This window comes from Ranitomeya imitator, chromosome 2, assembly GCF_032444005.1.
Source record: "Ranitomeya imitator isolate aRanImi1 chromosome 2, aRanImi1.pri, whole genome shotgun sequence".
NCBI classification, from domain to species: domain Eukaryota; kingdom Metazoa; phylum Chordata; class Amphibia; order Anura; family Dendrobatidae; genus Ranitomeya; species Ranitomeya imitator.
Window position 1 is genome coordinate 338,024,596 of NC_091283.1, and position 144,179 is coordinate 338,168,774.

Here is a 144,179-nt window from a genome sequence, read left to right on the forward strand (position 1 = left end):
CACCGACCTCCACCCGCAGAACCGCACTCCACATAGAGAATAATGGAGCCTCCAGCACCAACCTCCACCCGCAGAACCGCACTCCACATAGAGAATAATGGGGCCTCCAGCACCGACCTCCACCCGCACTCCACATATAGAATAATGGGGCCTCCAGCACCGACCTCCACCCGCACTCCACATATAGAATAATGGAGCCTCCAGCACCGACCTCCACCCACAGAGCCGCACTCCACATAGACAATAATGGAGCCTCCAGCATCGACCTCCACCCGCAGAGCCGCACTCCACATAGAGAATAATGGAGCCTCCAGCACCGACCTCCACCCACAGAGCCGCACTCCACATAGAGAATAATGGAGCCTCCAGCACCGACCTCCACCCGCAGAGCCACACTCCACATAGAGAATAATGGAGCCTCCAGCACCGACCTCCACCCGCAGAGTCGCACTCCACATAGAGAATAATGGAGCCTCCAGCACCGACCTCCACCCGCAGAGTCGCACTCCACATAGAGAATAATGGAGCCTCAAGCACAGATCTCCACCCGCAGAGCCGCACTCCACATAGAGAATAATGGAGCCTCCAGCATCGACCTCCACCCGCAGAGCCATACTCCACATAGAGAATAATGGAGCCTTCAGCACCGACCTCCACCCGCAGAGCCGCAGTCCACATAGAGAATAATGGAGCCTCCAGCACCGACCTCCACCCGCAGAGCCGCACTCCACATAGAGAATAATGGAGCCTCCAGCACCGACCTCCACCAACAGAGCCGCACTCCACATAAAGAATAATGGAGCCTCCAGCACCGACCTCCACCCGCAGAGCCACACTCTACATAGAGAATAATGGAGCCTCCAGCACCGACCTCCACCCACAGAGCCGCACTCCACATAGAGAATGGAGCCTCCAGCACCAACCTCCACCCGCAGAGCCACACTCCACATAGAGAATAATGGGGCCTCCAGCACCGACCTCCACCCGCACTCCACATAGAGAATAATGGAGCCTCCAGCACCGACCTCCAGCCGCAGAGCCGCACTCCACATAGAGAATAATGGAGCCTCCAGCACCGACCTCCACCCGCAGAGCCGCACTCCACATAGAGAATGGAGCCTCCAGCACCAACCTCCACCCGCAGAGCCACACTCCACATAGAGAATAATGGAGCCTCCAGCACCGACCTCCACCCGCAGAGCCGCACTCCACATAGAGAATAATGGAGCCTCCAGCACCGACCTCCACCCGCAGAGCCGCACTCCACATAGAGAATGGAGCCTCCAGCACCAACCTCCACCCGCAGAGCCACACTCCACATAGAGAATAATGGAGCCTCCAGCACCGACCTCCACCCACAGAGCCGCACTCCACATAGAGAATAATGGAGCCTCCAGCACCGGCCTCCACCCGCAGAGCCGCACTCCACATAGAGAATAATGGAGCCTCCAGCACCGACCTCCACCCGCAGAGCCACACTCTACATAGAGAATAATGGAGCCTCCAGCACCGACCTCCACCCACAGAGCCGCACTCCACATAGAGAATAATGGAGCCTCCAGCACCGACCTCCACCCGCAGAGCCGCACTCCACATAAAGAATAATGGAGCCTCCAGCACCGACCTCCAGCCGCAGAGCCGCACTCCACATAGAGAATAATGGAGCCTCCAGCACCGACCTCCACCCGCAGAGCCGCACTCCACATAGAGAATAATGGAGCCTCCAGCACCGACCTCCACCCGCAGAGCCGCACTCCACATAGAGAATAATGGGGCCTCCAGCACCGACCTCCACCCGCAGAGCCGCACTCCACATAGAGAATAATGGAGCCTCCAGCACCGACCTCCACCCGCAGAGCCGCACTCCACATAGAGAATAATGGAGCCTCCAGCACCGACCTCCACCCGCAGAGCCACACTCTACATAGAGAATAATGGAGCCTCCAGCACCGACCTCCACCCACAGAGCCGCACTCCACATAGAGAATGGAGCCTCCAGCACCAACCTCCACCCGCAGAGCCACACTCCACATAGAGAATAATGGAGCCTCCAGCACCGACCTCCACCCGCAGAGCCGCACTCCACATAGAGAATAATGGAGCCTCCAGCACCGACCTCCACCCGCAGAGCCGCACTCCACATAGAGAATGGAGCCTCCAGCACCAACCTCCACCCGCAGAGCCACACTCCACATAGAGAATAATGGAGCCTCCAGCACCGACCTCCACCCGCAGAGCCGCACTCCACATAGAGAATAATGGAGCCTCCAGCACCGACCTCCACCCGCAGAGCCGCACTCCACATAGAGAATGGAGCCTCCAGCACCAACCTCCACCCGCAGAGCCACACTCCACATAGAGAATAATGGAGCCTCCAGCACCGACCTCCACCCACAGAGCCGCACTCCACATAGAGAATAATGGAGCCTCCAGCACCGGCCTCCACCCGCAGAGCCGCACTCCACATATAGAATAATGGAGCCTCCAGCACCGACCTCCACCCGCAGAGCCGCACTCCACATAGAGAATAATGGAGCCTCCAGCACCGACCTTCAACCGCAGAGCCGCACTCCACATAGAGAATAATGGAGCCTCCAGCACCGACCTCCACCGGCAGAGCCACACTCCACATAGAGAATAATGGAGCCTCCAGCACCGACCTCCACCCGCAGAGCCGCACTCCACATAGAGAATAATGGAGCCTCCAGCACCGACCTCCACCCGCAGAGCCGCACTCCACATAGAGAATAATGGAGCCTCCAGCACCGACCTCCACCAGCAGAGCCACACTCCATATAGAAAACAATGGAGCCTCCAGCACCGACCTCCACCCGCAGAGCCACACTCCATATAGAAAACAATGGAGCCTCCAGCACCGACCTCCACCCGCAGAGCCACACTCCACATAGGGAATAATGGAGCCTCCAGCACCGACCTCCACCCGCAGAGCCGCACTCCACATAGAGAATAATGGAGCCTCCAGCACCGACCTCCACCCGCAGAGCCACACTCCATATAGAAAACAATGGAGCCTCCAGCACCGACCTCCACCCGCAGAGCCACACTCCACATAGGGAATAATGGAGCCTCCAGCACCGACCTCCACCCGCAGAGCCGCACTCCACATAGAGAATAATGGAGCCTCCGGCACCGACCTCCGCCCGCAGAGCCGCACTCCACATAGAGAATAATGGAGCCTCCAGTACCGACCTCCACCAGCAGAGCCGCACTCCACATAGAGAATAATGGAGCCTCCAGCACCGACCTCCACCCGCAGAGCGCACTCCACATAGGGAATAATGGAGCCTCCAGCACCGACCTCCACCCGCAGAGCCACACTCCACATAGAGAATAATGAAGCCTCCAGCACCGACCTCCACCCGCAGAACCGCACTCCACATAGAGAATAATGGAGCCTCCAGCACCGACCTCCACCCGCAGAGCCACACTCCATATAGAAAACAATGGAGCCTCCAGCACCGACCTCCACCCGCAGAGCCACACTCCACATAGGGAATAATGGAGCCTCCAGCACCGACCTCCACCCGCAGAGCCGCACTCCACATAGAGAATAATGGAGCCTCCGGCACCGACCTCCGCCCGCAGAGCCGCACTCCACATAGAGAATAATGGAGCCTCCAGTACCGACCTCCACCAGCAGAGCCGCACTCCACATAGAGAATAATGGAGCCTCCAGCACCGACCTCCACCCGCAGAGCGCACTCCACATAGGGAATAATGGAGCCTCCAGCACCGACCTCCACCCGCAGAGCCACACTCCACATAGAGAATAATGAAGCCTCCAGCACCGACCTCCACCCGCAGAACCGCACTCCACATAGAGAATAATGGAGCCTCCAGCACCAACCTCCACCCGCAGAACCGCACTCCACATAGAGAATAATGGGGCCTCCAGCACCGACCTCCACCCGCACTCCACATATAGAATAATGGGGCCTCCAGCACCGACCTCCACCCGCACTCCACATATAGAATAATGGAGCCTCCAGCACCGACCTCCACCCCCAGAGCCGCACCCCACATAGAGAATAATGGAGCCTCCAGCACCGACCTCCACCCGCAGAGCCGCACTCCACATAGAGAATAATGGAGCCTCCAGCACCGACCTCCACCCGCAGAGCCGCACTCTACATAGAGAATAATGGAGCCTCCAGCACCTACCTCCACCCGCAGAGCCGCACTCCACATAGAGAATAATGGAGCCTCCAGCACCAACCTCCACCCGCAGAGCCGCACTCCACATAGAGAATAATGGAGCCTCCAGCACCGACCTCCACCCCCAGAGCCGCACCCCACATAGAGAATAATGGAGCCTCCAGCACCGACCTCCACCCGCAGAGCCGCACTCTACATAGAGAATAATGGAGCCTCCAGCACCTACCTCCACCCGCAGAGCCGCACTCCACATAGAGAATAATGGAGCCTCCAGCACCGACCTCCACCCGCAGAGTCACACTCCACATAGAGAATAATGGAGCCTCCAGCACCGACCTCCACCCGCAGAGCCGCACTCCACATAGAGAATAATGGAGCCTCCAGCACCGACCTCCACCCGCAGAGCCGCACTCCACATAGAGAATAATGGGGCCTCCAGCACCGACCTCCACCCGCAGAGCCGAACTCCACATAGAGAATAATGGAGCCTCCAGCACCGACCTCCACCCGCAGAGCCGCACTCCACATAGAGAATAATGGGGTCTCCAGCACCAACCTCCACCCGCAGAGCCGCACTCCACATAGAGAATAATGGAGCCTCCCGCACCGACCTCCACCCGCAGAGCCGCACTCCATATAGAGAATAATGGAGCCTCCAGCACCGACCTCCACCCGCAGAGCCGCACTCCACTTAGAGAATAATGGAGCCTCCAGCACCGACCTCCACCCGCAGAGCCGCACTCCACATAGAGAATAATGGAGCCTCCAGCACCGACCTCCACCCGCAGAGCCGCACTCCACATAGAGAATAATGGGGCCTCCAGCACCGACCTCCACCCGCAGAGCCGCACTCCACATAGAGAATAATGGAGCCTCCAGCACCGACCTCCACCCGCAGAGCCGCACTCCACATAGAGAATAATGGAGCCTCCAGCACCGACCTCCACCCGCAGAGCCACACTCCACATAGAGAATAATGGAGCCTCCAGCACCGACCTCCACCCGCAGAGTCGCACTCCACATAGAGAATAATGGAGCCTCCAGCACCGACCTCCACCCGCAGAGCCGCACTCCACATAGAGAATAATGGAGCCTCAAGCACAGATCTCCACCCGCAGAGCCGCACTCCACATAGAGAATAATGGAGCCTCCAGCATCGACCTCCACCCGCAGAGCCGCACCCCACATAGAGAATAATGGAGCCTCCAGCACCGACCTCCACCCGCAGAGCCGCACTCCACATAGAGAATAATGGAGCCTTCAGCACCGACCTCCACCCGCAGAGCCGCAGTCCACATAGAGAATAATGGAGCCTCCAGCACCGACCTCCACCCGCAGAGCCGCACTCCACATAGAGAATAATGGAGCCTCCAGCACCGACCTCCACCAACAGAGCCGCACTCCACATAGAGAATAATGGAGCCTCCAGCACCGACCTCCACCGCAGAGCCGCACTCCACATAGAGAATAATGGAGCCTCCAGCACCGACCTCCACCCGCAGAGCCGCACTCCACATAGAGAATAATGGAGCCTACAGCACTGACCTCCACCGCAGAGCCGCACTCCACATAGAGAATAATGGAGCCGCCAGCACCAACCTCCACCCACAGAGCCGCACTCCACATAGAGAATAATGGAGCCTCCAGCACCGACCTCCACCCGCAGAGCCGCACTCCACATAGAGAATAATGGAGCCTCCAGCGCCGACCTCCACCCGCAGAGCCGCACTCCACATAGAGAATAATGGAGTCTCCAGCACCGACCTCCACCCGCAGAGCCGCAGTCCACATAGAGAATAATGGAGCCTCCAGCACCGACCTCCACCCGCAGAGCCGCACTCCACATAAAGAATAATGGAGCCTCCAGCACCGACCTCCACCCGCAGAGCCGCACTCCACATAGAGAATAATGGAGCCTCCAGCACCGACCTCCACCCGCAGAGCCGCACTCCACATAAAGAATAATGGAGCCTCCAGCACCGACCTCCAGCCGCAGAGCCGCACTCCACATAGAGAATAATGGGGCCTCCAGCACCGACCTCCACCCGCAGAGCCACACTCTACATAGAGAATAATGGAGCCTCCAGCACCGACCTCCACCCGCAGAGCCACACTCTACATAGAGAATAATGGAGCCTCCAGCACCGACCTCCACCCGCAGAGCCACACTCCACATAGAGAATAATGGAGCCTTCAGCACCGACCTCCACCCGCAGAGCCGCACTCCACATAGAGAATAATGGAGCCTCCAGCACCGACCTCCACCCGCAGAGCCGCACTCCACATAGAGAATAATGGAGCCTCCAGCACCGACCTCCACCGACAGAGCCGCACTCCACATTGAGAATAATGGAGCCTCCAGCACCGACCTTCACCGACAGAGCCGCACTCCACATTGAGAATAATGGAGCCTCCAGCATCGACCTCCACCCGCAGAGCCACACTCTACATAGAGAATAATGGAGCCTCCAGCACCGACCTCCACCCGCAGAGCCACACTCCACATAGAGAATAATGGAGCCTTCAGCACCGACCTCCACCCGCAGAGCCGCACTCCACATAGAGAATAATGGAGCCTCCAGCACCGACCTCCACCCGCAGAGCCGCACTCCACATAGAGAATAATGGAGCCTCCAGCACCGACCTCCACCGACAGAGCCGCACTCCACATTGAGAATAATGGAGCCTCCAGCACCGACCTTCACCGACAGAGCCGCACTCCACATTGAGAATAATGGAGCCTCCAGCATCGACCTCCACCCGCAGAGCCGCACTCCACATAGAGAATAATGGAGCCTCCAGCACCGACCTCCACCCGCAGAGCCGCACTCCACATAGAGAATAATGGAGCCACCAGCACCGACCTCCACCCGCAGAGCCGCACTCCACATAGAGAATAATGGAGCCTCCAGCACCGACCTCCACCAGCAGAGCCACACTCCACATAGAGAATAATGGAGCCTCCAGCACCGACCTCCACCCGCAGAGCTGCACTCCACATAGAGAATAATGGAACGTCCAGCACCGACCTATTTTGGGCCACGCCTCTGACCACACCCATTCACTAGTCCCACCCATATCCACATCCCAACCACACCCATTTAGCACTGCTGATCACACTGTTCATAAAGAGTAATTATAAACAAAAAAATATGGCCACACAGTGCTCCATACTGTATAACGACCCCACATGATGCTCAATACTGTATAATGGCCACACATGATGCTCAATACTGTATAATGGCCACACATGATGCTCAATACTGTATAATGGCCTCACATGATGCTCAATACTGTATAATTGCCCCACATGATGCTCAATACTGTATAATGGCCACACATGATGCTCAATACTGTATAATGACCCCCCATGATGCTCAATACTGTATAATGGCCACACATGATGCTCAATACTGTATAATGGCCCCACATGATGCTCCATACTGTATAATGGCCGCACATGATGCTTCATACTGTATAATGGCCGCACATGATGCTCCGTACTGTATAATGGCCCCACATGATGCTCCATACTGTATAATAGCCGCACATGATGCTCCATACTGTATAATGACCGCACATGATGCTCAATACTGTATAATGGCCGCACATGATGCTCCATACTGTATAATGACCGCACATGATGCTCCATACTGTATAATGGCCACACATGATGCTCCATACTGTATAATGACCGCACATGATGCTCCATACTGTATAATGGCCGCACATGATGCTCCATACTGTATAATGGCCGCACATGATGCTCCATACTGTATAATGGCCGCACATGATGCTCCATACTGTATAATAGCCGCACATGATGCTCCATACTGTATAATAACCGCACATGATGCTCCATACTGTATAATGACCGCACATGATGCTCCATACTGTATGACCGCACATGATGCTCCATACTGTATAATGACCGCACATGATGCTCCATACTGTATAATGACCGCACATGATGCTCCATACTGTATGACGGCACATGATGCTCCATACTGTATAATGACCGCACATGATGCTCAATACTGTATAATGGCCGCACATCATGCTCAATACTGTATAATGGCCACACATGATGCTCCATACTGTATAATGACTGCACATGATGCTCTATACTGTATAATGGCCGCACATGATGCTCCATACTGTATAATGACCGCACATGATGCTCCATACTGTATAATGGCCGCACACGATGCTCCATACTGTATAATGACCGCACATGATGCTCCATACTGTATAATAGCCGCACATGATGCTCCATACTGTATAATGACTGCACATGATGCGCCATACTGTATAATAGCCGCACATGATGCTCCATACTGTATAATGGCCGCACATGATGCTCCATACTGTATGACCGCACATGATGCTCCATACTGAATAATGACCGCACATGATGCTCCATAGTGTATAATGACCGCACATGATGCTCCATACTGTATAATGACCGCACATGATGCTCCATACTGTATAATGACCGCACATGATGCTCAATACTGTATAATGGCCGCACATGATGCTCCATACTGTATAACGACCGCACATGATGCTCCATACTGTATAATGGCCACACATGATGCTCCATACTGTATAATGACAGCACATGATGCTCCATACTGTATAATGACAGCACATGATGCTCCATACTGTATAATGACCGCACATGATGCTCCATACTGTATAATGACCGCACATGATACTCCATACTGTATAATGACCGCACATGATGCTCCATACTGTATATTGGCCGCAAATGATACTTCGTACCGTATAATGGCCACACATAGCTACTCCTACACACGCGGCTGCGCTCCGTACACTTTGCACACATGGCTCCGCTCCGTTCACATGGCTCCACTCCATACATCTCATACACACACGGCTCCGCTCCGTACACATCGTACACATTCAGCTCCGCTCCATACATCTCGTACACACGGCACTACTCCGTACACCTCATACACATTTCACAAGCTGTTCCGCTCCGTATACCTTGCACACACACGGCTCCACTGCGTACACCTCATACACATACGGGTCCTCTCCATACATCTCGTACACACACGGCACCACTCCGTACACCTCATAGACACACGGCTCCTCTCCATACATCTCGTACACACACTGCTCCGCTCTATACACATTGCACACGCTGCTCTGCACACCTCGTACACACGTGGCTCTGCTCTGTACACCTCGTACACACGTGGCTCCACTCCATACACCTTTCATACTCTGCTCTCATCCGCACACCTCTTACACACGACTCCGCTCCATACACCTTTCACACGCTGCTCCGCTCCGTACACCTCGTACACACGACTGCGCTCCGTACACCTTTCACATGCTGCTCCGCTCTGTACACCTCGTACACAAGCGGCTGTGCTCCGTACACCTCTTACACACGACTCCGCTCCGTACACATGCGGCTGTGCTCCGTACACCTCTTACACACGACTCCGCTCCGTACACCTCGTACACATGCAGCTGTGCTCCGTACACCTCGTACACACGCGGCTGTGCTCCGTACACCTCGTACACACGCGGCTGTGCTCCGCTCCGTACACACGCGGCTGTGCTCCGCTCCGTACACCTCGTACACACGCTGCTCTGCTCCGTACACCTCGTACACACGCAGCTGTGCTCCGTACACCTCGTACACACGCGGCTGTGCTCCGTACACCTCGTACACACGCGGCTGTGTTCCGTACACCTCGTACACACGCGGCTGTGCTCCGTACACCTCGTACACACGCGGCTGTGCTCCGTACACCTCGTACACACGCGGCTGTGCTCCGTACACCTCGTACACACGCGGCTGTGCTCCGTACACCTCGTACACACGCGGCTGTGCTCCGCTCCGTACACCTCGTACACATGCTGCTCTGCTCCGTACACAAGCAGCTGTGCTCCGTACACCTCGTACACACGCGGCTGTGCTCCGTACACCTCGTACACATGCAGCTGTGCTCCGTACACCTCGTACACATGCTGCTCTGCTCCGTACACAAGCAGCTGTGCTCCGTACACCTCGTACACACGCGGCTGTGCTCCGTACACCTCGTACACATGCAGCTGTGCTCCGTACACCTCGTACACATGCTGCTCTGCTCCGTACACAAGCAGCTGTGCTCCGTACACCTCGTACACACGCGGCTGTGCTCCGTACACCTCGTACACATGCAGCTGTGCTCCGTACACCTCGTACACACGCGGCTGTGCTCCGTACACCTCGTACACATGCAGCTGTGCTCCGTACACCTCGTACACACGCTGCTCTGCTCCGTACACCTCGTACACACGCGGCTGTGCTCCGCTCCGTACACCTTTCACACGCTGCTCTGCTCCGTACACCTCATGCACACGGCTCCTTACACCTCGTACACCCGCGGCTGCGCTCCGTACACCTCTTACACATGCGGCTGCGCTCCGTACACCTCATGCACACGGCTCCGTACACCTCTTACACACACACGACTCCGCTCCATACACCTTTCACAGGCTGCCCTGATCCATACACCTCGTACACACACGGCTCTGCTACATCCACACTGTAAACATCTCCTGCCCTCACACATACACTGCCTTACCCTCCTCCGGCGCCATGGCAACCAGCAAAGTCCTGTACACACGGAGGTCCTCCTCCCGATCATGTGACCCCCTGACTCCTCCCATCCTGTGACCTCATCACAGGTCCTGTGCACAGAGCTGCCATCATGTGGTTTGCTGCTGTGTGGCCGGGTGCAGGGACTCAGAGCTCTCAGCTGACCGGGTGATATCACATACCTCCCAACCAGTGCTGGACAATTAATGTCCCACCCGGGATCACGGGGCTGACTGTCAAAATCAGGACAGTCCCGCTGGATCCGGGACAGTTGGGAGGTACAGACCTGCATGTGTACGGGGTGTTCGAAGCGGAGCCGTGTGTATGTGGTGAACGGTGCGGAGCCATGTGTGTATGAGGTGTACGAAGCAGAGCCATGTGTCTACAAGGTGTACGGAGCGGAGCTATGTGTGTATGATTTGTTCGGAGTGGAGCCACGTGTGTACGAGATATACGGAGCACAGCTGTGTATATGGGGTGAACGGAGCGGAGCCGTGTGTGTATGAGGTGTACGGAGAGGAGCCGTGTGTGTATGAGGTGTACAGAGTGGAGCCGCGTGTGTACGAGATGTACGGAGCACAGCCGTGTATATGGGGTGAACGGAGCGGAGCCGTGTGTGTACGAGGTGTATGGAGCGGAGCCGTGTGTGTATGAGGTGTACGGAGAGGAGCCGTGTGTGTATGAGGTGTACAGAGTGGAGCCGCGTGTGTACGAGATGTACGGAGCACAGCCGTGTATATGGGGTGAACGGAGCGGAGCCGTGTGTGTACGAGGTGTACGGAGAGGAGCCGTGTGTGTACGAGGTGTACGGAGCGGAGCCGTGTGTGTACGAGGTGTACGGAGCGGAGCCGTGTGTGTACGAGGTGTACGGAGCGGAGCCGTGTATATGGGGTGAACGGAGCGGAGCTATGTGTGTACGAGGTGTACGGAGAGGAGCCGTGTGTGTACGAGGTGTACGGAGCGGAGCCGTGTGTGTACGAGGTGTACGGAGCGGAGCCGTGTGTGTACGAGGTGTACGGAGCGGAGCCGTGTGTGCATGAGGTGTACGGAGTGGAGCTGTGTGTGTACGGAGCGGAGCCGTGTATATGGGGTGAACGGAGCGGAGCCGCGTGTGTACGAGATGTACGGAGAGGAGCCGTGTATACGAGGTGTACGGAGCGGAGCTGTGAATATGGGGTGAAAGGAGCGGAGCCGCGTGTGTACGAGATGTACGGAGCGGAGCCGTGTATATGGGGTGAAAGGAGCAAAGCCGCGTGTGTACGAGGTGTACGGAGCGGAGCCGTGTGTGTATGAGGTGTACGGAGCGGAGCCATGTGTGTATGAGGTGTACGGAGCAGAGCCGTGTGTGTATGAGGTGGACGGAGCGGAGCCGTGTGTGTATGAGGTGGACGGAGCGGAGCCGTGTGTGTATGAGGTGTACGGAGCAGAGCCGTGTGTGTATGAGGTGGACGGAGCGGAGCCGTGTGTGTACGAGGTGTACGGAGCGGAGCCGTGTGTGCATGAGTTGTACGGAGCAGAGCAGTTTGTGCACGGAGCGGAGCCGTGTATATGGGGTGAACGGAGCGGAGCCGCGTGTGTACGAGATGTACGGAGAGGAGCCGTGTATACGAGGTGTACTGAGAGGAGCCGCGTGTGTACGATATGTACGGAGCGGAGCCGTGTATATGGGGTGAACGGAGCCGCGTGTGTACGAGGTGTACGGAGCGGAGCCGTGTGTGTATGAGGTGTCCGGAGCAGAGCCATGTGTGTATGAGGTGTACGGAGCAGAGCCGTGTGTGTATGAGGTGGACGGAGCGGAGCCGTGTGTGTATGAGGTGTACGGAGCAGAGCCGTGTGTGTATGAGGTGGACGGAGCGGAGCCGTGTGTGTATGAGGTGTACGGAGCAGAGCCGTGTGTGTATGAGGTGGACGGAGCGGAGCCGTGTGTGTACGAGGTGTACGGAGCGGAGCCGTGTGTGCATGAGTTGTACAGAGCAGAGCAGTTTGTGTACGGAGCGGAGCCGTGTATATGGGGTGAACGGAGCGGAGCCGCGTGTGTACGAGATGTACGGAGAGGAGCCGTGTATACGAGGTGTACTGAGAGGAGCCGCGTGTGTACGAGATGTAGGGAGCGGAGCCGTGTATATGAGGTGTACGGAGCGGAGCCGTGTGTACGAGGTGTACGGAGCGGAGCCGTGTGTATATGAGGTGTACGGAGCGGAGCCGTGTGTGTATGAGGTGTACGGAGTGGAGCCGTGTGTGTATGAGGTGTACGGAGCAGAGCCGTTGTCTTGATTCATTTAGTAAGTCATTTTTTTTAGAAACCAATGATTGGATCCATCTGAATTTTCCATGTTTTGTTCTCCAATATTTCCTCTCTATTATTCCCATCAGTGTACAGGTCCTTCTCAAAAAATTAGCATATAGTGTTAAATTTCATTATTTACCATAATGTAATGATTACAATTAAACTTTCATATATTATAGATTCATTATCCACCAACTGAAATTTGTCAGGTCTTTTATTGTTTTAATACTGATGATTTTGGCATACAACTCCTGATAACCCAAAAAACCTGTCTCAATAAATTAGCATATTTCACCCATCCAATCAAATAAAAGTGTTTTTTAATAACAAACAAAAAAAACATCAAATAATAATGTTCAGTTATGCACTCAATACTTGGTCGGGAATCCTTTGGCAGAAATGACTGCTTCAATGCGGCGTGGCATGGAGGCAATCAGCCTGTGACACTGCTGAGATGTTATGGAGGCCCAGGATGCTTCAATAGCGGCCTTAAGCTCATCCAGAGTGTTGGGTCTTGCGTCTCTCAACTTTCTCTTCACAATATCCCACAGATTCTCTATGGGGTTCAGGTCAGGAGAGTTGGCAGGCCAATTGAGCACAGTAATACCATGGTCAGTAAACCATTTACCAGTGGTTTTGGCACTGTGAGCAGGTGCCAGGTCGTGCTGAAAAATGAAATCTTCATCTCCATAAAGCATTTCAGCCGATGGAAGTATGAAGTGCTCCAAAATCTCCTGATAGCTAGCTGCATTGACCCTGCCCTTGATGAAACACAGTGGACCAACACCAGCAGCTGACATGGCACCCCACACCATCACTGACTGTGGGTACTTGACACTGGACTTCAGGCATTTTGGCATTTCCTTCTCCCCAGTCTTCCTGCAGACTCTGGCACCTTGATTTCCGAATGACATGTAAAATTTGCTTTCATCAGAAAAAAGTACTTGGGACCACTTAGCAACAGTCCAGTGCTGCTTCTCTGTAGCCCAGGTCAGGCGCCTCTGCCGCTGTTTATGGTTCAAAAGTGGCTTTACCTGGGGAATGCGGCACCTGTAGCCCATTTCCTGCACACGCCTGTGCACGGTGGCTCTGGATGTTTCCACACCAGACTCAGTCCACTGCTTCCTCAGGTTCCCCAAGGTCTGGAATCGGTCCTTCTCCACAATCTTCCTCAGGGTCCGGTCTCCTCTTCTCGTTGTACAGCGTTTTCTGCCACATTGTTTCCTTCCAACAGACTTACCATTGAGGTGCCTTGATACAGCACTCTGGGAACAGCCTATTTGTTGAGAAATTTCTTTCTGGGTCTTACCCTCTTGCTTGAGGGTGTCAATGATGGCCTTCTTGACATCTGTCAGGTCGCTAGTCTTACCCATGATGGGGGTTTTGAGTAATGAACCAGGCAGGGAGTTTATAAAAGCCTCAGGTATCTTTTGCATGTGTTTAGAGTTAATTAGTTGATTCAGAAGGTTAGGGTAATAGGTCGTTTAGAGAACCTTTTCTTGATATGCTAATTTATTGAGACAGGTTTTTTGGGTTATCAGGAGTTGTATGCCAAAATCATCAGTATTAAAACAATAAAAGACCTGACAAATTTCAGTTGGTGGATAATGAATCTATAATATATGAAAGTTTAATTGTAATCATTACATTATGGTAAATAATGAAATTTAACACTATATGCTAATTTTTTGAGAAGGACCTGTATTATCGTCCTGTGTCTTTTTCCTTCCTAATATTATACTTTGCTCCGCATAGGGCGTCTTGCTAGAGACCATGGACTACAAAGCCCAAGAACGGTCTTGGCTCAGACATGTAAATCCGTTTTTTTAATAATCAAGCACCAACAACTGGCGGCTCTGGGCTCAGAGTATGAGGGATTTTAACGTTTTGATAAAAAATTCTACTCTAAACGAACCAAAACCCGGAGGAACAAAGCTTTCCTGGAAATGATCTTCCCAATAATGAATCTCGAGAGGACGATGGCGGATACGTGTGAGACCTTCTTCTCTTACTGAGGACCAGGAGTTCATCAATAATTGGGAAATATATGTTATAACAACTCAAAGAAATTCAAGGAACTTTCATTAAGTGTATAGCACAACCCTATTAAATATTGGACACCAACTGGATGAAGCATTTACAGTGGCATGTAAAAGTTTGGGCACCTCTGGTCAAAATTACTGTTAGTGTGAACAGTTAAGCAAGTTGAAAATGAAAAGATCTCTAAATCTCTAGAAAGCCTAAAGTTAAAGATATCACATTTCCTTTGTATTTTAGGCAAAAAAAAAAAATTATATATTGTCATTTTTTGCATTTTAAAAATTACGAAAAGGAAAATACGCCAATGCCTATAGGTTGTGGGCACCCTTGAAGATTTGTCTGCTCTGATAACTTTGATCAAGGTTTCAGACCTTAATTTGCCTGTTAGGGTTATGGCTTGTTAACTATCATTGTTAGGATAGGCCAAGTGATGCAAATTTCCCAGCTTTATAAAACCCAGCCTCTTCTAACCTTGTGCCAAAAAACAGCAGCCATGGGTTCTTCTATGCAGCTGCCTAGCACTCTGAAAATTAAAATGGTGGAGGCTCACAAGCAGGATAAGGCTGTAAAAATATAGCAAAGCGTTTTCTTCAAGTTGCCATTTTCTCAGTTCGGAATCTAATTAAGAAATGGAATTTAACAGGAACAATGGAGGTCAAGGTACGGTCTGGAAGACCAAGCAAAATTTCAGTTAGAACTGTTTGTAGGATTGCTAGAAATACAAATCTGCACCTCACTTGACTGTAAAAGACCTCCAGAAATATTTAGCAGGCTCTGAAGTTGTGGTACATTGTTCTACTGTTCAGAGAAACCTGTACAAATATAGCATTCATGGAAGAGCCATCATAAAAAAACCTCTCCTGCATCCTCACCATAAAATTCAGCATCTGAAGTATGCAAAAGAACATCTAAACAAGCCTGATGCATTTTGAATACAAGTTCTGTGGACTGATGAGCTTAAAATAGAACTATTTGGCTTCAGTGATCAAAGGTATGTGCCACGCCGTAAGCGGCGTTAAAGGGGCAGGACGGTGTACTGGGAGCCGCACCTGTCCCTACCACTTTAATGGGGCCCTGGCTTTCCCTTATCTCGGGGGTACCTATGATGGTTAGGAGCCCCGAGCCGCCAGCGTATGCCTGTGTCCTGAGCAGGCCCTATCAGTGGCCCCCTCTCACCCAAAGGAGGTGGACTGCACCAGTGTAATAATACAACAAATAACAGGGTATACAGACAAGGTAACTAAAAGTCTCAAAATCACCAAATGCTCACACAACCACAGAGGAAACACAGAGAAGGGAAGAGAAGGAATAAACTAGGAAGGAAAACAGGTTAAACATGCAACCAAAACCGCAGACACCAATCTCTGTAAATAAACCTCCAACACCAACACTACGCTCCTTCAACCTCCAAGCCAGGCAGTAGAACTGATCACTGACAATAGCTGAAGTCAGGACTGGGTCTCTATAGAGGATCAGATTACAAAATCCACTTCAGGTGAGAGAGACCCAGCTCTTAGCAACTCAGCAATAAGGTTAACTCCTGCACTGCTGGCACAAAGCAGCCAGGTCAGAATATAGGTGAAGAGCTTCTGTTCACTGTTTGTGAACGAGGCCCAGAGCGCTGCGGTTCTCTGGAACCTCAGGACCAGGTTTCTCAGGATGAGCTGTATGAAATGCCCGAACCAACCTAACTGCATGGACATCGGCACCACGTCCTTTCCTCAGGACCGTACCCTCTCCAGTGTACCAGATATTGTAGGGATCGACGAACTAAACGAGAATCCATAACCCTGGAAATCTGGAACTCGAGATTTCCATCAACAAGGACCGGAGATGGAGGTGAAGGGGACTGATTGGATGACGCCAAAACCTTTTTGAGTAAGGAGCGATGAAAAACATTATGGATCTTAAATGACTGAGGCAAAGCCAGCCGAAAAGCAACGGAATTCACGACGGCCACAATCCTATAAGGGCCAATAAACCTAGGGCCCAATTTCCATGAGGGAACTCTCAGCTTAACCCCTTTCTGCCATCAGACGTACTATTCCGTCCATGTGGGGTGGGCTTTACTTCCCACGGACGGAATAGTACGTCATGGGCGATCGGCCGTGCTCACGGGGGGAGCGCGGCCGATCGCAGCCGGGTGTCAGCTGCTTATCGCAGCTGACATCCGGCACTATGCGCCAGGAGCGGTCACGGACCGCCCCCGGCACATTAACCCCCGGCACACCGCCACACCGCGATCAAACATGATCGCGATGTGCCGGCGGTGCAGGGAAGCTTCCGTGAGACCCCCGCAGCAACGCGATGTGATCGCGTTGCTCCGGGGGTCTCTCACCTCCTCCCTGCAGAAAGTCCCGGATCCAAGATGGCCGCGGATCCGGGTCCTGCAGGGAGGGAGGTGCCTTACCAAGTGCCTGCTCAGAGCAGGCACTTGGTAACGCTGCAGCGCTGTTTGACAGATCGGTGATCTGTCAGAGTGCTGTGCAAACTGGCAGATCACCGATCTTTATTGTCCCCCCCTGGGACAAAGTAAAAAAGTTAAAAAAAATTTTTACAAGTGTGTAAAAAAAAAAAATCCTAAATAATGAAAAAAAAAAAATATATAATAATAAAATATTATTCCCATAAATACATTTCTTTATCTAACTAAAAAAAAAACAAAACAATAAAAGTACACATATTTAGTATCGCCGCGTCCGTAACGACCCGACCTATAAAACTGGCCCACTAGTTAACCCCTTCAGTAAACACCGTAAGAAAAAAAAAAAGAGGCAAAAAACAACGCTTTATTATCATACCGCCGAACAAAAAGTGGAATAACACGCGATCAAAAAGACAGATATAAATAACCATGGTACCGCTGAAAGCGTCATCTTGTCCCGCAAAAAATGAGCCGCCATACAGCATCATCAGCGAAAAAATAAAAAAGTTATAGTCCTCAGAATAAAGCGATGCAAAAATAATTATTTTTTCTATAAAATAGTTTTTATCGTATAAAAGCGCCAAAATATAAAAAAAATGATATAAATGAGGTGTCGCTGTAATCGTACTGACCCGAAGAATAAAACTGCTTTATCAATTTTACCAAACGCGGAACGGTATAAACGCCTCCCCCAAAAGAAATTCATGAATAGCTGGTTTTTGCTAATTCTGCCTCACAAAAATCGGAATAAAAAGCGATCAAAAAATGTCACGTGCCGGAAAGTGTTACCAATAAAAACGTCAACTCGTCCCGCAAAAAAAAAGACCTCACATGACTCTGTGGACTCAAATATGGAAAAATTATAGCTCTCAAAATGTGGTAACGCAAAAAATATTTTTTGCAATAAAAAGCGTCTTTCAGTGAGTGACGGCTGCCAATCATAAAAATCCGCTAAAAAACCCGCTATAAAAGTAAATCAAACCCCCCTTCACTACCCCCTTAGTTAGGGAAAAATTAAAAAAAAATTAAAAAATGTATTTATTTCCATTTTCCCATTAGGGTTAGGGCTAGGGTTAGGGCTAGGGTTAGGGCTAGGGGTAGGGTTAGGGCTAGGGTTAGGGGTAGGGTTAGGGCTAGGGTTAGGGCTAGGGTTAGGACTAGGGTTAGGGTTAGGGCTAGGGTTAGGGTTAGGGCTAGGGTTAAGGCTACAGTTAGGGTTGGGGCTACAGTTAGGGTTAGGGTTTGGATTACATTTGCGGTTGGGATTAGGATTAGGGGTGTGTCTGGGTTAGAGGTGTGGTTAGGGTTACCGTTGGAATTAGGGTTAGGGGTGTGTTTGGATTAGGGTTTCAGTTATAATTGGGGGGTTTCCACTGTTTAGACACATCAGGGGCTCTCCAAACGCGACATGGCGTCCGAACTCAATTCCAGCCAATTCTGCGTTGAAAAAGTAAAACAGTGCTCCTTCCCTTCCGAGCTCTCCCGTGTGCCCAAACAGGAGTTTACCCCAACATATGGGGTATCAGCGTACTCAGGACAAATTGGACAACAACTTTTGGGGTCCAATTTCTCCTGTTACCCTTGGGAAAATACAAAACTGGGGGCTAAAAAATAAGTTTTGTGGGGAAAAAAAAGATTTTTTAATTTTCACGGCTCTGCGTTATAAACTGTAGTGAAACACTTGGGGGCTCAAAGTTCTCACAACACACCTAGATAAGTTCCTTTGGGGGTCTAGTTTCCAATATGGGGTCACTTGTGGGGGGTTTCTACTGTTTACATACATTAGGGGCTCTGCAAACGCAATGTGACGCCTGCAGACCATTCCATCTAAGTCTGTATTTCAAATGGCGCTCCTTCCCTTCCGAGCCTTCCCATGCGCCCAAACGGTGGTTCCCCCCACATATGGGGTATCAGCGCACTCAGGACAAATTGCACAACAAATTTTGGGGTCCAATTTCTCCTGTTACCCTCGAGAAAATACAAAACTGGGGGCTAAAAAATAATTTTGGGGGGAATTTTTTTTTTTATTTTCACGGCTCTGCGTTAGAAACTGTAGTGAAACACTTGGGGGCTCAAAGTTCTCACAACACATCTAGATAAGTTCCTTTGGGGGTCTAGTTTCCAATATGGGGTCACTTGTGGGGGGTTTCTACTGTTTAGGTACATTAGGGGCTCTGCAAATGCAATGTGACGCCTGCAGACCATTCCATCTAAGTCTGTATTTCAAATGGCGCTCCTTCCCTTCCGAGCCTTCCCACGCGCCCAAACGGTGGTTCCCCCCCACATATGGGGTATCAGCGCACTCAGGACAAATTGGACAACAAATTTTGGGGTCCAATTTCTCCTGTTACCCTTGGGAAAATACAAAACTGGGGGCTAAAAAATAATATTTGTGGGAAAAAAATTTTGTTTTATTTTTACGGCTCTGCATTATAAACTTCTGTGAAGCTCTTGGTGGGTCAAAGTGCTCACCACACATCTAGATAAGTTCCTTAGGGGGTCTACTTTCCAAAATGGTGTCACTTGTGGGGGGTTTCAATATTTAGGCACATCAGTGGCTCTCCAAAGGCAACATGGCGTCTCATCTCAATTCCTGTGAATTTTGCATTGAAAAGTCAAACGGCGCTCCTTCCTTTCCGAGCTCTCCCATGCACCCAAACAGTGGTTTACCCCCACATATGGGGTATCAGCGTACTCAGGACAAATTGTACAACAACTTTTTGGTTCCAATTTCTTCTCTTACCATTGGGAAAATAAAAAATCGGGGGCGAAAAGATCTTTTTTTTTTTCACAAAAATGATTTTTTATTTTTACGGTTCTGCATTAAATACTTCTGTGAAGCACTTGGTGGGTCAAAGTGCTCACCACACCTCTAGATAAGTTCCTTAGGGGGTCTACTTTCCAAAATGGTGTCACTTGTGGGGGGGTTTCAATGTTTAGGCACATCAGTGGCTCTTCAAACGCAATATGGCGTCCCATCTCAATTCCTATCAATTTTGCATTGAAAGGTTAAACGGCGCTCCTTCCCTTCCGAAGTCTCCCATGCGCCCAAACAGTGGTTTACCCCCACATATGGGGTATCAGAGTACTCAGGACAAATTGTGCAACAACTTTTTGGTTCCATTTCTTCTCTTACCATTGGGAAAATAAAAAATTGGGGGCGAAAAGATAATTTTTGTGAAAAAAAAAATATTTTTTATTTTTACGGTTCTGCATTATAAACTTCTGTGAAGCACTTGGTGGGTCAAAGTGCTCACCACACCTCTAGATAAGTTCCTTAGGGGGTCTACTTTCCAAAATGGTGTCACTTGTGGGGGGTTTCAATGTTTAGGCACATCAGTGGCTCTCCAAACGCAACATGGCGTCCCATCTCAATTCCAGTCAATTTTGCATTAAAAAGTCAAATGGCGCTCCTTCGCTTCCAAGCTCTGTCATGCGCCCAAACAGTGGTTTACCTCCACTTATGGGGTATCGGCGTACTCAGGACAAATTGTACAACAAGGTTTGGGGTCCATTTTCTCCTGTAACTCTTGGCAAAATAAAACAAATTGGAGCTGAAGTAATTTATTTGTGAAAAAAAGTTAAATGTTAATTTTTATTTAAACATTCCAAAAATTCCTGTGAAACACCTGAAGGGTTAATAAACTTCTTGAATGTGGTTTTGAGAACCTTGAGGGGTGCAGCTTTTAGAATGGTGTCACACTTGGGTATTTTCTATCATATAGACCCCTCAAAATGACTTCAAATGAGATGTGGTCCCTAAAATAAAATGGTGTTGTAAAAATGAGAAATTGCTGGTCAACTTTTAACCCTTATAACTCCCTAACAAAAAAAAATTTTGGTTCCAAAATTGTGCTGATGTAAAGTAGACAAGTGGGAAATGTTATTTATTAAGTATTTTGTGTGACATATTTCTGTGATTTAATTGCATAAAAATTCAAAGTTGGAAAATTGCAAAATTTTCAAAATTTTCGCCATGTTTCCGTTTTTTTCACAAATAAACGCAGGTAATATCAAATAAATTTTACCACTATCATGAAGTACAATATGTCACAAGAAAACAATGTCAGAATCACCGGGATCCGTTGAAGCGTTCCAGAGTTATAACCTCATAAAGGGACAGTGGTCAGAATTGTAAAAATTGGCCCGGTCCATAACATGCAAACCACCCTTGGGGGTAAAGGGGTTAATATTTTTCGAGGACAACCAAACCCAATCACCCACACACAGGTCCGGACCTTCCACACGTCTCCGATCAGCCGCATTGTTATACCTGGAACCCATCCTCTTTCATTTTTCAAGAACCCCTTGCCAAACGGACGTGATGGATGAAGAAAACCTCTCCTCTTCAGGAATACCTGAGGAATCCCTCCTATTAAATGAACTAGATTGAGGATGAAAACCATATGCCCCGAAAAACGGGGACTTACCAGTAGACTCATGAGTACGATTGTTTATAGAAAATTCTGCTGGCGGTAAGTATTTAACCCAGTCCTCCTGATTCTCGGAGATGAAACACCTGAGATAAGTCTCAAGATTTTGATTTATGCGTTCAGTCTGACCATTGGACTGAGGATGAAAAGCTGAAGAAAACGACAAATAAGTCCCCAGCCGGCTGCAGAAAGCCCTCCAAAACTTAGAAATAAACAGCACCCCCCGGTCTGAGACAATATCTGAAGGAATACCATGCAGTCTCACAACCTCCTTAATAAAGACCTGTGCCAGAGTCTTAGCATTTGGTAATGCGGGGAGCGCAATGAAATGAGACATCTTGCTAAATCTATCAACTACGACTAAAATAACTGTATTACCCTCTGAAACCGGTAAGTCAGTGATGAAGTCTATTGACAAATGACTCCAAGGTCTATTGGGAATCTCCAAAGGTTGGAGAGACCCAGACGGGTGAGAACGAGAGGACTTGGAACGCGCACACACACTGCAGGCAGCGACATATTCCTGTACATCATGTCTTACCCAAGACCACCAAAAACGCAGAGTGAGTAGGTCCGCGGTAACCTTACTTCCAGGGTGTCCGGCCAAAACCGAGTCATGATGCTCATTTACGACCCTGAGACGATTAGCTGGGACAAAAAGTTTACCTAACTGACAAGCTGCTTGGGCATCCCCCTGTGCCTCTACCACCTCTTTCTCAAGATCAGAATTAATTGCGGCGACTACTACACCCTTCTGCAGTATAGGACCTGGTTCACAATTATCCCCACCCCCCGGGAAACAACGAGATAACGCATCAGCATTGACATTCTTATTTCCTGGCCGGTACGTAATGTAGAAATTGAACCTGGCGAAGAACAGAGACCACCTTGCCTGCCTAGGTGTAAGAAGCTTTGCAGATTCTAAATATAACAGATTTTTGTGATCTGTGATCACCATGACAGGGTGAAGTGCTCCCTCCAAAGAAATGACGCCATTCCTCAAATGCCCATTTAATTGCCAACAGCTCCCTGTTACTAATGTCATAATTCTCCGTGGGAGATAATTTTCTCGAGAAAAATGCACACGGATGCCACTTACGCGGAGAAATCCCCTGAGACAATACAGCTCCCACCCCTACTTCAGAGGCATCCACCTCTACCACAAATGGCTGAGTGATGTCAGGCTGTATTAATATGGGTGCAGTGGAAAAATACTTTTTCAAAGTTCAAAAGCTTTACTGGCCGCACTGGACCATACGGAGAAATCCGTGCCTCTCTTGGTCATGTCTGTCAATGGTTTGGCTACCACTGAAAAGTCTTTAATAAAATTGCGATAGAAATTTGCAAAACCTGAATACCTCTGTAAAGCCTTAAGGTCCTCAGGATGATCCCACTCCAAGACTGCCCTGACCTTAGCCGGATCCATACGAAAACCTGTGGAGGATAAGAAATAACCCAGAAACGGAATCTCTTTGACCGCGAACATGCATTTCTCAAGTTTGGCAAACAGTTTATTGTACCTGAAGGACCTGCCGTATATGATCCTGATGGGACTCGAGGTCAGGGGAATAAATTAAGATGTCATCGAGATATCACCACAAACCTACCTATTAAGTGACTAAGTATATCATTGACAAAGTGTTGAAACACAGCAGGAGCATTACTTAACCCAAAAGGCATAACCAAGTTCTCGTAATGTCCCTCTGGAGTATTATAAAGGCACGGATAATTGACCTCGTGGAGACCAAAACATCCAACACCGCGGAGACACCATCGCGTGTTTCTCAACGCAGTGATCCAGAACACTGCCCCCAAATATGCAAATGCATGTAGAGGAGCTGCGGAGACACCATCACGTGTTTCTCAACACAGGCAGTGAATAGCCAGGCCTTTCCCCGAGAAGGAACAACCAAGGGAAGGGCAGCAACCAATAAAGGAAAACATCCAATAAAGGAAAACCACCTATGCCAAGCATGGTATCCATCCACAGACAGCTGTTTCGGGGTTTTTGCCCCTCATCAGTGTGGAGTAGGAAACTGGCTATCAGGAGCAGTGCCTAGTAGAAAGTCTATAAAGGCATGGATGATTGACCTCGTGGAAACCAAAACATCCAACACCGCGGAGACACCATCGCGTGTTTCTCAACGCAGTGATCCAGAACACTGCCCCCAAATATGCAAATGCATGTAGAGGAGCTGCGGAGACACCATCACGTGTTTCTCAACGCAGGCAGTGAATAGCCAGGCCTTTCCCCGGGTAGGAACAACCAAGGGAAGGGCAGCAACCAATAAAGGTAAGATGGCGTATTGTGGACTCATTGAGGGAGACGCGGTCAGGATCATCATACACCTGACCTAAGGCTCGAAAATACTTCTCCACAGTCCGTAACGGCAAAGCGTCAGCGGGAAGTAAAAATGCCCAGGCTTGAGGGTCACCTTGTAGGAGCGATACTATTCCAACCCTCTGCTACTCTGAACCTGAAGTGTGAGGACGCAACCTAAAATACAATTTACAGGCCTCCCTGAATGTAACAAATTTGTAATGCGGACCCTTTAAACCGCAGAGGGGGGACCCGGGGGCCTACCCGAACTAGGGGAGGGCAGAGACTGGGGTTCTGTGGCAGCTGAGCATGTGGACAAGGAAAGAGACACGCAGGACTGGATTACATCGCGCAACTTCAGGTATAGAGAAAGTTAATTTTACTAAAGTAAAGTCACACAGTACATAAACAAAACATGACGATGTCAGGCTCCCGATTCCACACCTCAGAAGGGTACCACCCAGTGGACCACAAGGCACCAACGGATCACCCACATAGGCGGGACATCAGGACGTCAGGGTACAGGCAAGGCATCAGGATACAGACAGGACATCAGAACATCTGGACTCAGGAAAGACATCAGGATACAGGCAGGGCATCAGGACACAAGAATACTGGATAGACATCTGGGACACTGGCGTGGCAGCCCAGGTCATCAGCTGGGACACTGGCATGGCAGCCCAGGTAATCAGGTTACATCAGGAATACCGGATAGACATCTGGGACACTGACGTGGCAACCCAGGGCAATCAGTTACATCAGGATAACAAACATAGGGAGGACATCAGGGAACAGACAGGATATCAGGACATCAGGGTCCATGATGTCATCAAGACACAGGCAGGACATCAGGGTACAGACAGGACATCTGGACCCAGGGTCACGGGCAGACATCAGACAGGAGTCATTCGGTTCCGGACATCCGACACGACCTACAGGCACCACCAGAGTCATCAGGCTCCAAGCTCCAGACAGCGGTCATCAGGTTCCAGACTGCGGTCGTCAGGCTCCAGTCATCGGACCTAGGAAGGAACTCAAGCGTGATGGTGTAAGCACCGCCGTGCTGGACATGAGCCAGACGGGGGTTAACACCACATGGTAGTCAGAGCACAGAGTAGTAGATGCTCAGCAGAAACACCGGTTTCAAGAGACTCAAAGTCACTGGGAGTGGGGCTCCAGCTGCAGAGGGATTCCAGGAACATAATCACAACAGACACAGTTCAGACAGGTACAGGATCAAGGATTCGGGCCTGTATACACCGCCTCCAGGACAGGCACCAGAACAGGACAAAACAGGAATCAAAGCAAGGACTTTGGTACCAAAACATAAAAAGAAGAGGTGCAGGAACACAAACACACATAACAAAGTTCAGGAGCTTTGTGAGTAGCTCACGCCCTGCCCATAGGGCAGGGAAACTTTATATAGGAGCTGCCCCTCAGCAATTAGCTGGGGACAGCATTTGAAGTACACACCCTCACCCTGATAAAAACAGGGGAGGTGTGGCTGCGCACGCCCTAAGCACAAACAGTGCAGGGTCTGAGGCTCAGGGCACCTGACTGAAACTGCATGCACTGACCCATACCTCCCAACTTTTGAAGATAGGAAAGAGGGACAACGCAACGCGCGCCGCGGCAAATTTTAGGCCACGCCTCTAACCACACCCATTCATAATTAGTCACACCCATATCCACGTCCCAACCACACCCATTTAGCACTGCTGATCACACTGTTTCATATACATAGTAACATAGTTAGTAAGGCCGAAAAAAGACATTTGTCCATCCAGTTCAGCCTATATTCCATCATAATAAATCCCCAGATCTACGTCCTTCTACAGAACCTAATAATTGTATGATACAATATTGTTCTGCTCCAGGAAGACATCCAGGCCTCTCTTGAACCCCTCGACTGAGTTCGCCATCACCACCTCCTCAGGCAAGCAATTCCAGATTCTCACTGCCCTAACAGTAAAGAATCCTCTTCTATGTTGGTGGAAAAACCTTCTCTCCTCTCCTCCAGACGCAAAGAATGCCCTCTTGTGCCCGTCACCTTCCTTGGTATAAACAGATCCTCAGCGAGATATTTGTATTGTCCCCTTATATACTTATACATGGTTATTAGATCGCCCCTCAGTCGTCTTTTTTCTATATAATTATTATACAATATAATTATTATACAATAATTATAAACAAAAAAATATGGCCACACAGTGCTCCATACTGTATAATGGCCGCACATGATGCTCCATACTGTATAATGGCCACACATGATGCTCCATATTGTATAATGACCGCACATGATGCTCCATACTGTATAATGACCACACATGATGCTCCATATTGTATAATGACCGCACATGATACTCCATACTGTATAATGGCCACACATGATGCTCAATACTGTATAATGGCCGCACATGATGCTCCATACTGTATAATGACCGCACATGATGCTCCATACTGTATAATGACCGCACATGATGCTCCATACTGTATAATGACTGCACATGATGCTCCATACTGTATAATGACCGCACATGATGCTCCATAGTGTATAATGACCACACATGATGCTCCATACTGTATAATGGCCACACATGATGCTCCATACTGTATAATGACCGCACATGATGCTCCATAGTGTATAATGACCACACATGATGCTCCATACTGTATAATGGCCACACATGATGCTCCATACTGTATAACGGCCACACATGATGCTCCATGCTGTATAATGGCCACACATGATGCTCCATACTGTATAATGGCCACACATGATGCTCAATACTGTATAATGGCTGCACATGATGCTCCATACTGTATAATGACCGCACATGATGCTCCATACTGTATAATGGCCACACATGATGCTCAATACTGTATAATGACCGCACATGATGCTCCATACTGTATAATGGCCACACATGATGCTCCATACTGTATATTGGCCGCACAATACTTCGTACCATATAATGGCCACACATAGCTACTCCTACACACGCGGCTGCGCTCCGTACACTTTGCACACGGCTCCGCTCCGTACACACGCGCTCTGCTCCATACACCTCGCACACACACGTGGCTCCGCTCCATACACCTCGTACACACACGTGGCTCCGCTCCATACACCTCGTACACACAGGGCTCCGCTCCATACACCTTATACACACACGGCTCCGCTCCATACATCTCATACACACACGGCTCTGCTACATGCACACTGTAAACACCTCCTGACCCCACACAAGGCATTACACGCCTTGTCAGCTCTACAGCACTGTATCCGTGAGACTCATCCTGTCCTCTGCCTTTGCCTATAGGGACCCCGCACATGTCACTGGCTGCAGTAATGTCGCAGCGATTGTTTCTCTCTAGTTGTGAATATCACCATTGATTTCGGTCTCTCTGTCCATTCCTGAGAGTTCAGGGCACACAGCCTGTCCGTCCATCCACCACCTGCTCTGCTGCTCTGTGTTACCAGCACATAGGAATTACAGCAATGGAAAATGTCTCTGAACTTCACCTATTTGTTGCTGTGTACGGACAGTGCTTTCTAGATTATTCAGCACTAATAAAGTGATTGTATTGATCGGCAGCACATTACCTCCTGCAGGACCATGTGGAAAGGTGGCAGCAACCAGCACAGCGAGCTGAGCCTGCCTTCTGCGAGTGTGCACAGGACCTGTGATGAGGTCACAGGAGGGGAGGAGTTAGGGGTCACATGATCGGCAGATCGGGACCTCCGTGGATTGCAGGACTGAGGCAGCCATACGGAAGGGTAAGGGCCTGGGGCATGGCTTAACTACACATGGGGGCGTGTCGGTCCTGCTGTCTGCGGGATCATAGCGTCCCGTGCGGGAGTGCGGGGCAAAGGCTGAAAACCGGGACAATCCCGCACAATGAGGGACGGTTGGGAGCTATGACTGACCCACGTGGAAAGTCATGCACCAGCTGCAAATGACCTCACAACCCACGGACAGCTTCACAGCAGCAACCAGGGGCCGCACATGAGGAAGGTATGCAGCAGGGCAAATACCTAAAAACCCAAGTAGGACTGCGCAGCAGAGAAGGGAACTGAGAAGGCTCCATCCAGGTAACAGCCAACAGTATCCCGGCTCAAATTAGGGGGAAAAGAGTAAAGGGTTAAAGCAAACATATGCATTGTCATGCCGAAAACCAGAAACACAGAACGGCATGACAGGCACAAGCTGAAGTTTTGATCTGAACATCATTGAAAATCTGTGGCTAGACCTCATAATAGCAGAGGATGGAAAACGTCCCAGGAATCTCATGGAACTGGAAAAGTTTCCCAAGAAAAAAATGGACAAAAATACCTAAAAAAAACGACTTGTCTGGCAACAAAATGCATTTACAACCTGTGATACTTGCAAAAGGGGGTGCTTCTAGATACTAACCATTCAGGGTGCCTAAACTTTTGCATCAGCCCATTATATATATATATATATATATATATATATATATACATATACATATATATATATATATATATATATATATATATTGTAAGGCACCGGTAGCATCGTACGCAGTGAAGAGGCAGTGACCCACAAAGTTCCAACACAAGGTCTCAATAATGTGTTTCCTCACAGCATTAAATCCAATTCACACACAAGTGCATATCATTTCAATGCATATAACTTCAGTGTATATTATCAGTGTTCACACCAGTTCATAGTACTACACATCATATGGCTTTAAACTGCAGTCCCTAAACAGGCCAGACTTCCCTTGTCCAGTTTCCCTGGGCGACCGCACGCCATATTAAAGTCTCCTAACACACAGCTTTACATGTTGCAGACACTACACTGTTATGAAAGGTAATTCAGTACCACAATGGACATAGAGGTCAGCGCACATACAGTGACCTGGCAATAACCCAAAAAACAAGAACGAGCTCTGAGACGTGGGAACTCTGCTGACCGCAATCCCTAATCCTCTCCAACCACACTAGAGGCAGCCGTGGATTGCGCCTAACGCTCCCTATGCAACTCGGCACGGCCTGAGAAACTAGCTAGCCTGAAGATAGAAAATAAGCCTACCTTGCCTCAGAGAAATACCCCAAAGGAAAAGGCAGCCCCCACATATAATGACTGTGAGTTAAGATGAAAAGACAAACGTAGAGATGAAATAGATTTAGCAAAGTGAGGCCCAACTTTCTGAACAGAGCGAGGATAGGAAAGGTAACTTTGCGGTCAACACAAAACCCTACAAAAACCACGCAAAGGGGGCAAAAAGACCCTCCGTACCGAACTAACGGCACGGAGGTACACCCTCTGCGTCCCAGAGCTTCCAGCAAGCAGAAAAAAACAAATTGACAAGCCGGACAGAAAAAAACAGCAAACAAATAGCAAAGAGGAACTTAGCTATGCAGAGCAGCAGGCCACAGGAACGATCCAGGAGGAAACAGGTCCAATACTAGAACATTGACTGGAGGCCAGGATCAAAGCACTAGGTGGAGCTAAATAGAGCAGCACCTAACGACTTCACCAATTCACCTGAGGAAGGAAACTCAGAAGCCGCAGTACCACTTTCCTCCACCAACGGAAGCTCACAGAGAGAACCAGCCGAAGTACCACTTGTGACCACAGGAGGGAGCTTGACCACAGAATTCACAACACTACACCTGCCAGCCCTCTGACTAGTTCTCATGGGTGTCCTGCATCACTGTATCACAGTCTCTTTTACTCAAATAGCCGTACACAGCCCAGGATAGCAGCCGGGCACCATATCCACCTGTTTGCAATCGTTACCCATGCCAGTTCTCTTTCGGGCACAGGAATATCCACATCCGACTTATTCGGGCACAAGACTGTCCACATCTGAGACCAGTACCAAGGATGGCTTGCATCGCTGTATACGCTGCGGGTGCCAGGCTATTCAGCTGCTGGCTCCGCTGGCCTGTGCTGCTTCACACACACAGCCAGTGCTCTGCAGGCACCAGACTGACACTGAAGTTGCACCTGACACCCCCATACCCCTTACTGCAGGGCTTTTAAACACACAAACCTGTGGCCTTCAGCCACATGGAAAACCTGGATCGGAAATCCGTGACTCCCATGCACACCTATGGACTTCATCCGTCTGTAGGCACAACATGGGGAGAACACACAGCCACCCCTACCTGTGACATCAGTCACTGCCTTATATTTCAATCACAGCTACATCAGAATTATCAGCTGATGGACTTGAATCCATTCATTCCCAAATGGATAAACATGTGGATACTTGGGTTAAAAACATTCAGCAGACTCAAGCTACTAAATTCACATGAGACCTCAAAGACCTGCAGATGAATAACGTATATCATTGAAGAAAACAACAAACACATGAAAACATGAGTTCAGAATAATTATCTCCTGCTACATCCTTGAGCAAAGTTCCAGGAAAGGTCTTCATCTCTAACAATTTTTAAAAGGAATAATTTATTCAGACGTAAATATGATAAGTGTCAATTCCATAATAAAGGCAACCAAAATTGGTCACCTGATAATAAGCGGAACAAGGTCAGTAATGTGAGCACTCATGTATTATCTGAAACTCAGGGTCGGACACAAGCAGTAATGGACCCTTTTCAGGAAATACATTCGGGGCCCCCCTCATGCATGTACACTGTATATAAAATACCTATAATAACATATGTGTATACACAGCAGTATACACACACATACTAGACCTATATATACACACACACACAGCAGTATACACACTAGCTCTATATACACACACAGCAGTATACACACATATACTAGCCCTATATATACACACACACAGCAGTATACACACTAGCCCTATATACACGCACAACAGTATACACACATACTAACCCTATATAGACACACACAGCAGTATACACACTAGCCGTATACACACACACAGCAGTAAACACACATATACTAGCCCTATATATATATATACACACACACACACACAAAATATATATATATATATATATATATATATATATACAGTAGGGCAAAAAAGTATTTAGTCAGTCAGCAATAGTGCAAGTTCCACCACTTAAAAAGATGAGAGGCGTCTGTAATTTACATCATAGGTAGACCTCAACTATGGGAGACAAACTGAGAAAAAAAAATCACATTGTCTGTTTTTTTAACAATTTATTTGCATATTATGGTGGAAAATAAGTATTTGGTCAGAAACAAACAATCAAGATTTCTGGCTCTCACAGACCTGTAACTTCTTCTTTAAGAGTCTCCTCTTTCCTCCACTCATTACCTGTAGTAATGGCACCTGTTTAAACTTGTTATCAGTATAAAAAGACACCTGTGCACACCCTCAAACAGTCTGACTCCAAACTCCACTATGGTGAAGACCAAAGAGCTGTCAAAGGACACCAGAAACAAAATTGTAGCCCTGCACCAGGCTGGGAAGACTGAATCTGCAATAGCCAACCAGCTTGGAGTGAAGAAATCAACAGTGGGAGCAATAATTAGAAAATGGAAGACATACAAGACCACTGATAATCTCCCTCGATCTGGGGCTCCACGCAAAATCCCACCCCGTGGGGTCAGAATGATCACAAGAACGGTGAGCAAAAATCCCAGAACCACGCGGGGGGACCTAGTGAATGAACTGCAGAGAGCTGGGACCAATGTAACAAGGCCTACCATAAGTAACACACTATGCCACCATGGACTCAGATCCTGCAGTGCCAGACGTGTCCCACTGCTTAAGCCAGTACATGTCCAGGCCCGTCTGAAGTTTGCTAGAGAGCATTTGGATGATCCAGAGGAGTTTTGGGAGAATGTCCTATGGTCTGATGAAACCAAACTGGAACTGTTTGGTAGAAACACAACTTGTCGTGTTTGGAGGAAAAAGAATACTGAGTTGCATCCATCAAACACCATACCAACTGTAAAGCATGGTGGTGGAAACATCATGCTTTGGGGCTGTTTCTCTGCAAAGGGGCCAGGACGACTGATCCGGGTACATGAAAGAATGAATGGGGCCATGTATCATGAGATTTTGAGTGCAAACCTCCTTCCATCAGCAAGGGCATTGAAGATGAAACGTGGCTGGGTCTTTCAACATGACAATGATCCAAAGCACACCGCCAGGGCAACGAAGGAGTGGCTTCGTAAGAAGCATTTCAAGGTCCTGGAGTGGCCTAGCCAGTCTCCAGATCTCAACCCTATAGAAAACCTTTGGAGGGAGTTGAAAGTCCGTGTTGCCAAGCGAAAAGCCAAAAACTTCACTGCTCTAGAGGAGATCTGCATGGAGGAATGGGCCAACATACCAACAACAGTGTGTGGCAACCTTGTGAAGACTTACAGAAAACGTTTGACCTCTGTCATTGCCAACAAAGGATATATTACAAAGTATTGAGATGAAATTTTGTTTCTGACCAAATACTTATTTTCCACCATAATATGCAAATAAAATGTTAAAAAAAACAGACAATGTGATTTTCTGGATTTTTTTTTCTCAGTTTGTCTCCCATAGTTGAGGTCTACCTATAATGTAAATTACAGACGCCTCTCATCTTTTTAAGTGGTGGAACTTGCACTATTGCTGACTGACTAAATACTTTTTTGCCCCACTGTATATATATATATATATATGCACACAGCAGTATACACACACTAGCAATATATATACACACACAGCAGTACACACACACTAGCAATATATATACACACAGCAGTATACACACACACTAGCTATATATACACACACACTAGCAATATATATATATATATATACACACACACACACACACACTAGCTATATATACACACACACTAGCAATATATATATATATATATATATACACACACACACACACTAGCTATATATACACACACACTAGCTATATATACACACACACTAGCAATATATATACACACACACACAAGCTATATATACACACACACTAGCTATATATACACACACACACTAGCAATACACACACACACACACATCAACATCCATCACATGGAATATGTACAGTACCTACAGAGAGTGCAGTTGCAGGGAGCTGGTCAGGCCCAGAACACAGGAAATGAGAAGGGGAGACATGGAGCCTGTCCAGACTGTCAGCTCTCATCCCTGCACCTGCAGACTCCCGGTGGGCCAGGCCTTCTCCTATCTCCTACCTAGAGTATTAATTCCTCCTCCCCTCCCCCTATTTTCATGTGTATCCACTATCCCAGTCCTGCCGATCACTGTCACTGAGGCTCTGGGAAGAATGTGCACCTGCACAGCAGCGAGTCAGAGACGCAGCTTCAGTGACTCCCTCACTCCTCTCTTCCAGCGTCTGCCGCCCCTCACCACACTGCACCAGTGACAGCCGGACAGCAGCGTAATGTCTGCTAACAGGAGAGGTCAGGCAGGGGGCCCCTTTTGACCATCATATCACGTGTGCAGCAGAGCGGGCCCCCTGCTTCTCCTGTTATCAGTAATCCTGCCGCCGGCTGTCATTCACCGCCCTGCTTTCTCGGTCCTTCAGGGGCCCCCTCCGGCTCTGGGCCCCGGTGCAGTTGCATAGGTTGAACCGGCGGTATGTCCGCCCATGCTGAAACTGATTATGACGTCCTTAATAAGGGTCTTAATATTTTTCCTGACAGTAAAATTTGCGAAAAATCCTCATACAATTAAAAAAAGACAATTTAAGCAGAGAGGAACGTAACAGTCTAAATAACCTAAAAAAAATTACGCAATTTTATTTTTAAAACCGCGGACAAAGGCGGCCACATAGTGACATTGCCAAAAACTATGTTAGTCTGAGTCATTCCATCATCTAAAAATAAGGATTGTTATAGAAAACTGACCTATAATCTCCTGCTATCATATTAAACACAATTTTGTCATATGATAAAAGTAGCCAAAGATAATGGAATCATTACAAAACAATTGGCATTGACCTCACCATTAAGTCATCTGACACTAGTGGCTTATTTGATTGGTCCGCATGCACTATATGGATCTCATGCTGTTGAACACAGTTTAGCGGTGACAAAGATCTATCTATAGACTCTTTCTACCCTCTGTGTGCATCCACATCATCTGAGGATTTTCCCAATTATATGGATTTTAAAATGGATAAATAAAGATTAGAATTTTAAGGAGCTGGAACGCCCATCTTTCCTTTTCTGGCAACTATATCCAGTCTCTACTTTTTACCAAAAATCTATAAGAATGAGAAAACACCACCTGGAAGACCAATCTTTTCGGGTAGCTGTAATCATTTGGAGATCGCAAGTAAATTAATTGATTCCAAACTTCAGCCTCTAGTTGAATGTTTACCTGCTTTTAATTGTGATACTGGTGACTCACTCAAAAAAAATGATTACCTTCACATTGATGCAAATACACTTCTAGTGACATGTGACGTGGAGTCACTATACACTAATATTAGACATACGGTTGGCATCAGAGCCACCCAATTTTTTTTTACAATCATCCAACATGAGTCCTGAAATGATTGAATTTACATCTCAATTATTGGAATTTAGTTACCGTATATACCGTTACCGTATATACTTGTGTATAAGCCGAGATTTTCAGCACATTTTTTTTGTGCTGAAAACGCCCCCCTCAGCTTATACACGAGTCATGGTCCAAAAAGCCGGAGGGGGAGCTGGCGGTTGTAGCACAGTGACGGTTGCAGCTGCCGGCTTCCACAAGACATCAATACTCCCACTCCGTCACTGCATCTCCGTCCTTGCATGTCTGTCCTTGCTCCGGCTCTTCCTGTTCCTGTGCTCAGCGGTCAGGTGGTACCACTCATTAAGGTCATGAATATGGACGTGACTCCACTCCCATAGGCATGGAGCGCATATTCATGACCTTAATGAATGGTACCACGTGACTCCTCAGCACAGGAAGAAGCTGCCGCGCCGGGACAATGGAGATGCAGGGACGTTCAGCGACGGACTGAGGAGGGTGAGTATGACGGGGAGCTATGCATACAAGGAAGGGACTGGGAGAGCCATGCATGCAAGCATGGGACCGGAGGAGCCATGCATACAAGGATGGGACCGGGGGAGCCATGCATACAAGGATGGGACCGGGGGAGCCATGCATACAATGAGGGGACCTGGGGAGCTATGTATACAAGGATGGGAATGGGGGAGTAATGCATATGAGTGGACCAGGAGAGCCATGCATACAACAGGGGGATCCACACAGAGTAGGACAAGACTGGGGGAGCCATGCATACAAGAATGGGACTGAGGGAGCCGAGCCATGCATACAAGATGGGACAGGGGAGCCATGCATACAACAGGGAGAGCCACACAGAACAGGACGGGGGGAACCACACATACCGGGATAGGGATGAGGGGACAATACATACCAGCCTTATACTCGAGTCAATAAGCTTACCCAGTTTTCTGTGGCAAAATTAGGTGCCCCAGCTTATACTCAAGTATATAGAGTCATTTTTTTGTTTTCAAGGGGTCCTTCTACCTGCTTCTCCAGGGCACGGCTATTAGAGCTGCCTACGCACCCTCACATGCCAACCTTCTCCTACGGATGTGGGAGAGGGACCTCTTCCTGTCAGAGCACTGAACATAGATGGACCGTGTCCTGTTTTGGGAGCGGTACATCGATGACATCCTCCTATTCTGGAAGAGTTCATTTGAGGAGTTACACAGCTTTATGTCATTTCTTAACAACAAATGCATAAACACACATCTGACATTTCAATATGACTCACAGGTGATTGGTTTTTTTGGACATTATAAGTAAGAGAGACACTATGAATATGTTGTAGACTGACATTTACAGAAAACCCAAGTCAGTAAATGCTCTACTGCACTCTTCTTACATAGTAACATAGTAACATAGTTAGTAAGGCCAAAAAAAGACATTTGTCCATCCAGTTCAGCCTATATTCCATCATAATAAATCCCCAGATCTACGTCCTTCTACAGAACCTAATAATTGTATGATACAATATTGTTCTGCTCCAGGAAGACATCCAGGCCTCTCTTGAACCCCTCGACTGAGTTCGCCATCACCACCTCCTCAGGCAAGCAATTCCAGATTCTCACTGCCCTAACAGTAAAGAATCCTCTTCTATGTTGGTGGAAAAACCTTCTCTCCTCCAGACGCAAAGAATGCCCCCTTGTGCCCGTCACCTTCCTTGGTATAAACAGATCCTCAGCGAGATATTTGTATTGTCCCCTTATATACTTATACATGGTTATTAGATCGCCCCTCAGTCGTCTTTTTTCTAGACTAAATAATCCTAATTTCGCTAATCTATCTGGGTATTGTAGTTCTCCCATCCCCTTTATTAATTTTGTTGCCCTCCTTTGTACTCTCTCTAGTTCCATTATATCCTTCCTGAGCACCGGTGCCCAAAACTGGACACAGTACTCCATGTGCGGTCTAACTAGGGATTTGTACAGAGGCAGTATAATGCTCTCATCATGTGTATCCAGACCTCTTTTAATGCACCCCATGATCCTGTTCTTAGTTTCATCCAAGTTCCCTTATCGATTCCAGTGGGTCCAATTTTGCACCTTAAAAGATTATGCTCAACTGAGGTGGATTTTGAAACACAAGCTAAAGATCTTGAAACCAGATTTTGTGAACGAGGCTTTAATCATAGATGCATAAAGAGAGCATATGGAGAGAGGAGGAGGAGAGAAGGAGGAGGTTGGCGATTATCAGAAAGGAATCTGAAAGAATGGAGAGAGAGGAAAGGAGAGAGAGGGAGAGGGAAAGACGCTCTGTGACTCCAGATGACATTGTGCTAGCACCCCGTGGTGCTATGAGTGATGCACAGAAGGAAGATAAGGAGTTTTAATAAGGAAGAAGATCAGGAAGAAGATGAGGAAGAAGATGATGACTCTACTGAGCCTGAAATGTTTTCTCTTGAGGAAGCAATGGATGCAACGGAGGAAGACATGCGCATTTCTGAAGCTGAGAGCCCTGTGCACCCCTCAGATCCTCAGAATATTGGAGGGCTTTCTTCAAATGAGGACAGGGGTGGGAATAAGTGTCAGAGGGAGGAGGATGGGGAAAGTGATGAGGCATGCAGTAGTATGCCTAAGAGGAAAATTGGGCCAGCTAAAAAAAAATGGAGTGAGCACGAAGGGGTTAGTGGTTCAGAGACTTGCTGTTCAGTCCGAATGGCAGAGGAGGACAATGGTGATACTGGGTAAAATGAAAGCTCAGTGGATCTGTTGGTTTTTTTTTCTTTCCTTTCTGTGAGTCTTGACCTTTGTCAAGGGCTTTTTGTGTAATGTGTGTAATTTTGTGGTAATTTTTGCATTGTGTTTTTTGTTTTTGCAGTATGGGTTTTTCTATAGTTTCTCAAAATGTGAGAGTTTTTAAGAAAGCGAGGAGGAGAGCAGCAATTTTGGATTTTTTAAATATGCAGAGTGCATCTATTTTTTGTTTGCAAGAATGTGGGATTGTGGATGGTGTGAAAGGGGATGAGTGGTCTTATGGTGCGTCTGTATGGTCTGGTAGTGCAAATAATAGAAATGATGGTGTGGGTATTTTAGTTAAGGGGCAGGAGGTTGTTTTGAATAATTATTTGGTGGTGGAGGTGGGGAGGTGTATCTTAGCAAATTTTGAATATAAAAATGTTAAGTTTTGTGTTATCAATATTTATGCGCCAGTAGAAAAGAATGAGCGTAAGTTATTATTTGAAAAAGTGAAGCTTTTTGTTCCAGGAAGAGTGCCTGTGGTGATTGTGGGTGATATGAATTGTGATGTGGGGGGAGTGAATGTGGATGTGTCTGGAAAAGTTTTGCTGGAGTTAGTTACTGACTTTGATTTGAGTGATATGCAGCGTGTGTGTAAGGTTAACCCTTTGTTAGATACCTTTTTTTTCTGATAGTGGAAGAGCACAGTCCAGGTTGGATTATTGTTTTATTTCTAAAAATATTATTCCTGTTGGATATAAGCAGGATAGGGTCATTTTTTCGGACCATGTTTGTGTGTTGTGCAAGATAGATATTAATGTTAGTGGTGTGTTTGGAAAGGGTTTGTGGAAATTAAATGTGAAATTGTTGGAAAATGAAGCTGTGAGGAAGGAGTATGTGAGAAAGTATGAACAGTGATGTATAAGTAAGGAAAGTTTTGGGAATGTTTGTGAGTGGTGGGATTGGGTTAAGAGGCAGACAAAAAAGTTTTTTAAAAGTGTGGGGTATGAATTTGCGGCAATTAAGAGGGGAAAGTTTGTTAAGTTGAATGCCCGTTTATGTTTATTGTATAAATTGAGGGAAGGAGGAATGGAGGTGGAGGAGGGGATAAAAAAGGTTAAAAAAAGAAATTAAAGAGTTTTTGGAAGAGAAAGGGAAGAGTATTATTTTTAGGGCAAAAATTGATAGAATGGAGCAAGATGAAAGGTGTTCGAGGTTTTTCTTTAAAAAGGTTTTTGGGAAAAAGCAGAGTATGGGTGTTTTGAATGCAGTGGATGGAAGAGAGGTAAGTGGGGAGGATATGTGTGAACATGTGGCTAAGTTTTATGAGGAGCTGCATGCAGTGAAGTGGAGGGATGAGGCTTTGGAGGAGGATGTACTAAGTGTATTAGAAAATAAATTGAGTGAGATGGAGAGAGAGAGAGTGATGGGTGAGGTGACAGGTGATGAGGTATGGAAGGTAATGAATAGCATGGCGTTAAATAAGACTCCAGGAGAGGATGGACTTCCTATAGAGTTTTATAGGGTGATGTGGCATGTGATTGGTAAGGATTTTGTGGATATGTGTAAGTATATGTGGTCTAGTATGGAGGTGGCTGAGAGTATGCGTGCAGGGATGGTTGTGTTAATACCTAAGAAAGGAGATTTGAAGAGTTTAAAAAATTGGAGACCGATAACGTTGTTGAATTGTGATTATAAGATCTATGCAAAAGTAATGGCGAATAGGATGCGTGATGTGATAGAGAGTGTGATTGGGGATGAACAGTGTTGTGCAGTGCCTGGGAGACGTATACATGAGTGTGTGTGTATGTTGAGAGATTGTTTGTGGGACTGTATGAGTCGGAAGAAGAGTGTATTTGTTTTGAGTTTGGACTTTGAAAAGGCGTATGATTGGTTAGCACATAGTTTTTTGTTCCGGGTATTATTGAAAATGGGGTTTCCGCCTGATTTTGTTTGGAGCGTGAGGAGCTTATATAAAGACATTTATAGTTGTTTTTGATGAATGGCTCTGTGGGTAGAAGAGTGAATGTTTTTTTCAGGTGTGCGACAAGGTTGTCCTTTGTCTCCTGTGGTTTTTATTTGTGCGATTGAACCGTTGCTTTGTATGTTGAGGAAAGATAAAGTGATTAGAGGTGTACAAGTGCCAGGAGGTGGAGGGAGGGAATGGAAGGTTAGTGCTTATATGGATGACGTGTGTGTGTTGTGTGATTCAGAGTATTCTGTGAGGCGGGTGAAGTTATTAGCGTCTATTTTTTGTGGTGTGTCACGAATCCCCTGACTGCTGCCACCAATTTGTCAGGATTCACACCGTGACCGTCACCCCTACGTCACGGGTCGGGGTGACTTTGGGCCAACAGACGGCTATCACATGTGCAGGGGGGCTTATCTTAGTTATCCCTCCACTCCACAATGTGATGAAACAACACACACAAGACTATTGACCTCTTAGTTTACATCAGGGGCTTATTTTAGGTATCCCACTGCTTTTCCATATACCACGAACTGCAGGGATTTATGTATATCCCGCTTACAGTTCCACTTAACACTTGCAGCTCTCTGGCGCCCCCCTTACTCTCAGGTCAGATTAGGTACTGCACCCTGGGTAATTCGTCGCCAGAAAGGCTGCCTGCTATGTACTGGCTATTGGGCACACTGCAGTGACGTGATAAACTACTCCCACTTAGGCAGGATCAATAATTATCAACGCTGCAGTCACTATAACACCACCCAACTACCCAGTACAAAATGTATGCTGCCACCAGCTTCGATTAAACGGGTCCGAAGCTAACCCAACACAACAGTAGCGTATTTTCCCTTCAAGAGACTTAGGGTACGGTTTAGAACAGGAGAAAGAACTAGTATTAAATAATATACCCCATCAAAAGTTTCAGGCAGTGTTTTATCAAAATATTTTACAAAGATGTTACAAATGAGACAATTGCAAATATGTACAAGGGTAATTATAAAAATAAACAGGGATTAAATGAGAAAAGGTAACACTCACATGGTCAAAGCATGACAGGCAACCATACGTCCCAGCTCATTGGACGTGCTGCTGGCTTCAGGAGGAGACAAGAAATCAAGCAGAAGTGACTCCTCAGAGCCTGCCAGACACTTAAAACCTTAAGGCTGTGACATCACAGAAAGGCTGGTTTATCCAGACCCTCCTCTCTCTACATTCTGAGTAAACTTTAAACTATTTTCTCTAATTTCTATAACTTCGCTACCAAACATGTCATAGTCATAACGAACCCAGCATTCATCTCGGATTAACGTGGGCATTCTAATTAGATCAAATATGTCCTATCTGGGATACATATTTACAGAGAAATCCCTACTTCTTTACCAGATGGAGTTAGAAACCCGTGCTTAGAGAGATAGATAGATCCTCCGATGGACTCTAAGAATATATATTTTCGTATTCTTAACTTAAAATGTTTGCCTAATATCTTACAAAAACCAAACAAAGGACTTTCATGAATTTCTAGAAGTTTCTAGTTCACTTATAGCTCGACAAGAGCTTACAAGGCAGGAAATGGCGGTCGTAAATACTTCTGCTCTCCGAGCTAGAGGTAATAAACTCTTCTTCCCCCATCTAAATTGGCAAAACAGCTCTTGGCTGAGTGAAAGGGATGGGGGGCTTGTTAGCCCACAGCCTTGAGCAAGAGAAGCTACTTATATGATATTTCATACCATATCGTGACATGGTGCGTCAGCATTTAAGGTGAATTGGGAGAAGAGTGAGTGTAAGGTTTTTGGGGGAGCGGTTTTAAGCAAGGATGTAGGAGTGAATGAGGTGACTGGGTCTATTAAGGTTTTGGGTGTGAAATTTTCAGAGAGTTTGGATGGGAAAGAAAGTTGGGATGATGCGAAAGGAAAGGTTGAGCGGAAGTTATGTTTTTGGAAGATGAGAAGTCTTTCGTTTTTTGGAAAAATCTTAGTTATTAAAAGTGTGATTTTGCCTTATTTCTTATATATTGCAGTGGTCTTTCCACCGGGGTATATGTGTATGAGAGGGTTAAATAGGATTCTGTTTGTGTTTTTGTGGAATTCTAGAATGGAGAGGGCTAGGAGGGAGGTTTTGGTGAAACGTTTAGAAAAAGGTGGGTTGGGTTTTCCAAACCTTGAGGTGTTTTTTGGTGTAAATATTGTAGTTTTTGTGTTGAGGGTGATTAGGATGGATGGAAAGTTTTCTTGTCTGTGTAGGTTTTTGTTTGGGGCGTATTTATTTCGTTTGAGGTGGCGAGAGAGGGATCTGAGGTATCCGGTTGCTTTTGACGTGCCTAGATGGTATGTGTGGGTTTATAAATTTTTGGTGAAGTATGAGTTGTGTGATGTGGATGTTAGGTTGTTGAGTAATAAGAAGGCTGTGTATAGGATGATTGAATGTAGAGAGACAGAGTGTGGAATAAACATGGTTAGAGGGAATGATATAGAAAAAGTATGGAAGAAAGTGCGGTTGGACGGTATGACGAATAGGCAGAGTGAGATTATGTGGCAGTCTTTGCATGGAGTGTTACCAGTTAGAGAATTTCAGAAGAATCGTGGGTTGGGGAGAAGTGATATGTGTCCGAGAGGTGGGTGTGGTGGAAGGGAAAGTGTAATACATGTGTTTTGGAATTGTCATTATTCTAGGGAGGTGATTGGAAGAATGGGACCGTTGTGTAAAGAATTGTGTGGTGTGAGCTTGTTATCATTCGAGTTGTTCATGTATGGCTTGGGAATGTGTGATGGAGTGAAGGAGAGAGTGTTGTGGTTAATAGTTGCATGTATAAAGGAAGTATTATGGGATGTGAGGAATGTGTATATTTTTAAGAGAAAGGAAACTGTAGTAAAGAATAGTCTAAAAGTGATTTTGGGGAAGATGTATGTGTGTTTTCTATGGGATAAAAGAAGAAGGGGGGAGGTGGATGCCGAAGGGATTTGGAAGGGGAAGAAGTGGAGATACCTTGTAAGTATGTCTTGACTTGTTTTTTCTGATGTTGTAGTAAACTGAAATTTTCCGATGATGATGGGAACAGCTTTTGTGTTTTGGATTTGACGCAGCTGTTTGGGATTTTTCTTTGGTCTTGGATTTCTGGACCGTGGATTTTCCCATCTGAGGGGGAAAAAAAAAAAAAAAAGAAACAGCTGTCTGTGGATGGATACCATGTTTTGGCATAGGTGGTTTTCCTTTTTGGATGCTGCCCTTCCCATGGTTGTTCCTTCCCAGTGAAAGACCTGGCTATTTATTGCTTGCGTTGAGAAACACGTGATGGTGTCTCCGCGGCTTTTCTACATAGATTTGTTTTATTGTCACAAGAAGATAGACAGAAGCTACATCTCTTCCATTTTGACTGGTAGCTGTGCTGGTGGAGGCCGTGGAGTCTCATTCTTGAGCATGCTGCTGGACATTTCACAATGGCTGCTGCTCCTTCACTTCAATTCACCACATGCAGAGAGGGAAAAAAAATAGAATTATTCTTACCGTTAATTCGGTTTCTAGTAACTCACCACAACAGCACACCTGGAGGATGTTACCCCTTTCCTAATAGGGACAGGAAATGACAAGAGGTTAAATAACCCCTCCCTCATCCTCCCCCTCAGTGTTATTATAAAGGACCACAGGAGAAGGAATGCTTTAAATTATATTTATTCTTTTCAGAACGTATATCAAGCATAGGGAGGGATTACTCCTGCTGTCGTGGTGAGTTACTAGAAACCGAATTAACGGTAAGAATAAATTCTATTTTCTCTAGTAACCATCACGACAGCACACCTGGAGCAGTACCCAAGAGTAATCTATTAGGGAGGGACAATAGCCCCAAGGACTTTTTCTCCGAAGGCCAAGTCCTCCTTTGACATCAGGTCTAGCCTGTAATGTTTGGAAAATGTATGGACCGAGGACCACGTAGCAGCTCTGCATATTTGCTTAATGGAAGAACTGGCTTTCTCGGCCCAGGAGACAGCTGTTGCTCTAGTAGAATGAGCTGTGAATTTTTCTGGCGGTGGAAGGCCTTGGATCTGATAGGCCTCCAAGATTGCTCTCTTGATCCAATTGGCAATTCTTTCCCATATTCTGCCCATGAAGATGGATAAATAAATTCTGATCCTTCCTAATTTTATCTGAAATTTGAAGGTAATAAAGTACCATTCTTCGAACGTCTAAAGTATGGAACTGTTGTTCTTCTTCATTTTTTGGTTCCTGATAAAAGGGAGAATTATCTCCTGTGATTTATGAAAGTCAGAGACGACCTTTGGAAAAAAGAATGGATCCAATCGCAGAATAAGCCTATCTTGTAGAATCCTCATGTAGGGTTCATTGATCGACAGGGCCTGTAGTTCACCTACTCTCCTGGCTGTAGTTATGGCTATCAGGAAGGTGGTTTTCCAGGCAAGTCTATCCATTGCTATTGATGACAAAGGTTCGAAAGGTGGAAGTGTAAGTCCTTTCAGGACTATATTGAGGTCCCAAGATGGGACTATATTTATGGATCTTGGAGATATGCGGGATGCTGCCGTCATAAACCTTCTTATCCATCTGTGTTCGGCTAGAGGTTGGTCAAAATACGAGCTCAGTGCCGCCACCTGTACCTTGAGGGTGCTGGGTTTGAGACCTTTCTCTAGACCATCTTGTAAAAAATCCAGGATTCTGGCTAAATTCGGCCTGTCTGGGTTGGGCCGTTCAGGAGCACTCCATGTGATATAGGTTTTCCATATTTTCTGATAAATGGAATTGGTAACGGTCTTCCGGCTTTTCTGTAGCGTACTAATGACCTTCTTTGACAGCCCTCTGGTCCTCAGAATTGAGAATTCAGAAGCCAGGCATTCAGGTGTAATCTCTCGGGGTCTGGATGAAGTATTGGCCCCTGATAGAGGACGTTCTTGATCGGAGGTAGTGCCATTGGTCCATCTACTTTTAGACTGATGAGGGACCCAAACCAACTTCTTTTGGGCCAAAATGGAGCTACTAAGATTACACTGACCCTTTCTGTCCTTATTTTCTGTAGGACCCTTGGTAGAATTGGTAATGGAGGAAAAGCGTAGGCCAGTGAGAATGTCCATGGTTGGGCCAATGCGTCTACTCCTAGCCCCAGATTGGTTGGATCTAGTGAAAAAAATTGATCCACTTTTGTGTTCTGGGCGTTCGCGAACAGGTCCACTTCCGGCTGTCCCCACTTTCTGACCAAAATCTGAAAAGACTCTGGGTCTAGACCCCATTCTCCGGGATGGATCTTCTCTCTGCTCAGGAAGTCGGCCTGTATATTTATTTCCACTCTTATGTGCAGAGCAGAAAGAGAGAGAACATGTTCTTCGGCCCAGGAAAATATTCTGGCTGATATGGCCTTTAGATCCTCGTGTCTTGTACTTCCCTGATGCTGAAGATGGGCAACTGTTGTCATGTTGTCCGTGTCACGCTCACGCCCTGACTGGTGGGCGTGAGCTCGGGGGTTTGTGGCCCCACTGTGCCACAAACCAGACTACCCTGGAAGGGGCGTAACTATGACAGCTGCCTGGGTTTTCACTGGAGCCTCTGATGGTGAGGCCAGGCTTGTGCAGCAGGCAGCTGCCAGGTGCTACTCCAGGGTGGTGTCTGGCTGTGGCTGCTGATCCCACTTGGGAGACAGGAACACCAGGATTGGTGCGGGCATTAGGCAGGACTGGCAGAAGAGCACGGCTGGAACTCAGACGAGTAGGCTGGCACGGCTGAGACAGAGCTGGCAGAGACACGGCAGAGAACACAGGGCTGGCAGAGACACGGCAGGAAACAGGACTGGCTAGGACAGCAGGAACACAGGACTGGAAGGCAGGGCAGGAACGGCAGGACTGTCAGGAACACAGGATTGGGAGGCATGGCAGAGAACACAGGACTGGTTGATGTGGTATATGAAGGAACAGGTAGGGGCCTGTTCACACTGGAGGTGCAGGTAGAGATATATAGTTTGGAGGAACCGGTAGGGACCTGTTCACACTGGAGGTGCAGGAACAGATATGAAATATGGGGGAACAGGTAGGGACCTGTTCACACAGGAGGTGCAGGAAAGGAAACAAGCAGAAAGAAATGAGGTATGAAGAAACAGGTTGGGACCTGTTCACACAGGAGAGGAGTGCAAGACTGCAGATAGGAGTGGAAAAGCAGCAAGAGATAGCGTAGCAACAAAAGCTGAGCAGAGCCACAAAGAATGTGGAGAGAAGCTGCAGCAAGAGATACTGCAGAAGCTAAGCAGAGTGGAACCGCAAGGATTTCAGAGAGGAACTGCAGTAAAAGGTTTCTGCAGCAACGGGAGCGGAGCAGAGTAGAACGGAGCAGAACCGCAGGAGTGCGGAGCAGCGGTAAAGCCACCAAGATACAGAGCAGGCAGAGCCGCAAGAGTGCGGAGCGTAAGCAGACTGAGAACACAAGGAAAGACACAGCAGGGAAGGAAGCCACAGACAAGGAGACCGAGATAAGACTAAGTACAGACAAGGCAAAGGAACAAGACACAGGGACAAAGACACAGGGACCAGGATATTCTGCCTCCTGGATGGCGGACTACAAGATCAAGGCAATAGCACAGAGAAAAGCCTCCAGAGAGGGAGTAACTCAGAGCAGGACCTGGCAAACTCAGAAGCAAGAAACAAACTGAGCTAACACATTGCACAGGCCCAGACCACAGGGTGGAGCTGCACTATATACAGGAGGCCTCTTGATAATTGGTCAGGAACTGATTAGACAGATGCACCTGATTCCTATAAGAACCAGAGAGTTCAGGCGCCGGCCTCCTATACACATAGCCATGAGGCATGCAGAGAGCAGAGACACAGAACATGGAGCTGGCATGAAACAGAAACAAACATCATGGCCTGGAGCAGTGGGTAAGATTGTGTGAGAGATGTGAGGCCATGCCGTGATGCCAGCAGAGTTGTTACAGTCCGAGTAGATCTTGATATGGGAATTCTGAACAAGAGTTACCGCTGCCTTGAGGACTTCCTCCACAGCTTTTAATTCTCTGAAGTTCGAGGATCGTTGACTTATCTCGTTTGGCCAGTTCCCTTCAAATATGTGTTGGGCTACCGTAGCTCCCCAACCTCTTTCGCTGGCATCTACTCTTATAGAGATTGCTGGATCCTGCGACCAGGGAACTCCTTTGAGTAGGTTTTCTTTTTGTAGCCACCACGTCAAAGATGACTTTACGTGCGGTGGTATTTTGATCTTTCTGTCCAGAGAATCTGGGGATCCGTCCCAATTTGACAGAATATAAATCTGAAGTACTCTGGTGTGGGCTTGTGCCCATGACACCATCTGGATGCACGACGTCATGATCCCGAGAACCGACATGACCCATCTTTGAGAAGTTATCTTCTTGTCCTGCAACGTTCTGATCTTTGCTGTAAGCAAGGTCCGTTTTTGTTCTGGTAAAAAAGATGTCTGGCTGCGAGAATCCAGTAGGACCCCTAAGAAGACCTTTGTTGTTGATGGAACCATCTCCGATTTCTTGTGGTTCACTATCCAGCCTAGGGAAGATAAGATCTGGACTACCTTCTGAAGGTGTTCTTGAAGAGTGGGGACTGAGGGGGCCACTATCAGTAAGTCGTCGAGGTATGGAATTATGCATATTCGTTGACCTCTGATGTAGGCCATTACTGATGCGGGTTCCTTGTCCCCCTGAAATAAAGGGGAGAAGGAATCATAAGATTGCAACCCGCATCAGGGAATGGACACCCTGGGCCAGATTACTTACTGGGGCCGGGATGGTGCTGGGATCTGCAAGAGCAGAGCGCGAGGCAGACGTCTCCATGATTTTCACCACACAGTGGTCTTACCTGAGACGTCTTCTTGTCCGGGGCTCTTAAATAGGCGACCGGACACAGCACCTGTCCTCCTGTGAGAGGACCTCCTCCTCCAATGTCCGGAAGTGGGGGGAGGAAAGCCGCCGATATCCACGCCATCTGACCTGCGTTCCAGTGTGGAACGCAAAGGAGGTTCCTGAATACTGAAGCCGGCCGGCGTCTGACGTCACTTCCTGCCGCCGGCTTCAGACCGGAAGTCCTCATCGCGCGCACAGCGCTGGAGGAGGAGAGGGGCCGGAGAGCTCAGAGAGGCCTCCAGCCGAAGAATGCCGCCGAGACCTTGCCTTGTAGGTGCGGACTGGTGGCGGAATTCCCGAGTCCGGAGGAGACGGGAGCAGTGCTCGGGGAAGAGAGGTAAGTCTGCTCCCCAGCTGCCCGGCATAAAATCTCTTTTCCCCCTTGGTGACCGCTGCCAGCACAGCACACCTGGGATGACCTCTTCATCCCTAGTAGGGACAGGAAAAAACACTGAGGGGGAGGATGAGGAAGGGGTTATTTAACCTCTTGTCATTTCCTGTCCCTATTAAGAAAGGGGTAACATCCTCCAGGTGTGCTGTCGTGGTGGTTACTAGAGAAAATGGAATTGCGATAACTGTCCTTATGATTATTGGTGTATATATTGTATCACAGTTGAAATAGTGAACTCTTTTTATTAATATCGTAAGTTTTCGAATATGTGTCAACTAATTGTTCTATTTTTCTTTAGAAATGTTAAGGGCAACATTTGATAGAACAATATTTGTTTGCCACACGTTTCTAATTCTGCTTTCTCTAGACTAAGATTCGAAGGTTGATTTCACCATGTAATGATTGGTCCATTTGTTTTGTAATTGTTTTCACATGTGGGTCTGGGCTTGTGCATGTGTTATAAACCTTGTGTGTTCATTGTAATTTTGGGTGCTTATGAGTAAGGGCATAAAGTCTGAAACGCGTTAGGAGTGCGTGGCATGTTTGCCCCTTGAGACTCTATGATATGTATGTTTTTAACTTTTTACAAACAATGGATTAACCCCTTAACCCCTTTACCCCCAAGGGTGGTTTGCACGTTAATGACCGGGCCAATTTTTACAATTCTGACCACTGTCCCTTTGTGAGGTTATAACTCTGGAACGCTTCAACGGATCCCAGTGATTCTGACATTGTTTTCTCATGACATATTGTACTTCATGACAATGGTAAAATTTATTTGATATTACCTGCGTTTATTTGTGAAAAAAACGGAAACATAGCAAAAATTTTGAAAATTTCGCAATTTTCCAACTTTGAATTTTTATGCAATTAAATCACAGAGATATGTCACACAAAATACTTAAGTAACATTTCCCACATGTCTACTTGACATCAGCACAACTTTGGAACCAAAATTTTTTTTTTGTTAGGGAGTTATAAGGGTTAAAAGTTGACCAGCAATTTCTCATTTCTACAACACCATTTTATTTTAGGGACCACATCTCATTTGAAGTCATTTTGAGGGGTCTATATGATAGAAAATACCCAAGTGTGACACCATTCTAAAAACTACACCCCTCAAGGTGCTCAAAACCATATTCAAGAAGTTTATTAACCCTTCTGGTGCTTCACAGGAATTTTTTGAATGTTTAAATAAAAATGAACATTTAACTTTTTTTCACAAAAAATTTAATTCAGCTCCAATTTGTTTAATTTTACCAAGGGTAACAGGAGAAAATAGACCCCAAACATTGTGTACAATTTGTCCTGAGCACGACAATACCCCACATGTGGGGGTAAACCACTGTTTGGGCGCATGGCAGAGCTCGGAAGCGAAGGAGCGCCATTTGACTTTTCAAAGCAAAATTGACTGGAATTGAGATGGGACGCCATGTTTCGTTTGGAGAGCCCCTCATGTGCCTAAACATTGAAACCCCCACAAGTGACACCATTTTGAAAAGTAGACCCCTTAAGGAACTTATCTAGATATGTGGTGAGCACTTTGACCCACCAAGTGCTTCACAGAAGTTTAGAATGTAGAACCGTAAAAATAAAAAATCATATTTTTTCACAAAAATTAACTTTCCACCCCCAATTTTTTATTTTCCCAAGGGTAAGAGAAAAAATTGGACCCCAAAAGTTGTTGTACAATTTGTCCTGAGTACGCTGATACCCCATATGTGGGGGTAAACCACTGTTTGGGCGGATGGGAGAGCTCGGAAGTGAAGGAGCTCCGTTTGACTTTTCAATGCAAAATTGACAGGAATTGAGATGGGACGCCATGTTGCGTTTGTAGAGCCCCTGATGTGCCTAAACATTGAAACCCCCCACAAGTGACACCATTTTGGAAAGTAGACCCCCTAAGGAACTTATCTAGATGTGTGGTGAGCACTTTGACCCACCAAGTGCTTCACAGAAGTTTATAATGCAGAGCCGTAAAAATAAAACAAAACATTTTTCCCACAAAAATTATTTTTTTAGCCCCCAGTTTTGTATTTTCCCGAGGGTAACAGGAGAAAGTGGACCCCAAAATTTGTTGTCCAATTTGTTCTGAGTGCGCTGATACCCCATATGTGGGGGGGAACCACTGTTTGGGCACATGGGAGGGCTCAGAAGGGAAGGAGCTCCATTTGGAATGCAGGCTTAGATGGAATGGTCTGCAGGTGTCACATTGCATTTGCAGAGCCCCTAATGTACCGAAACAGTAGAAACCCCCCACAAGTGACACCATTTTGGAAACTAGACCCCCTAAGGAACTCATCTAGATGTGTTGTGAGAGCTTTGAACCCCCAAGTGTTTCACTACAGTTTATAACGCAGAGCCGTGAAAATAAAAAATCTTTTTTTTTCCCACAAAAATTATTTTTTAGCCCCCAGTTTTGTATTTTCTCAAGGGTAACAGGAGAAATTGGACCCCAAAAGTTGTTGTCCTATTTGTCCTGAGTACGCTGATACCCCATATGTTGGGGTAAACCCCTGTTTGGGCACACGGGAGAGCTCGGAAGGGAAGGAGTACTGTTTTACTTTTTCAACGCAGAATTGGCTGGAATTGAGATCGGACGCCATGTCGCGTTTGGAGAGCCCCTGATGTGCCTAAACAGTGGAAACCCCCCAATTATAACTGAAACCCTAATCCAAACACACCCCTAACCCTAATCCCAACAGTAACCCTAACCACACCTCTAACCCTGACACACACCTAACCCTAATCCCAACCCTATTCCCAACTGTAAATGTAATCTAAACCCTAACCCTAACTTTAGCCCCAACCCTAACTGTAGCCTTAACCCTAGCCCCAACCCTAACTTTAGCCCCAACCCAAACTGTAGCCCTAACCCTAACCCTAACTGTAGCCTTAACCCTAGCCCTAACCATAGCCCTAACCCTAACCCTAGCCCAAACCCTAATGGAAAAATGGAAATAAATACTTTTTTTAATTTTTCCCTAACTAAGGGGGTGATGAAGGGGGGTTTGATTTACTTTTATAGCGTTTTTTTTTAGCGGATTTTTATGATTGGCAGCCGTCACACTGAAAGACGCTTTTTATTGCAAAAACTATTTTTTGCGTTACCACATTTTGAGAGCTATAATTTTTCCATATTTTGGTTCACAGAGTCATGTGAGGTCTTGTTTTTTGCGGGACGAGTTGACGTTTTTATTGGTAACATTTTCGGGCACGTTACATTTTTTGATCGCTTTTTATTCCGATTTTTGCGAGGCAGAATGACCAAAAACCAGCTATTCATGAATTTCTTTTGGGGGAGGCGTTTATACCGTTCCGCGTTTGGTAAAATTGATAAATTAGTTTTATTCTTCGGGTCAGTACGATTACAGCGATACCTCATTTATATCATTTTTTTATGTTTTGGCGCTTTTATACGATAAAAACTATTTTATAGAAAAAATAATTATTTTTGCATCGCTTTATTCTCAGGACTATAACTTTTTTTTTTTTTGCGGATGATGCTGTATGGCGGCTCGTTTTTTGCGGGACAAGATGACGCTTTCAGCGGTATCATGGTTATTTATATCTGTCTTTTTGATCGCGTGTTATTCCACTTTTTGTTCGGCGGTATGATAATAATGCGTTGTTTTTTGCCTCTTTTTTTTTTTTTCTTACGATGTTTACTGAAGGGGTTAACTAGTGGGCCAGTTTTATAGGTCGGGCCATTACGGACGCGGCGATACTAAATATGTGTACTTTTATTGTTTTTTTTTTTTTATTTAGATAAAGAAATGTATTTAGGGGAATAATATTTTTTTCTTTCTTTTTTTTTTTTTTTACACATTTTGAAATTTTTTTTTTTAACTTTTTTACATTGTCCCAGGGGGGGACATCACAGATCAGTGATCTGACAGTGTGCACAGCACTCTGTCAGATCACTGATCTGACATGCAGCGCTGCAGCCTTCACAGAGCCTGCTCTGAGCAGGCTCTGTGAAGCCACCTCCCTCCCTGCAGGACCCGGATCCGCGGCCATCTTGGATCCGGGGCTGGAGGAAGCAGGGAGGGAGGTGAGACCCTCGCAGCAACGCGATCACATCGCGTTGCTGCGGGGGGCTCAGGGAAGCCCGCAGGGAGCCCCCTTCCTGCGGGAAGCTTCCCTATACCGCCGACACATCGCGATCATCTTTGATCGTGGTGTGCCAGGGGTTAATGTGGCGGGGGCAGTCCGTGACCGCTCCTGGCACATAGTGCCGGATGTCAGCTGCGATAAACAGTTGACACCCGGCCGCGATCGGCGGCGCTCCCCCCGTGAGCGCCGCCGATCGCGCTGGACGTACTATCCCGTCCGTGGTCAAGGGGGCCCACCCCACCTCGACGGGATAGTACGTCCCATGTCAGAAAGGGGTTAATGACCGCCGATACGCCTTTTAATGGCGGCCGCTAAGGGTACTTAAACCACAGCGCCGTTAATTAACGGCACTGTGGAAAAAGTGAATAGCGCCCCCCAGAGTCGGATTTTCTCCGGGGTCTCGGTTGCCGGGGGTAGCCGAGACCCCAAAGAACATGATTCAGGGTTTTTTTTACTGACCCCGCTTTTGCGAACGCCGGTAATTAACCGTTTACCGGCAATCGCAAAAAAAAAAAAAAAAAACGCGATTTCTTTTTAATTTCTCTGTCCTCCGATGTGATCGCACATCAGGACAGAGAAATAGGGGGATTCGGGGACCCTATCATACTTACCGGTGTCCCTGGGTCCTCCTGCTGCTCCTTCAGGCCGCCGGCGTCTTCTGGGGAAAAGAAAATGGCGGGCGCATGCGCAGTGTGCCCGCCATCTGTCTCCATCTGCCGGCCGGCAGGAGAAGAGCAGTTAGGGCTAGGGTTAGGGTTAGGGCTAAATTTAGGGTTAGGGTTGGGGCTAAATTTAGGGTTAGGGTTGGCGCTAAATTTAGGGTTAGGGTTGGCGCTAAATTTAGGGTTAGGCTTCTTTCACACTTACGTCGGTACGGGGCCGTCGCAATGTGTCGGCCCGACATACCGACGCACATTGTGAAAATTGTCCACAACGTGGGCAGCGGATGTAGTTTTTCAACGCATCCGCTGCCCAATCTATGTGCTGGGGAGGAGGGGGCAGAGTTACGGCCAGGCATGCGCGGTAAGAAGTGGCGGACGCGACGTACAAAAAAACGTTACATTGAACGTTTTTTTGTGCTGACTGTTCACCAAAACACAACTGATCCAGTGCACGACGGACGCGACGTGTGGCCATCCGTCACGATCCGTCGGCAATACAAGTCTATGGGCAAAAAACGCATCCTGCGGGCACATTTGCAGGATCCGTTTCTTGTCCAAAACGACGGATGCCAAACGACGCAAGTGTGAAAGTAGCCTTAGGGCTAGGGTTAGGGCTAAAGTTAGGGTTAGAGTTGGGATTAGGGTTAGGGTTTGGATTAGGGTTGGCATTAGGGTTACGCTTGGGATTAGGGTTAGGTTTGGGATTAGGGTTAAGGTTAGGGTTGTGATTAGTGGTGTATTGGGATTAGGGTTAGGTTTGAGGTTAGGGTTGAGATTAGGATTAGGGGTGTGTTGGATTTAGGGTTTTGATTAGGGTTATGATTAGGGTTGACATTAGGGTTGTTTTGGGGTAAGGGTTGTGATTATCGTTAGGGTTAGTGATTAGGATTATGGATCAGGTTGGGATTAGGGTTAGGGGTGTGTTGGGGTTAAGGTTGGAGCTAGAATTGGGGGGTTTCCACTGTTTAGGTACATCAGGGGGTCTCCAAACACGACAGCCAATTTTGTGCTCAAAAAAGTCAAATGTTGCTCCCTCCCTTTTGAGCTCTGCCGTGCGCCCAAACAGTGGGTTACCCCCACATATGGGGCATCAGCGTACTCGGGATAAATTGGACAACTTCTGGGGTCCAATTTCTCTTGTTACCCTTGTAAAAATAAAAACTTGGGGGCTACAAAATCTTTTTTGTGGAAAAAATTTTTTTTTTTATTTTTGACTCTGAATGCCCAAGTGCTTCACAGAAGTTTATAATGCAAAGTTCTCACCACACATCTATATAAGTTCCTTGGGGGGGTCTAGTTTCCAAAATAGGGTCACTTGTGGGGGGTTACTACTGTTTAGGTACATCAGGGGCTCTGCAATCGCAACATAACGCCCACAGGCCATTCTATCTAAGTCTGCATTCCAAAACGGCGCTCCTTCCCTTCCGAGCTCTGCCGTGCGCCCAAACAGTGGTTTACCCCCACATATGGGGCATCAGCGTACTCAGGATAAATTGAACAACAACTTTAGTGGTCCAATTTCTCCTGTTACCCTTGTGAAAATAAAAACTTGGGGGCTACAATATCTTTTTTGTGGAAAAAATTTTTTTTTTTTATTTTCACGACTCTGAATGCCCAGTTGCTTCACAGAAGTTTAGAATGCAAAGTTCTCACCACACATCTAGATAAGTTCCTTGGGGGGGTCTAGTTTCCCAAATAGGGTCACTTGTGGGGGGTTACTACTGTTTAGGTACATCAGGGGCTCTGCAACCGCAACATAACGCCCACAGACCATTCTATCAAAGTCTGCATTCCAAAACAGTGGTTTACCCCCACATATGGCGCATCAGCGTACTCGGGATAAATTGGACAACAACTAGTTCCATGGGGGGTCTAGTTTCCAAAATGGTGTCACTTGTGGGGGGTTTCCACTGTTTAGGCACATCAGGGGCTCTCCAAACGCGACATGGCGTCCGATCTCAATTCCAGACAATTCTACATTGAAAAAGTAAAACGGCACTCCTTCTCTTCCAAGCTCTGCGGTGCGCCCAAACAGTGGTTTACCCCCACATATTGGGTATCGACGTACTCAGGAGAAATCGCACAACAACTTTTGTGGTCTAATTTCTCCTGTTACCCTTGTGAAAATAAAAATTTGGGGGCAAAAACATCATTTTTGTAGAAAAAATGCGATTTTTTTTTTTCACGGCTCTACGTTATAAACGTCAGTGAAGCACATGGGGGTTCAAAGTGCTCACCACACATCTAGGCAAGTTCCTTAAGGGGTCTAGTTTCCAAAATGATGTCACTTGTGGGGAGTTTCCACTGTTTAGGCACATCAGGGGTTCTCTAAACGTGACATGGCGTCCGATCTCAATTCCAGCCAATTCTGCATTGAAAAAGTCAAACGGCGCTCCTTCACTTCCAAGTTCTGCGGTGCGCCCAAACAGTGGTTTACCCCCACATATGGGGTATTGGCGTATTCAGGGGAAATTGCATAACAAAATTTATGGTTACATTTCTGTTTTTACACATGTGAAAATAAAAAAAATGGTTCTGAATTAAGATGTTTGCAAAAAAAAGTTAAATGTTCATTTTTTCCTTCCACATTGTTTCAGTTCCTGTGAAGCACGTAAAGGGTTAATAAACTTCTTGAATGTGGTTTTGAGCACCTTGAGGGGTGCAGTTTTTAGAATGGTGTCACACTTCATTATTTTCTATCATATAGACCCCTCAAAATGACTTCAAATGTGATGTGGTCCCTAAAAAAATGGTGTTGTAAAAATGAGAAATTGCTGGTCAACTTTTAACCCTTATAACTCCCTAACCAAAAAATTTTTTTTACCAAAATTGTGCTTATGTAAAGTAGACATGTGGGAAATGTTATTTATTAACTATTTTCGTGACATATCTCTCTGATTTCAGGGCATAAAAATACAAAGTTTGAAAATTGCAAAAATTTGCCATATTTCCGTTTTTTTCATAAATAATCGCAAGTAATATCGAAGAAATGTTACCACTAACATGAAGTACAATATGTCACGAAAAAACAATCTCAGAAGCGTTCCAGAGTTATAACCTCATAAAGTGACAGTGGTCAGAATTGTAAAAATTGGCTCGGTCATTAACCCCTCTGTGACCTTAGACGTACTATCCCGTCGAGGTGCCCTGGGCTTATCTGACCCTGGACGGGATAGTACGTCATAGCCGATCGGCCGCGCTCACGGGGGAGCGCGGCCGATCGCGGCCGGGTGTCAGCTGCTTATCGCAGCTGACATCCGGCACTATGTGCCAGGAGCGGTCACGGACCGCCCCCGGCACATTAACCCCTGGCACACCGCGATCAAAGATGATCGCGATGTGCCGGCGGTGCAGGGAAGCACCGCGCAGGGAGGGGGCTCCCTGCGGGCTTCCCTGAGACCCCCGGAGCAACGCGATGTGATCGCGTTGCTGCGAGGGTCTCACCTCCCTCCCTGCTCCCTCCAGCCCCGGATCCAAGATGGCCGCGGATCCGGGTCCTGCAGGGAGGGAGGTGGCTTCACAGAGCCTGCTCAGAGCAGGCACTGTGAAGCCTGCAGCGTTGCATATCAGATCAGTGATCTGACAGAGTGCTGTGCAAACTGTCAGATCACTGATCTGTGATGTCCCCCCCTGGGACAAAGTAAAAAAAATTTTTTCCAAATGTGTAAAAAAAAATAAAAAAAAATATTCCAAAATAATGAAAAAAAAAAAAAATTATTATTCCCATAAATACATTTCTTCATCTAAATAAAAAAAAAAACCCAATAAAAGTACACATATTTAGTATCGCCGCGTCCGTAACGACCCGACCTATAAAACTGTTCCACTAGTTAACCCCTTCAGTAAACACCGTAAGAAAAAAAAAAAAAAAAACGAGGCAAAAAACAACGCTTTATTATCATACCGCCGAACAAAAAGTGGAATAACACGCGATCAAAAAGACAGATATAAATAACCATGGTACCGCTGAAAGCGTCATATTGTCCCGCAAAAAAAGAGCCGCCATACAGCATCATCAGCAAAAAAATAAAAAAGTTATAGTCCTGAGAATAAAGCGATGCAAAAATAATTATTTTTTCTGTAAAATAGTTTTTATCGTATAAAAGCGCCAAACCATAAAAAAATGATATAAATGAGGTATCGCTGTAATCGTACTGACCCGAAGAATAAAACTGATTTATCAATTTTACCAAACGCGGAACGGTATAAACGCCTCCCCCAATAGAAATTCATGAATAGCTGGCTTTTGGTCATTCTTCCTCACAAAAATCGGAATAAAAAGCGATCAAAAAATGTCACGTGCCCAAAAATGTTTTCAATAAAAACGTCAACTCGTCCCGCAAAAAACAAGACCTCACATGACTCTGTGGACCAAAATATGGAAAAATTATAGCTCTCAAAATGTGGTATTGCAAAAAATATTTTTTGCAATAAAAAGGGTCTTTCAGTGTGTGACGGCTGCCAATCATAAAAATCCGCTAAAAAAACTCGCTATAAAAGTAAATCAAACCCCCCTTCATCACCCCCTTAGTTAGGGAAAAATAAAAAAAAATGTATTTATTTCCATTTTCCCATTAGGGCTAGGGCTAGGGTTAGGGCTAGGGCTAGGGCTAGGGTTAGGGCTAGGGTTAGGGCTAGGGTTAGGGCTAGGGTTAGGGTTGGGGCTACAGTTAGGGTTAGGGTTTAGATTACATTTACAGTTGGGAATAGGGTTGGGATTAGGGTTAGGGGTGTGTCAGGGTTAGAGGTGTGGTTAGGGTTACCGTTGGAATTAGGGTTAGGGGTGTGTTTAGATTAGGGTTTCAGTTATAATTGGGGGGTTTCCACTGTTTCGGCACATCAGGGTCTCTCCAAACACGACATGGCGTCCGATCTCAATTCCAGCCAATTCTGCGTTGAAAAAGTAAAACAGTGCTCCTTCCCTTCCGAGCTCTCCTGTGTGCCCAAACAGGGGTTTACCCCAACATATGGGGTATCAGCGTACTCAGGACAAATTGGACAACAACTTTTGTGGACCAATTTCTCCTGTTACCCTTGGGAAAATACAAAACTGGGGGCTAAAAAATAATTTTTGTGGGAAAAAAAAAAGATTTTTTATTTGCATGGCTCTGCGTTATAAACTGTAGTGAAATACTTGGGGGTTCAAAGCTCTCACAACACATCAAGATGAGTTCCTTAGGGGGTCTACTTTCCAAAATGGTGTCACTTGTGGGGGGTTTCTACTGTTTAGGTACATTAGGGGCTCTGCAAACGCAATGTGACGCCTGCAGACCAATCCATCTAAGTCTGCATTCCAAATGATGCTCCTTCCCTTCCGAGCCCTCCCATGCGCCCAAACGGTGGTTCCCCCCCACATATGGGATATCAGCGTATCCAGGACAAATTGGACAACAACTTTTGGGGTCCAATTTCTCCTGTTACCCTAGGGAAAATACAAAACTGGGGGCTAAAAAATAATTTTTGTGGGAAAAAAAAATTGTTTTATTTTTATGGCTCTGCATTATAAACTTCTGTGAAGCCCTTGGTGGGTCAAAGTGCTCACCACACATCCAGATAAGTTCCTTAGGGGGTCTACTTTCCAAAATGGTGTCACTTGTGGGGGGTTTCAATGTTTAGGCACATCAGTGGCTCTCCAAACGCAACATGGCGTCCCATCTCAATTCCTGTCAATTTTGCATTGAAAAGTCAAATAGCGCTCCTTCCCTTCCGAGCTCTCCCATGCGCCCAAACAGTTGTTTACTGCCACATATGGGGTATCAGCGTACTCAGGACAAATTGGACAACAACTTTTTGGGTCCAATTTCTCCTGTTACCCTTGGTAAAATAAAACAAATTGGAGCTGAAGTAAATTTTTTGTGTAAAAAAGTTAAATGTTCATTTTTATTTAAACATTCCAAAAATTCCTATTAAACACCTGAAGGGTTAATAAACTTCTTGAATGTGGTTTTGAGCACCTTGAGGGGTGCAGTTTTTAGAATGGTGTCACACTTGGGCATTTTCTATCATATAGACCCCTCAAAATGACTTCAAATGAGACGTGGTCCCCAAAAAAAAAAAATGGTGTTGTAAAAATGAGAAATTGCTGGTCAACTTTTAACCCTTATAACTCCCTAACAAAAAATTGGTTCCAAAATTATGCTGATGTAAAGGAGACATGTGGGAAATGTTACTTATTAAGTATTTTGTGTGACATATCTCTGTGATTTAATTGCATAAAAATTCAAAGTTTGAAAATTGCGAAATTTTCAAAATTTTCGCCAAATTTCCGTTTTTTTCACAAATAAACGCAGGTACTATCAAAGAAATTTTACCACTATCATGAAGTACAATATGTCACGAGAAAACAATGTTAGAATCACCAGGATCCGTTGAAGCGTTTCGGAGTTATAACCTCATAAAGGGACAGTGGTCAGAATTGTAAAAATTGGCCTGGTCATTGACGTGCAAACCACCCTTGGGGGTAAAGGGGTTAAGTACCAAATTGGCTCTGTCACTAAGGGGTTAAATAAAAGACAAAACTTGAATTTTTATGGAAATCTCCTGGTGCTGGTTTTTCCTTTTTTGAATGCCCAAAAAAGCTTGCGGTTTTTGCCATCACGACTTTGCGCAAGTCTTAGCGTTTTAACAGAAAAAAAAAATGTGCAAATTGAATTAAAACCGCTGTGATAAAACATGCTTTTTTAACCATGCAAATGAGCATACAGATTTGCACATCTGAGTGTTTTGCAGCCAAATTTGCACCAAAAAGATGCTCATTTCACTGTAATACCCCACTTGACTGTAATAATACCCCATTGTGATGTCATCATACCTTACTATGATGTCATAATATACTGTAATGCAGAGGTCCCCAACCTTTCTGACCTTGAGAGCCACATCCAGCTGTGAAAGAGGGTCGCGAGCCACAACCAGCTCCTTCCCCACTCACAGTAGTGACACTGAGAGCCTCCAATATTGGTATAATGACTACCAAAGCTTTCCCACTGAAATCACACCAAGGCAGTATGCCAAACTCCACGGTTTCCTATCTCACCCCCATTCAGATCTGCTCTTCTGTACAGGGCTACACAAAAGTCACCAACTAGAGATCTGCTCTTAATAGTTATTTACATCTGTTGCTAATGCACCAAGCTGGCAAGCAGTCGCGAGCCACACATCACGGGCTCGCAAGCCACATGTGGCTCCCGAGCTACAGGTTGGGGACACCTGCTGTAATGTCATAATACCCAATTGTGCTTTCATAGTACCCCATTTTCCTCTCATAATACCTCACTATGATGTGATAATGCCCCACTAGGATATCAAAATACCCCACTTAACTGTAATACCCCATTTCACTGTAATAATACCCCATTATGATGTCAAAATGCCCCATTGTGATGTCATAATACTACATTGTGATGCCATAATAGCTCACTGTGATATCATAATACCCCACTATGTTGTAATACCCCATTATGATGTAATACCTCATTTTGATGTCATAATACCCCATTGTGATATCATAATACCCAACCATGATGTCACACCTCACAATGATGTAATAATATCTCACTATGATGCCATTATACCCATTGTGATGTCATAATACACCACTATGATGGCATCATACCCTATTGCATGGGTCTCCAACTCCAGGCCTCGAGGGCTGCCAACAGTGAAGGTTTTCAGGATTTATTAGTCTTGCACAGGTGGTAATATGATCACTTGCACAGGTGATGATTCCAACCCCTGTGCAATACTAAGGAAATCCTGAAAACCTGCACTGTTGAAGGCCCTTGAGGCCTGGATTTGGAGACCCCAGCCGTATTGTGATGTCATAATACCCTATTGTGATGTAATACCCCACTATGATGTCATAGTAATAAAATTTTTGGTTACATTGAGCTGGACAATTGGACATTTCAGATTACCGTCTGCTGGCTGTCATCTTTAAATTAAACACAAAATCTAAAGGGTTAACGGTGATCTGCTCGATGCCGTTAGCGTCACATGTCAGATGACCAGATCAGCTGACATGTGTGGGGGTTGATGCGAGCTCAGAGCGTGAGCTCATCTAAAAGGGAGGGAGGCAGCCAAGGTCGTGAAGGAGTTAAGAAAAGATAAAACGTACAGGATGACAAGATAATAATTTCAAAATAGCAACATATCATAGGGCCTAACCAGTTTACACATAACACCACTGAGGAAATGGCAAAAGGAAAATATTTATTTAGATTGGTTATGACAATAAGAATAATAAAAATAATATTTATTGACTTATATAGCGCTTTTAACTCCACGGCACTTTCCATAAATCCAAAACACTGTCCACACTGGGTCCTACAATCCAGATTCCCTATCATTATTTCTTTGGAGTGTGAGAGGAAACCGGAGAACTCGGAGGAAACCCACGCAAATACGGGGAGAACATTCAAGCTAAAATGCTTTTCTCAATGTCATGAAGTCACGCCATGAGACACTCGAAGCTTCTCAAAATTGATTCCGTTTCACTCCATAATTGAACAACAGTTCTGCCCCTGGTTTGATATTGCAATTAGCCACCAAAAGCATTGATGGGGTGTTCTCATCAATTATGTATTTAAGGACAGGTTTCACGTTGTAATTTTTCTGTGAATGATTCATCTTTCGCCCAAATGTTGAAGGCATGTCCGGGTGACAATGGCATGGAGCCTCCCTGGCATCAAAACACCACACCTTTTCACCAATATTAAAAAAAAACATATATCCTTTGCGCTCACACACAGTTGCCTGTAATTTTTCCGCCTCGTCTCCTTCTATAACTACTCCATGGAAGTCACAAATGATGTCTCCCTTTGTAAAAGCGCGAGTTGTGTGCAGTCTTTCACCTTTACTTTGACCATTTGTAATTATTAAGCCTCTCCACTTTTGCGATTTCACCAATTCTCGAAGATTGACAAGGTGCTCTAGATCCCCTCTTTTTGGTTTAGGTTTCCATCCACGTTGGACATCTTCTAGGCCAGGTAGATTGGACGTCCACTGCTGTTTTTTCAGATAGCGCTTTAGGTCTTCTTCTTTTGGGAAATGCCTGAAAAAATCTACAAGAAAATGCAATACTGTAAAATATTCAGCAAACAGAAAATATTCAGGCAGCACATCCCGAAGAATAAAAACAACAACAACTAGACAGATTTCAAATTAAAACAAGAAGAATAATACATTGAAAAAAAACAAAACAACTTACCGATAGCATTTGACACCCTTAAATTGTACTGCTCCCGCCTCCATTTATCCTGACAGTATTTTGCAAAACGCTCCGTATACCGACTGCAGGTGGACCGGGATGGTGGTCGATTGTCTACTCCTACAGGGGACTTTTTAATTAGCCTGTTGAAATAGAACTCTTTTGGAGCAATGTGCGTCTGTTGAACTGTCTCTTCCTCGTCTATTTGTTCCGCATCAGAACTTCTGTAAAGTTAAAAAGAAAGATCGTAAGATAGAATATACTGAAAACGGTGTTGTTCATCACTGGACTACTTAACCAAGACTGTGGAATTAATCATATGCTAAAAGGCAGGAAGGCGCCGCAATTTATTTATTTGTATTAAAAACTATTGTTTATATAATAAATTTTTGTTTAATATAAAACTAAATATATTAAATATTATTTACTATAGGGCCCCATTATGTTACGGAGGACAGGACTGTACGGCCACATTATGCTATTGATGATAGGACTGTAGGGCCACATTACGCTATGGAGGACAAGACTATAGGGTCACATTATGAAATATGGATAATTAAAGAGGCTACATAACACTATATGGAGGATTACAGAGGCTACATTATACTATGTGGACGATTATTGAGGCTACATTATACTATATGTAGGATTTTAGAGGCAGTATCCTATACAGAGGATTATAGAGGCTACATTATACTATATGGAGGATTATAGAGGCCGTATCCTATATAGCGGATTATAGAGGCTACATTATACAATATGGATAATTAAAGAGGCTACATTATACTATATGGAGGATTACAGAGGCAGTATCCTATACAGAGGATTATAGAGGCTACATTATACTATATGGAGGATTACGGAGACTACATTATACTATATGGAGGATTATAGAGGCTGTATCCTATACAGAGGATTATAGAGGCTATATTATGCAATATGGATAATTATAGAGGCTACATTATAATATATGGAGGATTATAGAAGCTACATTATACTATATGGAGGATTACAGAGGCTACATTATACTATATGATGAACTATAGAGGCTGCTCTATATTGAATACTATGAAGATTACATAATGTTATATAGAGGCTACATTATATATATGGAGGACTATGTGTGGTGCATTCTAATATATAGAAGACTATGGGGAAGCATTATTCTATATAGAAGGCAATGGGGGGGTGCATTATACCATATGGAGGACTATGTAGGGCCCATTAGTCTTTCATAAGGTATGTGGGGTCATTATAATATTTGAATGGCTTTGTGGAGGGCACTAATATGTGGCTGGCTATGAGGGAGCCTGTTGTGAATTCTGTGGCAGAGCTCCCTCTTGTGGTCACAAGTGGTACTTCGGCTGATTCTCTCTGTGAGCTTCCGTTGGTGGAGGAAAGTGGTACTGCGGCTTCTGAGTTTCCTTCCTCAGGTGATGTGGTGAAGTCATTAGGTGCTGCTCTATTTAACTCCACCTAGTGCTTTTATCCTGGCCTCCAGTCAATGTTCTAGTATTGGACCTGTCCCCTCCTGGATCGTTCCTGTGGCCTGCTGCTCTGCATAGCTAAGTTATTCTTTGCTATTTGTTTGCTGTTTTTTTCTGTCCAGCTTGTCTATTTGTTTTTTCCTGCTTGCTGGAAGCTCTGGGACGCAGAGGGTGTACCTCCGTGCCGTTAGTTCGGTACGGAGGGTCTTTTTGCCCCCTTTGCGTGGTTTTTATAGGGTTTTGTGTTGACCGCAAAGTTACCTTTCCTATCCTCGCTCTGTTCAGAAAGTTGGGCCTCGCTTTGCTAAATCTATTTCATCTCTACGTTTGTCTTTTCATCTTAACTCATAGTCATTATATGTGGGGGGCTGCCTTTTCCTTTGGGGATATTTCTCTGAGGCAAGGTAGGCTTATTTTCTATCTTCAGGCTAGCTAGTTTCTCAGGCCGTGCCGAGTTGCATAGGGAGCGTTAGGCGCAATCCACGGCTGCCTTTAGTGTGGTTGGAGAGGATTAGGGATTGCGGTCAACAGAGTTCCCACGTCTCAGAGCTCGTTCTTGTTTTTTGGGTTATTGCCAGGTCACTGTATGTGCCCTGACCTCTATGTCCATTGTGGTACTGAATTACCTTTCATAACAGGAGCCTTTATACTTTATGGAGGCCTATTTGAGGGCCACCATATTGTATGCAAGTAAATAAACAGTGTGAAGGTTTGTGTGGGGTCTGTCACACTGTGCAGAGGGCTGTGTGGGGGTCATTATACTATGCACAGCGATAGTAGGAGGCCATTATACTGTACGTAGGCCCTTTGTACTGCATGGAGGGCTGTATGGGGGTCACATTTGGAGATTATACTGTGCTGGGGTCACCATTCATTGTCAGGGTAGTTAAGGGGGGTACATCATGCTGTGTGTGGATGGTACTGTGGAGGAATAAATTGTGGGGGCATCACACAGTGTCTGTTAGGTCTCCTACCCGGCGCCTTCTGTCTCTTCTTCATTGATTTGTCCCTCACGGTCTTCTTCTCTACTGATCCTCCTCCTCTTGGGCGATGTACATCTGTGAAGTTAAAAAAGACAGCAAAGCTATGAAAAACTGATAAAGGTGTTGTTACCTACTAGACTACTTAGCCAAGAATTTGGTAGGAATCATATATACTATAAGGCAGTGTTCCCCAAGTCCGGTCCTCAAGAGCCACCAACAGATCATGTTTTCAGGATTTCCTTAGTATTGCACAGGTTATAATTGCATCACGTGGACAGGCAAGCATTCAATGACCTGTGCAATACTAAGGAAATCCTGAAGACATGACCTGTTGGTGGCTCTTGAGGACCGAACTTGGGGAACACTGCTATAAGGCATAATTACTTAAGTCTCATGCAATGAAAAGATGGATTTTGGGAATGCCTGTGGAGATAAAGTTAGGTCTCTTACTTGGAGGTTCGTGCTTGTTTGTTTCCCTTCAGCATAGCCACTATTAACATCCCTGCAGCCAATGGAGAGGTATCTACGATGTCTGGTCTGGTCACAAAGTGTACATATGCATTGGCCTTGTCTCTTTCCACCTGCGAAAGACTTTCTTCAGCCCAATTTTTGTATACTTTTATTGCCATCTTCCATGATATTATGGGCAGCTGATACCTGTGGATAAAACATTTGTTAGTAATGGTAAATGCTTGGCAGGGAAGACAAGGAGGGCTTCATTTATTACTAACTTCTTCTGCAAGCGCTCCATGTCTTTGCAGGGGTTCATGATTCGTTGTCCTTTGCTGGACACAAAGAATTCACGCGCCATATTTATACCCTTAGGCTGATTAGTTGGCCTAATCTTTTCGAAATATGTACGGAAATTCTGTCAAAGGGAAACATTGTGTTAAAGATACGATTGCCAATGGCAAAACCTTGAAGAACATAAAGCACAGCATTATAGGAGTTATGCTTATAACATTTACCTGCTCATCCTCATCCTGCAGTATAAAAATATTTTTTTTTGTCTTTACAATTGTTAATACCTGTCCATCAGCATCTAATTGCTCCCTCTCAATCCATTCTTTTACCTATAAGAGGAGGAACATAGAAAATACCTAAGATATGGTGAAGCAGCATCTGTCAGCAATATGATAAGTTGGTTAATTTATTAAGCCTACCATTAGATTTTTGGCCTCAGATGGGTTACGTAGATGCTTATAGATAAGAACAGCCTGAAGGTAGTAACATGCCAGGGTCTTCTCCTTATCACTCAACTTCTTACTAAATTGTGCTCGTGTAAAGATATCGGCCACGTGACGTTTTGCCACTGTCAAAACTTTGCGACAATCAGCCATGGTGGGAGGCGTGGATTCCAATCTGTGGGTGATAAAAGTAGGTATGGTACAGGTTCATTCTTGTTACTTTTTTTTTGTATATTAGCCCATGAGATACATTTAGCATTCTTTGTTTCCATCATTCGACAGATCTTTTTTCCATAATGGAGCCAGAATATAGAACTTTAGCGCATTTGCGATTGATACCTCATTTTAGCAAGTTAGGGTGTTTTGAATTGATTTGATGGCCTGGAAATGGGGGATTTGCCTGAGCTTCTAAGGCTGGTTTCACATTTGCGTTTTTTGCAGCTGCGTTTTAACACATATAAACACATGCGTTTTTTTCCCCTATATTTAACATTAAAAACGCTGCTTGCGTTTTGTTGCGGAAGTGCAACATGTAGTAATTTCTAGAGGTGTTTTTTTGCCGCAAAAAAACGCATGCGTTTTTTTGCGGCAAAAAAACGTATTGCTGTCTATGTAAACGCATGCATTTTTAAGCACATGCGTTTGGTTGCGTTTTTGAATGCATGCGTTTCAATAGAGAAAAACAAGTCTAGACACTGATAAACCACCCCCCACCATCAAGGTGATAAAGGGATCCAAACCCTAACCCTAGGGATCCAAACCCTAACCCTAGGGATGCAAACCCTAACCCTAGGGATCCAAACCCTAACCCTGGGGATTCAAACCCTAACCCTAGGGATCCAAACCCTAACCCTAGGGATCCAAACCCTAACCCTTTCTATTTATAGTGAGTTTTCTAGTTGATTTTTATGATTGGCAGCTGTCACACACTAAAGACGCTTTTTATTCCAAAAAATATTTTTTGCATTACCACATTTTGAGTGCTACAATTTTTCCATATGTTGGTCCACAGAGTCATGTCACACGCCCTCTGTAGTCCCATTGGCGGTGTCTGGATCTTGATTTTTCGCTTGTGAAATTTCTCATCATGCGTATCAAAAACGCAAACGCAGGAAAAAACGCATGTAAACGCGTAAAAACGCGGCGTTTTTTTAACCGCATGCGAAAACGCATGATTCTAAAAAACGCAGCGTTTGTATGCGTTTACATGCGTTTTTTTCACCACCTGCGGATGTGTTTTAAACGCTGCGTTTTTAAACGCAAATGTAAAACTAGCCTAAGAGCTAAACATTACTTTGTTCCAACCTTGCATGGCAGCACAAGTACTAATTAAATCTAGGCTTTCTGATAATCCACCTTTCCTTTCCCATGTCTTTATGGCATTTTTCATCCCGATGACAGTAGAAATTCAAATTGCAGGTGTAGTATAAACTTGAGCTACTTACCCCCTCTTCCTGCCTTTAGCAAACTTCTGGTTTAATTTACTTTCTATGACCTTTAGAGTCTCCTTAAAGGGTTCAACTGCATTCTTGGTTTCTTTGTCAAGGCCACTGGGGTACTCCTCGGACTGTATGAAACGTATAAAATTCCGCAGGTGACAAATATGCTTTTTAACTGTTTCTTCGCTCGTCTTCAGGCTTTCCAGGGAATTAAAATATTCTTTGGTAGCCCTCAAGTTCTTTAGAAAGTCCACAGTGATCTCTTCCGGGTTTATAAAATACAGAAAGCGGGAAATGATTTGTATCTAAAAATCAAACAAATGATCATACATTAGGGTTCACATCTCTAAGGATTCATCAAATACACGCAAACTGATAAAAATCACACTTACCATCGGGTTTATGGTCGATTCTGAACGATGTCCCTTCAAATAGTTTTTGAAACTCAGCAAAAGGGAGGATTTTAAGTCGTGCTTATTGTGAAACCCGACCACTGTAATTTTTTTCCGTAGAGACATATTGGCACTTGAACTGGAAGAGACAAGAAAATATTAGGGCGATTATTGACACTGACTACTGACACCATAAGCGTCCCTTACTGACAGTAAAGCTGTTACAAAGGTTTTTAGAAACCTGGTGCACAGTTCTTACCTAGCTTCTTCAACCACGGGAGGAAGACTTATAGGCTCTTCTTCAGTGGATGGCCTAAAAAAGAAAACCAAAATCTGCATTAATTCATCTATAAATTACCGTATATACTCAAGTCTCCCGGTACTCTCCTGCACGCAACCTCCGATCCTCCCAAGATCTCCTTCTCTACTCCCCTCTTATCTCCTCTTCCCACAATCGCATACAAGATTTCTCCCGCGCATCCCCCCTACTCTGGAACCCTCTACCACAACATATCAGACTCTCGCCTACCAGAGAAACCTTCAAAAAGAACCTGAAGACCCACCTCTTCCGACAAGCCTACAACCTGCAGTAACCACAGATTGACCAAACCGCTGCATGACCAGCTCTACCCTCGCCTACTGTATTCTCACCCATCCCTTGTAGATTGTGAGCCCTCGCGGGCAGGGTCCTCTCTCCTCCTGTACCAGTTGTGACTTGTATTGTTCAAGATTATTGTACTTGTTTTATTATGTATACCCCTCCTCACATGTAAAGCGCCATGGAATAAATGGCGCTATAATAATAATAAATAATAATAAAGTATAAACCGACCCTTGTATAAGCCGACCCCCCTAATTTTGCCACAAAAAAACTGGGAAAACTTAATGACTCGAGTATAAGCCTAGGGTGGAAAATGCAGCAGCTACCGGTAAATTTCAAAAGTAAAAATTGATACCAATAAAAGTAAAATTAATTGAGACATCAGTAGGTTAAGTGTTTTTGAATATCCATATTGAATCAGGAGCCCCATATAATGCTCCATACAGTTCATGATGGGCCCCATAAGATGTTCCAGATTAAAATATGCCCCATATAATCCTGCATAAAGGTTAATAATGGCCCCATAAGATGCTCCATAGACACATTTGCCCAATATAATGCTGCACAAATGCTGATTATGGCCCCATAAGATGCTCCATAAAGATATTTGCCCCATATAGTGCTGCACAAACCTTCATTATGGCCCTATAAGTAAGATGTTCCATACAGACACTTGCCCCATATACCGTAATGCTCCACAAACCTTAATTATGGCCCCATACAGACACTTGCCCCATATAGTGCTGCACAAACATTATGGTCCAATATAGTGCTGCACAAACGTTATGGCCCCTTAGATGCTCCATAGACACTTGCCTCATTTGCTGTTGCTGCGATAAAAAAAATAAAAATAAATCACATACTCACCTCTCCGTCGCTCAGGCCTCCGGCACTTTCAATAGTCACCTGCTCCTCATTCTGGTGCAGCTCCATGTTCAGCACTGATGTTCAGCAGAGGGCGCGCACTAACCACGTCACTGCGCCCTCTGACCTGAGCGTCACTGCTGAAGACAGAGCGGCGCCCGGAACGAGGAAAGGTGATTATCGCGCAGCGCTGCGCTCCCTTCCCCGTTATACTCACCTGGTCCTGGCGCTGTGCAGTCCCTGCTTCCCCGACGCCGCAGCTTCATCCTGTACTGAGCAGTCACCGTTACTGCTCATTAGAGTAATGAATATGCGGCTCCACCTCTTATGGGAGGTGGAGCCGCATATTCATTACTCTAATGAGCGGTACCATGTGACCGCTCAATACAGGAATACACCAGCACGCCTGTGCTCCTGCATGACCGCTGCACCACCAATATTTGTAAGTACTTTCGTTGCATACATCTGCCTACCCACAATAAAGCCTTATATCATGACCTATCCTCACGCTAATTATTCTACCTCCTGTAGCCCAAGGTGCCACTGTCAGGACATTGCTCCCCTGACCTGCTGCAACCCCCCACTGGATCATCCACCAAGCTGGTACCTACGTGTTTTCTTTTTCTTCTTTCCCCTTCTTACTTCTCTTTTACCCTAAGTCACATTACATTACTCTGAGGTGCACCAGTACAGACCACATTCATTTATCTTCCCATTGTTCTGCACTTGTTCCCTATACCAATGGCAGTTATGTAAACCTTCCTAACACCGCCTCCCCTTATCCTTACCTTTAGGATACATTGCGTCTAATTGGAAAAATTAACATATACGGTGCCAATATTTTCTAGATGACCATAAAGGGTATGTTATTTTTATTTCTATTGTTTGTAAATCTATATTCTATCCCAATTCATGTACTGATCGATACCCAGTAGCTTTTGTTCCTTGATGTCTCTAGCCTTAGTGCATCTGTATAATTGCACCTATACAAACCTGGATATGCTGGCTCTCTTTTGATGTGTATATATTATGTAAAATTTTTTTTATATATGAAGTATTCTGATTGTATATATTCTTTATTTTTTTCTAGCGACTTTATGATAAAGGCCGGAGTTCGGCCGAAACGTTTAACTGTCGCCTCACTAATCACCACAAATAAAATTTATCCACTTGAAAGCATACCTTTCTACTGAGTGCAGTGATTCTATATCTGACCAATACAGGAAGAAGCTGCTGCTGTCGGCGCCGAGGAAGCCAGGGGACCTGCAGGGACCGCGCCAGGAGCAGGTGAGTATAATTACACAGCCCCCGCTCCCCCTCCACTGCCGACCCCTGGGTATGACTCGAGTATAAGCTGAGAGGGGGACTTTCAGCCCAAAAAAGTGGGCTGAAAATCTCGGCTTATACTTGAGTATATACGGTAGCTTAAGAACATATAGAACTTTGTAGACTACTTGGATAGTGGATGGAGAGCGGGGCTGCTGAGGGAGAATGCGGGACGGCGGAGTGAGAGAACGGGACTGCGAGTGGAGAGCGGGACAGCAGTTAGTTACTATGTCCGGGCAACGCCGAGCTCTTCAGCTAGTTATCTATATAAATATCATTGTTTTTGGTCGCCACAACGTTACAATAAAATGCAATAAAGAGTGATCAAAAGACAGTATCTACCTAAAATTTGTATATTTAAAAACATAAGCCCTAGCTACAAAGCACAATTTTTTTTTCTCTAAAAACTTTAGAATTATTTTCAACACTTACATAAAAGCAAAAGTATACATTTTCGATATCTACAAAGTCATATCGACCTGGGGCATCACATCAGCATGTTAGTTTTACCATATAGTGAACAAGGTGAATAAACAAAAAAAAAAACTAATTGTGTAATAGCATTTTTTTTGCAATTTTACCGCACTTAGAATTTTTTCCCCATTTTCCACTACAATATGTGGTAAAAGTACAACCCGTCCCATGAAAAGAAAAAAAAAAAACAAGCCCTCATATGTCTATATTGACAGAAAAAGTATAACATGTGAAGCTTACTTAGATGGGTAGGGGTAGACCTTTTGGCACTGGGTTGGCATGCCTGTCAGACATTTTGATGGCACTCAACTAAGATATATTACATAAAAAATATCTATATAGCTAAAAATTAATTTACATGTGTAAAATTAGGACAGGTAATCAACAGTTAAATGCTAGAAAACCCTAAAATATTATGAAGAAACATATACATACCTTTCAGAAGGTTTTCCTGTCACAATGCAACCACGACTTTCCAAAAAGTCTGTGAAGAAGTCCTGGGCATTTGGAAATTGGCTGTTTTCGAAGTTTAGACTGTCATAAGGCACAACAGCCAAGGACTGGGCCACCCTGAGCATGTTCCTTTTTGCATTCTTGACTTCATTGTTGATCTGTGCCTTAGAGGTTTTCATGCATACATTGTTGAGATGCTTGCGCAGGTTTTTATAAAACTTCAAACATCTTTTACAGAGAAGAGGGCCTGGCTTTCCAAAAAATGCCATTTTCTAGGAATAGTAAGAAATAGTAAGTTGGTCCTTCAAGAACCTGAACAGAGTGATCTTTTGACTACTGTAGGCTACCTTATATACACTGAGGAAGCATTTGAAAAACTATAAGGTTTGCATGGTAATTTAACCCATGAGATAAGGCTGCTGAAGGACTTGTGTAGCTGGCTAATTGCCAGCAACACAAATAGTAGTACAGAAAAGATAAGAGAATCTGTCTACAGACTTGTGAACAAAGATGTAAAACTAGAAAACTCAATTGTGTGTGTGTGTGTGTGTGTGTGTGTGTGTGTGTGTGTGTGTGTGTGTGTGTGTGTGTGTGTGTGTGTCACAAAATATATATATATATATATATATATATATATATATATATATATATTATATCCTCTGCACACCGCTCATCACCCCTCACATAGGTCTCTGTAGTATTAATATGGGTCAGATCTTCACCCTGAAACAAATATTGCAAAAGTCACAGACAGATGGAGAAGTCACATCTATGATCAGCTCTAATCCTGCCATCTCCACCGTTCTCATTACACAAGTATAAAACATATAATACTGGTGGATAAAACAAGACTGAGCACAAGACCTTCACAGCCGTCTACACATCATAGGGGAGATCTCATGACACCTTCTCTCCATCTACCTGATGATCCTGAGGAATATTAGGAACTTCTTGATTACAGTCCTGTGGAAGAAGAGGACAGGGACATCTCTCTGGTGTTGTCCTCTTACTGGATAGAGCTGGAGGAAACACATAGAGGGACTGAATTCATTCTTTACATACAGATAATTATAGGCCGTGTGTATTTAGTCCTGTCTGTTACCTGTTGATGTGAGGGGCTGGGGAACCTCCATCATGACGTCCTTGTACAGATCTTTGTGTCCTTCTAAATACTCCCACTCCTCCATGGAGAAATAGACTGCGACATCCTGACACCTTATAGGAACCTGACACATACAATGATACCATCATCTCCCCGATCCCTTCATAGTGTTACGGTATAATGTCCCACCATTCCCAGAAGCGTCACCTCTCCAGTCAGCAGCTCAATCATCTTGTAGATGAGTTCTAGGATCTTCTGGTCATTGATGTCCTCATGTATCAGGGGGCGAGGAGGAGGCACCGTGATTGGGCTGATGGTTCTTCCCAATCCCTCAGACACAGGGTCCTGACAGCGCTCACTAGAGGTCTTCTTCACTACTATGTAATCCTGGTTATGGAGAGACACATTAATAAATCTCACTACATACATTTCCAGAGTCCTCACCTCTCCAGTTCTGTCCCTCTGTTATTCTCATAGATAAGAATGATGTAATGTGACGTCATCAGAATCTCTCACCTCTCCAGTAAGCCGGAAGAGGATCTCTAGGGTGAGGTCTAATATCCTCTCCACCATCTTGTCTCCATCCATAGCCATCTTTGATGGGTAAATCAGTAAAATTTTCTATGGAAGATCTTCACTGAGAGGATCCGATATTGTAGAGACCTGAATGAGAAGAAGATGTGCCGATGTAACATCATAAAAATCCTGTGTAATAATACAATTTCTGGAGATAATAAGGGAAACATGAGGAGATTTATTATTTTACAGTATTTAGTTTTCTTCTTTACATCTACTAATAAATCCTATATATTTTAGGCCACAGACAACAAGCAGTTTCTTCCTCGGAGTCAGCAGCTGTATACGTCTCTCATAGACTCATCTTCCATAACGCTAATTCTCCTCTCATTTACCAACACTGGAATCGGCATTAGCAATGTTTGCTTATATCCTGTTTGTCTAAAATAAAGAATCCTTCCTTAACTTAATCCCCTTTTTATTGGGCCTTCTGCCCACCTAAGACATTGTTCTGTACCCTTTAAAGTGAAGGTGCCATGATTTACATTTTTGTATTAATAGTTATTGATTAGACAATCAATTATTTTTAATACAAAATTAAATTAACTACTTTAATAGTTTTTTACTTACTAACATTTATGTGTGCCACTGCGGGCTTCAATTTTGACTATTGGGGCTTGTATGTCTAGGAACAACACTTGCACACCTCACTTGCGGCAGCCATGGGCATAGGAGCCAACGGCCGGACTCCGACCGCATCTCTTACATTGAGGCCGCTCCTCCTGCCTCTTAGCTGTGACCTGGGCACACCCTCTTGGGCTGTGTAGGTGTCACGCCGTTACCGGCAATAAAGCGGCAGGACGGCGTACTGGGACCCGCACCTGTCCCTGCCACTATAATGGGGCCCTGGCTTTCTCTTATCTCGGGGGTACCTATGATGGTTAGGAGATCTGAGCCGCCAGCGTATCCCTGTCTCCTGTGCAGGCCCTGTCAGTGGCCCCCCTCTCCCCCCAAGGGAGGTGCACTGCACCAGTGTAATTATACAACAAATAACAGGGTATACAGACAAGGTAACTAAAAGTCTCAAACTCACCAAATGCTCACACAACTACAGAGGAAACACAGAAGGGAAGAGAAGGAAAAAACTAGGAAGGAAAACAGGTTTAACATGCAACCAAAAGTGCAGACACCAATCTCTGTAAATAAACCTCCAACACCAACACTACGCTCCATCAACCTCCAAGCCAGGCAGCTGAACTGATCACTGACAATAGCTGTAGGCAGGACTGTGTCTATATAGAGGATCAGATCAGGGCCGGCGTCAGCACCCGGCACAGCGGGCAAATGCTGGGGCCCTGGGGAGAGAGGGGGGCCCACTCATGCTGTCGTAGATACAGCTGGGAGAGCAGAGCAGGAGATAACATGCTCTCCGCCTATAAAGTCACTGCTGGCTGCGTTCTCTTAACCCCTATGTGCCAGCTCTGACACAAGCATCTTATCACTCAGTGAGTGCAGCCAGGCAGGCACACATAGGGGTTAAGAGAAGGCAGCCAGTGTGACATTGTTTGTGGGGGGAGAGAGCACGTTCTCTGCTCTGATCTCCGCCCCTGGCTGGCTGCCGTGCTGCTGAAGTTATGAGGCAGATTCAGGAGGAGCTCCTAGAGCTCCTAGTCCTACCAGTGCATGAGTGAGTGGCGCTGCTATATTCTACGTGGGCTGCTATATGCTACGTGGGCTGCTATATACTACATGGGCAGTGTTATATACTACATGGCTGTGTTTATATGCGATCATGAATCGTGGTATGTGTTAAAGGGGGGGCCCACTGAGACTCTTTCGCCCGGGGCCCTCAAAAACCTGGAGCCGGCCCTGGATCAGATTACAAAATCCACTTCAGTTGAGAGACCCAGCTCTCAGCAACTTAGCAATAAGGTTAACTCCTCCACTGCTGGCACAAAGCAGCCAGGTCAGAACACAGGGGAAGAGCTTCTGTTCACTGTGTGTGAACGAGGTCCAGAGTGCTGCGGTTGTCTGGAACCTCTCTGTCGCGGTAGCCCCGTGACAGTAGGTCATAGTGAGAGGAGATTGTGGCCATTTTGTTGCAGCCTGCAGCGTATGCTGTGGGCTTTATTTTCCCAACATTGCACACACTGCTCAGTGTGTGCATTGACGGGAGCTGCCGGTAAGAGCGCCGATCAGAGCGCTGCAGGGTCATGCGGTCACATGCTATCACCCGCGGTAACACTACCGCCGGTACTGTCAGTCACAGCGCTGTGGGATCATGCTGCCAGATGTCAGTGGACCTCCCCAGGTAACCGGTTGTTACAGTGGCATTGCTTTTCTCATGTTGAGAGTGATGCCATGCTTGAAAGTGAGGAAGGATCCTTTTATGGGGAGGAAGCAGGAAGCTGCCCCAGCCAACGGCAGAAGAAAAAAAGACCTGCCGTCAGCAATCAACCCGGAGGTTCTTGGAGCTTTACTGGAGGAGCTGTGCTGTCAGCTCCAGCGGTCCTGGTTCCGCACTGCAGAAAAAGAGTGGGGCGTTGGGGCGAGAGGTTTAGGTCCTACTACCAACACACTCAGCAGACGTTGATTCCTACAGGTAATTATTTGCGGTGTTTAAAAATTCCATTCATTAATCATATTGGCCAATTGTATTTCCTACTTTGAAGGACACAATCTGGTTTGATTAATAAACCGCAACATGTATTTATTTGGACTGGACACTGCACCTTATATGTATATTTTAAACATTTACATATAGATTTGTACTTAAAGCGCTGGTACAGCTGTGTTTGGCTAGATGTTGGCATTATATACATGCATTTTTTTTCTCTCTCTCTTTTTGAGAGTCACAGCACCACCTAGTGGCCAATTGTGATATTAATGTAATAATTATGCTACAATTTCTTGGTACTATGCACTTTAATATTTTGATATGAGTATTTAATATTATTTTATCAATATAATTTGCCATTTATTAATTGGTTGCTATTTGGTGTTATGCGCTGATATTTTAAATTGTTTGCCACATATGTTAGTAGTGATCCTTCTTTCAACCTCTGATTTTCCAGTATTTATTATACTCCTGAAGATTTTTTATCATGTCTTGAATAAATTAATAAACTATTGCAGTTTTTAAATAAAATAATTTTGTGTCAACTTCCAGAGATTTTTTTTTCTTGCGCCTTGTGTTTGAATATGGTGCATGAAGAATAAGGTTGTATTGTTAGAAAGAGTATAGAAGCAGAAATGGAGCAAGCTTCCAGAATCCCAGCCTGCAAAGGGAGGAGTCCGGCACTGGAGACACAGCAGCGGCAGGTAAGGAGACCGACCCTGCTCCGGCAGCCGAGGACATCCTCATAGGGCCCGTAGATGCCCCGACACCCCTACCACCCGGCCAGGTATACGGACCAATTGATTGGGAGCAGCCGGGGTATCCTACACACCTCCACTACAGCTGTCAAGAGGGACCCAGAAAGTGCGTGGTGAATGGGTGATGTTCCGTGAGGACTCGGCACCGACCTGATCGGATTCCCAGGGGAGGCCCAGGCCGAGGGAGAATATCTGGAGGTTATCAGCAAAGAGGAATACTGCCGTCAGCAAACACTTAAGTGGGAGCAGGAAGACAGAGAGAGGGACCTCCAATGCAGAGCCATAGTGGGAACAGACCAACTTTTTGTTTTACCTGGCATAAGACTGAACTCCTGGCAAGGAGACTGCAATGCTCAGGTGCTACCGTGGAAAAAGCAAAATTTGTATCGATACAGAAATGTGACTGCAAACAGTTAAAGTTTAAAAGGTTCATTTGTTTGAAAACACACTGAGGCCATGGACAGTGAATGGTCCTCAAACTTTCCAATGTAAATAGTTAGCACTTCTTAAGGTGCTTCCTTCTGGTTTTACAAATGACTAAAGAAGATACTGTTCATTATCTGCATTAAAGTTTGTCTTAAAGAGACCAAGAAGAAAAACACATTAGGCGTAGCCGAAGAAATGGTCCAAAGAGGAGGCCATTTATGTCTTGCAGCATACCTAAGGCCTACGTCGGGGGTTAAGAACGGGTCCTCCGCATCATTACTGTTATTGATATAATGTAAAGTACTTGAATGTTTGCACTTTTATATGTTGCACTACCTCAGTTCCTGAAAATGTCTTGACCTTATTGCACTTTACTAGAGCAAATGCTAGTATTTGATGTTGCTAAAGATGGCATACCCGAAAGGGTGAATGTCATTTCATATTTAGCATTTAATATTTAGTGTCCTGAAAAGATCTATTTTTGAAGTTCGTTCCAATATGTATTAAAGTTTTGCAACATTAAAGCCAATAACCTCCCATAAAGGGAAGCAAAAGTTTTCATAACCTGTTGTATGTATATTTCAAAAATATTTTACATATGTCTTTAACCTGCATTATTGTCTTTTTGCTTTCCCAGTCCGGGAGTACTAGATTTAATGGGGAGGGGGGGGGGTAGTGTAAAACCCCAGGTAACTGGTTGTTACAGTGGTATTGCTTTCCTCACGGAGAGAGTGATGCCATGCTTGGAAGTGAGGAAGGATCCCTTTAACAAGTATTCAGCACATGCAACACTGTTCTGACTCCAGGCCAGAAGGGGGAGCTCTAATCCAGTTTGTGGGTGGCTTCCCTATATGTATTCTGGCTGGAGGAGGAGTTAGTAAGTCGGAGGATAGCGAGGAGTGAGGAAGGAAAGCTGGGGCCGTGCAGCCACGTGAGGTGCTGCTGCTCCTGGGAAGGAAAGAGGAAAGCAGAGCAGTCTGTAAAGAGACTGAAAGGGAAGAGAAGGAGAGTGAAGAGCTGGAGAGAGAAGCTGGGACTGAGCTTCCTCCACGCTGAAGCGCAGATACCAGCAGCCGGAAGACCAAGGTTGTGGGGGTAACTTCATGCCCCACAGCAGAAACCAGCGGACAGCTAGATTTCAAGTCACCTGTCCACCGTTAACACCCGATGACACAGTAACAGATAAAGCCCAAGGTCATCTGATAGACCCTGTAAAAAGGCTTGTTACCTGTCATGCGGGTAGTGTCCTACCAAACTGGGGGACAGAGAGAACGTGAGGATCTTGTGTGAGGCCTAAGGCAGCAAGGGACTACAACACAGCACATAATGGAAGGCTTCCAACCCCACCTGGTTAGGGGGAGCCCCGAGTCGCTTCCAAGCCAGCCAGACCATACCAGCACCTGTGATCCGGTACCCTGGACTGTGGCTGCCAGAATCCTACGGTAAAGAGACTGCAACATGTGTCCTCTGTTTCCTTCTAGCCCTTTCTACCATCTTTATCTATTACACCGAGAACCCTGAAGACCCAGCATGACCACACAAATATGAACCCCACTTGCCACTGCTACACAGCAAGTGGTAAGAGTGAGACTAAGTGCCAGAATTGGTGCATCTATAAAATGCGCCTTTTCTGGGGTGGCTGGGAGCTGATGTTTTTAGCCTGGGGGGCCAATATACATAACCCCTTCATAGGCTATTAATATCAGTCCGCAGCTGTCTGTATAGCCTTTGCCGATTATTACTTATAGGGGACCCAACGTCATTTTTTGTTGGGGTCCCCAATTTTTAAAGCCAGTAAAAGCAAAGTATACAGCTGTGAGCTGATATTAATAGCCTTGGAAGCTCCATGGTTATTACCCCCTTCCCAGACTATAAACATCTGCCCCCAGCTGTCAGCTTTCCCTCTGCTGGTTAATAAAATTACGCGGGAGCCCACCCCATTTTTTTTCTTTAAAATTAACAGTTGCTGTCTGGTTACAGCCTATGTATGTTCGTTCTGTTAACGCTCCTACATAGGCTGGTATCAATGTGTGAGTAGGTTTGTGTGTTTGTGTTTACCTATCGACTTAGTAATGGTGGTGTCGGGCTGAGTGTGAGCGTCAGCGTGTGAGCGTGAGCGTGTGAGCGTGAGCGTCAGCGTGTGAGCGTGTGAGCGTGAGCGTGAGCGTGTGAGCGTGAGCGTCAGCGTGTGAGCGTGAGCGTGTGAGCGTGAGCGTCAGCGTGTGAGCGTGTGAGCGTGAGCGTCAGCGTGTGAGCGTGAGCGTCAGCGTGTGAGCGTGAGCGTCAGCGTGTGAGCGTGAGCGTCAGCGTGTGAGCGTGAGCGTCAGCGTGTGAGCGTGAGCGTCAGCGTGTGAGCGTGAGCGTCAGCGTGTGAGCGTGAGCGTCAGCGTGTGAGCGTGAGCGTCAGCGTGTGAGCGTGAGCGTGAGCGTCAGCGTGTGAGCGTGAGCGTCAGCGTGTGAGCGTGAGCGTGTGAGCGTGAGCGTCAGCGTGTGAGCGTGAGCGTCAGCGTGTGAGCGTCAGCGTGTGAGCGTCAGCGTGTGAGCGTCAGCGTGTGAGCGTGAGCGTCAGCGTGTGAGCGTGAGCGTCAGCGTGTGAGCGTGAGCGTCAGCGTGTGAGCGTGAGCGTCAGCGTGTGAGCGTGAGCGTCAGCGTGTGAGCGTGAGCGTCAGCGTGTGAGCGTGAGCGTCAGCGTGTGAGCGTGAGCGTCAGCGTGTGAGCGTGAGCGTCAGCGTGTGAGCGTGAGCGTCAGCGTGTGAGCGTGAGCGTGTGAGCGTGAGCGTCAGCGTGTGAGCGTGAGCGTCAGCGTGTGAGCGTGAGCGTCAGCGTGTGAGCGTGAGCGTCAGCGTGTGAGCGTGAGCGTCAGCGTGTGAGCGTGAGCGTCAGCGTGTGAGCGTGAGCGTGTGAGCGTGAGCGTCAGCGTGTGAGCGTGAGCGTGAGCGTCAGCGTGTGAGCGTGAGCGTCAGCGTGAGCGTCAGCGTGAGCGTCAGCGTGTGAGCGTGTGAGCGTGAGCGCCAGCGTGTGAGCGTGAGCGTCAGCGTGTGAGCGTGAGCGTCAGCGTGTGAGCGTGAGCGTCAGCGTGTGAGCGTGAGCGTCAGCGTGTGAGCGTCAGCGTGTGAGCGTGAGCGTGTGAGCGTGAGCGTCAGCGTGTGAGCGTGAGCGTCAGCGTGTGAGCGTGAGCGTCAGCGTGTGAGCGTGAGCGTCAGCGTGTGAGCGTGAGCGTCAGCGTGTGAGCGTGAGCGTCAGCGTGTGAGCGTGAGCGTCAGCGTGTGAGCGTGAGCGTCAGCGTGTGAGCGTGAGCGTGTGAGCGTGAGCGTCAGCGTGTGAGCGTGAGCGTGAGCGTCAGCGTGTGAGCGTGAGCGTGAGCGTCAGCGTGAGCGTCAGCGTGTGAGCGTCAGCGTGTGAGCGTGTGAGCGTGAGCGCCAGCGTGTGAGCGTGAGCGTCAGCGTGTGAGCGTGAGCGTCAGCGTGTGAGCGTGAGCGTCAGCGTGTGAGCGTGAGCGTCAGCGTGTGAGCGTGAGCGTGTGAGCGTCAGCGTGTGAGCGTCAGCGTGTGAGCGTGAGCGTCAGCGTGTGAGCGTGAGCGTGTGAGCGTCAGCGTGTGAGCGTGAGCGTCAGCGTGTGAGCGTGAGCGTCAGCGTGTGAGCGTGAGCTTCAGCGTGTGAGCGTGAGCGTGTGAGCGTCAGCGTGTGAGCGTGAGCGTCAGCGTGTGAGCGTGAGCGTCAGCGTGTGAGCGTGAGCGTGTGAGCGTCAGCGTGTGAGCGTGAGCGTCAGCGTGTGAGCGTGAGCGTCAGCGTGTGAGCGTGAGCTTCAGCGTGTGAGCGTGAGCGTCAGCGTGTGAGCGTGAGCGTCAGCGTGTGAGCGTGAGCGTCAGCGTGTGAGCGTCAGCGTGTGAGCGTCAGCGTGTGAGCGTCAGCGCGTGAGCGTCAGCGCGTGAGCGTCAGCGTGTGAGCGTGAGCGTCAGCGTGTGAGCGTGAGCGTCAGCGTGTGAGCGTGAGCGTCAGCGTGTGAGCGTGAGCGTCAGCGTGTGAGCGTGAGCGTCAGCGTGTGAGCGTGAGCGTCAGCGTGTGAGCGTCAGCGTCAGCGCGTGAGCGTGAGCGTCAGCGCGTGAGCGTCAGCGCGTGAGCGTCAGCGCGTGAGCGTCAGCGCGTGAGCGTCAGCGCGTGAGCGTCAGCGCGTGAGCGTCAGCGCGTGAGCGTCAGCGCGTGAGCGTCAGCGCGTGAGCGTCAGCGTCAGCGCGTCAGCGTCAGCGCGTCAGCGTCAGCGCGTCAGCGTCAGCGCGTCAGCGTCAGCGCGTCAGCGTCAGCGCGTCAGCGTCAGCGCGTGAGCGTCAGCGCGTGAGCGTCAGCGCGTGAGCGTCAGCGTGTGAGCGTCAGCGTGTGAGCGTGAGTGTCAGCGTGTGAGCGTCAGCGTGTGAGCGTCAGCGTGTGAGCGTCAGCGTGTGAGCGTCAGCGTGTGAGCGTCAGCGTGTGAGCGTCAGCGCGTGAGCGTGAGCGTCAGCGCGTGAGCGTGAGCGTCAGCGCGTGAGCGTGAGCGTCAGCGCGTGAGCGTGAGCGTCAGCGCGTGAGCGTGAGCGTCAGCGCGTGAGCGTGAGCGTCAGCGCGTGAGCGTGAGCGTCAGCGCGTGAGCGTCAGCGCGTGAGCGTCAGCGCGTGAGCGTCAGCGCGTGAGCGTCAGCGTCAGCGCGTGAGCGTCAGCGCGTGAGCGTCAGCGCGTGAGCGTCAGCGCGTGAGCGTCAGCGCGTGAGCGTCAGCGCGTGAGCGTGTGAGCGTCAGCGTCAGCGTCAGCGTGTGAGCGTCAGCGTGTGAGCGTCAGCGTGTGAGCGTGAGCGTCAGCGTGTGAGCGTCAGCGTGTGAGCGTCAGCGTGTGAGCGTCAGCGTGTGAGCGTCAGCGTGTGAGCGTCAGCGTGTGAGCGTGATACAGCGAGCAGCACCAACTAACAGAATCCTTGCTGCCTGCCATCCCAGGTCACCGTCTACTTGTTAGCATAACTTTTTTGTCACCAACAAAATAGCTCCGCACTGTGTTCCTAAGGCTATGTGCACACATTGCGGATTTTGTTGTGGATCCATAGCGTTTTTTCTGCATGGAATTGCACCAAACAATTGCTCAAGTAATGTTAATCAATGGGAATCCAGAACTATTGCGCACATGCTGCAGAAAATTCTGCACTGATTCTCAGCGTTTTATTTCCTGCAGCATGTCAATTCTTTTTGCTGATCTGCAGCGTTTCTGCACCCATTGACTTACATTGAGTCCGTCAAATCCGCAAGTAAACCGCAGGTGTAAAAAACTCTGCGGATTAGCTGAGGATTTGCTTGCCAAAAACGTTGCGGAAAGGAAGGAGGAAGAGTGTGTGGGCAGAGAATATGTGTGTGAGCAGAGACTATGTGTGAGCGAAGAATATGTGTGTGTCTGTCTGAGTTTGTCTGCGGGTGTCTGTGTGTAGCCAGGTGTCATCTGATGGGACTACTACTCACATCCAGCTATGTCTGCTGTCACATATAACAGTGACAGCATGAGCAGATGATGGGACAGCAATAGTCCCATCATCCGGCGACTGTTTTCAATTGTTAAAACAAAAAAAAACAAAACACATTCACCAAACACCTAATCCCCGACACTCCCGATCTCCTGCAACAAAAATAACATAAGCCACCATATATTTACCTTTCCGCCATAGTCCATTTAATAATGAGTGTCCAACGACGATCTCACATGACCTCTCCACCTGGCCTGCGGCGATACAGTGACAGGAGGTGATCCTCCCGCAGTGTATCACTGTGCCACAGTTAGAGTTCACCGGAATTCATGCTGTCACTTGCGGCACCGCTGAGTGAGAAAATTCTCATGCAGCGGTGTCGTAAGTGAGAGCACGAACTCCAGTGATACACTGCGGAAGCAATAATCTCCTGTCAGTGTATCGCTGGAGGCCAGAGATATGACTGTTCCACATGCGAGATCGTCGTGGGACACTCGGTAATTGGACTATGTCGGACAGGGAGTATTGGTTTTGGTTTATTATTTTATTTTTGTTTCAGGATATCGAGGGATGCGGGGTTAGGCGATTCAATAAGTATGATAAATTAAGATTCAATAAAGGAGTCTGTGTGATTATTTCAGGACTTTATTCTGGCTGTATCTTTATTTACCATATAACTATAGGATTAGCAATGGATATGCGTCTTATTGATGCTTCTCAACTACTAAGCCGTGGACTTGATGTCACCAGACAATACAAAGACGATATCAACCCCACAACTATTACCCCACTTGCCATCGCTACAGGGCAAGTGGGAAGAGCGAGGTTAAGTGGCAGAATTGGTGCATCTATAAGATGCACCATTTCTGGGGTGGCTTCAACCTAATGTTTTTAGCCTGGGGGGTTGCCAATATATATGGCTCCTTCCCAGGCTATTAATATCAGCCCGCAGCTGTCTGCCTAGCCTTTGCTGGTTCGATTTTATAGGGGGACCCCACATGAATTTTTTCTGGGGTGCCCCTGTAAACTAGCCAGCAAAGGTTGAGCAAACATGTGTGAGCTGATATTAATAGCCTGGGTACATTTATGGCTATTGGCTCCTTCCCAGAATATTAACATCAGCCCTCGGCTTTCCCTCTGCTGGTTATGAAAATTATGCAGGAGCCCACGCAATTTAATTTTTTTTTAAATAAACAGATATTGCGTTTCTTCAAATGTCGTGTGTGAGTGTCTTTTATTTAACTCTGTACGTACCATTTTATTAATGAGGGCATCTGGCTGACAAATTTACATTCACTTACATTTTGTTTTAAAAGAAGAGGTTGGACAAGGAAATGACATCACAATTATTTTTGTTTTTTTTTTGTTAAGCAATATATCTTTATTTAGCTTGCAAATCCGCAGAGAAAACTGAATGAAAATCCACATCAAATCTGGGTGGATCTTCAACTGCGTTTTCTGCCAAGAGAGGAAGAATCTGCGCAGAATTTTACAACAGGAAATCAGCAGCGTGTGCATATAACCTAAATGTCATTCTCTCTTATCCCTTAGCAACACTCAGAAGGGGAGGAGAGACATCACACACACGTCAGCAGAGTCAGCCCATAATTACAACAGTGCAGTAAAGTGAGCTAGTTGTACACTAGGTTTGTGTCAAATTTCAGTAGCTGCTCTCCTTAGTGTTTAAAAGTGGAAATACCAAACTTTTAAAATTATTTTTCATACTTTACTAAATTATAAACAAATAATATTTTTAAAGAAAATTTAAACATTAACTCTTTACATTTTTTCAATTGCTGCAAATTTTTTTTTTGTGGTACCATCCCTTTAAGTAGGTCTCCTGACCTAAGGGTACCGTCACACTATAACATTTCGATCGCTACGACGGTACGATTCGTGACGTTCCAGCGATATCGTTACGATATCGCGGTGTCTGACACGCAGCAGTGATCAGGGATCCTGCTGAGAATCGTACGTCGTAGCAGATCGTATGGAACTTTCTTTCATCGCTGGATCTCCCGCTGTCATCGCTAGATCGGTGTGTGTGACACCGATCTAGCGATGCGATCCGATCCAGCGATGTGTTTGCTTGTAACCAGGGTAAACATCGGGTAACTAAGCGCAGGACCGCGCTTAGTTACCCGATGTTTACCCTGGTTACAAGCGTTAAACTAAAAAAAAAAACAAACAGCACATACTTTCATTCTGGTGTCCGTCAGGTCCCTTGCCGTCTCTGCTTCCCGCACTGTGACTGCCGGCCGTAAAGTGAAAGCAGAGCACAGCGGCTGTGCTTTCACTTTCACTTTACGGCCGGCAGTCACTGAGTGCGGGAAGCAGAGACGGCAAGGGACCTGACGGACACCAGAATGTAAGTATGTGCTGTTTGTTTTTTTTTTTTTAGTTTAACGCTTGTAACCAGGGTAAACATCGGGTAACTAAGCGCGGTCCTGCGCTTAGTTACCCGATGTTTACCCTGGTTACCCAGGGACCTCAGCATCGTTGGTCGCTGGAGAGCTGTCTGTGTGACAGCTCCCCAGCGACCACACTACGATTTACCTACGATCACGGCCAGGTCATATCGCTGGTCGTGATCGTAGGTAAATCGTATAGTGTGACGGTACCCTTAGCCAAGAACCTCGCCCTACTCTTTGTCTCTGCTAGGCTCCCTCCTTGAAATCCGAATCCCTGCTGCCATTATATCTTTGCTTTCCTTCAGAACTTACTATCTGATGTCTCCTCCTGGCAAACAACACCACATCAATTCAAATCTGAAACCAGATAGACCAAAGGTCTGTATTTATCACCAGGAACTTGTTCTCCTGTGTGCTCACGTAGCTCAGAATGATGGCTTCCCCAGCACCTCACACAGTATTATCGCTACAATAGCCTGCTACACAAAATGAGGACTTCCGACTCAGTATGGAGGCTCTTACAGTCCACCACAGCCACCCACTCAGTGTGAGACCACCACAATTTCTGATATTTAACAACAAAAAAAAAACACTCCTGAGGTGCGCTGCTCTGGTCTGGGCAGTGTGAGTACTGAGGCTCCATACTACAGGTGTGACGTAATTGTGCCTGCAGTGCACGGAGTCTCAGAGTATGTGCACACGATGTGGATTTTGCTGTGGACCCGCAGCGTTTCCGCAGCTGCGGAAGGGATGGATCACTATTTGAATTTTTGAACGCAAAATTGGCTGGAAAATTGGAGCCATGTCGTGTTTGGAGACCCCCTGATGTACCTAAACAATGAAAAAAACCTGAATTCTAACTCAAACCCTAACCCCAAGACACCTCTAATCCCTACCCTATCCATATTCCTAATCCCAACCCTAACCCCAACACATCCCTAACCCTAACCTCAACACACCCCTAACCCTAATCAAAACCCTAACCCCAACACACCCCTAACCCTAATCAAAACCCTAACCATAACCCTAATCACAACTCTAACCCCAACACACCCCTAACTCTAATCCCAACCCTAACCATAACCCTAATCACAACTCTAACCCCAACACACCCCTAACCCTAAACCCAACTTTAATCTCAAGCCTAACCCTAATCCCAAACCTAACCCTAATCCCAACCCTAACCATAACTTTAGCCCCAACCCAACTCACTTTAGACCAACTGTAACCCTAATTGGAAAATGGAAATAAATACATTTTCTTTATTTCATTATTTTTCCCTAACTAAGGAGGCGATAGGGGGGGGGGTATTTACTATTTTATTTTGATCACTGTGATAGACCCCATCACAGTGACCAAAATGAACCAATAGGAAAGATCTTTCTATTGTTGCCGGCCGACAGATCTCTGCGGGCGAGCTGCGCGTGCGCCTGCCATTTTCTCCTGGAAGAAGGGGATCCAGAGGCACGGGGGACTTCAGGGGGCCATGTACAACGGAGGTATCGGGGGGGGGGGGGGGAATAGGGGACTATTTCTCTTTCCTCTGATGTGCGATCACATCAGAGAGTGAAATTAAATGGCACATCGGACTTTTTTTTTTTGTAACTGCGATCGCAAAACGGGTCGGTAAAAACCATTTTGTCATTTTCTTTCCAGGAGAAGATGGCGGTGCCATTGGGGGGGCAAAGCACAAAGGCCGAGGAGCATCGGGGACCCCATTTCTCTGTCCTCTGATGTGCGATCACATCAGGAGGACAGGGAAATTAAATGGCAAGTCACGGGGTTTTTTTTGCAGTTAATACCGGCGATCGCACCCGGGGGTCGGTAAAAAATGAGCCAAATCATGTTCTCTGGGGTCTCAGCTACCCTGGGAGCGCTATACACCATTTCCACAGTGACAATAACGGTGCTGTGGTTTAACTACCGCCCTTAAAAGGCGTATCGGCGGTCATTAAAGGGACACTGTCACCTGAATTTGGAGGGAACAATCTTCAGCCATGGAGGCGGGGTTTTTGATTCACCCTTTCACGTGCAGGCATGTACTATGGAGGACAGAGAATGAACTTCAATCCAATATTGCAGCCAGCATATAGCCAGCGGGTAAGGAAAGGGTGAATCAAAAACCCCAAAACCCCGCCTCCATGGCTGAAGATTGTTCCCTCCAAATTCAGGTGACAGGTGACAAGGGGGTAAAGCTAGAAAATTAAAAGCTGATTGTTTTTGTTATGGATGTATATAAGCAGATGGAAATGACGCTGCTGAATAATAGATATAGTCACTACCTTACCCGATCCTGTACCTAAACATAGCGGATACTGCATAGCTGGGAAGGTTGGCCTATTATGGAATGGCAATGGCGCCCCTGTGGGTGTCCCTCAGAAGCCCTAGTTACCCCCCACCAAAAAAAAAAAATATATATATATATATATAATATAATATATATATCTACTATATAAAGCTGAGTGTGTGTGTGTGTGTGTGTGTGTGTGTGTGTGTGTGTGTGTGTGTGTGTGTGTGTGTGTGTGTGTGTGTGTGTGTGTGTGTGTGTGTGTGTGTGTGTGTGTGTGTGTGTGTGTGTGTCCGGGACTGGCATCTGCACCGTCGCAGCTACAGCCACAAAATTTTGCACAGTCACACGTCTGGACCCCGAGAGCGTCATAGGCTATATTGTGAGGCGAAATTTTAACCCCGCACGTTCCAATTTACCAAACTATTTTTCCCCTATCTACATAATGGGGAAAAGTGAAAGGAAAAGTGTTGGAGGCAAATTGACAGCTGCCAGATGTGAACAAGGGGGACTTAAAGAATGAGAGCGATGGCGCAAAAGAGTATATACCGATCAGTTGCTAAGGTGCGGCCCCGACATGAGATACTCCCCACACACGGGGATATGAACACACACACACAAAATGCGCCACACACTACCACGTGCTTGAACACATATACCACCCTCAGCACACATTTCACCACACATACACCAACCTCGCCACATAAAAGTTGAAACACAAAAGTCGCCGCTCAAAACTCGCCACATGCAAAAACTAGGCTCACGCAAAACTCACCTCATGGAAAACTCGCCACATGCAAAACTTGCACATGCGGAAAAATTGCCACATGCACAAAATTTGCAACACATGCAAAAGTTGCCTCACACAAAACTTGCACATACTCAAAAAGGCACCAGACATAAAACTCACCACGCACAAAACTAGCCATGCGCAAAACTTGCTGCACACAACTTGCTACACTAACCTGTTACATGCAACTCGACACACAAAGTTGCTACACGCATGTTGCCACACAAAACTCATCTCACAAAAGTCGCTACATGCATGTCGCCACACACAACTTGACAAACGAAACTCGCCCTAAAAACACACACAAGTCTGGTATTAGCCTTCAAAAATAAAAATCTGATTAATAAGCAGACAAACTACAAGAGCAACAAATGTACCATATAGGAAATACAGCAGCTGTCAGTCACATGACCTGTCTATTATGTGTATGTGTGAGCTAATATATACTGCCAGGGGGAGGGCTTCCTGTTGGCTGGGGATTTATCAGGCTGCCAATTTATCTTACAAATACTGAGGTAAAAATACTGAGCAAATAACGTGTTAACGAGGTCTAATACAGGAGATCACACAGGTATATACTATATACAGGGGAGATGACACACAGATATATACTATATACAGGAGAGATAACACAGGTATATACTATGTAGAGGAGGAGATGACATACAGGTATATACTAAATACAGGAGGAGATGACACAGGTATATACTATATACAGGAGGAGATGACATACAGGTATATGCTATATATAGAAGATGACATACAGGTATATACTATATGCAGGAGGAAATGACATATATATACTATATACAGGGGAGATGACACAGTTATATACTATATACAGGAGGAGATGACACACAGCAGGTATATACTATATACAGGGGAGATTACATACAGATATATATATATATATATATATATATATATATATATATACACAGGAGATGACATACAGGTGTATACTATATATAAGGGAGATGACAAACATGTATATACTGAGGTGAAAATGAGAGGTGTGAGGTGAAAATGAAAAGGTGTGAGTGCAAAATGAGAGGAGTGAGGGAAAATAGTGTAGTGATCGGAAAATGACAGATGTGAGGTCGAAATGACAAGTGTTAGGGGGGAATGAGAGGAGTGAGGGAGAAAATGAGAGATGTGAGGGAGAAAATGAGAGATGTGAGGGGGAAAATGAGAGGCGTGATGGGAAAATAAGACAAGTGATGTGCTATAACTAACCACAGATATTTACTATGCCCAGGCAACGCCGGGCTCTTCAGCTAGTATATATATATATTAATCCAGATAAGTCTCAGGGTGACTATAAAGGAAAATGGCTTCTGTCCTCTCATCCTGCACTTGTCTGCATGGATCTAATGTGGACTTGGAAACCAGAGAAGCCGCATTCTGTCCCCAGCTGTTACGCCACTGTTCACACCACACAGAGACCCCAAAAGTGTCTCCTCAGTGCTGGAGGGTTAATGGGCAGCAAGGTGGCTCAGTGGTTAGCACTATTGCAGTTGGGGGTTCTGGGTTCAAAGCCCACCAAGAACAAGATCCTGCAAGGAGTTTGTATGTTCTCCCAATGTTTACGAGGGTTTCCTCCCACACTCCAAAGACCTACTGATAGGGAATCAGAGTGTGAGTCACAATGAGGAAAGTAATGATAATGTCTGTAAAACGCTGTGGAATAAGATCACGCTATATAAGCAAAAAGCATAATAATAATAATAATAATAATAATAATAATAATAATAATAATAATGTCCCCTGCACCCAGTAATGGGGAATCTCCAGCACCGACCTCCACCTGCAGAGCCGCACTCCACATATATGGCTGCTCTGTGCACACAGGACCTGTGATGAGGTCACTGGAGAGGAGGAGTCAGGGGTCACATGATCAAGGGCCTCAGTGTATGCAGGACTCTGCTGTGCTGGTTGTCATGGTGCTGGATGAGGGGAAGTTTATTTGTGGGGTCAGGAGGGGTTTACAGGGTGGATGTAGCAGAGCCCTGTGTGTACGAGGTGTATGGAGCGGAGCCGTGTGTACGAGGTGTATGGAGCAGAGCCGCATGTGTACAAGGTGTACGGAGCAGAGCCGCGTGTACAAGGTGTACGGAGCGGAGCCGCGTGTACAAGGTGTACGGAGCAGAGCCGCATGTGTATGGAGATGAACCGCATGTGTACGAGGTGTACGGAGCGGAGCCACGTGTGTACGAGGTGTACGGAGCGGAGCCACATGTGTACGAGGTGTACGGAGCGGAGCCACATGTGTACGAGGTTTACGGAGCGGAGCCACATGTGTACGAGGTGTACGGAGCGGAGCCACATGTGTACGAGGTGTACGGAGCGGAGCCACGTGTGTACGAGGTGTACGGAGCGGAGCCACGTGTGTACGAGGTGTACGGAGCGGAGCCACGTGTGTACGAGGTGTACGGAGCGGAGCCACGTGTGTACGAGGTGTACGGAGCGGAGCCACGTGTGTACGAGGTTTACGGAGCGGAGCCACATGTGTACGAGGTGTACGGAGCGGAGCCACATGTGTACGAGGTGTACGGAGCGGAGCCACATGTGTACGAGGTGTACGGAGCGGAGCCACATGTGTACGAGGTGTACGGAGCGGAGCCACATGTGTACGAGGTGTACGGAGCGGAGCCACATGTGTACGAGGTGTACGGAGCGGAGCCATGTATGTACGAGGTGTACAGAGCGGAGCCATGTGTGTACGAGTTGAGCCGAGCCGTATGTGTACAGAGCAGAGCCGTGTGTATGAGGTGTACGGAACAGAGCCGTGTGTGAATGGGGAGTACGGAGCAGAGCTGTGTGTGTATGAGGTATACAGAGCGGAGCCATCTATGTACAACTTCTGCAGAGTGGAGCCGTGTGTGTTTACATAGAGGAGTCATGTGTTTGAGCGGACCGGAGCAGAGTGTGAGCATAGCGGAGCTGTGTGTGCGAAGTGGAGCAGTCTTTGTATGACGTGTATGGAGCAGAGATGTGTGTGTGTGTGTGTGTGTGTGTGTGTGTGTGTGTGTGTGTGTGTGTGTGTGTGTGTGTGTGTGTGTGTGTGTGTGTGTGTGTGTGTGTGTGTGTGTGTGTGTGGAGCGGAAGTGTTTGTGTACAACATGAATGGAGCCGTGTGTGTACAAGGTGTACGGAGCAGAGCCGTGTGTACAAGGTGTACAGAGCAGAGCCGCGTGTACGGAGCAGAGCCGCATGTGTATGGAGATGAACCGCATGTGTATGAGGTGTACGGAGCGGAGCCGCGTGTGTACGAGGTGTACGGAGCAGAGCCGCGTGTGTACGAGGTGTACGGAGCAGAGCCGCATGTGTATGAGGTGTACGGAGAGGAGCCACGTGTGTACGAGGTGTACGGAGCGGAGCCACGTGTGCACGGAGCGGAGCCACGTGTGTACGAGGTGTATGGAGCGGAGCCGCGTGTGTACGAGGTGTATGGAGCGGAGCCGCGTGTGTACGAGGTGTACGGAGCGGAGCCATGTGTGTACGAGGTGTACAGGGTGGAGCCATGTGTGTACGAGTTGAGCCGAGCCGTATGTGTACAGAGCAGAGCAGTGTGTGTACGAGGTGTACGGAACAGAGCCGTGTGTGAATGGGGAGTACGGAGCAGAGCTGTGTGTGTATGAGGTATACAGAGCGGAGCCATCTATGTACAACTTCTGCAGAGCGGAGCCGTGTGTGTTTACATAGAGGAGCCATGTGTTTGTGCGGACCGGAGCAGAGTGTGAACATAGCGGAGCTGTGTGTTTGAAGGGTAGCAGTGTATACATAGCGGAGCTGTGTGTGCGAAGTGGAGCAGTCTTTGTATGACATGTATGGAGCAGAGATGTGTGTGTGTGTGTGTGCGTGCGTGCGTGTGGAGCGGAAGTGTTTGTGTACAACATGAATGGAGCCGTGTGTACCAGGTATATGGAACAGAGCTGTGCATTTACGAGGTGTATGGAGCCGAGCCGTGTGTGCACGAGTTATATGGAGCGGTGCCATGTGTGTACGGAGCGGAGTCGTGTGTGCGAGCTGTACGGGGTGGAGCAGTGTGTGTACAAGTTGTACAGAGTGGAGCCTTGTGTGTACGGAGCAGAGCTGTATGTGTACGAGGTGTACGGAATGGAGCCGTGTGTGAATGGGGTGTACGGAGCGGAGCCGTGTATGTACGAGGTGTACGGAGCAGAGCCGTGTGTATGAGGTGTACGGAATGGAGCCGTGTGTGAATGGGGTGTACGGAGCGGAGCTTTGTGTGAATGAGGTATACGGAGCGGAGCCATATATGTACAACTTCCGCACAGTGGAGCCGTGTGTGTTTACGTAGAGGAGCCATGTGTTTGAGCAGTGTGTTTGAAGGGTAGCACGGTATACATAGCGGAGCTGTGTGTGCGAAGTGGAGCAGTCTTTGTATGACGAGTATGGAGCAGAGACGTGTGTGGAGCGGAAGTGTTTGTGTACGACATGAGCGGAGCCGTGTTAGTATGATGTGTAAGGAGTGGAGCTGTTTATGTGTCAGGAGCAGAGCTGTGTGTGTACCAGGTATACGGAACAGAGCCGTGTGTACGAGGTGTATAGAGCGGATCTCTGTGTGTGTACGGAGTCGAGCTGTGTGTGCACGAGATATATATGGAGCGGAGCTGTGTGTGTGGATCCGTGTGTATACAAGGTGTACGGAGCGGAGCCTTGTGTGTGGATCATGCCATGTGTGTGCAGCGTGGAACTATTTGTGTATGACATGAGCGGAGCCGTGTGAATATGACATGTACAGAGCTGAGCCACGTGAGTATGACGTGTACGGAGCGGAGCCGAGTGTGTGCAGAGTGGAGCAGTGTGTATGTCTGGAGCAGAGCTGTGTTGGAGTACGGAGCTGAGCCATGTGTATACATGTATGGAGTGGAGCCCTGTGTGTACGAGGTGTATGGAGAGGAGTTGTTTATGTACAAGGTGTACAGAGCGGAGCCATGTGTGTACAACATGTGCAGAGCCGTGACTATCATCACGCATCACAAATTTCACAATATCACAGGCCAGGAAGGTCACTAGAACCACCCATTGTGATCTTTGGTGCAAACTGCTCTCTACTGCCCCCTATTGTCCAGACAATTACAGGATTACAAAGAATAAGGCTGGGTTCACATTAAGTTTAAGCAGTCCGTTACACTGCGGCATAACGTGGTGTAATGCAGTCCGTTAACGCCATTAAGCACTATTTCAGGCGCATAGCTAGCGCACGCCCAAAATGGGCGAGCACTAGCGATGTGCCGTCATTGAGTGACGGACCCTCGGACTCCGGTTGCAGCGTTTCCGGGTCCGTCACCGCTAGCCCAGATAGAGCATCTGCTAGCTCTATCTGCGCTAGCGCGATGGCATGACGGCACTTGCGTTAATGCAGCCCGTTTAACGCATGTGTTGAACAGGCTGCTTTAACGCAATGTGAACCTAGCCTAATGGAGGAGGCTGTTTGCACTAACAGGCCGGTTATCGGAAAACTAACAGTGAGCGTATGGTATATACACCTCCGGATTCCAACACATGGAGTATGTATATACCCCGTACTCTCACCACTAACTCCCCGATAACCCCAGACTCGCTGCCACCAGTCGTTCTTACAGGCTGGCTGAAGGCCTGGTTCTGGTAGCCCACGGCTTCGAGACGTGGTTACAGAACAAAAGGAACAGAACTATCACATTTTAAATTTACCCAAACGGAGTCAGTGTCTATGAAAAATATACAAAAGATTTTACAGAGGGGACACACAATACAGCATACACAGTTACAGAAAATAAAAGGGATAAAACAGAAGAAACTTACTGCGCCACTCACAGAGATGAGTCAGCTAGTGGAGGAAAGTAATCTGGTTGTCTGGTTAACTGGATCAGCCTTCCACTGTATCCTCCTCAGCAATGAGCACAGATCATAATTTGCCTTGGTCTTTTATCAGCCCCTGAGTTACACACACACACCCTCCTCCCCTGTAATTACTTCACAGGAGCCGGGCAGTGGGTGGTCCTCAGTCCTTCAGGATTTCATGAAATCCCAACTTCTGCTATAACTTCAATCCTGATGGTCACAGAAGTTTGAGATTGCTGCAATATTTCCGGATTCAGGATTTTAGCGTTCCATAGATAGTAAACATGGCATAGCTGTGTCCGTTACCTGGCCACTGTGGATTGGTGGCTCATAGGCAGGGGTTACAGTTATGAAAACGTATGTGTCTTGTTCCCCTGTTAGCCTCAGTGCTGAAAATGTATGTTTCACCAATATCAGAGTTATACAGATTTTGATATTCAATATTTCCTTTCGGAGACATTACGTCTGAGTGACACTGCTCTGATGAAAGGAATGTGTATACTGGGTGACAATAGGGGTGAGAGGTATCTGCTTTAATCCACTCAAAACTTAAAACAGATAAGGCCCTTTAACTGTTTGTCCAATCTGCAACTCGTTATCTATACACAATGGGCGTCTTCCTTAGTATGCCAGGGTCTATTGTAAATCTCAGACTTTTTTTTTTTTTAACAAAAGACATTTTCTTTCAGTCATCAGGCTTCAACAGGACTTCATGCATTTTAACTATCCCATCTCTTTGTCTATTGTACTATTCTGTATCTAAAGGTACCTTTACATTAAAGGTACCGTCACATTAAGCGACGCTGCAGCGATATAGACAACAATGCCGATCGCTGCAGCGTCGCTGTTTAGTCATTGTGTGGTCGCTGGAGAGCTGTCACACAGACAGCTCTCCAGCGACCAACGATGCCGAAGTCCCCGGGTAACCAGGGTAAACATCGAGTTACTAAGCGCAGGGCCGCGCTTAGTAACCCGATGTTTACCCTGGTTACCGTTGTAAATGTGAAAAAAAAAACACTACATACTTACATTCCCGGTGTCTGGTCAGGTCCCTCGCCTTCAGCTTCCCGCACTGACTGAGCGCCGACCGTAAAGTACAGCGGTGACGTCACCACTGCACAGCGTGCTTTACGGCCGGCGCTCACCAGTCAGTGCGGGAAGCTGTCGGCGGGGGACATGACCAGACACCGGGAATGTAAGTATGTAGTGTTTGTTTTTTTACATTTACAACGGTAACCAGGGTAAACATCGGGTTACTAAGCGCAGCCCTGCGCTTAGTAACCCGATGTTTACCCTGGTTACCAGTGAAGACATCGCTGGATTGGCGTCACACACGCTGATGCAGCGATGTCAGCGGGAGATCCAGCGACAAAATAAAGTGCTGGACTTTCCCCAGCGACCAACGATCTCCCAGCAGGGGCCTGATCGTTGGTCGCTGTCACACATAATGATTTCGTTAACGATATCGTTGCTACGTCACAAAAAGCAACGATATCGTTCAGTGTGACGGTACCTTAAACGACTTAACAATGATAATGATAGCGATCTGTGACGTTGCAGCATCCTGGATAGCGATCTCGTTGTGTTTGACACGCAGCAGCGACCAGGATCCTGCTGTGACATCGCTGGTCGGAGCTAGAAGGCCAGCACCTTATTTCGTCGCTGGATCACCCGCTGACATCGCTGAATAGGCGTGTGTGACGCTGATCCAGCAATGTCTTCACTGGTAACCAGGGTAAACATCGGGTTACTAAGCGCAGGGCCGCACTTAGTAACCCGATATTTACCCTGGTTACCTAAAAAAAAAAAAACACTACATACTTACATTCCGGTGTCTGTCGCGTCCCTCGCCGTCAGCTTCCCGCACTGACTGTGAGCACCGGCCGTAAAGCACAGCATCACCGCTGTGCTCTGCTTTACGGCCGGCCCTGCGCTTAGTAACCCGATGTTTACCCTGGTTACCCGGGGACCTCGGCATCGTTGGTCGCTGAAGAGCTGTCTGTGTGACAGCTCTCCAGCAACCAAACAGCGACGCTGCAGCGATCGGCATCGTTGTCTATATCGCTGCAGCGTCGCTTAATGTGACGGTACCTTTAGGCTATGTGCACAGGTCAGGATTTGTGGCAGAAAGTTTCCTGACAAAAACCTGACATTTCTGCCAGAAATTTTTTTGCGCGTTTTTGATGCGTTTTTGCGCGTTTTTGATGCGTTTTTTTCTTGAGCTTTTTCCAAATGCAAAGAATAGCGGGAAAAACGCAGAAAATCTGCAAAATTAATGAACATGCTGCTTTTTTTACCGCGATGCATTTTTTTCACGGAAAAAAAACTCATCATGCGCACAAAAATTGCAGAATGCATTCTAAATGATAGAATGCACAATGTATGGGTTTTTAATGAGTTTTTATCGCGAAAAAAAAAAACGCGAAAAAACCTGAACCTGTGCACATACCCTTACTGGGAAACCTTGTGAGGTGTCTGCTGTAATAATAATAATAATAATAATAATAATAATTTTTATTTATATAGCGCCAACATATTCCGCAGCGCTTTACAAATTATAGAGGGGACTTGTACAGACAATAGACATTACAGCATAACAGAAATCACAGTTCAAAATAGATACCAAGAGGAGTGAGGGCCCTGCTCGCAAGCTTACAAACTATGGGGTTTCCCAGGCTTTCTAGGAAAGTTCCCACGATCTATGAACATCCAGCAGAGGGCGCCTCACCGCAAATGAAGCTAAATATAGATCATTGATCTATATTTAGCCTCATTCCCCGGGGTTTTGCAGCAAGGAGCAGCCTGCATTAGCGGAACTCCTTGCTGCAAAATGTTTTAACCCCTTCAGAAGGATTTACATCGTTGGACGTTACAGATCTGCGGAGGGTAAGGATATTGTTGGTTTATTATTTTTTTTTTACTTACAGAACGAGGGTCTTCAGTGACTGGATTGGGCGTAAAATAAAATACTCCAACAACCATTGTTTTTATTTCATTAAAATAATTTTAAATAATGTGTTTGTATTTTATTTAACCCTTTACTACAATTGGATTAATAATGGATAGGTGTCATAATTGACGCCTCTCCATTATTAATTAGGCTTAATGTCACCTTACAATAGCAAGGTGGCATTAACCCTTCATTACCCCATATCCCACTGCTACACGGGAATGGGAAGAGAGTGGCCAAGTGCCAGAATAGGCGCATCTTCCAGATGTGCCTTTTCTGGGGTGGCTGGGGGCAGATGTTTTTAGCCAGGGGGGGCCAATAACCGTGGACCCTCTCCAGGCTATTAATATCTGCCCTCAGTCACTGGCTTTACTACTCTGGCGGAGAAAATTGTGCGGGAGCCCACGCCAATTTTTTCTGCCATTTAACCCTTTAATTTACTAGCTAGAACGGCCAAATTTTGCAGATACACACTACTGACATTAGTAGTGTGGAATATGCAAAAAAAAAGGGATATGAGATTGTTTACTGTATGTAAACCATGTCTCAAATCATGTCGGGTTTTAGGAAGGAGAAAGAAAAAGCCGGTAATTGAATTACCGGCTTTCAAGCTGTATAGCGCTGGACAAAATATTAATATATATACATATATGTGTCTACTGACATATATATATATATATATATATATATATATATATATATATATATAGAAAGTATATATATATATTTTTTTCTTTTTGGGACACATGGATCACTTCTATAGCGGTATGTTGGTTTTGCAAGCCTGCGAGAAAACCACGCAGTACGGATGCCATACGGAGGATGCCATGCGCAAAAAACGCTGACACACCCTGCCTACGGAGGAGCTACGGACCACTATTTTCGGGACTTTTCAGCGTATTACGGCCGTAATATACGGACCGTATTGTTTTACGCTGTGTGTGACGCCGGCCTAAAAAGGAGTGAGGGGGGTGAGAGAGGTTTCAGAGATATTAATATTTTCTATGACACCAATTTTCTATGACAATCAGCCTTTGGGGCTAAATGATTTTCTGACTTTGACCTTAGAGGGTCTTACAATTCGATACGCATCAAGAAGGGTGATGAGTGGAAACCAACATTTTTAATGTCTGAGGGATTATTCAGAAATCTTGTACTACCATTCGGATTCTCCAATGCACCAACAGGATCTCACAACTTTCTGAATGATATTTCTCTGATTACATTGGGAGATTTCTTGTGATTTCCCTTGATGATCTGTAATTTTCTCTCCCGATTTGGATTCTCACCAGGAACATGTCCATGTAGTATTTCAAAGATTGGGGGAGAATTCTTTGATAAAATTGATAAATTAATTTTTTCTGTCCAAGAAATTTCATTCCTGGGGGTTCATTTTATCGGCATGACTAGTCTAGGATACCCACTCCTTAAGATGGATCCTGAGAAGGTGCGAACCATAATAGATTGGATCCAACATAGTGACCTGAAAGCACTGCGATGTTTTATAGGATTCGACAACTATTATAGGAAATTCATTAGGTTTTTTTTCTCAGATTGCGGAACCTCTTACTGACCTCACATGTAAGGGAGCGGATATCAAGGTTTGGTCACCAGAAGCTATGTGGACTTTTGAAAAATTTAAAGTGTTATATGTCTGCTGTTTTAATCCAACCCGATCTCCAAGAATCATTAACTGTGGAGGTGGATGCTCTGTGTGCCGAGGTAGGAGCCATTTTATCTCAGGGTTGCCAAACTGTGACTAATTTGCAGGCATGTTTTTTCTTAAGAAAATTTTCGTCTGCTGAAAGAAATTAAGCTGTTGGGAATTGTGAGTTACTTACTATTAAATTAGCCTTTAAGCAATGGAGACATTTTCTGGAAGGGGAAGTTCATCAAGTCACTGTGGTCACTGACCGTAAGAATTTAGAGTATATTGAATCACCTAAATGGCTAATTCCTATACAGGCCAGATGGTTCTTATTTTTATCTATATTCAATTTCTCTATCACTTTCAGGCCAGGGTCCAAGAATGTGAAGGCTCGTGCACTATCACAGTTTTTGATCAGCTTCTCTTCCAGAAATCCATTCTCCCTAAGGGCAATGTGGATTCTATGCTATTCTCAGAGTTGGAAACTGAGTGCCATAAAGTCCAGTCGTTGGCTCCTTCCATCATTCCTGTGTCCAAATTATTTGTAGTTGTGTACCTAAAGGTACCATCACATTAAGCGACGCTGCAGCGATCTAGACAACGATCCCGATCGCTGCAGCGTCGCTGTGTGGTCGCTGGAGAGCTGTCACACAGACAGCTCTCCAGCGACCAACGATGCCGGTCCCCTGGTAACCAGGGTAAACATCGGGTTACTAAGCGCAGGGCCGCGCTTAGTAACCCGATGTTTACCCTGGTTACCAGCGTAAACGTAAAAAACAAACAAATACTACATACTTACATTCCGGTGTCTGTCCTCCGGCCCTGTGCTTTCCTGCACTGTCAGCGCCGGCCAGCCGTAAAGCAGAGCGGTGACGTCACCGCTGTGCTTTACGGCTGGCCGGCGCTCACAGCCAGTGCAGGAAGGCACAGCGCCGGGGACAGACACCGGAATGTAAGTATGTAGTGTTTTTTTTTCTTTTTACGTTTACAATGGTAACCAGGGTAAACATTGGGTTACTAAGCGCGGCCCTGCGCTTAGTAACCCGATGTTTACCGTGGTTACCAGGGAAGACATCGCTGAATCGGCATCACACATGCCGGTTCAGCGATGTCTGCGGGAGTCCAGCGACGAAATAAAGTTCTGGACTTTCTGCTCCGACCAACGATGTCACAAAAGGATCCAGATCGCTGCTGCCTGTCAAACACAACGATATCGCTAGCCAGGACGCTGCAACGTCACGGATCGCTAGCGATATTGTTCAGTGTAACGGTACCTTAAAACTGCGTCTGTTACAGAAGTTTCATGATTCCATCTTGAGTGGGCATCCCGGGGTCACAGCTAAACTGAAAGCTATTACTTGGCCTTTTTTGATGTCTGCCTACGAATAATGATATAAAAAGATTTTGTATCCGCTTGTTAAGTTTGTGCACGCATTACAGTCTGTCATAACCTGAAAAAGCATATACCGTATATACTCGAGTATAAGCCGACCCGAGTATAAGCCGACCCCCCTAATTTTGCCACAAAAAACTGGGAAAACTTATTGACTCGAGTATAGGGTGGAAATGCAGCATTTACCGGTGAATTTCAAAAATAAAAATAGATCATTATTTCCCCATAGCTGTGCCATACAGTGCTCTGCACCGTTCATATTTCCCCATAGCTGTGCCCCATAGATGTGCCATATACGGTGCTCTGCACCGTTCATTGTGCCCCATAGATGTGCCATATACGGTGCTCTGCACCGTTCACTGTGCCCCATAGATGTGCCATATACGGTGCTCTGCACCGTTCACTGTGCCCCATAGATGTGCCATATACGGTGCTCTGCACCGTTCACTGTGCCCCATAGATGTGCCATATACGGTGCCCTGCACCGTTCACTGTGCCCCATAGATGTGTCATATACGGTGCTCTGCACCGTTCACTGTGCCCCATAGATGTGCCATATACGGTGCCCTGCACCGTTCACTGTGCCCCATAGATGTGCCATATACGGTGCCCTGCACCGTTCACTGTGCCCCATAGATGTGCCATATACGGTGCTCTGCACCGTTCATTGTGCCCCATAGCTGTGCCATATACGGTGCTCTGCACCGTTCACTGTGCCCCATAGATGTGCCATATACGGTGCTCTGCACCGTTCACTGTGCCCCATAGATGTGCCATATACGGTGCTCTGCACCGTTCACTGTGCCCCATAGATGTGCCATATACGGTGCTCTGCACCGTTCACTGTGCCCCATAGATGTGCCATATACGGTGCTCTGCACCGTTCACTGTGCCCCATAGATGTGCTATATATACGGTGCTCTGCACCGTTCACTGTGCCCCATAGATGTGCCATATACGGTGCTCTGCACCGTTCACTGTGCCCCATAGATGTGCCATATACGGTGCCCTGCACCGTTCACTGTGCCCCATAGATGTGCCATATACGGTGCCCTGCACCGTTTACTGTGCCCCATAGATGTGCCATATACGGTGCTCTGCACCGTTCACTGTGCCCCATAGCTGTGCCATATACGGTGCTCTGCACCGTTCACTGTGCCCCATAGATGCTCCACATAAATCTCTGCCGCCGCCGCTGCTGCAATAAAAAAATAAAAACGCATACTCACCTCCCTTGATTGCAGCTCCCGGCGTCTCGTTCCGGCGCCTCCATCTTCCCGGCGTCTCTGCTCTGACTGATCAGGCAGAGGGCGCCGCGCACACTATATGCGTCATCGCGCCCTCTGACCTGAACAGTCAGAGCGCAGACGCCGGGAAGATGGAGGCGCCGGCCGGGAAGATGGAGCGACGCTCGGCGGCTGGAACGAGGACAGGTGAATATGCTATACTTACCTAGTCCTGGCGATCCTCGCGCTGTCCCTCTGCCTGGTCTTCGGTGCCGCAGCTTCTTTCTCTATCAGCGGTCACCGGCACCGCTGATTAGAGGAATGAATAGGCGGCTCCGCCCCTATGGGAGGTGGAGCCGCTTATTCATTTCTGTAATGAGCGGTCCCACGTGACTGCTGAAGAGGGGAAGAAGCTGCAGCACAGAAGACCGTGGGACGGCAGGGACAGCGCGAGGATCGCTGGGACTAGGTAAGTATGCCTCAGCGCCCTCACCCCCTCACCCGCCGACCCTGCCACCCACCTTGACTCGAGTATAAGCCGAGAGGGGCACTTTCAGCCCAAAATTTTGGGCTGAAAATCTCGGCTTATACTCGAGTATATACGGTAACTAAAAGCGTAAAATGAACAATAAGAGTACAATGCGTTATTGGAAATAATGTAAAATAGACAGACAATTTGTTAACCCCTTCATGACCCAGCCTATTTTGACCTTAATGACCTGGCCGTTTTTTGCAATTCTGACCAGTGTCCCTTTATGAGGTAATAACTCAGGAACGCTTCAACGAATCCTAGCGGTTCTGAGACAGTTTTTTCGTGACTTATTGGGCTTCATGTTAGTGGTAAATTTAGGTCGATAATTTTTGTGTTTATTTGTTAAAAAAATGGAAATTTGGCTAAAATTTTGAAAATTTCGCAATTTTCAAATTTTGAATTTTTATTCTGTTAAACGAGAGAGTTATATGACACAAAATAGTTAATAAGTAACATTTCCCACATGTCTACTTTACATCAGCGCCATTTTGGAAGCAAAATTTTTTTTTGCTAGGAAGTTATAAGGGTTAAAAGTTGACCAGCAATTTCTCATTTTTGTGTGTAAAATAATAAATAAATAAATCCGCGCAAAAACCAATATAGAAAACCCAAAAACTTTTACTGGACGAAATATAAATACCTTACACATGTAAATATTGCACCTCCCCTATTTACATAAAATGGGTGTCAAAACAATATGCTATTGCTCTACACGGTAATAGCAATAGCATATTGTTTTGACAGCCATTTTATGTAAATAGGGGAGGTGCAATATTTACATGTGTAAGGTATTTATATATCGTCCAGTAAAAGTTTTTGGGTTTTCTATATTGGTTTTTGCGCGGATTTATTTATTTATTATTTTACACACAGGTTTATTATGACAACTTAGTGGTTGTTGTCCTAATCTGCAGCATTATACCATAGCTGGTTACTGAGCGCCACTGTATATATATATATTTTTATACATACCAGATATCTCATTTTTACAGCAAAATTTACAAAACCACTTTTTTTAGGGACCACCTCACATTTGAAGTCAGTTTGAGGGGTCTATATGGCTGAAAATGCCCAAAAATGACACCATTCTAAAAACTGCACCCCTCAAGGTGCTCAAAACCACATTCAAGAAGTTTATTAACCCTTCACCATTATATCACCATTACACACTGAACGGGAAACCACTGGGTAAATCTGACAGGGAGAAGGACTTGGGGATCCTAGTTAATGATAAACTTACCTGGAGCAGCCAGTGCCAGGCAGCAGCTGCCAAGGCAAACAGGATCATGGGGTGCATTAAAAGAGGTCTGGATACACATGATGAGAGCATTATACTGCCTCTGTACAAATCCCTAGTTAGACCGCACATGGAGTACTGTGTCCAGTTTTGGGCACCGGTGCTCAGGAAGGATATAATGGAACTAGAGAGAGTACAAAGGAGGGCAACAAAATTTATAAAGGGGATGGGAGAACTACAATACCCAGATAGATTAGCGAAATTAGGATTATTTAGTCTAGAAAAAAGACGACTGAGGGGCGATATAATAACCATGTATAAGTATATAAGGGGACAATACAAATATCTCGCTGAGGATCTGTTTATACCAAGGAAGGTGACGGGCACAAGAGGGCATTCTTTGCGTCTGGAGGAGAGAAGGTTTTTCCACCAACATAGAAGAGGATTCTTTACTGTTAGGGCAGTGAGAATCTGGAATTGCTTGCCTGAGGAGGTGGTGATGGCGAACTCAGTCGAGGGGTTCAAGAGAGGCCTGGATGTCTTCCTGGAGCAGAACAATATTGTATCATACAATTATTAGGTTCTGTAGAAGGACGTAGATCTGGGTATTTATTATAATGGAATATAGGCTGAACTGGATGGACAAATGTCTTTTTTCGGCCTTACTAACTATGTTACTATGTTACTATGTTCAGGTGCTTCACAGCAGCAGAAGCAACATGGAAGGAAAAAATGAACATTTAACTTTTCAGTCACAAAAATTATCTTTTAGCAACAATTTTTTTATTTTCCCAAGGGTAAAAATAGAAACTGGACACCAAAAGTTATTGTACAATTTGTCCTGAGTATGCCGATACCCCATATGTGGGGGGAACTACTGTTTGGGCGCACGACAGGGCTCGGAAGGGAAGGAGCGCCATTTGACTTTTTGAATGGAAAATTAGCTCCAATTGTTAGCGGACACCATGTCGCGTTTGGAGAGCCCCTGTGTGCCTAAACATTGGAGCTCCCCCACAAGTGACCCCATTTTGGAAACTAGACCCCCCAAGGAACTTATCTAGATGCATAGTGAGCACTTTGAACCCCTAGGTGCTTCACAAATTGAGCCGTAAAAATGAAAAAGTACTTTTTTTCACAAAAAATTTCTTGTAGCCTCAATTTGTTCATTTCCACATGGGCAAAAGGATAAAATGGATCCTAAAATGTGTTGGGAAATTTCTCCTGAGTACACCGATACCTCATATGTGGTCACAAATCCACTGTTTGTGCACACGGCAAGGCTCAAAAGGGAAGGAGCGCCATTTGACTTTTTGAATGAAAAATTAGCTCCAATCGTTAGCGGACACCATGTCGCGTTTGGAGAGCGCCTGTGTGCCTAAACATTGGAGCTTCCCCACATGTGACCCCATTTTGGAAACTAGACCTCCCATGGAACTAGCCTAGATGTGCGGTGACCACTTTAAACCCCCAAGTGCTTCACAGAAGTTTATAACGCAGAGCCGTGAAAATAAAAAATAATTTTTCTTTCCTCAAAAATTATATTTTAGCCCGCAATTTTTTATTTTCACAAGGGTAACAGGAGAAATTGGACCCCAAAAGTTGTTGTCCAGTTTGTCCTGAGTACGTTGATACCCCATATGTGGGGGGGGGGGGGGGACCACTGTTTGGGCACACGTCGGGGCTCAGAAGGGAAGTAGTGACGTTTTGGAATGCAGACTTTGATGGAATGGTCTGCGGGCATCATGTTACGTTTGCAGAGCCACTGATGTGCCTAAACAGTAGAAATCCCCCCACAAGTGACCCCATTTTGAAAACTAGACCCCCCAAGGAACTTATCTAGATATGTGGTGAGCACTTTGAACCCCCAAGTGCTTCACAGAAGTTTACAACGCAGAGCCGTGAAAATAAAAAAATAATTTTTCTTTCCTCAAAAATGATGTTTTAGCAAGCATTTTTTTATTTTCACAAGGGTAGCAGGAGAAATTGGACCCCAATAGTTGTTGCCCAGTTTGTCCCGAGTATGCTGGTACCCCATATGTGGGGGTAAACCACTGTTTTGGCGCACGTCGGGGCTCGGAAGGGAGGGAGCACCATTTGACTTTTTGAACGCAAAATTGGCTGGAATCAATGGTGGCGCCATGTTGCGTTTGGAGACCCCTGATGTGCCTAAACAGTGGAAACCCCTCAATTCTAACTCCAACACTAACCCCAACACACCCCTAACCCTAATCTCAACTCTAGCCATAACCCTAATCACAACCCTAACCCCAACACACCCCTAACCACAGCCCTAACCCCAACATACCCCTAACCCTAATCCCAACCCTAACCATAATCCTAACCCTAATCCAAACCCTAACCCCAACACACCCCTAACCACAACCCTAACCCCAACACACCCCTAACCATAACCCTAACCACTAGCCTAATCTTAACCCTATTTCCAACCCTAGCCCTAATTCCAGCCCTAACTCTAATTCCAACTCTAACCCTAAGGCTATGTGCCCACATTGCGGATTCGTGTGAGATTTTTCCGCACCATTTTTGAAAAATCCGCGGGTAAAAGGCACTGCGTTTTACCTCCGGATTTACCGTGGATTTCCAGTGTTTTTTGTGCAGATTTCACCTGCGGATTCCTATTGAGGAACAGGTGTAAAACGCTGTGGAATCCGCACAAAGAATTGACATGCTGCGGAAAAAACAACACAGCATTCCCGTGCGGTATTTTCCGCACCATGGGCACAGCAGATTTGGTTTTCCATAGGTTTACATGGAGCTGTAAAGCTGATGGAAAACTGCTACGAATCCGCAGCGGCCAATCCGCTGCGGATTCGCAGCCAAATCCGCACCGTGTGCACATAGCCTAATTCTAAGGGTATGTGCACACGATGCGGAAAACGCTGCGGATCCACAGCGTTTCCGCCACTGCGGGTCCACAGCAGTTTCCCATGAGTTTACAAAAAACGCTGCGCACATGCTGCGGAAAAAACTGCGCGGAAACGCAGCGGTTTACATTCCGCACATTTCACTTTTTTCTGCGGATTCCGCAGCGGTTTTACAACTGCTCCAATAGAAAACCGCAGTGAAATCACCAGAAAAAACGCGGTAAATCCGCGATAAATCCGCAGCGGTTTTGCACTGCGGATTTATAATAACCGCTGCGGAAAAATCCGCAGAGGACCTGAATATGTGTGCACATTCCCTAACCCTAACCCTAACCCTAGTTCTAACTGTAGTGGGAAAAAAAATAATTCTTTATTTTATTATTGTTCCTACCTATGGGGTGATAAAGGAGGGGTTCATTTACTTTTTTTTTATTTTGATCACTGTGATAGGTTTTATCACAGTGATCAAAATGTACATGGAACGAATCTGCGGGCCGGCAGATTCGGCAGGCGCATTGCGTATGCGCCCGCCATTTTGGAAGATGGCGGCGCCCATTGACGGACAGACACCGGGAGCCTCGGTAAGTATAAGGGGGGGAGATCGGGGCATGGGGAGGGGCATCGAAGCACGGGGGGTGGCATAGGAGCACGGGGGGAGCGGACAGGAGGACGCGGGAGTGGAGCACAGGACGGAGGGGAGCGGACCACAGATCGGAGGATTGGGGGGGAGATCGGTGGGGTGGGGGAACATCAGTGTTTCCAGCCATGGCCGATGATATTGCAGCATCAGCCATGGCTGGATTGCAATATTTCACCAGTTTTTTAGGTGAAATATTACAAATCGCTCTGATTGGCAGTTTCACTTTCAACAGCCAATCAGAGCGATCGTAGCCACGGGGGGATGAAGCCACCCCCCCCGGGCTAAAGTACCACTCCCCCTATCCCTGCAGATCGGGTGAAATTGGAGTTAACCCTTTCACCCGATCTGCAGGGACGCGATCTTTCTATGATCTTTCTATGGGTCGGATTGGCACCGACTTTCATGACACCAACGTGGCGTCATGGGTCGGGAAGGGGTTAAGTGCCAATAGAGTGCATGGTGATGAGCCAAAGAAAATAAGTGGCACAACCAGATGGCAGATAAGAGCAAGATATAGTGCTAATAGACAATGTAGTCAAAATCAAGTATATACCTAGGTCCCAGTATAAGTAAAGGTACCGCCACACTAGACGATATCGCTAGCGATCCGTGACGTTGCAGCGTCCTGGCTAGCGATATCGTCCAGTGTGACAGACAGCAGCGATCAGGATCCTGCTGTGATATCGCTGGTCGGGGAAGAAAGTCCAGAACTTTGTTTCGTCGCTGGATCTCCCGCTGACATCGCTGAATCGGCGTGTGTGACGCCGATTCAGCGATGTCTTCGCTGGTAACCACGGTAAACATCGGGTTACTAAGCGCAGGGTCGCGCTTAGTAACCCGATGTTTACCCTGGTTACCATCGTTAAAGTAAAAAAAACAACCACTACATACTTACCTACCGCTGTCTGTCCCCGGCGCTGTGCTTCTCTGCTCTGGCTGTGAGCGCAGCGGCCGGAAAGCAGAGCGGTGACGGCGATACGGATCGTTGTCGGTATCGCTGCAGCGTCTCTTAGTGTGACGGTACCTTAAAGCTTGCATCCAGACAATGAAAAATCATTTAATGTGAAGACTATATTCCCACATCCCTCAGAATTGCAGCTTAAGTGCTTGTAATACAAATAGGATGAAACGCTGGAGCAATGGTTTAAAGCCTGGTGTCCTACATTGGTACAGTGGATATAATATATATGTCTAACCTAGACCATGCGATAATGCTACTTCCCCTATGCACGTTTCGGCGGTGTGCCTTTGTCAGGGGGAGTAGCATCATGGCTTCAAAATGCTCCTTAACCCCTTAATCCCATATGACATACTATCCCGTCGAAGTGACATGGGACTTAATTCCCAGTGACGGGATAGTACGTCATATGCAATCAGCCGCGCTCACGGGGGGGAGCGTGGCCGGGTGTCAGCTGACTATCGCAGCTGACATCTGGCACTATGTGCCAGGAGCGGTCACGGACCACTCCCCGGCACAATAACCCCGGCACACTGCGATCAAACATGATCGCAGCGTTCTGGGGGCATAGGGAAGCATCGCGCAGGGAGGGGGCTCCCTGCGGGCTTCCCTGAGACCCTCGGTACAAGGCGATATACTCACCTTGTACCGAGCATCTCCTCCTGCAGGCCCCGGATCCAAAATGGCCACGGGGCTTCATCCGGGTCCTGCAGGGAGGTGGCTTAGCAGCGCCTGCTCAGAGCAAGCTCTGGTAAGCCTGCAGCCCTGCATGTCAGATCGCTGACCTGACACAGTGCTCTGCAAAGTGTCAGATCAGCGATCTGACCCTATAACATAATGTCCCCCCTGGGGCAATGTTATAAAGTAAAAAAAAAATATTCACATGTGTAAAAAAAAAAAAAATCCAAAATAAAGAATAAAAAATATATACCGTATATACTCGAGAATAAGCCGAGATTTTCAGCCCAAATTTTTGGGCTGAAAGTGCCCCTCTCGGCTTATACTTGAGTCACGGTCGGCGGTGGGGTCGGTGGGTGAGGGGGAGACGCCGGGAGCAGGTAAGTATGTCATATTTACCTGTCCACGTTCCACCCGCCGGGCGCCGCTCCGACTTCCGCGTCCTCTTGCTCTGACTGTTCAGGTCAGAGGGCGCGATAACATACTAGTGTGCGCGCCGCCCTCTGCCTGAATAGTCAGTGCGGAGAGACGCCGAGACAGGACGCTGAGGAGCTGCAAGCAAGAGAGGTGAGTATGTTGTTTTTTTTTTTTATTATTGCAGCAGCAGCATTGTATATGGCACAGATTTATATGGAGCGCCTATGGGGCCATACTGAACGGTGCATAGCTTTCTATGGAGCATCTATGGGGCAATAATCAACGGTGCAGAGCATTCTACATGTGGCACAGCTTTCTATGGGGCCATACTGAACGGTGCAGAGCATTATATGTGGCACAGCTTTCTATGGAGCGATACTGAACGGTGCAGAGCATTATATGTGGCACAGCTTTCTATGGAGCCATACTGAATGGTGCAGAGCATTATATGTGGCACAGCTTTCTATGGAGCCATACTGAACGGTGCAGAGCATTATATGTGGCACAGCTTTCTATGGGGCCATACTGAACGGTGCAGAGAATTATATATGGCACAGCTTTCTATGGGGCCATACTGAACGGTGCAGAGCATTATATGTGGCACAGCTTTATATGGAGCATCTATGGGGCCATAATCAACGATGCAGAGCATTATATATGGCACAGCTATATATGGAGCATCTATGGGGCCAAAATCAACGGTGCAGAGCATTATATGTGGCACAGCTTTATATGGAGCATCTATGGGGCCATAATCAACGATGCAGAGCATTATATATGGCACAGCTATATATGGAGCATCTATGGGGCCAAAATCAACGGTGCAGAGCATTATATATGGCACAGCTTTATATGGAGCATCTTATGGGGCCATACTGAACGGTGCAGAGCATTATATATGGCACAGCTTTATATGAAGCATCTATGGGGCCATAATGAACGGGGCAGAGCATTCTATATGGCACAGCTTTATATGAAGCATCTATGGGGCCATAATGAACGGTGCAGAGCATTATATATGGCACAGCTTTATATCGAGCATCTATGGGGCCATAACGAATGGTGCAGAGCATTCTATATGGCACAGCTTTATATGAAGCATCTATGGGGCCATAATGAACGGGGCAGAGCATTCTATATGGCACAGCTTTATATGGAGCATCTATGGGGCCATAATGAACGGTGCAGAGCATTCTATGTGGCACAGCTTTATATGAAGCATCTATGGGGCCATAATGAACGGTATGGAGCATCTATTTTTATTTTCCACCCTAGGCTTATACTCGAGTCAATACGTTTTCCCAGTTTTTTGTGGCAAAATTAGAGGGTCGGCTTATACTCGGGTCGGCTTATACTCGAGTATATACGGGAATATTGTTTCCATAAATACATTTCATTAGCTAAATAAAAAAACTACAAAACAATAAAAGTACACATATTTAGTATCGTCGCGTCCGTAATGACCCGACCTATAAAACTGTCCTGTACAACTGAGACCGCAGTAATTATATTACCGACTCAATGAAGCCAACCAAAAAATTCATTAAAATGTAACGTTTAATATGTAAGGTTAAAAAGATCCAAGTAACCACATGATAATTTACACAAACATACAGCCCAAATCAAAGAGGAGCATCCGAACAAAACCCTAAACATAAATTTCTAGTAATACAGTATACAAGGGAGAATTAAACTATCCGTGCAAACAATCGTGATATATAGATACATAATAGCATTAGGCATCCTGTTAAGGTACCGTCACATTAAGCGACGCTGCAGCTATATAGACATCGAGCCGATCGCTGCAGCGTCGCTGTTTAGGTCGCTAGGAGACGTCAAACACCGGCAACAGCTGAACGATGCAGGAGCGATCCAGTGACGTACTTATCATTCTTGCTGGTTGTTAGCTCCATAAAAAACCATTGCTGGCATCGTTGCTTTTGCTGTCAAACATGACGAATCACGCCGACCTGACGACCAAATAAAGTTCCAGACTTCTAGCTACGACCAGCGATGTCACAGCAGGATCCTGATCGCTGCTGCATGTCAAACACAACGAGATCGCTATCCAGGACGCTGCAACGTCACGGATCGCTGTCGTTCTCGTTGGAAAGTTGCTCAGTGTGAAGGTACCTTAATACAGACCAAGGAACACGTTAGAGGTGCCAAATAGCATCCATATAGAAACCCCGTCTGCCCTTCAATGTGCACAGCCAGAATATACCCAGAAATACAAAATAAGGAGCACAGTATGTTACCTTCTCCCAGGTCACCAGCTAAATATTAGAGCAATGTGTAAGTGATCCGTCGGGTGATCCCCTCTGGCGCCCCGACGCGCGTTTCACCCTCTGCTTCTTCCAGGGGTGTGACTAAGTGAGGTTGGGAGTGTGCATATATAGTGCCTGGCAATTGGCGTGCCAATAGTGAGAGAGCTAAAGACGCAATAACGGAAGTAGAGCGGGGGCTCCACGGCGCATGCGGCTGTCAGAATTCTCACAAATACACTTCCTGACATGCGCCAAGAGGAACGCACACTGAACCGCATGCAGATCCCACGCAGGCGCTGTCGGAAGTGTGTGGAGAAGTGACAGCAGGCGCATGCGCACCACCACCCGGGACTTCAAATACGCAATCTGTAAGTTCTAAAATGAACACAGTCCACATAGGGAGAAAACAGAAAACGGGGAGACGCAGAGTGTGACAATGCTGCTAAAAAGGTGCCAACTGAAGCTGAAGAATAAATAATAAAAACAGAATGAGAGTGTCGTGCCGATACCGTCCTTTATAAAATAAGACACCAGGGCAAGTGTACAAAAGTGATGTGATTTAATAATATCCAGAGAACATGATCTCATAGAATCCATCATATTATATCATCCAACATTAATATAAATAATACATAAATTGATTAATAAAGGGTATAAATACTGTTAAGTGCCACCTAATTATAAAATCTCATTAAAGAGCTTACAATAAAAATACTACATACAAAATCTGTGATGAAACAAATCCCCCATATTGGAAGATCATTTATGAAGATAATTAGTGACCATTAGTGCTAATAATAAGGCTAGTTTCACACTAGCATTTTGAGGAGCTGCTGATTGCTGCGGACTTCCTCTGTGAAGCCCCGCCCTCACCTCCGCCGCTAGCTCCGCCTACTTCTGCATGCGGCCTGCGTACCTATCTTTAACATTAGGTACGCAGGTCATGCCGCTGTATGCGGATGCTTCCGCATGCGTTGTTTTGACGATGCGGAGAAGAAAAAAAATTGCTACAAGCTGCGTTCTACGCTGGTCGCCGGATCGTCAAAACGACGCATGCGGAAGCATCCGCATACAGCGGCACGACCTGCGTACCTAATGCTAAAGATAAGTACGCAGGCCGCATGCAGAAGTAGGTGGAGCTAGTGGCAGAGGTGCGGCCGAGGGCGGGGCTTCACAGAGGAAGTCCGCAGCCGTCCACAACGCTAATGTGAAACCGGCCTAAGAATTTCATTATAGTGCATGACTATTATGGATTAAAAACCATATATATCATATCCATGTGCAAGTCCTCAATATTACATCTTTGTAATATCCCCTTTTACATTGTTTACTGTTTCCTTTTGCATTAATCTCCGTTTGTTCTCCTTGATATCCTTAATTCTTCTTTATTTCTTGGTATATTACGAGACTTGATGTACCCCCTGTGAGGTGCCAAGGGGAGAAGTACTAGAAAACAGATGTTTCTCCCCGTTTCATTTCATATGTATCACGGTATTGATTGTGAAGCTGTTTATTTCACTGTAATCCGGTCCTGGTTTTCTTTAGTGATCAGCCTGAAAGGACTGGTGCTTCCCTTCCACACATGCAATCCAGTTTTGACTCCTGACTGCTTCAGCTGATATAATCAGGAACTGCTGGGATCTCAGCCTCTCATCTGCTGGTCTGGTAAGCTGACACAGTAAGGTTGCACCACAAACTTCTTTCTTGATGTGTAGGTTTATTTTGTAGTTAGAATCCTGTTGTTAGTGGCCAGACGGCCTTAGATATTTTATTTCATGTTTGGCACGTGTAACATTGTACGGCAAATGTGTACAATAAACACACCTGACACATACCTGTGTGGAACTCGCTAGCCTGCTATTGTCCGTTGTGACTCCATAGCCATCTGCTTGGGCCAAAGCAAAGATGCCTGCTGAGCTATATTCCCACACCCCGGAGAAAATAGCGTCAACCTCCAACAAATCCCACGACATGATAATAATAATAATAATAATTTTTATTTATATAGCGCCAACATATTCCGCAGCGCTTTACAAATTATAGAGGGGACTTGTACATACAATAGACATTACAGCATAACAGAAATACAGTTCAAAACAGATACCAAGAGGAGTGAGGGCCCTGCTCGTAAGCTTACAAACTATGAGGAAAAGGGGAGACACGAGAGGTGGACATGATCACAAATAGACACAACAAAAAGTCAGGTAATAGTAACAAGATCGAAAATAAAATAAAAACATAAAATTAGAACAAGTATAAAAACAAAGACCACAAATGTTCTATCAATACCCAAAATCAAAACCCCCCAAAAAATAACCCTTAAAAAGATACCCCTTGAACCAAAAAATACTCCCAAATATAGAGAATGTATATAGATATATAATAATACCCAACAAACTAGATCTTATAGAAACGCAGAGAACCCCAAAGTTTCATTGAGGCCATTCGGACTCGGTTCCCAAATGATAAATCCATCTACTTTCAACCTGGGCCAATATTTTGGCCAGATCACCCCCTCTAGAACCCAAACAGACCTGGTCAATAGCTTTAACTACCAGGCCCCTAGCATTTCAATTATGATGGGATTTAAAATGACTGGGGAGGGATTTAAGAGAGGAATCATCCTCACTAGTTCTGGCCTTTTCAATATCACGGACGTGCTCTCGTGTTATTACCTTCAATTTCCTTGTGGTAAGGCAAATGTATACCTTTCCACATGGACAACGTACATGATATATAACCCCACAGGAATTACAGCTAAGATGTTTCCAAATGTGAAAAACACGAGATCCATCAAAATTGCAGAAGGTCGTAGATTTAGCATGGTTGAGACAGCCCTTACAAAGGCCACAGGGAAAGAAGCCCGGTGATCCAGACACTGAATTTAGACTATTATTGCCTGGATCATAATGACTTTGGACCAAAATGTCCTTCAAATTTGCTGATCTTTTAGGTGGAAAAGATGGCTGTGTAGGGAGAAACTGACGTAAAACCGGATCTACTCTCAAAACCTCCCAATGTTTCTGATGGCCACATGCGCCGTGGAGTTCTTTCACTATTGGCACAGCCAATTGCCATGCACTATATATGTACACTCCCAACCTCACTTAGTCACGCCCCCGGAAGAAGCAGAGGGCGAAACGCACGTCGGGGCGCCAGAGGGGATCACCCGACAGATCACTTACACATTGCTCTATTATTTAGCTGGTGACCTGGGAGAAGGTAACATACTGTGCTCCTTATTTTGTATTTCTGGGTATATTCTGGCTGTGCACATTGAAGGGCATACGGGGTTTCTATATGGATGCTATTTGGCACCTCTAATCTGTTCCTCGGTCTGTATTATAGAGATACATAATAGCATTAGGCATCCTGTATCACGATTGTTTGCACGGTTAGTTTAATTTTCCCATGTATACTGTAGGTGGATTGATTTCCATCTCTAACCCTTAAGGTACCGTCACACTAGACGATATCGCTAGCGATCCGTGACGTTGCAGCGTCCTGGCTAGCGATATCGTCCAGTGTGACAGGCAGCAGCGATCAGGCCCCTGCTGTGATATCGCTGGTCGGGGAAGAAAGTCCAGAACTTTGTTTCGTCGCTGGATCTCCCGCTGACATCGCTGAATCGGCGTGTGTGACACCGATTCAGCGATGTCTTCGCTGGTAACCAGGGTAAACATCGGGTTACTAAGCGCAGGGCCGCGCTTAGTAACCCGATGTTTACCCTGGTTACCATCGCTAAAGTAAAAAAAACAACCACTACATACTTACTTACCGCTGTCTGTCCCCGGCGCTGTGCTTCTCTGCTCTGGCTGTGAGCGCCGGGCAGCCGGAAAGCACAGCGGTGATGACAGACAGCGGATCGTTGTCGGTATCGCTGCAGCGTCGCTAAGTGTGACGGTACCTTTAGTTGCCAACCTTCCGTCCTTCTTGAGGGACACAGGTGAATTTTTACGTAAGGTCGATGCTTTGTGTTTGGAGGGTGATACTCTACTGGTTTCAGAAGACGTAGAATCCCTCTATACCGATATTAAACACCATGAAGGTATTGCGTCTGTATGATATTATCTTGGGACATCTTCACTATCTTTGGGTTTGAGGGAACTCCTGCTGGAGCTACTGGAGTTCACTCTCACTCATTTTTTTGTATTCAAGAGGTCCTTCTACCTACAGCTCCAGGGGACAGCCATGGGAGCGGCCTTTGCGCTCTCCTATACTAATCTGTTCTTGGGGCTGTGGTAGAGGGACCTGTTCATGTCAAACCAACAGGGCCAATGGACCGCATCCCTTTTTGGATGTGGTACATTGATTGACAACATCTTCTTTGTCTGACAGGGCACACCCACCGACCTTCAATATTTTATTTCTACCTTGAACAGCAACAACCTTAACATACATCTCATCTTTGTATGGAGTTTTGACAAAATCGATTTCCTAGATGTTACAGTTAAAAGGGATCCTATGGGTAATATACAAACAGATATCTTTAGGAAAACTACGGCAACAAACACACTCCTCCATGCCTCCTTATGGCATCCGAAACATATGATTAAGTCAATCCCTATTGGGCAGTTCTTTCGCCTGCATCACATCTGTTCTACTGACATTGACTTTGAGATTAGGGCTGAGGACCTAAAGGCACGGTTTTTGGCATGTGGATACAGCAGGCGTACAATTAAAAAAGCCTATCACAGGGCTAAATTTTCTTCCAATAATGACTTGCTCTATAAAACTAGAACCCATGTCAAATCAAAAAATGATGGACAATTGAGATTCATTACACCTTATTGTTCTTATTCTGGGTGAGTTTAGCATTGGAAAAAGCATGGCCAATTTTGAAAGTTGATCCCGTTATTAGCAAGTTTCTTCCTGATAGACCTTCTATCATCTATAGACGTGCTAGAAATTTACGGGATTATCTTACCCAGAGCCACTATACTGGACAACAAACGACAACCTTTTTGGGGGTGGTTGTTTTCCGTGTGGCCAATGTATAGCCTGTCCCAATGTAGAACGCTCTAACTCTTTTACGAACTCTAGTGGCACAAAGACTTTTAAGATCAAGTGAATCATCTCATGTACAACAAGGTATATGATATCCTGTGCAATCTGTCCATGTGAACTCATACAATTTGGCTTGACCTCACGGCAACAAAAAGTTCGCATAAAAGAGCATATATTGGGCTTTCAGGCTGCCGCTACCCACATGGACACTTCCACCCTCAAAACAATACCGCGCTATTTAAAAAAATTCCGCCAGTGTGATGGTACATTGTTGTGAGTACGCGGTATTGATGCTCTAAACATCAACATTAGAGGTGGCAAGCTGTCTAAGCGTTTTTGCTAAAATGGAGACGTGGTGGATTTGGACCCTTCAAACTTAGGGTCCTAATGAGAATCTTACTTTTGCGCCGTTCTTGTGATCGTCTGGCTGCTGCATATCAGATGTGTTACTTGACCTGCGTTCACTATTGACAATACGTTCTTCTATGCCATTGCGCATGCGTTGCCTTGTCACTGTTGCCCCCATCTTCTCTTCCACGATGCTTCCAGGACCTGATCACGTGGAGCCTCACGTGTTTTTGTTGTTGGCTGGTTGAGCAACAAGCGAGTCGGCTGGCGCCACTTTGGCAACGTGACACTATGCTAGTAATTATACCTCCAACCACATGTGTATGTATGTATGTATTGTGTATTGTGGTGCAGTAAAAGGTGTAGTGTTGGACGGAAGATATGTTTCTCCGAGCAGGATAAGTTTTGGCCTGTTATTTTCCTAAGGTTGAGGACCTGCAGTGATGTCACGATCATGTGATCAGCCCATGTGATGGATACCTCACCTGTGGGTGTGGCTATAGACTATGTAATGGAGTTTCTTTTTGTTTGGCACATGTTAGTCTGGGTTTGGAGCTGGGCTGGAAGAAGCCTGAACTGTTCGCTCTGAGACACATGTCACAAAGGACGGTGACATGACAGTTAGCAACCCTGGGAATGGCACCTGGCGGAAGCCGCGGATCTGGCAGCCGCTTAGTTAAGCACTTCCCGTGTAAGGGTGAGTCTGAGACCAGTGGTTCTCCAAGCTGGAGTATGTTTGTTTTTTTTTCTTACTTTCTGTCACGGACTGTTTAAAGTGAAAATAAACCACTGAAGTTTGGACTGGAAGCCTGTGTGTTGCCTCATTACTGTGGCCCTGCCATTGCTCACCTGAGCCAATCCCCACATCTTGGTGTTCGAATGCGGGCAGATGCAGTGAGGCCAGGCTATTTTTGTTTTGTTTTTTTACTTTTTTGCTCTAAACTCCGGCTTATGTCCTGGGTGAAAGGAGTTGCGCAGACCCAGTCGGGAAACTCTGCAGAAATGGAGGCCACAATAAAAGTGCTTGTGGATGCCATGCGACAGCAGCAGCAGGCTACACAGCAGCAGCAGGAAACGAACCAGCTGTTGATGCAGCATATCATGGCGTCGCAGACAAGAGAAGCTTCACGGGGAATCCATGATGTCCGGAAAGCGGTTCGTACAGCGATCCCCAAAATGGAGAAACCTGATGACGTTGAGACGTACTTGGAGATGTTTGAGGGAGTAGCTGAGCGGGAGAGACTACCCCGGGACCAGTGGGCAGAAGTCATTGCTCCATTTCTGGCTCCAGTACCTATGAAAGACTATCAAGATCTATCCCCTGAGCAAAGGGAGGACTACGCAGTCGTCAAGGGTGAGATACTGGCTTGTCTTGGGGTAAATGTGTTGGTCCGGGCACAGCGGGTACATCAGTGGGAGTTTAACACTTCCAAGCCAGCTCGCTCCCAGTATTATGACCTGTTGCACTTATTTCAGAAATGGTTACAGCCTGAGGTTCTGTCTCCCGTGGCCATGCTGGACCGCCTAGTGACTGATAAATTTTGGAGGGGTTTGCCCCACTCCCTCCAATCATGGGTCGGGCAAGCATCCCCTACTAATGCGCTCCAGATGATGGACCTGATAGAACGATATGGGGCAACCAAAGAGCTCCAGGGAGGGACTCCCCGGAAGGTGTCCGGAAGGTTCCCTAAATCTCCGCCCGTGGCTCGGCGAGCAGAGCCCAGGAAGGCCACTTAAGACTTATCTGGAGGAGAAAGAGGCCCCATAGTCTGCTGGCGGTGCCAGGAGCCTGGCCATATGAGAGCTGATTGCCCCCACCTGGCTGAGCCTATGGAGACAAACTTTGGGTATCGCCAATCCCATTATGCCGAACTGATTTGCGCTACAGGTATCCAGGAAGGATCCAATATGGGACATTTGTGTAAGGTGGATGTAGAGGATACCCCATCCGTGGCCCTACTGGACTCAGGGAGTCTCGTGACCCTGGTACGAGCCAGTCTGGTTCAGTCCAGCGAGTACACTGCTCGGAACGTTGGGGTGTTATGTATACATGGGGACTTAAAAGACTATCCTACCGCCCTAGTGGTGATAAACATGCCAGCGGGGAGGCGGTGCCATGAGGTGGGGGTTGTGGTTAACTTACATTATGAATTGATACTTGGTAGAGATTTTCCTTTATTTTCTGTACTTTGGTCCACAGTTGTCTCACCCAGTGGACAACTGCCGACACCGGTGACAACCAGGTTACATTCTCCGAAGTGGGGCATGAACCTGGTAACCCAGAGGAAGAAGAATCGGCGGTAGGGGTGGTCTCCCCTTCGGCAGCGGAGGGGGAAAATTCTCCCATAGAAGTGTTGGCCGGGGATATGGAAGATTTGCCGCCAGGACCTGAATTGTTAGACTTAAATGTATCGAGCGATAATTTTGGTACAGCGCAACTCCGAGACCTGACTTTGACTTGGGCCAGGGAAAATGTACTGTTTATTAACGGGGAACCCCAACAACCTGGGGCGGCCACCGAGTTGCCACGCTTTGAGCTAAACCGAGACCTGTTGTATCAAGTTGATAAAGTACGGGGGGAAATGGTAGAACAGTTATTGGTACCTCAGGCCTATCATAGGCTGGTAATGGACCTAGCACATGCGCATGTACTCCCCCCGAGTATTTGGGCCAAAAGAAAACCCTAGACCGAATTTTGCAGCGGTTTTACTGGCTAGGAGCTCATGAAGAAGTTAAACGGTATTGTAATTCCTGTCCTGTGTGCCAGGTAACCAGTCCCCAGCCACACTTTCGGAGTCCTTTAGTGCCTTTACCTATTATAGAGGTACCTTTCGAAAGAGTGGCAATGGATCTGGTTGGTCCTGTCAATAAGTCAGCAAGGGGGCACCAACACATCCTACTAGTTCTAGATTATGCCACCCGGTATCCTGAGGCTGTTCCGCTGCGCCACACATCGGCTAAGCTCATAGCAAAAGAACTCATGGGAATGTTTTCTAGGGTGGGGATTCCGCAAGAGATTTTAACAGACCAAGGAACCCCCTTTATGTAAAAAATTATGAAAGAGCTCTGCCGCTTGTTAAATGTCAAACAGTTGCGCACCTCAGTTTATCATCCCCAAACAGATGGGCTGGTAGAAAGATTCAATAAGACGCTAAAGAGCATGCTAAAAAAAAACGTTTCTAAAGATGGGAAGGATTGGGATCTTTTACTCCCATATTTGTTGTTTGCAGTACGGGAGGTGCCGCAGGCATCTACGGGTTTCTCGCCTTTTGAATTATTGTATGGCCGACATCCCCGGGGCTTACTGGATATAGCCAAGGAGGCTTGGGAGAACCAACCAACCCCCCACAAGAGTGTAATAGAGCATGTAGCAAAAATGCAGGAAAGGATGGAGACAGTCCTGCCATTGGTCCGGGAACATATGGAAGCAGCACAACAGTCTCAGAGTCAGGTCTATAACCGGGAGGCTCGGGTAAGAACCTTTAGTCCCGGGGATCGCGTGTTGGTACTTGTGCCCACAGTGGATAGCAAATTTCTGGCAAGGTGGCAGGGGCCCTATGAGATTATGGAGAAGGTGGGACCGGTAGACTATAAGGTACACCAACCAGGCCGAAGGAAGCCAGAGCAGGTTTATCATATTAATTTGCTTAAACTGTGGAAAGACAGAGACCACCTTGGCGGGGATAGTCCGCTGCCTGCATTCCCTGTAGATAAGACTCCATTACCTCTGGGTGAGTCAGGAGAAGCCTTGTCTGTAGTCAAAATGCCAGATACGTTATCTCCTAAACAGGTTCAGGAGGTCCGGGAGTTTGTTAGCCGAAATAAGGACATTTTTTCTGAACTCCCTGGATGTACTTCCATAGTCCAACATGACATTGTTACGGAGCCGCAGGCCAAACTCCGATTAAAGCCATATCGGGTGCCTGAGGCTCGGCGACAAGCCATATCCCTGGAGGTGGAAAATATGTTACAATTAGGGGTCATAGAAGAGTCGCAAAGTGACTGGGCCAGTCCAATAGTCCTAATACCTAAGCCTGATGGGACCCTAAGATTCTGTAATGACTTCAGAAAACTTAATGAAGTTTCAAAATTTGATGCTTACCCCATGCCCCGGGTGGATGAATTGATAGAGCGGTTTGGTCAGGCACGGTATTTTTCAATCCTTGACCTTACAAAAGGGTACTGGCAGGTGCCCCTAACAAAGGCAGCTAAGGAAAAAACGGCCTTTCTAATGCCCGAAGGGCTGTTTCAGTATAAGGTGTTACCTTTTGGTTTGCATGGTGCGCCGGCGACGTTCCAACGGTTAATGGATATTGTTCTCCGTCCCCATCGCCGTTATGCCTCAGCCTATCTGGATGATATTGTTGTGTACAGTGCAGACTGGGAAAGTCACAGGCGGTGATTGATTCCCTCCGGCAAGCAGGGCTAACAGCCAATCCAAAGAAGTGTTCCATAGGGATGGAGGAAGCTCGGTACCTGGGTTACGTCATTGGGAGAGGGGTCCTTAAGCCACAAATAAACAAAGTGGAGGCAATACAGAACTGGCCCCGTCCCCTCACAACAAAGCAGGTAAAAGCCTTTTTAGGCTTAGTGTGATATTACAGGCGATTTTTTCCCAACTTTGCAACGTTGTCAGCGCCTTTAACAGACTGCTTGAAAGGGAGGAAGTCTGTGATGGTCCAATGGAATGGTCAGTTAGAAGAGGCCTTTGTAAAGTTAAAATCAGTTCTGTGTGGTACACCCGTTCTGATTACACCTGATTTCAAAAGAGAGTTCATTGTGCAAACCGATGCCTCTGAGATAGGTCTTGGTGCCGTGTTGTCTCAAGAAATTCACGGAGAAGAGAATCCCGTTAGTTTCCTGAGCCGGAAGCTTACCCCAGCTGAAAGCAGGTACAGTATTGTGGAGAGAGAGTACCTGGCCATTAAATGGGCACTTGAGTCTCTTCGCTATTATTTGCTGGGGAGAAAATTTCGTTTGGTGACAGACCACTCCCCTCTTACATGGATGAGTCAAGCTAAGGAGAGAAATGCACGAGTCACCAGATGGTTTCTGTCCCTGCAAAATTTTAAATTTTCAGTAGAGCATCAGGCAGGCAGACTACAGGAGAATGCAGATGCCCTGTCCAGAGTCCACTGTATGTCATGTGTCCACCCCAATAGGGTTGAACAAAGGGGGGAGGTATGTGGTGCAGTAAAAGGTGTAGTGTTGGACGGAAGATATGTTTCTCCGAGCAGGATAAGTTTTGGCCTGTTATTTTCCTAAGGTTGAGGACCTGCAGTGATGTCACGATCATGTGATCAGCCCATGTGATGGATGCCTCACCTGTGGGTGTGGCTATAGACTATGTAATGGAGTTTCTTTTTGTTTGGCACATGTTAGTCTGGGTTTGGAGCTGGGCTGGAAGAAGCCTGAACTGTTCGCTCTGCCACACATGTCACAAAGGACGGTGACATGACAGTTAGCAACCCTGGGAATGGCACCTGGCGGAAGCCGCGGATCTGGCAGCCGCTTAGTTAAGCCGTCCCGTGTAAGGGTGAGTCTGAGACCAGTGGTTCTCCAAGCTGGAGTATGTTTGGTTTACTTTCTGTCACGGACTGTTTAAAGTGAAAATAAACCACTGAAGTTTGGACTGGAAGCCTGTGTGTTGCTTCATTACTGCGGCCCTACCATTGCTCACCTGAGCCAATCCCCACAGTATATATGTGTATATATATATATATATATATATATATATATATATATACGCACACAAATACACACACACACATGTGAGCTCCACATTAATGTCACGCCCCCTGAGGAGTCACCTCCGAAACGCATGTCAGGGTGGGCTGGGGATCTCCTGCTATCCCACTGTTATATTCTGCAAGGTAATCTGTATATCTTTATGCTTCTATATACAGGTGCATCTCACAAAATTATAATATCATCAAAAAGTTAATTTATTTCAGTTCTTCAACACAAAAAGTGAAACTCATATATTGGATAGTCATTACAAACAGAATGATCTATTTCAAGTGTTTATTTCTGTTAATGTTGATGATTATGGCTTACAGCCAATGAAAACCCAAAAGTCACTATCTCAGTAAATTAGAATACTTTATAACATCAGTGTCATGTACCCACTTCTCAGCATGCGACTTGAGGTTGCGCCTGCAAGGGTTAATCTATCTCCCCCCTCTCAGTCCAGCATTCAACCTCTGTCCTATGCTGTAATGAAAGCATAAATCACACACCGACCCAGGCCACACACCCGCTCATACACGCTGCCACCACTCACCGAACACACGGGTCATGAGTTCTGGAAATATTACTACTACTGTCTACCAATCATATGGCTCACACAGTTTATGGCTATGGATTCTTTAGAACATGCAAGGTTCAACTTGTTAAAGTTTTATGCTTTAATACAAAAAGGTACAGTGCTTACAATAAAAAGGGTATAAAAATATGGTAATAAAAAGACATATAAATATGCAAAAACAGTTATAAAAATAAACGGGAGAAAACTTACAGAAATATCTAACTTTGTAGTCTGCTTTCTGCTCCCTGAGGGAGGACGAATATGGAATGGAACACATCAGCTTGGCTGCTCTCAATCTGTGAATCCCCCTTTGTGTGTAGGTCTAATTTATAGTCACCCTGGAGGTCAAATTTCTAGACCAGCCCCTCATGTTAATATTTATAATTGCTTGTTTGTGACTGGTCCATGAACACTCCACCAATAAAATAAATTATGTGATGCAAGAAAGCTTGGAGTAAGAATGGCACTAGGCAGCTGTAAAACAAGCGGTTCAATAGTGGACGTAGGATCCTATTTAGGACATATATGGCACATGTGCAGCGGCAACTTGTAGGTGGTGCTCAACAACAGATATTGTAACAATCAGAAAGAAGAAAAATAGAAGTGGTCCAGGGAACCCGTGGAAGCGCACAAGCGCGAAACGGTCGTCGTCCTTTTCCTCCTTCCCGCACCTTAACTCCTACCAGCCGCCTCTCCATATTATGTCTGTTCATTCGTATTTTGAATAAAGGACATTGATTCACAGCAACATTAGGGTGAGTGCCACATCTATTTTTCTTCTTTCTGATTATTACAATAAAATAAATTACTTCCTCTGAAATTCCCTGTGTAAAGTTTCCCACAGATAGTGTCAGGCTGTAGTTGATATCTTGATACAAAAGAGCCGAAGGTATGAAACGTTTCCCATTCTTGGTTCTTGGCAAGATGCCCTGGCGAGATTGGAGATGGTAGACTGCCTTGCCAGGATAACATATGCTGTGACCCCCTGTGAGACCTGCAGTCTCAGGACAGATGTTAAATTACTGCTGGTCACACATATATACCTATACATGTTTCACTACAATCAGCTTGAAAAAATGATTTTAACATCCGAAATGTTGGCCTACTGAAATGTATATTCAGTAAATGCACTCAATACTTGGTCTGGTCTCCTTTTGCATCAATAACTGCATCAATGCAGCGTGGCATGGAGGCGATCAGTCTGTGGCACTGCTGAGATGTTATGAATGCCCAGGTTGCTTTGAAAGCAGCATTCAGCTCGTCTGCATTGTTGGGTCTGGTGTCTCTCATCTTCCTCTTGACAATACCCCATAGATCATCTATGTGGTTAAGGTCAGGCGAGTTTGCTGGCCAATCAAGCACAGTGATACTGTTGTTTTTAAACCAGGTATTGGTACTTTGGCAGTGTGGACAGGTGCCAAGTCCTGCTGGAGAATTAAATTTCCATCTCCAAAAAGCTTGTCGGGAGAGGCAGGGCTGGCGTCAGCACCCGGCGTACCGGGGCAAGTGCCGGGGCCCTGAACAAATGGGGGTCCACTCGTGGCCGGGATGCCAAGGGGCAGCTTCGGCACTACTTGAGCTCAGCGTCACTTAAATAAACATGGCTGTGCACTGTGCAGCGATGTCTCTGCTAGTAATGACATGGCTGGGCGGACACACAAGCAAAGTTAAAGGCAATGTGTCTGCCTGACCGCATCATTAGTAGTAGGCACAGCTGCAGAGTACAATGTGGTTGGCCATGTCTGTTTAAGTGACGGCCATCAATCAAGCAGCGCTCCCTCCATAGCCACATGCCAGAGGAGCCTGATGGGTCTCAAGCCTGGGGGAGGTGAGTGAGGCTTGTGTCTGTCTGTATGTCTGTGCATGCCTGTATGATGTGCATATCTGTGTATATCAGTGTGTTTGACTGTACTTATTTATGTATTTTTGTGAATTTGTCTTCAAATATATGTATGTAAATATCTGTGTATTGTATGCGTGCATGTCTGTGTATTGTACTGTATGTGTGTGCATGTCTGTGTATTGTATGTGTGTCTGTGCATGTCTGCTTAATGTACGTGTGTGCATGTCTGCGTATGGTATATGTGTGCATGTCTCCGTATTGCATGTGTGTACATGTCTGCGTATTGCATGTGTGTGCATGTCTGCGTATTGTATGTGTGTGCATGTTTGCGTATTGTATGTGTGTGCATGTGTGCGTATGGTATATGTGTGCATGTCTGCGTATTGCATGTGTGTGCATGTCTGCGTATTGCATGTATGTGCATGTCTGTGTATTATATGTGTGTGCATATCTGAGTATTGCATGTGTGTGCATGTCTGCGTACTGTAGATGTGTGTTTGTCTGCGTATTGTGTGTGTGTGCATGTCTGCATATTGTGTGTGTGCATATCTGCCTATGTGAAGGATGAGGGGGAAGGCTAGGCCCTATGTAGTATATCTTTATTTCTCCACCGTATCTGTGCATCATGAATCGTGGTATGTGGGCCCACTGAGACTCTTTTGCCCGGGGCCCACAAAAACCTGGGGCCAGCCCTGGGGAGAGGGAAGCATGAAGTGCTCTAAAATTTCCTGGTAGACGACAGCGCTTGTGACGGGGTGTACAGCAGAGCAAGAAGGGACAACAGGCTGAGGGATGATTCAACAGATTTATTATCAAGAACGCTGGAACAACACATGCAGGTAGATCTACAGAGTCCACAATTAGTCCAACGGAACAGATTCGGGGCACCTCCCGATAATCCTTGTGCCGGCTAGCGAAGCAATAGTCCAACGGAACAGATTCGGGGGCACCTCCCTATAATCCTTGTGCCAGCTAACAAAGCAATAGTCCACAATTAGTCCAACTGAACAGATTCGGGGGCACCTCCCAATAATCCTTGTGCTAGCTAACAAAGCAATAGTCCACACGAGTCCAAGGGATCCCAAAACCATCCCACGAACGCCGAGATATGTCCTCAGCTCAAGTCTCGCCCCGTTCGCTTCTGCAGTCACAGATGGACGTGGGGTCTTGCCTCGGCTAAGAATCCCCACTCCTTTTCCTTCAAGGGTCAACTCACATCTGATCTCAAAAATAAGAATGGATTGTCTGAGTTCCTGGGATCAGCCCATGAAGGGGGTAGGGGTCACACCTTCTATTCAATGGTTGGGTCCACCAGAAGATTCTAGACTGGTCGGCTCCGCTTAGTCTATCCAGTATGTGCATTTGACTAGCCACCTGCTGTGAGGAAGAATGGCTATTCCTTCACTAGTGGTGTTGACAAAGCTTAATTACATTATAGCTCAGGGCTGCAAGTATTGGGGGAAGGAGACAGGTTAAAGGTACCTTCACACTGAACAACTTTCCAACGAGAACGACAACGATCCGTGACGTTGCAGCGTCCTGGATAGCGATCTCATTGTGTTTGACACGCAGCAGCGATCAGGATCCTGCTGTGACATCGCTGGTCGTCGCTGAAAGTCCGGAACTTTATTTGCTCGTCAGGTCGGCGTGATTCGTCATGTTTGACAGCAAAAGCAACGATGCCTGCAATGTTTTTTCATGGACCAACAACCAGCGAGAACGATAAGTACGTCACTGGATCGCTCCTGCATCGTTCTGCTGTTGCCGGTGTTTGACGTCTCCTAGCGACCTAAACAGCGACGCTGCAGCGATCGGCTCATTGTCGATATCACTGCAGCGTCGCTGAGTGTGACGGTACCTTAAGTTACATACATCCCAGGACATTGCAAAATGTACAGTAAATACAACCAAAGAGAAGTCGCATCACATCATGACATATTATACAAAATACAGGACAGGGAAAAAAGTACAGATCATGACAGCGCTGACTTTCGTCTTGATAAAATACAGTGTACCTACACCAGCAGAAGACATGGCTCCCCAAACCATCACTGATTGTGAAAACTTCACACTAGACCTCAAGCAGCTTGGATTGTCTGTCTCTATACTCTTCCTCCAGATTCTGGGTCCTCGATTTCAAAGGTCTAGTGTGAAGTATCCACAATCAATGATGGTTTTGGGAGCTGCTTTCAGCCTGTAATGTTACCTGATTCAGCATGTCCTGACCTGCTTTGTGCCTGTAATGTTACCTGATTTAGCATGTCCTGAACTACTTTCAGCCTGTAACGTAAGGCTACTTTCACACTAGCGTCGGAATCTGTCCGGGCCGAGATTCCGACGCTAGCGTTTGATGCGCTACACAACGGGTGCAGCGGATGCATTTCTCCGGCACATCCGCTGCCCCATTGTGAGATGCGGGGAGGTGGGGGCGGAGTTCCGGCCACGCATGCGCGGTCAGAAAAAGCGGTCCGTTGGCTGCAAAAAACGTTACATTTAACGTTTTTTGCTCCCGGCGGTCCGTCACAACACGGCGCAACCGTCGCACGACGGATGCGACGTGTGGCAATGCGTCGCTAATGTTAATCTATGGGGCAAAAACGCATCCTGCAAACAACTTTGCAGGATGCGTTTTTTTTCCCATAAACGACGCATTGCAAAAAACGCCAGTGTGAAAGTAGCCTTAAGGTACTGTCACACTAGACGATATCGCTAGCGATCCGTGACGTTGCAGCGTCCTCGCTAGCGATATCGTCAAGTGTGACAGGCAGCAGCGATCAGGCCCCTGCTGGGAGATCGCTGGTCGGGGAAGAAAGTCCAGAACTTTATTTCGTCGCTGGACTCCCCGTAGACATCGCTGAATCGGCGTGTGTGACACCGATTCAGCGATGTCTTTGCTGGTAACCAGGGTAAACATCGGGTAACTAAGCGCAGGGCCGCGCTTAGTAACCCGATGTTTACCCTGGTTACCATCCTAAAAGTAAAAAAACAAACACTACATACTTACCTAACGCTGTCTGTCCTCCAGCGCTGTGCTCTGCACTCCTCCTGCTCTGGCTGTGAGCGTCGGTCAGCCGGAAAGCAGAGCGATGACGTCTCCGCTCTGCTTTCTGGCTGCCCGGCGCTCACAGCCAGACCAGAGAAGCAGGGCGCCGAGGACAGACAGCAGAAGATAAGTATGTAGCGTTTGTTTTTTTACTTTTTAGGATGGTAGCCAGGGTAAACATCGGGTTACTAAGCGCGGCCCTGCGCTTAGTTACCCGATGTTTACCCTGGTTACCGGGGACCTCGGGATCGTTGGTCGCTGGAGAGCTGTCTGTGTGACAGCTCTCCAGCGACCAAACAGCGACGCTGCAGCGATCCGGATCGTTGTCGGTATCGCTGCAGCGTCGCTATGTGTGACGGTACCTTTACCTGATTCAGCATGTCCTGAACTGCTTTCTACCTGTAATGTTACCTGATTCAGCATGTCCTGAACTGCTTTCTACCTGTACTGTTACCTGATTCAGCATGTCCTGAACTGCTTTCTACCTGTAATGTTACCTGATTCAGCATGTCCTGAGCTGCTTCTACCTGTAACGTTACCTGATTCAGCACGTCCTGAACTGCTTTCTGCCTGTAATGTTACCTGATTCAGCATGTCCTGAACTACTTTCTGCCTGTAATGTTAACTGATTCATCATGTCCTGAGCTGCTTCTACCTGTAATGTTACCTGATTCAGCATGTCCTGAGTAGTGATGAGCGAGCACTAAAATGCTCGGGTGCTTGTTGCTCGGCCAGAACAACGAGCCCAATGTAAGTCTATGGGAGACCCGAGTGTTTTTACCGCGATCCCCCGGGGGTCCTTTTAAGGTCTAAAAATATCTGAAAATGATGGAAGTGCAGCGCCCCAGGGTCCTGGTCGTTGCAGTAATATCGTTCTCCTCTAGGGGGGAGTGATGTTACGTTTGGAGGCAATATAGGAGATCTCTTTACCAGGTAACACCAACACACAACACATTTCATACTCCAGTCCACCAGGGGGAGCTATGCTCCTATTTATTAGGGCACTCTTCACAATTAGGTAAAACTGGTGGTCTGGAAAGGAAGTGAGTCAGATGTTAGCTGAGCTTTGCTCGGTTAGTTGCTGCCTGAGCTCCGCTCAGGGAGTTGGTCCCTGACAGGGGTGGGATCCTGTCAGAGGCCTAGACAGAAGGCCACGGAGCTGGCCGGTGAGCCCGCATCAAAGCCGGGACATGTCAGCTGTTTTCTACAGCTGACATGTGCGCGCAATAGCAGCAAGTGGAATCACGATCCACCCACCGCTATTAACTAGTTAAATGCCGCTGTCAAACTCTGTCACATGATTGAGAGTCAACGATGCATCAACATAGTATCCAGAGGTCTCCTTGAGAACTCTATGGTTGCTGATGCCGGCCTGCTGTGAGCGCCACTCTGTGGTCGGCATTCATAGCAAGCCTGTAATTCAGCTACATAGGAGCGATCTGATGATCGCTTCTATGTAGCAGAGCCGATTAGGCTATGCCAGCTTCTAGCCTCCCATGGAGGCTATTGAAGCATGGCAAAAGTAAAAAAAAAATGTTTAAAAAATATGAAATAAATAAAAAAATATATAAAAGTTTAAATCACCCCCCTCAAAATCCACTATACACATATTTGGTATCGCCGCGTTCAGAATCGCCCGCTCTATCAATAAAAAAAGGATTAACCTGATCGCTAAACGATGTAGCGAGAAAAAAATTGAAACCCCCGAATTACGTTTTTTGGTCGCCGCGACATTGCATTAAAATGCAATAACGGGCGATCAAAAGAACATATCTGCACCAAAATGGTATCACTAAAAACGTCAGCTTGGTGCGCAAAAAATAAGCCCTCAACCAACCCCAGATCACAAAAAATGGAGACGCTACGGGTATCGGAAAACGGTGCTTTTTTTTGTTTGTTTTGTTTTTTTTTTAGCAAAGTTTGGAATTTTTTTTCACCACTTAGATTAAAAATAACCTAGACATGTTTGGTGTCTATTAACTCGTAATGACCTGGAGAATCATAATGGCAGGTCAGTTTTAACATTTAGTGAACCTAGCAAAAAAGACAAACAAAAAACACAAATGGGATTGCACTTTTTTGCAATTTCACCGCACTTGGAATTTTTTTTCCCATTTTCTAGTACACGACATGGTTAAACAAATGATGCTGTTCAAAAGTACAACTCATCCCGCAAAAAATAAGCCCTCACATGGCCATATTGATGAAGAAATATAAAAGTTATGGCTCTGGGAAGGAGGGGAGCGAAAAACAAACACGGAAAATCCCAAGGTCATGAAGGGGTTAAGGTACACAAATGTTATGAAGTCTTTGCCAACAAGGATGTGGTTTCACCAATGGGGGAGTACAGAAGGAAGGACCCGCTACCGAGTACCCCTAGCCCTTGGGGGCGCTCCACTTGTAGCGTGGGTCTAGATGTGTCACCAACCAGTAATGGGTGTCACCAAAAATGTTTATAATGACAGGGTCATAAAAAGATATCTGCTATGTGCAATATATTGATCAGAACATGTACGGTATGATCCGTTCAAGATATACCCCTATATCCCGCCAAGTCACAAATTTTATTTCATACCAATGGAGTGGCACCTCTGAATTTACTCAACCTGTCGCACTTTGAGGAGAAGTGTGATTCCAGGATGGATTCAGTATATATATTATTATTATATATTATGTCAATTAACATCTTGTGGCTAAAAAATATGGTTATGTTCTTTGAGTCTATGATCTTTGTATGATTATATACCTTAAAATTATCTATATGATGTTTGCGATCGCATATTGCCTCCTGTTTCGGTTTGGTACACGGTGGGGGCGGGGTGCCAGCCTCCCCGGTGTGACCAGCCTTCACAGTATTGGCTCTTGGGCATTTGCCCTATGTCTATGCTTGTCTTTGATATGTGAACTATCTCTATGCCTATATATTTATGTTGGGTACATTTATCTAATTACCTGTTTATTTATGTATGTTTTCTTATGTTTATAATATTGCCACCATATAGTGTCTTTGGTCCGTGTGCCGGTGGGCTGTCTCTCCCCCTTTGAATTTTCTCTACTTGCTCTATCCAGGGGTATGTTCTGGCGCCGACTTCCCCATGAGACTGCGCAGTAGTGATTATGACAGGGCGATGGATCGCTCGCCCCCTCCGGACGGCACACTTAGAATGGAATGTGTATCTGTGCTCTCTGGGTTACCGCTGTAGATGCGCCATGATATCTCTGGCGGCGCATGCGCAGTATATTTGTTTACCTACTAGCCGCTGCCTCCTGACGCTTCTCCTCTGCCCGCTCAGCTGTAGAGCGGATGTTTTTGCTGGCGGCTCCACGTGACTCTACAGCGTTGATCCGGATGCTAGCTGATCGACCTATCAGATCTTAACCTAGTTTTAACACTTTGCTCCTATTGGTGCCGTTATACCTTGTGACTCTTTTCGTCGGATATATAGGGAGGTTACATCCTCCATCAAAACCACGCCCCCTGAAGAAGGTGAACCTGCACCGAAACGTGCGTTGGGGACCAAGGACCGGTTAGACTTGCCTCTTTTGATATGGGTAAATATCGCTTTTAATTCTCTAATGGCTGCGGCTCTTTGTGGGGCTTAGATTTATCTGACTGGTTATTAATACCTGCTGGGTTAAATGGTGAGGGTGTGCCTTAGAGCAATGGAGGCCTCTTGACCTGTTGTGCTCTATATATAGGCTCCCCTCCCCCTGTTTCCCTGTATATTTATACAATATGTAACTAGCAGGGCCGTATTAGCCACTAGGCACTTGAGGGCACTTGCCTAGGGCGGGGACAATGCAGGGGGCGGCATCTGAGCAAGTTTAAAAAACAAAAAAATTATTATTATTTTTTTTTTTTTTTAAAGTTTGGGGTCGCCCCGCCCACCCACCTCAGTCCCGGCTGCTGCGGGGGGAGGGGGTCTCGGGCGCCGGCTATACACTTTTGCTATACTTGTGCTATACACTGCAGACCCCAATGTTGCAGGGACCTGCCTGTGTCATGTGGTTCCTAAGTTATCGTCAATACCTAGCAGGAGCTGCTCCGGTGCAGATGCGGCCAGGCTCCTTGCTCTGCCAAGTGTCCTCCAGCAGGTCAGTGCTGTGTCCGGTCTGACGCCTCAGTCCGCTGCAGCCTGTGTGCGGGAAGGACGGCGGACTGCACAACTTGTTTTACTTATTGCACTGAGAATGGGACACAGACTTTGTGCTTGGAGCATTAGAAGCTGCAGGTGAGATATGCAGCCCCCAGTCTCTGGGGCAAGGGTTGCTAGCTTATAGCTGTGCAGCTTGAGTGGAACAGGTCCCAGCACACACTGCAGAGCTGAAGCTTAGTGGATGGTGCAAATCTGCTTTGTGCATTAGAAATGTAGTGAGAAGCCTATGTTCTTACTAAATACACAGAATTAGTGCACAATATGACTGATCTCCAGGTGTCAAGAATTGTGCAAAATTGTTACTAGGAGACCGGACAGCAGCCGCGTGAGTATGGATGTAGCAGTGCTGAAGGAGTCGTGTGTTATCTGGGGAAATCGTATTGTGATTTCTTAAAAGGGGTTATACCACATTTATTGGGCATCAAGCGACTTTGCTCAAATTATGTCTTGTACTAATGTCCCATCATGCTCCTCTGCGATGTTCTGGCATAACCCCGGGGGCTGCTGGTCTAAAGCTAGGTTCACATTGCGTTAGTGCAATCCGTTTAGCGCCTAGCGCTAGCGGATTGCGCTAACGCAATGTGTTTTAAAGGGGTCGCGTTAAACGCGGGGAACGGACCTCAGGCGCGCCTTGGACGCTGCAAGCAGCGTCCGCGGCGCGCCACAAAACACCGGCACATCACTAGCGTGTGCCGAAAATGGCACACGCTAGTGATGCGCGTCCCCATTGCTGTGAATGGGCGCGCTAACGGACGCGTTGCACGGCGTTAATTTCGCCGTGCAACACTGTCCGTTAGCGTGGTCCCATTAACACACATTAACCCCTTTACCCCCAAGGGTGGTTTGCACGTCAATGACCAGGCCAATTTTTACAATTCTGACCACTGTCCCTTTATGAGGTTATAACTCCGAAACGCTTCAACGGATCCCGGTGATTCTGACATTGTTTTCTCGTGACATATTGTACTTCATGATAGTGGTAAAATTTCTTTGATAGTACCTGCGTTTATTTGTGAAAAAAACGGAAATTTGGCGAAAATTTTGAAAATTTCGCAATTTTCAAACTTTGAATTTTTATGCAATTAAATCACAGAGATATGTCACACAAAATACTTAATAAGTAACATTTCCCACATGTCTCCTTTACATCAGCATAATTTTGGAACCAAATTTTTTTTTTGTTAGGGAGTTATAAGGGTTAAAAGTTGACCAGCAATTTCTCATTTTTACAACACCATTTTTTTTTAGGGACCACGTCTCATTTGAAGTCATTTTGAGGGGTCTATATGATAGAAAATTCCCAAGTGTGACACCATTCTAAAAACTGCACCCCTCAAGGTGCTCAAAACCACATTCAAGAAGTTTATTAACCCTTCAGGTGTTTAATAGGAATTTTTGGAATGTTTAAATAAAAATGAACATTTAACTTTTTTACACAAAAAATTTACTTCAGCTCCAATTTGTTTTATTTTACCAAGGGTAACAGGAGAAAATGGACCCCAAAAGTTGTTGTCCAATTTGTCCTGAGTACGCTGATACCCCATATGTGGCAGTAAACCACTGTTTGGGCGCATGGGAGAGCTCGGAAGGGAAGGAGCGCCGTTTGACTTTTCAATGCAAAATTGACAGGAATTGAGATGGGACGCCATGTTGCGTTTGGAGAGCCACTGATGTGCCTAAACATTGAAACCCCCCACAAGTGACACCATTATGGAAAGTAGACCCCCTAAGGAACTTATCTGGATGTGTGGTGAGCACTTTGACCCACCAAGGGCTTCACAGAAGTTTATAATGCAGAGCCATAAAAATAAAACAATTTTTTTCCCACAAAAATTATTTTTTAGCCCCCAGTTTTGTATTTTCCCTAGGGTAACAGGAGAAAGTTGTTGTCCAATTTGTCCTGAGTACGCTGATACCCCATATGTGGGGGGGAACCACCGTTTGGGCGCATGGGAGGGCTCGGAAGGGAAGGAGCGCCGTTTGACTTTTCAATGCAAAATTGACAGGAATTGAGATGGGACGCCATGTTGCGTTTGGAGAGCCACTGATGTGCCTAAACATTGAAACCCCCCACAAGTGACACCATTATGGAAAGTAGACCCCCTAAGGAACTTATCTGGATGTGTGGTGAGCACTTTGACCCACCAAGGGCTTCACAGAAGTTTATAATGCAGAGCCATAAAAATAAAACAATTTTTTTCCCACAAAAATTATTTTTTAGCCCCCAGTTTTGTATTTTCCCTAGGGTAACAGGAGAAAGTTGTTGTCCAATTTGTCCTGAGTACGCTGATACCCCATATGTGGGGGGGAACCACCGTTTGGGCGCATGGGAGGGCTCGGAAGGGAAGGAGCGCCATTTGGAATGCAGACTTAGATGGAATGGTCTGCAGGCGTCACATTGCGTTTGCAGAGCCCCTAATGTACCTAAACAGTAGAAACCCCCCACAAGTGACACTATTTTGGAAAGTAGACCCCCTAAGGAACTCATCTTGATGTGTTGTGAGAGCTTTGAACCCCCAAGTATTTCACTACAGTTTATAACGCAGAGCCGTGCAAATAAAAAATATTTTTTTTTCCACAAAAATTATATTTTAGCCCCCAGTTTTGTATTTTTCCAAGGTTAGCAGGAGAAATTGGACCCTAAATGTTGTTGTCCAATTTGTCCTGAGTACGCTGATACCCGATATGTGGGGGGGAACCACCGTTTGGGCGCATGGGAGGGCTCGGAAGGGAAGGAGCATCATTTGGAATGCAGACTTAGATGGATTGGTCTGCAGGCGTCACATTGCGTTTGCAGAGCCCCTAATGTACCTAAACAGTAGAAACCCCCCACAAGTGACCCCATATTGGAAACTAGACCCCTCAATGAACTTATCTAGATGTGTTGTGAGAACTTTGAACCCCCAAGTGTTTCACTACAGTTTATAACGCAGAGCCGTGAAAATAAAAAATCTTTTTGTTTTCCCACAAAAATTATTTTTTAGCCCCCAGTTTTGTATTTTCCCAAGGGTAACAGGAGAAATTGGTCCACAAAAGTTGTTGTCCAATTTGTCCTGAGTACGCTGATACCCCATATGTGAGGGTAAACCCCTGTTTGGGCACACAGGAGAGCTCGGAAGGGAAGGAGCACTGTTTTACTTTTTCAACGCAGAATTGGCTGGAATTGAGATCGGACGCCATGTCGTGTTTGGAGAGACCCTGATGTGCCGAAACAGTGGAAACCCCCCAATTATAACTGAAACCCTAATCTAAACACACCCCTAACCCTAATTCCAACGGTAACCCTAACCACACCTCTAACCCTGACACACCCCTAACCCTAATCCCAACCCTATTCCCAACTGTAAATGTAATCTAAACCCTAACCCTAACTTTAGCCCCAACCCTAACTGTAGCCCCAACCCTAGCCCTAACCCTAGCCCTAACCCTAACCCTAGCCCTAACCCTAACCCTAGCCCTAACCCTAGCCCTAACCCTAACCCTAGCCCTAGCCCTAACCCTAGCCCTAACTCTAGCCCTAATGGGAAAATGGAAATAAATACATTTTTTTTTATTTTTCCCTAACTAAGGGGGTGATGAAGGGGGGTTTGATTTACTTTTATAGCGAGTTTTTTAGCGGATTTTTATGATTGGCAGCCGTCACACACTGAAAGACGCTTTTTATTGCAAAAAATATTTTTTGCAATACCACATTTTGAGAGCTATAATTTTTCCATATTTTGGTCCACAGAGTCATGTGAGGTCTTGTTTTTTTGTGGGACGAGTTGACATTTTTATTGAAAACATTTTTGGGCACGTGACATTTTTTGATCGCTCTTTATTCCGATTTTTGTGAGGAAGAATGACCAAAAACCAGCTATTCATGAATTTCTATTGGGGGAGGCGTTTATACCGTTCCGCGTTTGGTAAAATTGATAAATCAGTTTTATTCTTCGGGTCAGTACGATTACAGCGACACCTCATTTATATCATTTTTTTATGTTTTGGCGCTTTTATACGATAAAAACTATTTTATAGAAAAAATAATTATTTTTGCATCGCTTTATTCTCAGGACTATAACTTTTTTATTTTTTTGCTGATGATGCTGTATGGCGGCTCGTTTTTTGCGGGACAATATGACGCTTTCAGCGGTACCATGGTTATTTATATCTGTCCTTTTGATCCACTTTTTGTTCGGCGGTATGATAATAAAGCGTTGTTTTTTGCCTCGTTTTTTTTTTTTTTTTTTCTTACGGTGTTTACTGAAGGGGTTAAGTAGTGGGACAGTTTTATAGGTCGGGTCGTTACGGACGCGGCGATACTAAATATGTGTACTTTTATTGGTTTTTTTTTTATTTAGATGAAGAAATGTATTTATGGGAATAATATTTTTTTTTTTTTTTTTTTTTTACACATTTGGAAAATTTTTTTTTTACTTTGTCCCAGGGGGGGACATCACAGATCAGTGATCTGACAGTTTGCACAGCACTCTGTCAGATCACTGATCTGACATGCAGCGCTGCAGCCTTCACAGTGCCTGCTCTGAGCAGGCTCTCTGAAGCCACCTCCCTCCCTGCAGGACCCGGATCCGCGGCCATCTTGGATCCGGGGCTGGATGAAGCAGGGAGGGAGGTGAGACCCTCGCAGCAACGCGATCACATCGCGTTGCTCCGGGGGTCTCAGGGAAGCCCGCAGGGAGCCCCCTCCCTGCGCGGTGCTTCCCTGCACCGCCGGCACATCGCGATCATCTTTGATCGCGGTGTGCCAGGGGTTAATGTGCCGAGGGCGGTCCGTGACCGCTCCTGGCACATAGTGCCGGATGTCAGCTGCGATAAGCAGCTGACACTCGGCCGCGCTCCCCCCGTGAGCGCGGCCGATCGGCTATGACGTACTATCCCGTCCAGGGTCAGATAAGCCCAGGGCACCTCGACGGGATAGTACGTCTAAGGTCACAGAGGGGTTAATACACAGCACATACAGGGCAGCATGACCGCTTCAGCTCTGCTACATCTGATGGTTTACAGTTACGTGCAGCTATCCACCTCTGATGTACCTCATCTCCCCTCTCTAAAAGTGGACGGGGCTCAGCAGTTAGTGGAACTACAAGTCTAAGAATCTCCTTTATCAATAAAATGGGACTTGTTTGATTATATTAACCCCTTCTTGTCAGGAGCTTTTTTTAGTTTTCCACTCCTCTTCTTCCCAGAGCCATAACTTTTTTATTTTTCCGTCAATATGGCCATGTGAGGGCTTATTTTTTGCGAGACAAGTTGCACATTTGAGCGACATCATTGGTTTTACAAAGTCGTGTACTCGAAAACAGGAAAAAAATTCCAAGAGCAGTGAAATTTCAAAAAAAAATGTAATCCCACACTTGTTTTTTGCTAGGTTCACTAAATGCTAAAACTGAGCTGCCATTATGATTCTCCAGGTCATTATGAGTTCATAGACACCAAACATGTATAGCTTCTCTTTTATCTACTTGGTGAAAAAAAAATTCCAAAGTTTGCTAAAACAAAAAAAAAAAAATGGCGCCTTCCATAGCGGCTCCATTTTTCATGATCTTGGGTTGGGTGAGGGCTTATTTTTTGTGCGCCGAGCTCACGTTTTTTAATGATACCACTTTTGTGCAGATACGTTCTTTTGATCGCCTGTTATTGCATTTTAATGTAATGTTCCGGCGACCAAAAATAGTAATTCTGGCGTTTTTATTTTTTTTCCGCTACGCTGTTTAGAGATCAGATTAATTCATTTTTTGGTTTTATTAATAGATCGGGCGATTCTGAACACAGCGATACCAAATATGTGCAGGTTTGATTTTTTTTTAATTTGAGCAAAAAGGGGGTGATTTAAACTTTATTTTTTTTTTAAACCCTTTTTTTTTTTTGGCATGCTTCAGTAGCTTCCATAGGAGATTAGAAGCTGGCATAGTGTGATCACCTCTGCTATATAGAGGTGATGCATAGATCGCTCCTATGTAGTAGAACTACAGCATTGCTATGAGCGCCGACCACAGGGAGGCGCTCATAGCAATCCAGCATCAACAACCATAGCGGTCTCGAGGAGACCTCAGGTTGTTATGGAAACGGAGCATTGATCCCCACTCATGTGACGGGGGTCAGCGATGCGCATATGTCTGTCCATGCGACGGAAGCTCTAGTTAAATACCTGATGTCAGCGTCTGACAGCGGGATTTAACTAGTTAATAGGCACGGGCGGATCGTGGTTCTGCTTACACCTAATGTAGGCACATGTCAGCTGTTTAAACAGCTGACATGTCTCGGCTTTGAGGTGGGCTCACTGCCAGAGCCCACCTCAAAAAGGGGGATACTGCCAGCTGATGTACTATTCCATCAGCTGGCAGTAAGGGGTTAAAGGGAATCTGTCAGCAGGATTGTGCTCAGTAACCTACAGACAGTGTCTGGTCTGCACAGTTATACTGATTTAAAATGACAGCTTGGTTGATGAAATCCGTCTTGTGGTTGTTGTTTAATCTTTATTTTCAGTTAGTGAGATTCCCGTGCTCTGGGGCGGCCTGTGGGGGTCTTCATGTGGTGCTCTGCTTATGTATTCATCAGTATGGCTTCTGACAGATAATGGTAGAGTGAGACCAGAGAGGAGATGTAGGGTGGTGCTGAGCTATGGAGTGCTTTGTGGATGAGGGTAGTAGTTTTGTATCACTGATCCCTCACTGACCTGCCCCTTAGTTTACATCCTGAAATTATATATATTGAAAGATTAAAATAAATCACCTTCAGCAGGCAGGCGTATAATGTGAATTTAATTCTTTTATTTGTTGGTATAAAATCTGTATACAAATGGCGACACCTGCGCAGTAGCAGCTATCGACGATCCAATAGATGCTACTACGCAGGCGGCGCCATCTTGGTGGAGGATATATATATATGTGTAGATATAGAGATATATATATATATGATATATATTTTTTGTAATAAATTTATGCCAAATAAAAGAATTAAATTAATATATAAAACATTCAGTGACCTGTCAGAAGCCAGACAGTTGAATAGCTAATCAGAGCACCACATGAAGCCACCACAGAGCAGGAGCATATCAGTAATCTTTATCTTCAGTTTTGAGTTAAGGTACCTTCACACATAACGATATCGTTAACGATATCGTTGCTTTTTGTGACGTAGCAACGATATCGTTAAGGACATCGTTATGTGTGACAGCGACCAAACAAAGTCCAGAACTTTATTTCGTCGCTGGATCTCCCGTGGACATCGCTGGATCGGCGTGTGTGACACCGATCCAGCGATGTCTTCACTGGTAACCAGGGTAAACATCGGGTAACTAAGCGCAGGGCCGCGCTTAGTAACCCGATGTTTACCCTGGTTACCAGCGTAAAAGTAAAAAAAAACAAACACTACATACTTACCTACCGCTGTCTGTCCCCAGCGCTGTGCTCTGCACTCCTCCTGTACTGGCTGTGAGCGTCGGTCAGCCGGAAAGCAGAGCGGTGACGTCACCGCTCTGCTTTCCGGCCGCTGTGCTCACAGCCAGTACAGGAGGAGTGCAGAGAAGCAGAGCGCCGGGGACAGACAGCGGTAGGTAAGTATGTACTGTTTTTTTTTTTTTTTTTACTTTTACGCTGGTAACCAGGGTAAACATCGGGTTACTAAGCGCGGTCCTGCGCTTAGTAACCCGATGTTTACCCTGGTTACCCGGGGACTTCGGGATCGTTGGTCGCTGGAGAGCTGTCTGTGTGACAGCTCTCCAGCGACCAAACAGCGACGCTGCAGCGATCCGGATCGTTGTCGGTATCGCTGCAGCGTCGCTTAATGTGAAGGGGCCTTTAAACAACCACAAGACGGATTTCATCACCAGGTATCATTGTAATCAGTATAAGGGCTCATCTCCACTTGTGAGAAAAATCGGATTGCACTCGGACCAATGTTTTTCAATAGGTGACATTCCATTAGCGATTTTTTTTTTTTTTTTTTTTTTTTTTTTTTTTTTTTTTTTCCCAGCCGAAATCGGACTGAGAAAAATCTGTGTCGGCTGAGAAAAAAATCGCAGCATGCTGCGTATTGCTGAGATTCTCGGACGAGACTCGCCAATGCAAGTCAATGGGTGCGAGAAAAAAAACGCACAGCACTCGCACCATGCGAGTGCTGTCCGATTTTAACGCACCCGTGTCCTTAGAAAAGCCGGCAATTCAGCGCAGAGTACAGTAAAATCACACTGACAGGTTAGATGAGAGTAGATATATACACATAGAATACGTATATATACATATATATATGTCAGGGAGACACCTATATATATATATATATATATATATATATATATATATATATATATATTTATATTTATTTAATGCAGCGTGAGAGAGCTTTAAAGCTGGTAATTCAATTGCCGGCTTTTGCTTTCTCCTTCCTAAACCCGACATGATATGAGACATGGGTTACATACAGTAAACCATCTCATATCACCATTTTTTTTGCATATTCCACACTACTAATGTCAGTAGTGTGTATATGCAAAATTTGGCCGTTCTAGCTATTATATTTAAGGGTTAAATGGCGGAAAAAATTGGCGTGGGCTCCCGCGCAATTTTCTCCGCCAGAGTAGTAAAGCCAGTGACTGAGGGCAGATATTAATAGCCTGGAGAGGGTCCATGGTTATTGGCCCCCCCCCCGGCTAAAAACATCTGCCCCCAGCCACCCCAGAAAAGGCACATCTGGAAGATGCGCCTATTCTGGCACTTGGCCACTCTCTTCCCATTCCCGTGTAGCGGTGGGATATGGGGTAATGAAGAGCTAATGTCACCTTGCTATTGTAAAGTGACATTAAGCCTAATTAATAATGGAGAGGCGTCAATTATGACACCTATCCATTATTAATCCAATTGAATGAAAGGGTTAAAAAAGAAACACACACACATTATTAAAAATTATTTTAATGACATAAAAACAAAGGTTGTTGTAATATTTTATTTAACGCCCAATCCAATCACTGAAGACCCTCGATCTGTAAATAAAAAAACATAATAAACCAACAATATACGTACCTTCCGAGGATCTGTAAAGTCCAACGATGTAAATCCTTCTGAAGGGGTTAAAACATTTTGCAGCCAGGAGTTCTGCTAATGCAACGCTACTCCTCCCTGCAAAACCCCGGGGAATGAAGCTAAATATAGGTCAATGATCTATATTTAGCTTCATTTGCGGTGAGGCGCCCTCTGCTGGCTGTTCATAGATCGTGGGAACTTTCCTAGAAAGCTCCCAGGCTTTCAAGGAAAGCTCCCACGATCTATGAACAGCCAGCAGAGGGCGCCTCACTGCAAATGCAGGTAAATATAGGTCATTGACCTACTTTACCTTCATTCCCTGTTGTTTTGCAGCGAGGAGTAGCGTTGCATTAGCAGAACTCCTGGCTGCAAAATGTTTTAACCCCTTCAGAAGGATTTACATCGTTGGACTTTACAGATCCTCGGAAGGTATGTATATTGTTGGTTTATTATGTTTTTTTATTTACAGATCGAGGGTCTTCAGTGATTGGATTGGACGTTAAATAAAATATTACAACAACCTTTGTTTTTATTTCATTAAAATAATTTTTAATAATGTGTGTTTTTTTTTTTTTTTAACCCTTTCATTCAATTGGATTAATAATGGATAGGTGTCATAATTGACGCCTCTCCATTATTAATTAGGCTTAATGTCACCTTACAATAGCAAGGTGACATTAACCCTTCATTACCCCATATCCCACCGCTACACGGGAATGGGAAGAGAGTGGCCAAGTGCCAGAACAGGCGCATCTTCCAGATGTGCCTTTTCTGGGGTGGCTGGGGCAGATGTTTTTAGCCGGGGGGGGGGGCCAATAACCATGGACCCTCTCCAGGCTATTAATATCTGCCCTCAGTCACTGGCTTTACCACTCTGGCGGAGAAAATTGCGCGGGAGCCCACGCCAATTTTTTCCGCCATTTAACCCTTAAATATAATAGCTACAACGGCCAAATTTTGCATAGACACACTACTGACATTGGTAGTGTGGAATATGCAAAAAAATGGTGATATATATGTATATATACCTATTCTATGTGTATATATCTACTCTAATCTAACCTGTCAGTGTGATTTTACTGTACTCTGCGCTGAATTACCGGCTTTTCAAAGGAGACCCGTGCGTAAAAATCGGACAGCAATACGGATGTCATACGGATGTTGCGATTAAAAAATCACATGACACTCGCATGGCACTCGCAGACGTTACATCAGTTTTTTCGGTCCGTAAATCGGACCGTTTTTTTCTCACACAAGTGGAGAAGAGCCCTAATGGGCCAAATCAGCATTTCAATTGATATATAAATAATGCCTAACCACTATGGTGGATCTTAACCCTCTATCACTCCTGCTCTATTTCCCGCAGAGTGCCACCTCCTTTTGCTTCACTGATGGCCTCTATGCTGTGTTTCCTTGTGGAAAAAGAGCTGTAAGTCGATCAGGAAGATGTGGCACTGAGCAGGGGCTGACTGGCAAATTTTAGCCTGGGGGGCAAGCACACAGCAGTGGCCCATGAGTAGCGGCTCATCCTTAAAGGGGTTGTCGGATCTTATGCTACATGTCTACAGACACTATGTGTGAATCCTCATATCATGCGCTATGAAGATTCTCTGTTGCCGGCAACAGGTGGTCTTGTGACTGCAAGCATGCGATATATATATATATTCCCAGCCACATTTCAACTAGACTGTTTTGGGCCTTGTTCAATACAGTTGCATTAGGCCATGCAAATCTGGTCGGCATGTGACCGCATGTATGCAAATCACAAACTTACAGCCACACACCCGCCAAATGACCACAGCACTGCCAGCAATGTGAGAAGCACAAGTCTGCAGTCCAAAGAATGACAGAGTGAATGCACCAATGGCACACACACACACGCACAGCCCCACTGTATAATGACACACACACACAGCCCCACTGTATAATGACAGACACATGCACAGCCCCACTGTATAATGACACACACACACAGCTACACTGTATAATGACACACAGCCCCACTGTATAATGACACACACACACAGCCACACTGTATAATGACACACAGCCCCACTGTATAATGACACACACACACAGCCACACTGTATAATGACACACACAGCCCCACTGTATAATGACACACACACACACAGCCCCACTGTATAATGACACACACAGCCCCACTGTATAATGACACACACACACAGCCACACTGTATAATGACACACACAGCCCCACTGTATAATGACACACACAGCCCCACTGTATAATGACACACACACACAGCCACACTGTATAATGACACACAGCCCCACTGTATAATGACACACACAGCCCCACTGTATAATGACACACACACACAGCCACACTGTATAATGACACACACATAGCCCCACTGTATGACACACACAGCCCCACTGTATGACACACACACACGCACAGCCCCACTGTATAATGACACCCACAGCCCCACTGTATAATGACACCCACACAGCCCCACTGTATGACACACACAGCCCCACTGTATAATGACACACACACACGCACAGCCCCACTGTATAATGTCACACACACAGCCCCACTGTATGACAGGCACATGCACAGCCCCACTGTATAATGACAGGCACACGCACAGCCCCACTGTATAATGACACACACACAGCCCCACTGTATAATGACAGGCACACGCACAGCCCCACTGTATAATGACAGGCACATGCACAGCCCCACTGTATAATGACAGGCACACGCACAGCCCCACTGTATAATGACACACACACAGCCCCACTGTATAATGACACACACACAGCCCCACTGTATGACACACACACGCACAGCCCCACTGTATAATGACACACACACGCACAGCCCCACTATATAATGACACACACACGCACAGCCACACTGTATAATGGCATACACACACAGCCCCACTGTATAATGGCATACACACACGCACAGCCCCACTGTATAATGACACACACGCACAACCCCACTGTATAATGACACACACACGCACAGCCCCACTGTATAATGACACATGCACAGCCCCACTGTATGACAGGCACACGCACAGCCCCACTGTATAATGACAAACACACACAGCCCCACTGTATAATGACATACACACACCCACAGCCCCACTGTATAATGACACACACGCACAACCCCACTATATAATGACAGGCACACGCACAGCCCCACTGTATGACACACACAGCCCCACTGTATGACACACACACACACACAGCCCCACTGTATAATGACACCCACAGCCCCACTGTATAATGACACCCACACAGCCCCACTGTATGACACACACAGCCCCACTGTATAATGACACACACACACGCACAGCCCCACTGTATAATGACACACACACAGCCCCACTGTATGACAGGCACATGCACAGCCCCACTGTATAATGACAGGCACACGCACAGCCCCACTGTATAATGACAGGCACACGCACAGCCCCACTGTATAATGACACACACACAGCCCCACTGTATAATGACACACACACAGCCCCACTGTATGACACACACACGCACAGCCCCACTGTATAATGACACACACGCACAGCCCCACTGTATAATGACACACACACACGCACAGCCACACTGTATAATGGCATACACACACAGCCCCACTGTATAATGGCATACACACACGCACAGCCCCACTGTATAATGACACACACGCACAACCCCACTGTATAATGACACACACACGCACAACCCCACTGTATAATGACACACACACGCACAGCCCCACTGTATAATGACACATGCACAGCCCCACTGTATGACAGGCACACGCACAGCCCCACTGTATAATGACAAACACACACCCACAGCCCCACTGTATAATGACACACACGCACAACCCCACTATATAATGACAGGCACACGCACAGCCCTACTGTATGACACGCACAGCCCCACTCTATAATGACACACACACGCACAGCCCCACTGTATAATGACACACACACAGCCCCACTATATAATGACATACACACACACACACATGTACAGCCCCACTGTATAATGACACACACACGCACAGCCCGACTGTATAATGACACACACACACACACACGCACACACGCACCAGCACCACTCTATAATGACAGGCACACGCACGGCCCCACTGTATGACAGGCACACGCACGGCCCCACTGTATAATGACAGGCAAACGCACGGCCCCACTGTATAATGACAGGCACATGCACGGCCCCACTGTATAATGACACACATGCACAGCCCCACTGTATAATGACAAACACACACAGCCCCACTGTATAATGACAGGCACAGGCACGGCCCCAATGTATAATGACAGGCACACGCACGGCCCCACTGTATAATGACACACACACACACAGCCCCACTGTATAATGACAGGCACAAGCACAGCCCCACTATATAATGACAGGCACACGCACGGCCCCACTGTATAATGACACACACACGCACGGCCCCACTGTATAATGACACACACACTCACACACAGCCCCCCTCTGTATAATGACAGGCACACGCACAGCCCC

The 144,179-nt window shown here is 46.4% G+C and overlaps 1 protein-coding gene across 2 annotated transcripts; it reads right to left on the reverse strand.

Annotated features, from left to right (window-relative positions):
- Positions 1-60,634: 60,634 nt before the first annotated feature.
- On the reverse strand, positions 60,635-115,719 carry LOC138663640 (uncharacterized). Of its 2 annotated transcripts, none has more exons than XM_069749917.1 (16): positions 115,327-115,719; positions 72,477-72,623; positions 72,168-72,347; positions 71,961-72,084; positions 71,780-71,877; positions 70,841-71,130; positions 67,400-67,453; positions 67,141-67,279; positions 66,755-67,053; positions 65,286-65,484; positions 65,091-65,195; positions 64,854-64,990; positions 64,573-64,779; positions 64,114-64,197; positions 61,653-61,876; positions 60,635-61,506 (listed from the first exon to the last, which is right to left on the reverse strand). In XM_069749917.1, the coding sequence occupies exons 2-16, from the start codon at positions 72,552-72,554 to the stop codon at positions 60,920-60,922; spliced, it is 2,805 nt and encodes a 934-aa protein (XP_069606018.1). In that variant the 5' UTR covers positions 72,555-72,623; positions 115,327-115,719; the 3' UTR covers positions 60,635-60,919. The 2 variants fall into 2 exon arrangements, with proteins under 2 accessions (XP_069606018.1, XP_069606017.1); XM_069749916.1 differs by lacking the exon at positions 115,327-115,719 and adding an exon at positions 89,043-89,092.
- Between the last annotated feature and the right edge of the window lie 28,460 nt (positions 115,720-144,179).

Coding starts and splice junctions, on each gene's coding strand:
- LOC138663640 (XM_069749917.1), bottom strand. CDS start 72,554: ATGGCTATGGATGGAGACAAGATGGTGGAGAGGATATTAGACCTCACC. Junction 67,054..67,140: donor AATCGACCATAAACCCGATG/GTAAGTGTGATT, acceptor TTTGATTTTTAG/ATACAAATCATTTCCCGCTT. Junction 64,991..65,090: donor TGCAGGATGAGGATGAGCAG/GTAAATGTTATA, acceptor TCCCTTTGACAG/AATTTCCGTACATATTTCGA.